Raw genomic sequence first — 144,179 nt, forward strand, 5'->3', positions numbered from 1 at the left:
AACAGTAGCAAGGGAGGCATGTAGCAAGCCAAGGAGCCCGTTTGCCTTCCATTTGCAGCAGCTTCTGTTTGAACTCTATTTTCCTCTATTTGTTTCTACACTCTAAACAAAGGGAGCCTGCACCTTAAATAATCACCTTTCACCCACTTGCAATTCCCTCCCTCTGGTGCAACAGATTATCGTAGTAGAAAACAAGCACGTTTCAGTTGATAAAGTGTTTATCACAAATACGGGGACCTAAATTTGATCCTCGAACCTATGTGAAAAAATGGGGCATGGCAGGGTGTGTGCTTGCCACCCCAGTGCTGGGGAGGTAGAGACACGCAGATCAGTGTGGCTTATTGACCAGCCAGCCTAGCTGAACCAGTGAGTTCCAGGTAAAGTGACAGACCTTGTCTCAAAAGAAACCAGAGGGGGGGGTGGCTGGGGAAGATGCCTGGAATTGACCTTTGGAGTCTACATGCACCACCCACACATGAATACACACACACACACACACACACACACATACACACACACACACGCACGCACGCGCACCGGGACAAAGACCCTGATCTGGCCTCTGTACAGTTGTATTTGCAGACAGTACAGGATGAATCTTCTCTGTGAGCCCAGAAATAAATGCTTGGAGGGAAGTGATTCACTCTGAATTCATCCATCAAATGTATGTTGAGCCTTTTTGCGTAAGAGGCGCACACCACACCCTGAAAAGGCAGCGAACCCCTTGCCTGCTTGGGTTGAGGTCGAATTCTCATGTCCACAGGCAGACGCCAAGGAGCAGTGTAGAGTTTTAGGACCTGACCTTTGGAGTCAGGTTGTTCGGAGTTCAAATACAGCCACTGAGCTACGTGACTCAAAGACGGTGTCTACATCTGAAAGACGGGAGGGAGTGAGGAATGTCACAGGTAGAGAAGGATAGCAGGCGGCCTATGGTGCGCTGTCTGTCATAAGGGGCTTGCTTGCACTTGGAGAAGATGGACACCCCAGAACTCAATGTTTTTGTCATTACATGTAGCAGTGTGATGCACTAAATGTGTCCAGTTCACCTGTCAAAATCCTAGCCCTTACTGTGACTGTATGTGGAAGATGGAGAGATCACAGGGTGAGACGGGAAGCCAGGGAGAAACGGGACCAGCCAGCTATTGTAGTCACCCATAACCTCCAGTCTGTTGCTCCTTAAGCTAAGTGAGGTTTGACTCCCTTAGCCTTTCCCTGACTCTCCCTGCTGTGCCCACACCCCCACAGACACAGAGTCTGAAAACACCCCCTCCCCGATCCGCCTTCCTTCCCAGCTGCCCTAACCAGCCTTCCCTTCTGATTGCCTCTGCCTGTCATCTGTTAGTCTCTGCATTTTCTAGGGTGAAGTTCAAGACCTCAGCCCCCATTTCCTTGTCCTCCGCCCATGCCAGCTGCTCTCCCACAGGCACATCCAGAGGAGCTGACTTGCTCCTGTCTCCCTCCCCTTCACCCCCACCATGTCCCACAGGGCAGCCCCCTCCTGCCCATGCTCCTAGGGCCAGCTGGAGCGGGGAGGACCTCACATCTCATCTCTTCATGTCTTTGGACTGTGTTGTGCCTCTGAGGTTTCTTTATATTAAATGTCTTCGGAAATAGTAAATGCAGTTAGAAGCTCTGGGCTGGAAAATTCTGTCCTGCCAGGAACTGAATCCTATATCCCAAGGTCTCTAATAAGGAATATTAAATATTAAGGGTATGTAATAATTATTTGTTAGATAAATTGAATTACTTTAGAACCCTCCCCCATTTTATCATTGAAAGGGCCTTCTTTTCTTGCAGATGTAACACAATTCAGTCTTTCAAAAGCTTTCGCTGAGATCATTTTCTCAAGCACAGTTATTAATAATTTCCCTTAAAATGCTCATTTAAGTGCCCAACGCAGAGATAAGAGGTCTGCTTTCCTGTTGATGCTCACACTCAACCATAATTATCTGTCACAAGAGGCATGAAGAGGTATGAAGATGAAAGCTGTGGGTCCAGCGTGTCACTTCAGAATCCCGAGACGGGGGCAATTAGCAGCAGCCTTAAGTGCTGGGGTGGGGAGGGGCACCGCTAATCATCCGAGGCCAGTTGTTCTGATGTCACAGAGATCCGTGTTCTCTCCCACACCACACCACAGACACACACACACACACACACACACGCACGCACGCACGCGCGCACACACACACACACACACACACACGCACACACGCACGCGCGTGCGCGCGCGCACACACACACACACACACGCATGTGAGCACGAGCTTGTGTCCATACACACACCTTGTCCCTGTCATGAAGGACTATCTACAGACAGAGAAGCATGGAGACAACTGCACTGTGTGAGACACAGTCTTTCCTAAGCATGCAATTGTTGGCATCAGCCAGTCATTCCCCTTCACTCAGGGTCACTGTCGTGGGCATTATTCACGGCCTCATGCATCTGTGACTTCTCCAGCAGCTCCGGGCCTTTTCTTCTTGGCTGCCAAAACATTCAGTTTTTGTGTCTGTGACTTTTCAGTCTTGCTCTGACTGCCCAGTTCTCTGTTGTTATGAGGACAGACTGCCGAACAGCCCCAAGCCCCCGACAGATACATGTACAAAAGCCGGGAAGATGAGCCGATCGTGACCAGGCATGATGCATGCTGCTAATGTGGAGAGCAGGTGTCCCAGCACATTTATTATGGAAAAGCTGGAGTCTCTTGCTGTGTAGTCCGAGCTCATCTAAATCTTTTTCGAGCCTCCTGCCTCAGCCAGAGCTGAGATGCCACCACGACAGAATCCTGGCAAGTTCAAGAGGTATGTAAAGAGACTCTGTTCCAATGAGGATAGCCGAAGAGCTTTGTCCACTCTAGGAGTGGCAATTTAATTTCTGCACACCAATGTTCACCAAATGAAGTGAATACTGCTAGTCTGAAGTGTATTGGCTTTGTAGCTTTTATGACACCTCATTTAGAAATCTGTGTTGGCTTTACAGCAGTCAGTGAGCTTGCCCACACTGAAGTAGCTCTACAATAACAGAGTCAGCCCTGGGACGCCACAAGAATTTTCCTCCATGCTGCCCTACAGAATCTCCACTGCCTGACATCTGGCCTGCACTCAGCAGGGACACTTGTCCTCGCCTCGTCTTGGCCGGCAAATCCTGCTCTTTGACACAACTGGTGTTCAGCTGCTTTCTCCCTTTTCCTTTCAGGCTGGGACCCATGCAGGGTGGGTCTCCTCACCCTAGTTAAACCACTCTATGGACTCCCTCAAAGGCACATCCAGAGGTGTGTCTCCTAGGCGATTCTAAATCCCATCCCGATGACAACAAACGACAAATGCTCGTACCTAACTTCCATCACTCAGCCACAAGAGCATGCAAGCAGAAGGGAAAACCAGATCTGAAACGAACACACTGGCTGTGGACAATCCTAAACCTACAGGGGTGTGGAGCAGTCAGCAGAGGGGCTGGTACTCTCCAGCCAGGGGCGGCGTGAGGTCTCAGGGAGGAAGCGTGCTTGTGAGACGCACTAGTCCATGAACGTTCCCCTCCAGCACTGGAGGAGGCTACACTACAGGCCAAACATCATGAGCTGCTGAGGTTTGCATGAGCCCTGTGGTCCCTCTGCTTGAAGCTGCTTGAGCTCCTTGATTCCTGACCTCTGTTATCACATCTCCCTTCTGTCACTCCTGCCTCCCTCTCACAATGACCCTTGTGATTATACCTGGCCACTCCAAGGACAGCTCTGGCCTCAAGACTCTTTCACCTTCTAACAGGGCACATTCACACACTTCCTGGGTAAGGATGTGGACACTGTTTGGGACACGATTCTGTCTACAGAATAGTGTGACCCTGACGAAGCCATCCGCTTCTCTGATCCTGCCTCATCTTATACATAATGAAGAACTAGTCATTTCTTTCTAAACGTCTATGATTCTGTAATGAGGCACAACGGCACACTTTGGTGAAATGTGAAGACAAGCCAAGTGCTGATTCTCTGGCTATGGGTCCCTGAGGAAGCCACACAGCAAAAAGATGAGATGGGGATTCGTGGTTTAGTGTGTTAAATTCTGTTTTGAAGACTCTTGGAATAATATAAAAGACATTCTCAGAAGTCCTCCTCTTCTTTTTATCTCTGTACAGCTGCCTTGAAAAGCAAAGGTGTCTGCTGTTCTGTATGGATTTAGACGTGCAGACTCTCTCCTCAGAACACTTCATTTTCCCATGGATACTTGACTTAATTAACATAGCACATGACTGTTTCCTGCATCTGCTGGCTTCCCATTTCCACCTTCCCCAGTGTGCTCAGGGGAACATCTCTCTCTCTCTCTCTCTCTCTCTCTCTCTCTCCCTCGGGTATTCTGGTAGAGCTCAGGCCTTTCCCTCAGCTGTCCACTTCAAGTCTCAGCCTCACATCTGGCCCTTCTGCATCTGGCTAAACTCACCCCCCCAGGGGCCAATAGGAAGGACTCTACACAGTGTACCCAGCCCCTCCTTTCTCCCTACTCTTAGCACAAAGATGGAAAGGGGCGCAGAGGGGTGAGCAGGAAGGATCTGGAAATGTGGCTTCTTTTTGTAGTGCCTCATGGGCTACCTGACAGCTGGGCTGTCCTCTAGAAAGTGGGCAGTGGGGGGTGGGGCATCCAAATGTTGCAGACCCAAAGGGGGCAGGTTTCCCCAAATGCCTGGAGTCCCCTACCCTACCTCTCCATCACCAATGAACCCAGAAGAGTGGCCCCACTCTGCCTCTTCCAGTCATGCCCTGGATCCAGCCTCCAGAAGCTCCTCCACCCCACATGCCAGCTCAGCCGACCACTCAGCAGCCACGTGAACCACCACCATCCCAAACAAGGAAAGGGCAGGCTGCCCCCCTCCCCAGAAGCAGTTCCTCTGTTTCCCTGCAGCACTGGGAAGCTCTTGGTCCTCTGCCCAGGGTGAGTTCTGGAGGTGCCAACACCAAGCTAAGGAGGGGCAGGTAGTGGCTTTGCCTTTGGTCCCAAAATTTGCTCAACAACCTATTGAGGGGGATGCTAGGGAGCAGGCAGCTAGGGGGCAGGTACCACTGAAGGCACCGGGAACATAATGACGTCAACTCCACCTGGTAGAACTTTCCTACAAGTAATTTATATGCTAACAGGGAAGAAATGGGGCTGAGCAAAGTAGGCTGGATAAAGTGCACCAGTGAAGAGGGAGGGGCCTTTCAGAGGAAACCATTGAGTGAAGACTGAGGAAAGTAAGAACCAAGAGGAGGCCATGGCTGGGGCAGAAAGAACAAGGGGGGGGGTATCAGGAGGTGGGCTTAAAGGGGTAAGTGGGTGGAGCCAACAGTGAAAGACTTTATAGGCTACTGTAGTAGTCTGGTTTTGTTACTATAATGAAGTAACATACTGGGCTCATAAGCTCAAGATACAAGTTCCAGGGGCCTAATCTCGTGATGGTCTTGTTGCCAGCAGAATTTCAAGGTGGCCGAGGCATCACATGGCAAGAGATTGTGTGTGTGTGTGTGTGTGTGTGTGTGTGTGTGTGTGTGTGTGTCCTTCTTCACATAAAGCCACCAGGATCCAATCACGGTCATTACATCCTGAGAACCATATCTAGTACAATTCCCTTTCTGTAGGTCCACTTCCAAATGTCAAATTAAGTCTCCCGCATCCTCACACCTCACAGTGGGACTTTTGGGGCCCCTACGTCTGTATCCATGTAAGATCTCTGAAATCCCTCCTGAATCCAAGAGAGAGAGATTGGAAGGAACTGGGCAGAAGAGTGGGATGATGTGGCAGGAACCTCTCTCTAGCTGCTCAGTGGCCAACGGACAACAGGAAGTAAGAGCAGAAGGATCTGGATCAGTCCGGCGGCCTGAGTGACAGGAGCCAAGCGGTGACAGAGGCTGGGACCAGCAGGGCCAATGGTGAGAAGTGGTTAAGTTCCTGGTCTGCTCTGAAGAAGAGTCAGTATTTCCTGTCATATTTCATAAGGACTTGAGAGACGATGGAGATCATGATGCAGCCTGAGCAGCATGGAAGACAGAGCCGTCACTTAGTGAGATGGAGGTGGGGAAGACTGGAAGCGGGTGATAGAGCTGTGTTAGTGTGGACGTGCTCAGTTTCCTGTCTACTAGGCATCCGAGAGGGGACATCAGGGAGGCAGTAGGCATGTTCCTCTTCAGGGGAGAAGTCCAGGCAGGATGCATAAATTGAGAGTCATCGGCATCTAAATGATTTAAAGCCGTGAGGTGGAAAAACAGAAAACCCAGAAATAGACCCGTGCAAACACAACCAACTGATCTTTGACAAAGGAGCAAAGGCAATTAAGTAGAGGAAGAGTGGTCTTTCCAGCAGCCGCGCTGGAACAACCAGATGTTGATAGGGAAACAATGAAACTAACATGCTGCCGTAGGCTCTTCCTAAAAAGTGGCTCACCATGGGTCTCGAGCAGAGATGTAAACCATAAAACCAAGACGCTCGTGGAAGACACAGGAGGCAACCTGAGGTTTAGCGGCAAGTTTTTAGATGTAACCCAGAAGTAGAGCTATGTTGTTTGTTTGTTTGTTTGTTTGTTTGTTTTTAAGGGACAGAAGGAAGTAGTTGACCTTATTTAAAAAAAAAAAAAAACAAACACACAAGACTGGACAAGGAACATGGAGGAAGCAGAGCAGCCCAAGGAGAGATGTTCTTAGGCTTCTCCACAACAGCCCTCTGAACTCCCGTCTTAGGATTGGTTAGGGTTGGCGCGATGGCTAACCTTGTCAACGTGACTGAGAGAAGTGTTTAGGGGTTTAATAAGGCATACTTCAAGTTAGTTGCTTTTCTTCTTACTGACAAAATGCCTGAGAGAACTTAAGAGAGGAGAAGTTTGGGGCTGGAGAGGTGACTCTGTGGCGTCAAGAATGCTTGCTGCTCTTGCAGAGGACCCAGGTTCAATTCCCAGCACCTCCATGGCAGCTCACAATCATGTGTAATTCCAGTTCCAGGGGAATCCACTGCCTTCCCCTGACCACTAAGGCACCAGGCACATACACAGTGCACACATATAGACACATGCAGGCAAAATACATATACAACAAAATAAATAACCCTAAAAAAAAGAGAGCGGAGAGGTTTGTTTATGGTCACGGTCTCTGAGGGTCTAGTCTACCATGGTGGGCAGAATGGTGGTCGGAGGAGCTTGGTCTATGGCAGAGGGAATCTGAAGCACTTTTTTCACAATCTAATGGACCAGGAGGCAATTACAGCCTGAAGTAAGACCAGGCTGTAATTCTCAACCGCACCTCCATGATCCTTCCCACCAGCTGGTCCCCAAAACCTCCTCCCCACAAAGAGCTTGACACCAGGTGTTTAAACACCAGAGCATGTGGGGATAGTTCCCATTCAAACTGCAATAGAGGGGAGAATGGCCATGAGTGTGGGTAGCACAATCCCCATGCTGGGGGTCTGTACGTAATAAACGGGAGAAGGGAGAAATCTCACCAGAGTAGGGGAGTAATCCGCCCCTCCACACCCTTCCCACATAATGACAGAAACCTTCAAAACCGGGAGCCAAGATAAACCTCTCCTTACATTATAATGCTCAGATGCCATGTCACAGAGAAAAAAAAAAAATGACTAACACAGTTGGAGATCCAAACACGGAAGTCAGCACGGAATATATTTAAAGAACTGGCTTGTCTGCATGAGTTGACCAAAGGGTTATATGGGCAAAGGAGCAGATGATGATCGTAGCGGATCTGAGAGTGCATATACCACTCCTAAAAAAAAAAGGAAAGCTAGGCGCAACAGTGCCAAGCATTGTGAAAACCTTAATTCAGTGCAGGGCAAAATAATGCAAGAGAATAGTGTCCCAGCATTAAAACAGGGACTTGAAAGTCTAAAAGAGGCGTGTCCCAGGCAGAGGAGGAGAAGGAGGCTAAAGAACCAAGGCCCCGCCCACTGGGGGGGCAAGTCTCCACCTGGCCTTGGCTGTGTTAATGGGCAGTCGCCAGCACAGCTACAAAGAGGTAAGGTACAAGCCAGGTTTCTAGAAGGAAGCCAAGTCAGAGCGGGACAGGCTACTGAAAAGTCAGGGGGGGTCTGAGGATTCACTATTGGATTCTCCATGAGGACCTCAGCAGCTAAGCTCTGGGCTGTTCCGGGGCAAGGCTCTGCCTAGGTACATTGCTGAAGGAATTAGTGGGGCAGCAGCTGGGAGAGGCCACAGGCGGTTCCAGTCACAGGACTGTCCTGAAAGAGAGCCAGAGATAGCGGGCAATGTGTGACGGGGAAATTAGTTGAGGGGAAGGGCTTGTCAGTGGAAGACACTGCAGCAAGCTGTGTCTATTGTGAACGGTCTAGAAGAAAGGGGCAGCTCAACCCCACAGAAGAGGAGGGAGGGAGCATGCGGGAGCAGAGGGCTGGGAGAGGGGGGAGGAAATGTCACACTCTGCCACCTATCACTGCGGGAAAACAAGCGAGATGAAAGCCAGCTGGGAAATTCGAGTGCTGGGACCACTTCCTCATACTTCGCGAGAGCAGCCCATGCTCCGAGGAGTACCCAGGGGCAAAGTTAAACCAACGACACAGAACTTCAGAGGAAAATAAAAGGCTAAGCAAAAATGAACGCCGGGACCTCCAAGTCAGCCAGTGACTGAACAGGCCTTCCCTGTGGGGAGCACTGGTCTGAGCTGGGAGTCGCATCTTTCAGCACCCTCAAATTGCCAATCCTTGACTTTTGAGACTAAAACTTCATCTTATGCAAAAATAGTTAACTTATCTGTGTTTTGCACCACTCCAGGTACTGCAGGCCGCAGGAATATATCATAAGAACTCAGCTGGTCATGGCAAAGTCACTACCTGGAGGGATCAAGGAATTCCTCCAGAGAAAGCCAAATTCCAAGGAGCTTTTGGTATTATTTGACTTGTTATATATCAGCTGTATTCTGTTATGAAAATCATGTGTGCCTTCATAGTTTTCCCAATTGACTTTTCCCTAAGAAGGGCTAACAGTGTGGACTGGTCACTCTCTGGACATACACATTCCAGGTGTTTGGAGAACAGCCTCAGGAAAGGCTTCCTCTGGAATCAGATATCTCCCTTGGCCACTTTCAAGGACTAACAGTAATAACAGTCCACATGCAAGTCTCCTGATTTAACGTAAATTCCACAAGGAGACACTGCCTAGGTCAGGTGGACATTAAGTAATAGCTCTACACAATTTAGCTCGGACCCTCCTTTCTTACAGCCTTACTAACTTTATAGACCTCTAACTCCTTACCTAACCACTTCTAGGAATATTTGGATAACCTTCTGCGCTGACAGCTATGCTCAGCCTGAACCCCAGTTCAAGCCTCCCTGTAATTATCATCATTAGCAGCATCCAGCCAGGTCCATTCCCAGTTGGAGGAAAGTACCTTATCAGAGATACCTCTGTACTCTCCAAGAATAGACTTAAGCATCCAGGCTACCTGTTTGAGAAGGCCTGACGGATGTGCCAATTAAGCTTAACTTCCTCCTTTCCCAAATCTTACCTCCAGTTCCAGATCTCCCTTTAACTATCACCAGAGGCATCTAGCTGTACACAGTTGCCTAGCGACCGAGCACACTTTCCCCAACCCTGCAGAAAAACAGCAGATAGCTTGGACAGATAAGAGCCACCGGAAAAGAGAAGGCAGTTTTATTTTCTCCCATTGACCTAGCAACTTATAGATTCTTAACATTTTCTACTAATCACGTTTAAGACTATAGCTAAGCACATAAGAGCCCTCTTCTTAGATATTACCCGAATTTAACCTTTAGTTAATTTATTTCCCCATTGGTCACTTCCCTTTGGGGTTGCAAATGATAATTAATGGTTATTGCCTCTCTATGTGATTCTTATCACTCCTCCATTTGACCCTGGAAGCCTGGCTTTGCACTGCTAAGGGAATACTGCTTGTAAGTGTATATATACCGGGACTTCCAGGGCACTGGGGGATGGAGAAGAGAAAAGAGAATGGAAGAACTAGATGGGTAAGAACTTGAGAGGAACAAACTGAGATGGGGAAGAACTAGATTGAAGGGCTAGAAGAGAGGACTAGAGGAACGAGATGGAAGATGAGGAAGAGCCAGATGGGGGAGAACAAGATGAGAGAGAAAGGAGATGGGAGAGGAGCTGATATGGGAAAGAACTAGATGGATGAGGACCCAGAAAGAGCAGAGTTAGATGAAGGAATTAAGATAGAACCTGGAGGGGACAACAGATAAATCTAAAGAGAAATTGGGCAAGAATGGAGCTAAAAATGAGAGCAGAGTATAAGCTTGTAGAAAGAGAACTGACAGAATAATAAAGTGTATGGACTAAGAAATTTTGTGTATATAGATTCATTTCTTTTCTTCAAAGATTATCAGCTGGTTGTGGATTCTTCCCGGACCTTGGGAGGGGACTATCGAGGGGCTGGACCCCCCTGTGGTCCTCGATATCCAGCTACAGGGCAGCTGTGCCTGAAAAGCATATCCTGTCTCCTCAGAGATAGCACATCTGTGTCCACCCAGGCTGGAGGTAGCCACAGGATGTGGATGCAAAAATGCCAGAAGACTCATCTTGAAGTGATGGACACTTCTGAAACCAGGCCATGTGATATACCTACAAGTCTAGGGATACATTTAAATCCACTGAGTTGTATGCGCCATACAGGTAAATACTGTGATGTATATAAAATGTTTTATCTCAATAAACTTATAAAAGGAGAACACTGACCATAGAAAATATGGGTCCTCTGAGAAGGGGCCACCCACCCCTATCTCCAGGATGTCATGCTCATTGCTTAGAAACCACAGTTTGTCTTTCCATGCTGCTTGATTGGAAAACTCCAAAGTCACCTGTAGAAATCAGGGCTCTATCCTGTGGCAACCAAGAGTTCCTTGGCTATAACAAAGGCTAGTCCTGAGACTGTTTGGTTAGCTAGTTAATCTACAATGACTTGATCAGCAGCTTACATTAAATACTTGTATCAGCCGGTGGAGAACTCAGCGGTGGGCAGTTTCACAGTCACAGCAGTCCTCAGAGAAGGACAGATGGAATTCACAGGAAGAACCAGTGCCTGCCCATTGGAGTTATCCTTGCTGGTATAACAAAATGCATAAAGCTGGGTACTAGATAAAGAAAAGAGGGTTATTTAGCTCAGTTTTAGAGATCAAGGGTATGGTGTCAGCCCGTGGTGTCTCTGGTGATGTCCTCGTGGTAGATGATCATGGAAGAGGTATGTGGAAGAGGAAGAAATCACACAGTGGCACAGGAAGTCAGGGAGAAAAGGGACAGGCCAGCCATCATATCCATCCATAACCTCCTTAAGAGGATAACCCAGAGCCCCTATGGATACACCTTGCTAAAACCGGGCCCTAGCAACCTACTCAACTCCACTAGGCCCCACCTCTTAAAGGTATCATTACCATATTGGGGGTGGAGTTTTTGACATATGAGCCCTATGGACACACTCTTGCCAACCCCAAACCATAGCGCCCATCCAGCCGAAATTTCCTTGTTCACTTTTACTTATCTAAACTCCCATTTTCTCGAATAAGTCTAGCTCTGTGTCTGTTGGGCTTTTTTTGCTCCTGACTGTCTCAGGGTCTCTGCATCTCAGGTGGATCTGTCCCTTAGCTTACAGGGCCATGCACGCGACAACACAGTTCAGCACAGTCCTCTGTGAAAACTGCGCGGAGTTGGCGTAGGTTCCCTCTGAAAGCCACCGAGTCCTCTGAACTGCCCAGGAAAGAACTAAGGAAGCCTTGGCTGGACCTTTTACTAGCCGCCTCCACCTCTGTGATTCCCACACTCAATTCCCACTTCTCTAACAGCAGCAAGCCTCCTGGGTGGCTGAGGGATGTGGACAGTAGCCGCAAACTGCGTAGGCTCCCGGGTGGGGTTTGCGTCGTCCCTCTCGTTCAAGGCTGCCTTTCTGCCGCCCTCCCTTGGCTGCTTCTTCCTGCTCACACAACCATTCCTCCCTCCTCTGCCCGCCCGTCCTTCCTTCATTGGCACCTCACCCCTCCTCATCAACACAAACCTTTCCTGTCTGATCTGAGCAGCTGGGTTACAGAGACTCAAATCACTCCTTCTCCCGGTCTCTGGGCACCTTGGGGAACCATGCTGGGTGCCTTCCTCTGCTGTGAGATTAAATGGCTAATGCAGAGTGAGGCGTTCATTAGCACATTGGTAGCGAGCTCTTCCTGTGGCCAATGAGCCGTGCCATCCGCTGCAATGCCTTGGGAACCTGCAGGTCTGGGCACTTTCCAGCTGCCTTCAATCTCAAAGTGGCTTGTGACCCAGGGATGCTGTTTTATGGCCAGGAACCTCACTCTCTTCTCTCCCACACCACCCAAATTCAAGATCGCTGGGCTATTGACTCTGAATAACAAACTCCTTTTCTACTACTTATTTGTTGCAAGCTCCAATTTCTCTGATAGCAGAGTGGCCTGAACTCCTGTCAACATTTCCTTGTCCTGTTCGTTCTTGCCCTCCTTGGTTCTCTGTCACATCCACCCCACCCCCCATCCTAGAGGCCGCAAGTACACCTCCACTTGTCCACACAAAACCCTTGGCCTCTGTGGGGACTCATTTCCATCGCCAGTCCTAATTCTTTGCCCTTTTAGACCCAGCTATTATTCCTTCTAATTTGCATTGAATGGCCCCTTAGCAACCATCACACACTGCTTTGGATACCAACTCGCTCCTAATCCTGCTAGATTCACCAGAATTGCAGCTCTTCCGGAGTACAATTTAACATGTGATAAACAGAGACGTGAAAAGCTTTCACTGCAGCCAGCTACTCGCATACCCTCTGCCGAATCTACCGCACAGAGCCAAGCTGCCCGGAAGGCACATCTGGGGTGTGGAGCACGCTGTTCTTTGGCCATTAAAGGAAGAAAAGCCAATCTCAACAGTTTACTACCCTTGAAACACTATTAGACCCGAGACAGAGCTACTGCTGGTAGCATGGACTTGGAGTGGGAGACATGCAGAAAAATAAGCAGTACGAGCATGAAAATGTCCAGTGTGACTGATAACCAGGAAAATGGAGATCAAAGCCACAGTAAGACTCTTCCTCTCTCCAGTAAAGTGGTTATTACATAAATACATAAAATAACAAGTGCTGGAGAGTACCATGAGAAAGGGGGAGCTTTGCATGCTGATGGCAATGTGAATTAGGATAGCCATTGTGAACAACAGTATGAAGATTCTTCCAAAATTATAAAAAGAACTGACAGCTGGTGGAGGGGCGCACACTTAGTCTTAGCACTCAGGAGGCAGAGGCGGGCGGAGCTATGTGAGTTTGTGGCCAGCCTGGTCTATGTAGCAAGTTTCAGGCTAGCCAAGGATACATAGCAAGACTCTGTCAAAGACGAAAACAAAACAAACAACAAACAAACAAACTCCCACAGAACTACCATGGGATCTAGGAACCCCACCCCTGGGTATATAAATGAAATTACATCGGCACCCTGTTCCTTTCTGCTCTGTTCACCACAGTGGACACAAATGGGTGGGGCTGGGGCTGTTGGTAGAGTGCTTGCCTAGCATGCATAAAGCCCTCGGTTTGACCCCAGCTCTGCATAAAGGTGGGGAGGTGGCAGATGCCTACAATCCAGCTCCCAGCAGGTAGAAGCAGGGGGATCAGAAGTTCAAGGTTGTCCTTGGATACATACTTTGAAACCAATGATGCAGAGAGAGAAAAATAGAGTCAGAGACCGAGAGACTGAGACACACAGAGAAACAGAGACAGAGAGGAAGACAAGATAAGGAAGAAGAAAAAGAAAGAAAAAGGAGGAAGGGAGGGAGGGAAATCATTTAAATGTCCATCAACTGATAAATGAATAGTGAAATGTCATACATGTACACAACAGAATCCTATTCAGTCAGAATCCACAGAATAGAATCCTGACATTTGAGACAACCTTCGATGGAACTAGAGAGCATTTAAGCCAGACACTGAAAGACAAATACCACATGGTCTCCCCATCATTTGTACATTATAAAAACATTGATCTCTCAGGAGTTGGGAGGAGAATGATAGTTACTGGAGGCTGGGAGGACAGCAGGGAGGGAGATATAGGGTGAGGGTGACCAGTGAGTCCTATGGAGCGGCTGCACAGAGTTGGAGGTTCAGATGAGTCTGAACAACAGGGTGACTGTAGGTAATAAAGCACTGCATATCCCAAAAAGATGTGTTTGAAGAGACCGGCTGCAGAGCCTGGTTTAAACAGTATAAATGTGCTGACTCGACTGTCACACAGAACACCATTAAACCTGGACGTTTATGTATTAATGCATCAGCTTAAAATGATTTGCATTTAAATTTGGAAAAGAATAAAGGAAAGACTTTAAACAATGCATGATTTAAGGAAGTAAATCATTTATAATATCCTTTTAAAAAGCTGTGTGGTGGTGGCGCACACCTTTAAGGCCAACACTTGGGAGGCGGAGGCAAATGGATCTCTGAGTTTAAGGCCAGCCTGGTCTACAGAGTGTGTTCCAGGACAACAAGGGCTATGCAGAGAAACCCTGTCTCAAAAACCCAAATAATAATAAGAGTAAAATTTCAAAATAATCACATTGAGCTAGATTCCACTTTTCCCAGAAAGATATGAACACTGCTATACTGGGAGACTAGTTCCCTGGGAGAAAAAAACTGAAGGTCTAATTTGTAGTGTTTCTTACAGTCATGAGATAAATGCTCCCGCCATGATGGTTGCGATCCATGGACTGTGAGAAGACCTCCCACCGTTCACGAAGGCTCTGCAGACCTGAGGAAGCCGACCTAAGGCAGATACCGAACACACAGCCTAACAGGAAGCCCGCCCGCCTGCCCGGGAAACAACGGACTAAAGCCAGGACAGAGGCTAAAAATGGAGCCAGGAGGGCTGGGGGGGGGGCAGCTCAGTCGGCAGAATGCTCGTCTCTCAAATGTGGGGATCGAGTTCAAGCCCCAGAATCCGCAGGAAAAGGCTAGATATGGTGGTGTGCACTTGTAATCCCAGTGCTGGGGAGGCAGATCCCTGAGGCTTGCTGGCCAGCCTGCCTCCGCCATTCAGTGAGCTCCAGGACACCGAGAAATCTTGTCTCAAAAATAAAAAGTGGGGCCAGCAAGATGGCCCATTGGGTAAACGTGCCTGCGGCATAAGCCTGGTGGTCCGAGTTTGTTCTCCAGAACCCACAAAAGGTGGACGGAGAGAACTGACTCCACAGTGTTGTCCTTAGACATCACACACACACACACACACACACACACACACACACACACACACACACACAAAATCAATCAAAAATATTTCAAGGCCCTATGGATGACAACCCAAGGGGGAGACTTTTTTTAAAGTGGACAACAGCTGAGGGATGATACCTGGGGTTGTTCTCTGGCCACACACACACACACACACACACACACACACACACACACACACACACGCACATACAGAGGCAATGGACTCAGGCATTTGTAAATATAAACATGCATTGCCAGGCATGGTGGCACACTCCTGTCATCCCTGCACACAAGATGCTGAGGCAGGGGGACAGAGTCTTAAACCTTGTCTCAAAACAACAGTAAAATGAACACCATAGAGCCCGAGACACATTTGACTACTCCCATTTGTCTTTAAGGTTGCCCTAGGCCTGCAAGGAAACACTGACCTGGTCCACCATGTTCTGAAGACTAATGTCACATGTCGAGAAGTGCCACTTTCCTCTTCTGCAAGTAGGTCATGTTCCTCCACCTCCCCGGAGCCTGTGAAGCAGCAACTGTGTGCGCCCTTCAGCGCTGTTCTCCTCAGCGTCAGCCTGGGGCTCTGACCTTGGGTCTGAGATCATGAGAAGGCCAGCCACAAGGCTAGGGATGCGGGAGTGTGGGGCACAGTGTCCCACCCCTGCTGTGCCCTGCTGGGTGGAGCTGAGGTGTATGCCATGCCGCAGCCTGGGAGGGGTTGTCCATGCCTACACCAAGGACCAGACCTGGCAGGTTTGAAATCGCTCTCCCTCCTGAAACACAGCTGTCGGCTGTAAGACCTTCTTATTCTCAAACATGTAACACTGTGTGGGAAACCTGTACTTTTTGTACACGCCTTTAATCCCAGCACTCAGAAGGCAGAGGCAGGTAGATCTTTCTGAGTGTGAGGCTAGCCTAGTCTACAGAAAGAGTTCCAGGACAGCCAGGACTACACACAAAGAAACCCTGTCTCAAAAAACAAAACCAAACAAACAAAACTTGTGCTTTCATAACTGGGCATGATGACTTATGCCTATAATCCCAACAGTTGGGAAGTTGAGGCAGAAAGATTTCTACAAGTTAAATGAGAGCCAAATTGCAAAGTGAGTACCAGGCAGCCAGTACTACGCAGTGAGGCTTTCTCAAAACACACACACACACACACACACACACACACACACACACACGCACGCACGCACGCACGCACGCACGCACGCACACACACACGCATGCACACAGTGACCCCACACTGGGATCTGGCTGTGTCCTGCTCTAAGCTACTCCACATTGTACAAAACACAGGTTTCCTCAGGCTGTGTTGCCCTGGAAGGCTTCATGTTGCAAGCAGCTTTCAACTCCATTTTGAGTCTGGAAGATGACTCCACACCTGGGTGGACATGTGAAGGATACTGTCAGGTACCACAGACTGATAAATGACTTATTCCTGAGAACACCCCACAAATTTACTGGGGTGACTATAAGATTATAGGAGCACACAGTGTGTTAAAATCATATCAGAAAAACCAGGCCTCGGAACCTACCAGACACAGCAGATCCCATAAAGAGGTGGACACCTAGCATTATGACGGTGACAATCCCCACTGACCTGTCACCTGACAGTGTCAAGGACCAACAGAGCTTCCATCTGTCCCAGGGGCTTCAGCCCAGCTTGGCCCCCACTGTTGATGTGACCAACTGACATTGCCTATCCTCTTGTTCACCCATCTAACCTTGAAGTCATCTACCCATTCTCCCGTCTCAACCCAAAAGTCCTGCACTTTCGCTTCTCAGCTGAGTTCCACCCCAAAGCTTTCCTCTCAGGCCTGCGGCCCACAGGGGCCTGACTCACAACACCAGCCCCTCCAGCTGCTGGCTGTTTCACCTCTCACAGAGACATCATTTCCTTTCGTGTATCCACCTTCCTGCCTCTCGGGCCTCTGACCCCTCCTGAGCGCTGCTGTGGCCTCTTGGGCTTTTACAGCTCTGTAATCTACATGTATGCATATGGAGACACGTCAAGTGTGTGACATGTGACCTGAAAGTTACTACGTCCACCTCAGTCAGAGCTACCACGGAAATCTGGTAGATGGGTGCCACTGTGGAAACACGCATACATGTTCACACGTGTTACCAATAAACACATGCACAGCGATAAGGCTGTAGTGTGATACACACGTGGGAAAGTTCAGAAATCGTATGACAAATGAGTCAAGACATCCAGAGCCCCATCCCTTTACAGAACATGGTCTGTCCACAGTGGTCGGTCCCCTTGTGCCTCCTCCTGGTCACTCCTCCACAGCCACTGACACTTTTGACTAACAGGCTCACTGGTTAATGGTTAGTGAGTGTGGAGGGAAAAGGCCATTAATACGAGACCAGAAAATGGAGCAGGTCCCTGTTACAGAATTTTCAGAAGCTTGGTCCAGAAATCTCCGACTGCTAACTGGGACCACTGTCCCCTGACTCCACAGAGCGTCAGCCCCACACCCTGAGACGCACTGACTAAGGTTGAACTTTGATCAACCAGGACTACACATTTTTTACATGGCTTTTATTTGCATGGTGTAGACTGCATACCTGGAAATGCACAGTGGCTCACACTAACTTCCTAGAACTGAACAGTAGCCAGTCCGTGCTGTCCCCCTTCACATGGCACAAATGAGGTATCAGGAAACTGAGCAGAAACGGAGATCCCCTCACACTCTCCTCCCCATAGCCAGTTAACCTAAGCCGCAGGAGAGACTACCGCCCAGGCTGCTGTCATCTGGAGGTTTGGTCAATGAACTGTCCTTACTCTGTTCCAAAGGGTCACTTCATTCCCTGCCACCAACCCTGTCCCCGCTACTGTTAACCCACTACACCAAGCAGTGCTTGGAGTTTCTGTTACTCATGCTTGTGAGATTCAGCTACACAGTCACAAATAGATCCTGACCATTCTGTATCACTGCTGTATGCAGAGTGAGTGTTTTGCTGTTTGAATATATTCTAGTGTATCCAAAAGTCTGCTCTGCTCTTCAGCTACTGTGAATAAAGCTTTTGTTATCATTCTAGCACACATATTTTGGATATATATACACACCCACCCACCCACATACACACACAAATATATATCTTTGGGGTATGTATACACTAGGAAATATCCATATCATATTGCATTACTCTATTAGACATGGCTATAACATTTTTTCAGAGTAATTGTACCAAAACTGTAACATTTATTCATAAAGTTAAATAAACAAGACTATTTCAAAATGTAATGAACCGCGTTAAAGAAGTTGTGGCAGATTTGGTGCTCTAGTATGCAGCTCGTAACAGTTCTCTGCAATCTAATATCACTGAACACTGCAATGAGAAGATCTGCTGATCCAAAATGAACATTTTAGGTTATTGGCCCAAAATGGGGAGTAGTAAATATTTATTCATTCACTAAGCACACAAGAATAAACCATTCAGGCTGAGTGTGACCATGACAGGGCTTGCTCCGTGCTCCTGGACTTCTGTCACCATGAGGAACAGGGGTGGATGCTCTCCTCCAGTCTATTGTTCAACGCTGTGTTGCAGGCAGTAGCCAACACATGTAGATTAGAGAAAGCATATAGAGCCTGGCTTAGAGAAGGGCCCAAAGGGAAATCGGAAATGTCTATCTGTAGATGACATGGACTCGCAGCTGCAAACACCTGGAGAATCAATGTGACCAACTCCACAAAACAGCTGTGGAGGCACAGGAAGATAACGTCAATCGTTTGAAGCAATAGCCTTCCTATGTCAAAAGATTCGAGGCAGGAGCAAATCCTGCCCACAGACAGCAGCAAGAAACGAAGTGAGATGTGTAGGACCAGGTGGTGAGAAATGTCTAAACCTAAATAAGAAACTCATCAACGGTCCCAAGAGCGAGAAAGGAGCCCGGGACAAAGAGGGCTGAGTGTCTGCTCTTAGGTAGGAAATCCCACACCCCAGGGACATCAGTTCTCATCTAACTAGTGAACAAGCGTAATGAACTACCAACTGTGGTGGTCTGAAGGAGAAGGCCCCCACAGGCTCATATATTCAAATGCATCGTCCCCAGTTAGTAGAACTGTTCCATAGTGATTAGGAGATGTGGCTCTTTGGAGGAGGTGTGGCACTGGAGGTGGCTTTGTGGTTTCAAAAGCCACCCAGGCCCAACGTCTCTCTCTGCCCGCTGCCTGGATATCAGGGTGTAGCTCTCAGCTACCTCTCCAATACCATGCATGCCTGCCTACAGCCATGCTCCCTACCATGATGATAATGGACTAAACCTCTGAGACTGTAAGAAAGCCCCCAGTTAAAAGTTCTTATCTGTGGGGCTGGAGAGATGGCTCAGAGGTTAAGAGCACTGGCTGCTCTTCCAGAGGTCCTGAGTTGAATTCCCAGCAACCACATGGTGGTTCACAAACCATCTATAATGAGATATGGTGCCCTCTTCTGGTGTGCAGGTAGAACACTGTGTACATGTGTACTTAATAAATAAATTAATTAATTAGTTAATATTTAAAAAAAATCTCTTCTGTAAGTTGCTTTGGTCATGGTGTCTCTTCACAACAATAGAAGAGTAACTGGACACCAACCGAAGCACCAGTGAGCATCTTCAAGCTACATAAGCTGATCAGTCAACAAAGGCCACATATTATATGAATATATTTATAGGAAATGTCCAAACAAAGGACGTTCATAGCCACAGAAATGACAATGACTGCTTAAGCAGGGACAGGGGTAGAAGGTAGAATAGTGATTGATGATAACAAATGGCTTCATTTAGGAGGGGCAAATTACTCTAAGATTAGATAGTAGTGGTAGCTTCAGTGCCCTGTGACTATACTAAGAACTATCGAGTTGAATATGTTAAGTGGCTAAAGTATATGGTATGTAAGTTATAATCCCAATAAAGCCATTTGAAATTTCACGCAGAAAAATAGCCATACATAATTTGGAAGGCAAAAAAAAATTCAAGTCAGGGCTAATGATGATATACTAAAACATGCACTAAAGCCTACATTTAAAATAGTAAGGTGCTCAGGCTCGGGGGATGGCTCAGCCTTAAGATCATTCATTGGCTGTTCTTGCAGAGGATCTGGGTTCGATTCTCAGCACCCCACATAGTGGCTTACAACCATCTCTAATTCCAGTTCCAGGGGATCCAAGGCTCTTTTGACCTCCAAAGGCATCAGGCACACATGTGACACACAGACATACATGCAGGCAAAACACTCACATGTATGAGATAAAATATTTTTTAAGAGTGATCCCCCTATGCCCGGCAGAAGAGAGAAATAAATGGCTCATCCCCTACTCACTGAGCCTGGGAGAGCTGTGTACCCAGTACTGGAGTGGGCTCCAGGGATAGGAGAATTGTCCATGCCCTGTAGGAGTTCCTGGGTGACTGTCCTCAGGGCTGCCACTGACCCATACTGCCCATAAATATGAATTATAGAGAGGACTCTCTCTTGCATAGACCCAGACCTGCATTGAGGGATACAACTTGGGTGAAGAATGTTGGCTGCATGTCAGCCCCCCTTGGCCCCATGCTTCTCTGCAAGGCGGGAACTACACGGCCGTGTGCAGCTTCCCTCATGGTTTCTTGCATTGCCTGGGTTTGCAGCCTGCCCTCTCTTCGTTGGCAAGCAAGGCCTGAAACCAGAATAGGGACTCAGAACAGCAGCCCGCGTGCCTAGAGTGTGTCTGAAAACCCCACCATGTACACTGCTCACAAGTCAGAGCTTCTGCCTCCAGCCTTTACCAACAGGCTGGACCCAAGAACTGGAGGCTCAACCCAGCCTCTGTCCATGTCCCAGGCACAGGAGTCCAGGGCTTCCTGGCCAAGCAGGGTAGAAAAGCTATGGGGACAGAGGAAGGGAAGAAGCCCCTTGTCCCAGCACTTGGCCAGAAACTGCACCACAGCTGATAAAGCCCAGACTGCTTCCAGAGACAGCGGCCCCTTTCCTAAGACTATTTTAAGTCGAGATGTTCAAAGCAACAAATGAACCACGCTAGCTTAAGGCCAGGATGTTTGTGACCTTGAGTTACGACACTGCTTTCTTCTCATCTCTAAACCCAAGTGATGCAAAGAACCACTTTACAAAAGGAAATTCTTGAAGAGTCAGTATGCTAGCTCACATATATTTGCTTATTTTTTAACACTATACTTCAATTTCAAGCTTTGCTTAATCTCTCAATCTTTTTACAAATCATACTCTTTGAGGACTACAGTTTAGAAAGCCACATAATTGCTCCTGAATAAGCCCACAGCCATTTTCCTGGATGCTCCTGTCCTTCTCTTAACTCTTTCTTCCTCTCCCTCGAATCCTCTCTCCCTCTCCCCTCTCTCTTTCTTCTCTTCTCTACTCTGTGTATTTAACCTGAAATATATCTTTTCTCTAGTCAATAGACTTATTCACTTTGATCACCCTAGCCCATCCTGAAGTTCTTTTCCGGTGTAGTCAGGTACGCTGCTTTACCTGATGGACGCCTGTGGGTGGTGGGATCCTCGGGCTGTGGCTGCAGTGGGACCCGGGCTGTGTCCCTGCCGCTGCTGCCGAGACGGTCCTCAGAGCCTAGCACCCTCGGAGGGTCGTGCCTGTCCGAGCAGCTTCCCCAGCCCTGCCCTGCCCTCCCCAGAGCACACCTCCCCCGAGCTCATCACGCCTCACTCCCCACCCCAAGCCCAGACGGAGGGTTCACACTTACTGGCACAGACGTGCAGCAGTATCTCAAGGCGGGACACGATGTTGGTGCCCTCACTTAACTTGTGTCCTCACCAAACGCAGCAGTGGTGCCAAGAGGCAGATGTGCTAATCAGTCAGCAGTAATTCCCGAGAAGGTGCTACATCTCCTGATGCCCCCGCCACCCTCCCCGGTATAGAAACAGCCTGGGCCACCTTGGCCTGGTTTTCCTAATTAGGGCAGAGTCTCCAAGTTCTCAACTCTGGGGTGATGGGGGTGCTGTGGCCTGATAGCAGTGGATAGGCTCTTGGGGTGTCCCCTTACTGGCCAGCTCACCCATTCTTCCTTCCTGGGTTGTTTTCTTCCTAATGCCAGGACTTGGGTATCGGGGGACTTGCTAAGCCTCAGGTCCGCAATGGGAACCCAGACAGCACAGCCTGCAGACAGGGTGCTCTGTAAGGTCAGGGCCCTCTGCAGCGTTCCCCTTCCGTCCAGCAGAGAAAGGGTGGTGGAGGTGAAGGCAGGGGTCCTGGTGTGTGGAGGGACACGAGAATAATATTCCTATGAGAATAATAGGAAAAGCCAACGAAAGAGAAAAGCTTTTCAAAATGGCGTCGGGGGGCTCGGGAAGCAGAACCTGGGTAGATTCGAGCCTGGAACGCAGGCTGCAGCCACCTTCTTCTACCCGTTGGCAGCCGCTGGGAAACTGCAGTGTGCCCAGAGGCTCCTGACACAGATGAAGACGCTCTGACTCTTTCCTCACCTGTGGTTCCATTCTGCTTCCACAGCCACCCCCGCAGGAGGGACCTGGTCCTTCTCAACACCACACTGCCCTCAGCCCCCTCTTCCCTTCCTTGGAGCTCTCACACTGAGGCCTTCTGCCCCAGCTGCAACCCCCAAGATCCAAAGGGAGGACGTGACCTGGACGGTTTCTATACCCCGGATTGGGGGGGGGGGCGTACAGGTGTGCTGAGAGTGTGTGTCAAATGCACATTTCCAGGGTTTCCTTTCCCATGAAGCCTGACGGCCCCCACGAATCACTGATTTTTAGGCATAGACTGTAACTAGATAGAAGAAAGTACTCGGGGTGGTGAGAAAGAGAAAGGTTACTTTCTGAAACAAATTGGAATATTCATTGGTTAACCCAGACCCGTTTCCACAGCTCTCTGTACAGAACTGTATGAAGTGGGGTGGGGGGGGGGGCAGGTGGACACGTTCACACATACTTATGGAGGTGAGAGGGGATTGAACTCAAGTTGCCAGGCTTGGCAGTAAACATTTTACCACTGAGCCATCTGACCAGCCGGAGAAGGAGCCCAGATCTAACTCTCCTGCTCTTGTTTAGAGACAAGGTCTCCTAGAGCCCAGGTGGGCTAGGAGTAAAACAGGGGGTGGCCTTAATTCCTCCTGCTCCCACCTTCAAAAGGGCAGAGATCTCGGGCCTGGGTGCCACCTTGGTTTAGGTGGTGTGGGGGATTAAAGGCAGGGCCTCTGGTACACTAAGCAGGCACCTATCAACTCAGCTACATCCCCAGCACGGTTTCAAGACAGGTTTTCCTGTAACAAGACTGAGCTGGCCCCTTCCTCCACCACATTCCAAATGCCAGGATTCAAGGGGTGAGCCTCCATGCCCAGCTCACCCCCGACCTCTAAATGCCCTTGAGTGCAGATCTCAAGGAAGAGCCAGTGGTTGATGGGCCCATAGAACTGCAAAACTCTGGGAGGGGGGAAGATATACAAAGAATGCATCCAGGAAGCTCTCCAGCTGCCCCATTCTGGAGGAATCACGAGGCTCACTCTTTCTGGAGTCCTGGCAGAATGAGCGCTTCCTGACGATCTAGACTGGATCCTAGCAGACAGGCGCACACAGCCTTGGAGGAGCACACCTGGGAATAGTCCTCTCGTTCTCTTTACCAGCGTGTCGGGGGAGGAGCATGACAGACCTCCTCCCTGTCTCCCACTCTGCCCACCCAACTGTGTAGCACTGGACTTTGTGTGGGGTGACCACTGTGGTCTCCCAGCTTCATGTGGGCCTGACCCGTCTAGTTCCGTTTAGGCCCCTGGGTCTATGCTCAAGGCTGGATATTGGAGTGTGTCTCTCATAGTGGAAACCAGAAACATCCCAACTAAAATGCACATATGCTCCTAATTGTTAAGCAACCACTGGACAGAAAGAGGCTGGGGAGATGGTTGTCTACAAAGTTCTTGCTATGCGAGTGTGGGAACCTGAGTCTGAATCCCCAGCACCCACAGAAAAAGCTGGGTGCAGTGGCACACACCTGTCATCCCAGTCATCTTACTGTCTGAAAAAGAAAGGAAGCTTCTCCCTGGCAGCCGGCTTGTAAAGTTTAGGCCCCTGAGTGCTGACACTAGCAGAACCACACTTCGGCTTATCTGTATTTCAAGCTACACCAAAAATGTCAACATTAATCCAAGTGCTGCCAGTGTTCGAATGTCACCGATCCTGGCAGAGAAACGGTCACGTCAGCACTCACAGGGGCGCACGGCCGTGAGACTGTCCAAGGAAGCACAGGCTGCCAGCCGCAGCAGAGGGGTGCACTGGGGTCTCAGCCTGTGCAGCCCCTCTGCAGACAGGGCAAAGAGGCAGGGAATCAGGGGGATGGAGGGGAGGGGACAGTGTGTGTGTGGGGGGGGGTGCTCTCAGCAGGGCAGTTCAACTCCTAGTTCATTTGGAAGACAGAAAGTAGGCATCATAATACATGCTGCCAGGGGTCACCATGCTTCCAGAACCATGAAGAAGCAGAGTAGTTGTGGCTACCTTACGAGAAGTAGGGCAAGCTGAACAGCTTCTAACAAGAGGACCTTGCATAACTAAGGCTGATCTTACCACAAGGTAGGTTTGATGCTATTTTTACCCCTGGTACATCGATGAGGAAAGTACTGATTGGCTATTAGCCTGAGCTCTCATAGCTAGGGGATTGGTCCAACAGCCACCTGCTCAGCTCTGTCGCCACACCCATCCTATCTACCCTTCTAGGGGGTAGTTCCCTGGGAGCTGGGCTAACAGCTCCTCTCCTGGGCTTGTGCTAAGCCTTCCCACATAACCACGTGACCCCTCCATAGTGCTACAGAAGTGCTAAATAATGAGCTGCCCCGGGAAGCTACAGCCCAGGGGCACCACAAGCTGATGAGAAACCTGAAGCCTTCGGGCAAAAGCAGAGGGTTCTGAGAGCCCTGCAGCCCTGGGTCCTGCACACAGCCCAACCCACACAGGGAACCTCACTTGTTCTCACTCTGCATATAGACCGTGTATAGTAGAACCTCTTCTAGAAACTTAAACTGTGTTGGTTTGAATAAGAATGGCCCCCACAGGCTATATATTGGAGATGGTCACCAGAGAGTGGCACTACTTATGAGAATTAGGAAGCATGGCCTTCCTGGAGGGTATATGTCACTGGGGGTGGGCTTTAAGGTTTCAGAAGCCTAAGCCAGGCCCAGTGGATCTCTCTCTCTTCCTGCTGCCTGCGGATCCAGATGTAGAACTCTCAGCTACCTCTCCAGCACCACGTCTGCCTGTGTGCCACTGTGCTTCCTGCCACAATAATAGTGGACTAAACCTCTGGAACTGTAAGCCAGCCCCAATTAAATGTTTTCCTTTTTAAGAGTTTCCATGGCCATGGTGTCTTTTCACAGCAGTAGAACACTGACTAAGACATAAAGCAAGAGAAGTCATCATCATTGAAGACCATCGCAAAGCAAACAGGATATCGGAGCCCCAGCAGGTTCAGACCTCCGATGTTGAAATCATTGATTGTTACCTGCCAAGGAGAGAGAAACCACGGAGGAGCAGGGTATAGAAGGAATGACTACAGGCAGGCTCCGCCGAAGGCAAAAGATTTCCATGGACTATGTCTGCCAAGCTACACAATTTCTGAAGGGCAAATGTGCATTACAAAGTGAGTCACGACGGGTGTCAGCACACCCTGGAGGTGTCAGACAATTTGAGGAGCTCTCAGGAAAATGCATTTCAAAGCATCCTTTCACTCTGGGGCAGTTGTGGGATGCCAGGGAGATGATGGCTCTGGGAAATGTTGCTCCAGTTTTCCAGTCAGTGGAGCCATTTGTTTTAGGCAGAAAAAGAATGACTCTATTGAATTCATTTTCATATTCTAATGTTATAAGCTCCCGTAGCAACTGGGGAGGGGGCGGGGTAACAAGACAGCTCAGTGAGCGAAGGAACTTGCCACCAAGTCTGAAGACCTGAGTTTCATCTTTAGAATCCATATGGGGGAAGGAGAGAACCACCTCTAGCAAGCTGTCCATCAACCTCCACATGTGCATCGTGACATTTCACTGTGGCACACCTGTGTATAGCACACACACACACACACACACACACACACACACACACACACACACACGTCTTATTGCGCCTAGGACTAAGTCCAAGCCAGAGTGAATTGAAAATGTGTTGTTCAAAGCCTCCAGTCTCACAGATTTTTCTCCATCTTCCAGGAGAGGCATGGAGTGGTCACATGATTTGTTCAGTAAAAGGGCATCCTCCCCAGAGAGTGAAAACTAGGGACACAAAACAAGAGGAGATTTGACCAGATAGTTTTCTTCTGAATTCATGACTTTTTTTGTTGTTGTTTTTTGTTTTTTGAGACAGGGTTTTTTTTTTTTTTTTTTTTTTTTTTGTGTGTGTGTGTGTAGCCTTGGCCATCCTGAAACTCACTCTGTAGAACAGGCTGGCCTTGAATTCAGAGATCCACTTGCCTCTGCCTCCTAGGTGCTAGGATCAAAGGCATGTGCCACCACACACAGCTTTTTTTAAAGTAATTTAAAAAAATAATATTTACAGTAATTTAAATTAACTCGTTAAATGTAGTAACAATATTGACAGTAACATTCTCAGTAGGAAAGAACTCTCAATTTCATAATGGGCATCTATAGAAAAATGCCTTTTGATTGACAGGTAACACCTTAAGTATTTTTAGGGGCTGGAGAGATGTCTCAGGGATTAAGGGCACATACTGCTCTTCCACAGGACCTGAGTCCAGTTCCTAACACCCAGATTGGCACATTAAGCAGCTCACAACCACCTATAATTCCAGCTCCAGGGGATCTGATGCCCTCTTCTGGCCTCTATGGGCATCTGTGCTCAAGGGCACATACCCACACACAACACACTCATACACACAATTCTTTAAAATGCTCTACTCTAATCTGTGACAATTTCATAAATGTATACATCGTGATCATTTTCACACATTATCCTCTTGCCCCCCCGCCCCCCCCCCACGCCTGCTGAATCCCGTTTTGTCCAGTCAGTCCCTGTTTGTCCCTTTTCCTGTTTCCTGTTCCTGTTTCTGACAACACACCCTGACGGAAGCGACTTCGGGGAGAAAGGGCTTATTCCAGCTCACGGTTCGTGAGCACGAAGCCAAAGCGGCAAGCACCTCAGGCAGCTGGTCCAATCACACCCACCATCAGGAAGCAGAGGGCGACGGGTGCACACTGCGGCTCAGCTTCCTCTCTACGTTTATACCATCCAGGACCCCAGGCAGGGACGGGGCCCCGCCCACCACAGAGGAGGGTCCTGGGACGGTGAGATGGTTGCCACCATGCCTGACAGCCTAAGTCACCCAGGTGGAAAGAGAACTGGCGCCTGCCTGAAGGCTCGTCTCCCATGTGATTCTGGATTGTCAGGTTGGTAATTAGCACTAACCACCACAGCCCAGTTACCGCCTTCGTGTCTCTTTTATTGTTGTTGACGCAGGGAGACGAGTGAAAACCAGTGAGTCTAATTAGGGTTGCTTGCACAGAGCATAGTGGAGTTATTTACCGGGACACAGACAATTTACACCACTGACTAAAAACTCCTCCCCTCCCCCAGCGGCCATTAACTTCCAGGGGCTCTTGAGGAAGAGCTAACTGTTCAAGGAACTTTGATCCCACAGCCGAGGCACTCAGTCGCTTACACTAGGTGAAACAAACCAGTAAGGGACAGCCACCATTTTCTGAGCACCTACCACACACCCTCTCCTTTAATCCCACAATAATCCTCTGAAATGGAGACCTCCTTTTACAAATGTGGAAACCGAGGCAACATGCAACAATACACGTTCAAGGTCACGTGGCCAGGAAGAAGCCCATCCAGTTCTCTTAAAGCTCAAGGCCAAATCCACCATACCAAAGAGACATCGTCTTTTCCTCAGGCTCACTCATAAAACCCTGGTGACCACGTTGAACACGCTCCTCAAGGGGGCCTACATCTGACTCCCACAGTCCTATTAATGGCAAAATCCACAGAACTCTGTCCCTATCCCACCCCCTCCCTCCCCCCCCACCACCCCACCCCCACCCCCCACCCCCCGCCCCTACACACCTGGCTGCTGAGGGCTGAGCAGACAATGTAGGTGTGGCAATGAGTAGGGCCAGGCTGACACAGAACCTGTCCTACTGGGAACAGGAGTAAGGTGGCCAGGCCCTGTGGCCAGAGCTGTGAGCATGCCAGATGCTTCGGGCCTGGTGGGCACAGAAACCAGGAGTAGCTGGGGCAGACTCAGAGGATGCGCCTGTGCCCAAGCAGGGCGACCATCAAAGAAGATGGTCCTGAGGTCTCAGTGGGACTTCTCCTGCCCCGACCTGCCACCTCTCTTCCCCATGTGGAGATGGCCACCCTTCTTCCTCTGTGATGAACAGACTTATAACAGGGCTAGTGATGCCAAGGACCCATACACCTCACAGTTGGAGGTCCTGGTATTTGGGGGCTATGGCCATCTGTGTGTCTGCATAGTTCAGAAATGACTTGCCACTTGCGGCAATTCTGAGTTGGCCCGGGCGGGGTCTTACGTTCTATGTATGCGGGAGCAGCTGGGACCGGGACTAAGCTGCTCTATTCAGCAGCTGGATGCCAAGAAGGGGGCACAAAACCAGCAAGGCCTTTCAAAACATTTTGTTGCCCAACGTGGGGCAGGACAGACAGAGCTATGTAGAGAGACCCTGTCTCAAAAATACAAAACAAAAACAAACAATAGTAAAAGCAGATCATTAGAACCAGCTCTGACTTACAGAAATGAACAGTAGATTCCACTTCTTGATAGGAAAAGTGCCTACAGGGGTTATTGGCAACTGTTTTTGCAGACAATCTGCCACCAAAAAAAATACAAGCAGACTGTTGTAGAGACCTTTCTGCCTTTATTTCTCCTTATCCATGCCTGGAATGTAGGTATGATGACTTAAGCAGTCATCTTGTGTCCATGAGGCAACCTGGGAGATGCTGCCCACTGAGGACAGGAGAGAAGGAGGAAGGTTTCCCCAACAGAGGATCCGTCACACCAGGTCAGACCCCTTCCAGAGCTACCTGACACACACAAAGGTTATTTGGTTTCTCCATCATACAAAACGCAGTGTGCTGCGATGCAAGTGTAGACACCTACCAGAAGGAATCACAAGGACGGCCCACACTGCAGCGTTTCCTGGTTTAAACATCTGTACCTAGACACTGGGGCTGTTCGGGTGCTACAGTGCTTACCTAGCTCCAACAAAGCCCAGGCATGACCCCTAGCACCACGTAAAACTAGGTGTGGTGCACATCTGCAATCCAGCCCTTGGGAGGCAGAGGCAGGAGGATACAGAATTCGAGGCCTAGCCTGAGCTACAAGAGGCCCTGTCTCAAAAACAAGCCGAGCTAGAGAGACAGCCCAGCAGTTACGAGTGACCGTGAGCAAACATGAGGGACTGAGTGTGAATCCCCAGCATCCACAAAAATACCTGAGTGCTGCGGCATGCACTAAAAAATGCCGAGTGTGTGCATGGGACAGAGACAGGGTCCTGGACTTACTAGCCAGGTAGCCAAGATGGAACAGTAAGCGAGAGACTAAAAAAAAAAAAAAAAAAGTGAAAGGGCTTGGGAGATGGCTTAGTGTTTAAGGCCCCGGCTGCTCTTCCAGGGAACCCAGCTTTGACTCTTCAACGCTACATAGCAGCTCACAACCATCTGTAACTCCAGGTCCAGGAGATCCGATGTTCTCTTTTGGACTCCTTGGGCACTAGGCATGCATGTAGTGCACAAACATGTAGGCAAACACCCCTACACATTAAAAAAAAAAATCTTTACAATAAAATAGGATGCACAAGTGATTGAGGAAGCTATCTGAACCTCAGCCTCTGGCCTCCAGATGTGCAGGTGAATGCACCTGTACACATGTACGCACAGGCATCACACACACACTCGCTCATAAGTACAAGGTCATCTTCAGCTACATAGCAAGTTCAAGGCTAGCTTGGGCCACATGGATGATACAATAATATCTATTAGCTCTAATCCTGAGTAGCTGTGAACCTTCATAATAGTAAAACACATTCCAAGTCGAAGGTTTGGTGCTGAGGTTTGGGGAAGCCTGGGCTTATAGGAGAAGATTCAAGGCAGCTCCTATTCTTTTATATACGTGCTGTTTGAGGGGGATTTACGTACAGCCTTTCAGCCACAGCGGAGCTTGGGAGCCGGCTCCTGGCTTGGCACTGCTTAGCGGGGAACAGCACGCTAAGTTCAGCCCAGGTAATCGAACACACACCCGCCTCCCACGGCTTTCTCCCCTCTCATCACCGATCTCTACTGCCACCATCTGAGTAACGACCACTCCTCCCGAATTTTCACAACAGGCAAATAGCTGAAGCAAGAACAGGTGTGCACGGGGAACCCCACACTGCCAAGTCAGGCGAGGGAAACAAGCTGGGGGTTTGCAGACGAGAGTGGGGCACACAGGGATGGCTCTGCCGTGACCCTCTAGCAGCCGCACTAGGGGAGGATGGCCGCCCAGCAGAACAGATTTCTTTTGCAGTAGCTGAACTTGCCTCCGCTATTTTTTCACTCGTTTTAGTGTAAAGTTTGGCAAAACTTTTGCATATATTTCAAGTTATTGAAATTTTTTATTGCCCCCATCTATTTTCAAAGAGCAGTTAGCTATCTAAAAACAAATGGGCCCTTTCTGAATGCATTTAAATATAATTAGAGAGGTACGGCTGCTGCACACAGTATTACTGAGACTTCGCGTAAACAAATTATTCTTTACGCTGTTTGGCAAGATCTTGGGGTCCTGAAGTCTAATTTTTAACATTAATGTTTTTTTTTTTTTTTTTTTTGAATACCCCGGGGCACACAAAAACACAGCACCTGGCAACCTGCCTCCAAATCCTGTAGAGCTTGCCGTCTTCCCTCGCGGTCCCGCTCGGAACAAACCTGTTGCCTGCGCGCCGGGCTTCTACTACCCAGGCCGGGATGACCGGCTGACAACGTCGGTGGTAACGGTGGACTCGGGATCTGCGTCGACGACTCCCGCTCTCCCGGGCCGCGCTGGCGGAACCGCGGGTCTAGCCGGCTGCTCTCAGGCTGTTCCCTGATCTAACCTCCCACCCCGCTGCACGTTCTCTTCCTGTGTGCAATCTGTCAGTTTCTGCTCCCATCCACTGTGTCTGGAAACGTCCCCGGAGCAGGTCCGCGTCTCCCTTTCCGTAGCTCACCGACACAAGCTCTGCACTGCTCCTCACAGTCCAGCCGAGGTCCTCGACGTAATTCTTCACGCCCGTTCTAATTAACAGCGGTTCTCCAGCCCCTCATTGACCCGTTTACTAGCGTGACTGTTTTTACCGTTTATACCGCAGCTCCTTGGTAGAAGGTCCTCTCCGTGATCTGTGCCCAGGGCTGCAGCCCGGATCCTTCAGCACTCGGACTGCCTGAGTCCTCCGCCTGGCCCTGGTCTCGACTTGAAGCGGGTGGACTCGGCTCCAGGAATGCGCGGTGAAGCTGGCGCGAGCTCGCCGGGGTCGCGCTCGGACTCCAGAGGATGCTTACCTGGTTCGCACTCGGCCCGGAATTCGGGCTCCCAGGACTGCACTAGGACCTTGGCTCGGCTCCCCAGAATTGCACTAGGACCCGGGCTCGGTTCCCCAGGATTGCACTCGGACTCGCCTCCGGGGTACGCGGGCTCGAGAGAATGCTTTGCGCAGCGACAGCGAAGGAGTCCGAGGCTGGGTGGTCAGCAGGGAGTCCCGACCAAGTTATCCCTCGACTCTCGTTTGAGGGGAGCTGCCGAGAGTCTGTGCAACGACCTGGCAGAGCCTGTGCTAAGTGACTCCTCCAGATCGGCTTAACCGCCCAAAGACCGGGGTCTCCCTGGAGCTCGCGGTTGCTTCTCTTTAGTGAGAGAATTTGTGCCGCGCCGGGATCCACTCGAAACAAAACTACTTTTCCCTCTGCTGGTGACTGTCGGGAACTGCAAGCGAGCGAAGAAATGCAGAAAGGTTTGCTTCCCTGCGGGCCGCTCAGCTTGGGGTCTTCCCTCCAATATAGGCTTTGGAAATGTGCACTACTTTTAAGCAGATTATTTTATTGTACTGTGTTTTGTTTTATATGCCACATTAAGAAAACGCAACTCATCTTAGGCTTTAGAGTCATTTCTCCACCTTATTTTATTTTGAAGTTTTATTTTTTATGTGTAGGGATGTTTTGACTACGTGTTTGTCAGTGTGCTACATGCATGCCTGGTGCCCAACGAGTCCAGAAAAGACCACTGGATCCCCTGGACCTGGAGGTACAGGTGGTTGTGAGGTGCTGGTCTACAAAGCGAGTTCCAGGACATCGGGGCTTCACAGAGAAACCCTGTCTCAAAAACAAAACAAGACAAAAAAAAAACTAGAGCTCCCTTCTGGCATTTTTGACCAGAGAACCAAGGACATTTCTGTAGAAGCTATATTTTGATTTTTGGATTTTATCTGTTCCTGGACTCACAATATGCGAGATAATCCTCTCAGAAAATGCTGGGCCTGGTAGTGCAAAGTCATGGAGGGAGCTGTTGACCTGAGGACAGAGCAGTGGCGAGTGGTGGGAAAAGGAATCAGGAGTTGGGGCTTAGGATCCAAGGGGCAGATGCTGAGCACCTGGGCAGGTCTGTGTGGACAAACAGGAGAGTTACTTTGGCAACTTTGCCACCAAGAAGACAAGTAACAACTCAAGCAGAGCTGCTGAGTCGGCATCTGAACACAGGAGTGTGGTGCTCAGAGAGAAAGAGGCAGGTGAAGGACTGTAGGGCAGAAGGTGGAGGAACTTCTCTGCTTTATGGACTGGTGAAACAGATCAGAGTCCGGAAACGTGTGGTGTGGCGGCTCACACTAGTCATCTCAGGACTCAGTAGGCTGAGGCAACGGGCAGGGTAAGATCAAGGACAGCCTGGGCTACAGAGTGAGTTTGAGGCTACCCTGGATTATGTGGTGCATCTCTTCCTTAAGAAAGAAAAAACATTTCTTTAAGATGAAGTGGCATTGCATTTGTGCTGGGTTAGTTAAGAGGACTAATGGGTTAACAATACATGTTAGTGTGTTAAGAAAAGCACCTGGTAGTCATACTCATTACAAATTATTTTCCATTCTATTTCAGATGGGAAAAGGCTAGGGTCTGTGGGAAAAAGCCTTAACATAACTTGCTAATTTGCTGTTCATCTTGAAAAAAAAAAAGATGTTCTACCTTACACTTAAAAAAAGATCATACTTAATATTAGTTAAAGAATGTGCATGACAGCCTGGTGTGGTGGTACATGCCTTTAATCCCAGCACTCAGGAGGCAAGCGAATTGCTGTGAGTTGGAGGCCAGCCTGGTCTACATAGTGAGTTCCAGGACAGCCAGAGCCATGTAGAAAGACTCTGTCTCAAAAAATTAAATAAGTGCATTCATTTTTAAAAATGTGCATGAAATAAGTCAAACTAGAGCTGGAGAGATGGCTTGGCTAATTAAGGGCACTTGGTGGCTTAGCATTTAAAAGCACTGACTGTTCTTACAGAGGACCCAGTTTTTGTTTTTGTTTTTGTTTTCTAGCACTCACATGGCCGCTCTCAAATATCTGTAACCGCGGTTCCAAGGGATCAGATACCTTCTTCTGACTGCTGCAGATACTGCACTCAAGTGATATAAGCAGCTAAGCACTCATACACATAATAAATAAAACAAAAAAAAAGGAAAGCAAACTAGAAGAGTAAAGAAAAACACCTGGATGATAGCTAATTGATTAACCTTGTTAAGCCACCCAGAAAATCTTGACCTGAGGGTTAGAAGCAAGACAGGAATGAAGTCAGTGAGGTTGGTGGAGCCTTGGGCTCGGGAGCCTGTTCCCATTCTGGGTACAAGAACTTCGCTCTGGATGTTATGGGGAAACACGCCACAAGCCAGAAGGCAGAGAGCTTCAGATGCGACACAGAGGACGTCGGAACTTCTGAGTCGCGAATGCTTGTTTCCGGAGGGAGTTTGAACGCGGAGACCCACTAAGAGAACCGATTTCCGGCATGGAGCTCTTCCGCGGCGGCGTTTCGGCGGCCGGACGCACTAGCTATGCGGCAGAAGCACTACCTTGAAGCGGCGGCTCGCGGCCTGGTGGAGAGCTGCCCTGGCCAGGCCCGCTACCTCCTGTAGGTGAGGGATGGAGGGCGGGCGGGCGGGCGGGAGGGCAGCCACAGTGCCCCGGCCTCACGCCTCTCTCTCTTTTGCAGTTGGGCCTACAGTTCGACACACGGTAAGGAGAACGCCGGCTGCTGTCTGCACCATTCCAGTGCTCCAGTGCTCCAAAAGAGAAGGCTGATCGACTTGTCTCATTAAAAAAAAAAAAAGTCCCAGGTTTCTCAATTGCATGAAAAACCCAAATCCTTTGTCTTAACCCTTAGCATTTGACACACTGGTTTTTTGTTTGTTTGTTTTATGTTTTTGTGCTTTCCCAGCGTGTATGTCAGGGCACCACATGCGTGCTTGGTGTTGCAGAAGCCAGAAGAGGGCGTTGGATCCCCTGGGACTTGAGTTGTAACTGGTTGTGAGCCGCCGCGTGGATCCTGGGAATTAAACCCGAGTCTTCCCCTAGAGCAGCAATTACTCCTAACCCATGAGCCATCTCCCCAGTCCCTAGATCAGTTTTTATTTTAAAATTTTATTCTGCTAAGTGTATAAATTTTGCCCTCCTGTCTGTACCACTTGGAAGCCTGGTGACCAGAAGAGGAGGATGAATACCTTGTAACTGGAGTTACAGACAAATGTGAGCTGTGCTAAGTGAGTGCTGGGAATCGAACCTGGGTCCTTTGGAAGAGCAGCCAGCTCTTAACTGCTGAGCCATCTCTCTAGCCCACACATATTTCTCTGTGTGTATGTTTATGTGCCCAAAGAAGTGAACGTTTAGAAGCCAGAGAATAGCTTTGGGGAACAGATTCTATCCTTCTACTAGATGAGTTCCTGGGGATGAACTCTGGTCTTCAAGCTTGGTAGGAAGTGTCTTGAGCCACAGAACCATCTCAACAGCACCACACTGACCAACGTTTCAGAAGTAGTTTGCACTTGTCTTCCAGATATCTACTTCTTTCTCCCGTACCTCAGTGTACTTTGTTGGTTCTCCTCATCTTCCAAGATCCAAATATTGTGGTGTCCCCAGAACTCAGTTCTTGGATGACAATTTTTCATTCAGTCTTAGGGTTGGATACAGTATACTGAGATCTTCCTAATTCCAGCCTCGATCTCTCCTCCAGATTAGACTCACATCCTCTCACTGCCTTCCTGACGTTCTTCCCACCGCAGTCAACAGTGACCCTGCCCTTACTCTGGAGCCATTCTTTACTCCCTAACATCACCTCTTCTCTTTGGTCCTCCCTGTGTGAGCCAATCACACTTTTACTCCATTGCTTCCAGCCTGGTCCAGTTAGTGCTTCCTTCCTAGATTACTGCTGTCCACATCCCTGCAGTCCATGTCTAAGCTAGATAAGCTCTCTGACATACTTCCAGCTTGTTCCTCAGCTCCAGCCACACCAGACCTGCTCCCTGGTGTGGTCCAGGGCTTTTCCAGATGCCAGGTCATGCCTGGAACTCTCCACTACTGCCTGCTGTCATTTTTCACTGCAGATGTTATCTGATGAAGCCTTCCCTAGCCACCCTTCTTTAATTACAATAACCAGACCAACCTCTGATCCCCTTCCTTAGCCCCACCCCCGGCCCAGCACTTTGATGTTGTATGTCATCTGGTTGTCCTTTGTTCACATTCCCAAAAAGCACTGGTTGTACTAATTATAAGAGGAAGGGGTGGGGGAGGGAAACCCTATGCACTTCACTTTGTGGTAAATGTACTGATAACTAAGCAACAAATGGGCAAAGTAGTGAAAGCCAGCAACCTGCCCATCTGCTGCTGAAGGAGTGGAGGGAGGGAATTTTGTAAAGTACATTATTGCCACTTTGCTTTTATAAAGTTTCATACCTGGAGTTTGCTTCAAGAGACTATCTCCTGATATCATCAGTATATTTTTCTTTTTCTCATTTATGATGCCAGTTGTTTGAGGTAACAAAACATGCTGACTTGTTAATTTGACTTATGTAATTGTAGAGGAAAACAGCACTTTTCAAGAAACATGTCCATACTGCTTCCAGTTGTTGGTTCTGGATAACTCTAGAGTCCGCCTCAAACCCAAGGCCAAACTGACACCCAAAATACAGAAACTTCTTCATCGAGAAGCAAGAAATCATGCACTGAGTTTTAAAGAAGCAAAAGTGTTGAGAAAATACCAAGACTCCACAAGTGTGCTGGTAAGGTTGCAGCTCTGGAACATAGAAACATGGTGTCATTTTGTCTTCTTTCCCTTAGGCTGGAAATCAGCCTGCCAGCAGGGAGTTATAATGGTACATCTGGACTGTCAAGAGTACACACATAATGTTTCTGTGATAGCAAGTCACCAAGGGCATGCTTCCTCTTCCTTATTTATTTAGAGACAGGGTTTCTCTGTGTAGCCCTGACTGTCCTAGAACTCACTGTGTAGACCAGGCTGGCCTCGAACTCAAGAGATCTGCCTGCCTCTGCCTCCTGAGTGTTGGAATTAAAGGCTTGGGCCACCACACCAGCTAGTTTATTTTTATTTTTGATAACTGCCTAAAAACCAAAGGTTGATAATCTTACCTGCTCACGTTACTGTTGAGCACAGTATTTTCAGTTTTGAGAATTCCTTGTGTTTGTCAGTGTACCTCACAGGATCAGTCACCACTTAATCATTTCTTCAGTGATCAATACTTTCCTCCAAACCAACCTTCTATATGAAGTCCTACTATTAGCATGTAATTCTTGTCCACCCAGCAAAGTGTTTAATAGCGGGGTACAAAATGGAATAAAACAAAAACTCCCTAGGGCCCACTATCAGGTATATTTTCTACCTTGCATGCTCTGTGTGAACAGTATCAGCTTACTCAAGTGCATGTAGGCAATGGACATTCCAATAGCTTAGGTCTGGCCTAAGAAGGGTCTTGCTATGTAGCCTAGACTGGCTTTAAACCTACCGTGTAGCCTAGGCTGACCTCAACCTATGAGCCTCCTGCCACAGGAAATGTTAGAAAACCTCACTGCAACACATTTGGAAAATGTTCCTACAGGAAAGTAAGTCTTCTGAGGTTTTACTTTGCTGAAGTATACTCTACTATATTTTAGTTAGAGATCACTAGAAAGGCTCAGGGGATGTTTTGCTGATTTATCTTAATCTTTATATAGCCTTTTTCCCCAAAACAATAAGGCAGCAGGCCTTTATGCAGATTACTATAGTCACTATTGCCGTGATAAAACACCATGACCAAGGCAACTTATAGAAGAAAGTGTTTAATTAGGCTTACAGTTCCAAAGGGCTAGATTCCATAGTGGCTGAGTGAAGAACAGCTGAGGGCTCACATCTTGATCCACAACCTTGAGGTAGAGAGAGACACTGGGAGTCACTGTCTTTTGAAACCTCAAAGCCCGCCCCCCAGTAGCACACTAGATCCAACAAGGCCACACCTCCTCATCCTTCCCAGTTACACCAACTGGATACCAAGTGTTCGAGCATATGAACCTATGGGTCATTCTTACTCAGACACCACACAGACCTTCGCTTGCACTTTTGTCTGTGTTTGAAATCTGAGTCCCTCTTGCCGAACTAGGTTATGTTCTACCGAGTCTGTGAATGAGCTATGTACAAAAGGCATTTAAGTACTAAGTGGACCATGTCTTAACGGTGCATCCTACTGGGCTGGAGAGAGAGCTTAGCAGCTAAAAAGCATTTGCTGCTTGTCTGATTCCCAGCAGCCATTCCAATAACAACACAACCTATACCCTCCACTGGCAAAAATAAGTAGTAGATCTGAACACTATGGAGAGAGCTAATTTCTAGAAGCAATGATGGAAACTGAAAGGTTTTATTAGTCACACCAACATTTACAGAACCACTACAGATCTGAAGGCACTACTTAAAATGTCAGTGATCTGTAATGTTTTATTGGGAAAAAGAAAACTAGAGTACACTAGCTAGAAAATAGTCACTCTCTACTGCTGTTATAAAGTATATCCAAATGTTAGTGTCTGGTCTCCCATCCCCAGTTCCCACACAAACCAGTTTAATGTTGAGGGAGTACAGTTCATGGTATTTTTTTAAATTATTGTATTTTTGAGATCATAATATTACACCATTTCCTCCTTCCATATCTCCCATATACCCTTATTGTAGTCTTTCAAATTCATGACCTTTTTTGTTACGTGTGTGTGTGTGTGTGTGTGTGTGTGTGTGTGTGTGTGTATGTGTGTATTCCTAAATATATAACTGTTCAGTCTGTATAATGTTGCTTGCATATGGATATTTCCAGGGCTGACCATTTGGTATTGGATAGACAGTTGGTGAGCTCTTCCCTGGGGAAGACTATTTCTCTTGCTCTCCACATTCCTTAGTTGCCTATAGTTCTTTGTGTAGTTTTTTTTTTTTTTCTATCAGACTTTGGTCGCTAAACAGTGTCATCACATGCATTGTGTAGGATTTTTAAAGCATTTAAAATATAAACACTTAGCCAATACCTTCTTATGGGCGATTCTGTTTTAATTTGTCTTGTCTGATTCCTCCTGGTAGATTGCCAACTCCAGGGGCAGCCTCTGTGCTAACTTGCCTCTGCCATACTGACATAGGGCCTGAGGAAACCCGGGCTTTACTGAGTTACATTACCAGAGAACTCATGGACCAACTTCTTTTTGTGGTAGCTGGTTACCTGCAGAACGTGCAACAGAACAGTGAGGCACCATGGAAAGAGTAGAAGCTTCCTGTCAGCACTGAAGAGCAATGCTGCCCCTGCTACCAACAGAGCCAACCTGAAAACACCACAGAGAAAGACTCCAGGCTCCACACACCCAATGTGTCACAGTATGTCCGGTTCCAAAGGCAAGAACCCCTCCTTGACTATCAGGTACCTTACCTTAGCTGCTCTGAAGTATGGAATACCATTTACTGTGCACTCCTGAGTACTCCGTGTTCCAGGCCTTGGCACATTTCCTCTGTCCTCAACTCGCGTCGGTGCCCATGGCTCCCATGCAGTCTCTCCCAGCACCTGACACAGGTCCACAGCCAACCAGCACATCTTCCCTTCCTGCTGTGAAACTCTGAACCAGATGCCCTTACTTACTTAAAATGCAGGAGGGTCGGCAGCCTCTACACTCTACTCTTCGTTGTCAGCTCCTACCTGTTCTTTCCTCCTCCTGCTGCTGCTGCTGCTGCTGCTGCTGTCCTGGGCCAGGTCCTCGTGACCTGTCACGACTAGGACAGTGATCTGATGAAGACACGGCTGACGTGCAGCTCCATGAGCAGCCTTTAACCCTGACTGTGGCCTGGGTCAAATACATGGTCATGGCTCCCCAGGCCTGCACCTGCCTGCCCGGTGTGTCACCTCTGCTTACTCTGTGCCACCAAACCTGAAGCCCCACGCCACGTTTCCAAACTGTTACTCTTTCCTTTGTCACAGATCCTTGATGAAATCTAACTGAACAGAGGTTTGCCAGAGATGCCAAGTTTTCATTCTAGGAATCCTGGGTACTTTGTCATTGTGATAGTCAGACATTTACGTGCAATCCCATAGACACTGTTAAGAATTTGGAATATTTTGTTACAAAAAAAAAAAAACTGTGCTCAGTATCTTAAGCATAAACAACAAAATCTAGCAAGGACTCAATTATTTCTGTTTAATGTTTGAAATTTCTATTAAGCTCCAAGTTTATGATACTGGGTTGAAATGTCAAGTTTTACATATATTATTGATTTTAGTCAATATTTAGTGTAAGAATTCAACAGAAAATTTCACTTTTTGTGTAAATGTGGATAAAGGAAAATTTGGTGTATTTAAAACAATTTCGTTGCATTTGGAGGTACTAGGAAAGGGTCCAGTTGGTAGTCCTTGCTTTCTAAGCACAAAGACCTGAGTTCATATCCCCAGCACCCACATGAACACTCATACTCATGGTGAATGGCTTATTCTGTGGATGTTGTGGAGTGTGTCCTCTGTACCTGGCACTATCTAAAAGCACCAGAATCTAGACCTAATAGGCTGGTGCCTGTCCTACAGCACTGCCATTTTAATGGTGGGAGACTTGGTGGAAGGGTGCCTCCCCAAGACCTTTCACTGTAGAGGAGTGAAGTTGTCTTCAGTTGTAAGGATGGAATGTTCTTAAAGGTCTCACTTACAACTGTCATGAACCCTGCAGTCAAGTGTAAAGAGCACTCAGCCTGACATTACCTGCAGGTTTATCTTTCAGGTGTCATAGGTGCTTCAAGAACCGTCCAGTGCACCTCCTAAATGGTGCCAGAATCCGACATTCCATGAGGTTTTTGTTGTTGTTAATGAGAATTACTCTGATGAGGACGCCAGTGCCCATACAGAGCTGTAATGCAGAGTGTGCTGTACGAGTAGAAGCTGCTGGGAGCGGTTCTCTAAGCAGGAAGAGTGTTTTGTCCTTTGGCGATGTGTTAACAGTAGTTCTCTCGTTTCAGAACACCTACATCTGGACAGTCAACACCCATTTGCTCCTCAAGGAATTCGAGCAAAAGAAAGAAACACTTCTCTCAACTGAAAGCTCTGCTTAGTCAGAGTGCATCTGAGAAGACCCCAAAGCTGGACTTCAGGCACTTCTTATCTTCTCTGTGAAGAAAACGGCCTTTGCAAGGACTGCCTAGTGCAGTTCTGAGACTCAAGTTAGTCACCAGCTTTTGTCTCACTTTGATGTCTGAGCACATGGAAACTAGGTCCAAAAGCAAGCTCTTCCGAGCATCCTTCATTGCTCCTGTGGAAAATGCCTCATTAAATCGAGTGACTGGGGCTTCCCTGCGTGAATGTGAAGATCAAAAAACAAACGACCAGACCAGAGAGATGGTTGCCATGCCTGACAGCCTATATCAATCTCCAGGACCCACATGAGTGTCTCCCCCCACCCAACACACACACATATATACAAAAGAATGAATGTAATAAGGGGTTTTAAAACCTGTGATAGTTCTTACAGTAAAGGTATAACGGATATTGAATGGTAGCATTTACTTCAATTTTTAGTTTTTATTGTCATTTCTTTCAAAAGGAAACAGATCTTCACTCATGAAGGTTTCTTCCATGTGTCAATAACTATCGCTAATATAGAAAAAGAATCAAGTGTATGTCCTCAGTCATATGCATAATATAACAATACTAGTAACTGAACATTTCACATTTTGAAAACAAAAATGAGTACCTGCCCCCTCCCTCCCCCTTCTGGTTTTGAACTCGGGACCTCTTGTGCTAGGCAGGCCGTATACAAAACTGTAAGAACTGGGCTAAGAGTGAAGCCCGGTAGCGGTGCTGAGCCAGGTGTGCCTGCAGCATCGACCCTGTCACCACAGAGCCTCTCATGACCTAGATGAGGAATTCTGCGGTGTTTCCTAGGTAACACAGCCTCCTTACTGGTCACTGCAACCCATCAAGACTTTCACCCAAACAGATAGGAAAGGAACACATCGATTCTGTTCCAGCCCCATTTAGCTGATAGTACTGCCAGAGGGCTGTGTTTATTTATGAGAAACATGGTGCAGACAGATATGACACTTGGTCCTTCGAAGGGGAACATGGTGGGATCTGAGACAAAACGAACATCTGGGAAGCTCTTCAATGCTTTATTTTCTGGTTGAAGAGCTTGGGGTAACATAATTCTGAGCATTAGTTCTGTTGGATCTTCAGGATAATGACAGGATGTCTTCTTAGGAACTTTTTTCTTTTTTTAATTCCAACACTTTAAGTAATTACTGAAGAAATGTTTCAATTTTTCCTTTTGCCAATGAAAGTACACTTGCCACAGGGAGTCTTAGAGAACATAAAATACGAATAACATTTTCATTCAGCAGCATATAAAAAAAGCTCATTTTAAAAAATATTTTCAAAATATTTTATTTGCATTTGTGTGAAGATGTCAGATCTCCTGGAATGGGAGTTTCAGACAGTTGTGAGCTGTCATATGGGTGCTGGGAATTGAACCCAGGTCCTCTGGAAGAGCAGCCAGTGCTCCTAACCCCAGAGCCATCTCTCTAGCCCCAAAACTTTTTTAAAAAAAGAATTATTATGTACACAGTGTTCTGCCTGCATATATGCCTACATGCCAGAAGAGGGCACCAGATCTCATTATAGATGGCTGTGAGCCACCATGTGGTTGCTGGGAATTGAACTCAGGACCTCTGGAAGAGCTGCCAGTGCTCTTAACCAATCTCTGAGCCATCTCTCCAGCCCTTCAAAACTTTTAAAAGCAAGATTTCAAGTGTAATCATAAATACTCATAAAGTGATATCATAAATACTGTCTGTATCCCCACATGGTACACCAATGGAATGAAGACAAAGCAAGAAAAATCAAGTCATGTTTTAAACAAATGTTTGATAAATGTCTACAACTTTGTAAGCAACTAAAGTTGCTGAAATGGCAGAAAACAAGCACTAGAGTATTCAGATGTCATTAACTGCCAAAAATAGACCTCAGAAATGTTTATTTCATATATGACTGAGGGTAACATCTAAAACTAAAGTCGCATGCCTGTTGCACTGTTTATTTGAAAAAGCAACCAACTATAAAGATGCTAAAAGTATTCCAGGAGGGCTGAAAGGATGACCAATAAGTAGAAGCACTTACACCAGACCCGACGGCCTGAATTAATCCCTAGGACCCACATGGTGGAAGGAGAGGACCAATACCTACAAGTTGTCCTCCGACCTCTACACATGCACTGTGGTATGTGCCTGTACCCCACACAATGTATGTGCATTACCACATGAGGCCTGGAGAGAGTGCACTGATTAAGAGCACTTACTGTTCTTACAGAGGGACCCAGGTTTGCCATCACCGATATGGTGGCTCACAACCGTCTGGAATTCAAGTTACAGGGGATCAGATGCCCTCTTCTGAGCTCCCCGAACAACAGACATGCACCTAGTACACATCCATACAAACATGCAAAACACTAATACATAAATACATCTAAAAAAATCCAAAATGAAAATACTTTCCCTAACCTGTAAAAACATTACTTTAAACACTGTTACTAAGTGGTATGCTTTGAAGTGTGTACTATTTAGAAATGGTTTAACTCCGGCACTGCACCATATTACTAAAAGTGCTGGTTAGGAGAAAAATCATGTTAATGAACCAATAAGCCCAGTCACTGGAAGTTAGCTTTCTATCAGTTGGTAGTGGGGAATTAGATGACTGGAAAGACACTGTTTTATACTACTGACTTAAAATTTTACTGCAACTATAATTGTTCTTTTAATGCACATAAAAGGAAGCACAGGCAAGTGCTGACGACTGCAGTCTGTCTTCCTTAATGGTACTGAAGACATTCAGACTAGCACCTCAAACAGTAAGAATGCTAAGCATTTGTTGCTAACTTGGGCATCTAGGCCAAAAGACAGGGACATGGTCATGAAGCTTACCTGAGGTCCCACAACACTCGAATACCAGCTCAAAAACAAGATGAATAGTGTTAGCTGCAGCTCAAATCTGAAAACCACAACCAAAACCCAACTCCCCTATTTATGGCAATATAGTGAACGTAGTAAATTATACAACAAATAGCAGTGTGAGTGATCTAATAGCTTGGTCCCAGCAAAGATTTTACTGAACACAGTGACGCATGCCTATAATCCCTGAATTCAGGAAGACTGTGAGTTCAAGGCCAGCCTAAACTGTACGGTGAGACACTGCCAACAAGCAACAGTAAAAAGAGATCACTGATGAAAGGAGACAACCGATGACAGTGTTATTGGGGAAAGCCATAGATTAGTGTCTGACTCTTATTCCCCTCAACTGTACTTCCATAAGTAAGGGACAGTTTTATTCAGGGAACAAAGAAACTGGAATATAGCTTGGTGGGAGAGTGACCATGATGGGCAAGGTACTGGGTTCCACCTTCAACAGCACACACACAGGAAGACAGAATTACCTGAATATAACAGTATTTCTAGATATGTCTGGATTCCCTAATGGTTCTGAATCACATAGTTATTTACATTAATTCAAAATTTCGGTTTTTTATTTTTCCATAGAGCACAGAATTCAAATGTGATAATTCTAAAATTTGTTGCATACCCCACTTTAGCAAGTGATTAGGATCGCTATTGGATGCTTAGGATAGGATGTTCAGCAGCTAGAGAGATGGTTCAGCAACCAAGGAGTACTGCTCTTGCAGAGGGCCTGAGCTGTGCTCTGAGCACCAACTTCAGACAATTCACACTGCCTCTAACTCCAGCTCTAGGGGTATCCAAAACCTCTGACCTGCAGGTACATGTGTACACACACACACACACACACACACACACACACACACACACACACACAGCTCTAGGGGTATCTAAAACCTCTGACTTGCAGGTACACGTGTACACACACACACACACACACACACACACACACACACACACAGGATAAAAAAACAAATGTTCTTTTAAAAAAATGTTTTAAAAAAAATCTTAATTATCTAGGATTCGTTTAAGAAGTGCATGTCCCTAACTTGGATACTGCAACCCTGTAAACCTGGGACCAATAATTTGCACTAAGAACAAGTTCTTGGCCAAGGCTAATGGCTCTGATCTAATACACCCCTGGCTTAGAAAAATAAATTCTGAAAAGTGTATTATTCCATTCCTACTGGTCTTTAGATATTTTGAAGACACCAGTGCAGCTGAATGATAATCTCTGTGCCTCAAAAGATGCTCCATCAAACATCATTTGAAATCATCTCTATCAGCAGTTCATTCTTGCTGCCGCTCTGTACACACCTATAATCACACACACACACAAAATTTTTTAAATGCCTTTTCAACATCCCTAACTCGCAAGGGAGTAAAGGAATGTGTATGGTCTCATGTAATCTAAGGTTTAAAGGTGGGGATAGAAAGGAAATAAACAGAGCAAGTCCAGCAATTAATATTAGAACCGAGGAGGCAGAAGGGACAGTGAATAGAAAAGGGAAGAGACAAGACAGCACCAGCTAAAAGCAGAACCAACAGGTTAAAAAGTGCAATCAAGGGCAGTCCAAATCAACACCAGCATTGAGCAGGCTGAGGCAGGGAGACCCCACCCCTAGGCCAGCCTCTGTTCTTTGGGAAAGCCTATTAGAAAAAAAAAAAAAAAAAAAAAAAAAAAACCAAGGGGGAAAAGAAGGCGGCAGGGCAAAGCTGGCCTGGGGAACTGAGGGTTACATATTAATCAGGGAAGTATAAACGTGAAGGAGAAGTGAGAAGGTTCAAAGTTGGCATGCAGACCCTTGGGAGCCCCTCACATGGACACTGGGCCTGCCTCTTTGCAGTCTCCTGCATCCTGAGACAATCTGTAGCTACAGATGAAACCTACGCTCTAAAGGAGTAATGGGAAGGGGAAGCACATGAATTCAGATGAAGTGGCCAAACGCCATCGAGGAACGGGGCACTGGACGAGGACTTCCCAGATTGCAAGACTCAGGACGTTTTGACTGAGTTTTCAGTATGTGTTCAAGTGGTGTGTGTTACGTCATCTAACCAAGTCTTAGGCTTCTTCACAAGCACTCTACACCTGAACTACGTTCTCAGCCACAGCTGAGGCTTATCAAACTCTAGCCAACACAGATTTCTATTATTTCCCAATTTAAGCTTCAGGTATTAATTGGATATGTCCACCTGAAAGCACTTAGCCGATGCTAGGCATGTAACAAATATCTATTCTCTGCCCCCAAGGAACAAACTATGGAATGAACTATAAAACCTGTACTTCATTATTGCCCATGATCGCTTAAATATTTGTGTGTGTGTGTGTATGTGTATGTGTGTGTGTGTGTGTGTGTGTGTGGTATATGTGCCCAAGCTGAGGCTAGAATAGGGTACTGGGTTTCTTCCTGTTTTTCTCTGCCCCACTGCCTTGAGATAGGGTCTCACACTAAACCTGAAGCTATCCTGGCTATCGTAGCTGGCCAGGGAGCTCCTGGGATCTGCCTGTGTCCACCCCAGTACTGGCACTTGTAGGCATGCCCAGCTTTTAATGCAGGTGCTGGGGAATCAAACTCAGGTCCTCATGTTTACACTGCAAGGGTTCTTACCCACTGAGCTGTTTCCCCAGGCCCTGCTTAAATACCTGAGGTAAGAATCTGGTGCTTAGCCATCTGCAGTTTACTAAATGCCATGGTGATACTGATCGTCCTACATACAAGTCTGGACTACTGACCAAGTAACAGAAACCCCTTTTTGTAGTTTCTGCTTCACTGACACTTCCAGGACTTTGCCAGCTCCCTCCCCTTAGTCCCACGCCTTCCTGTCCTTTACCCAATGAATTAGATTCACAAAAACACACACACAAAAACTCTTCAAAAAGAACATAAAACTTTATTAAGATCTTATACTGTCATCAGATACAGCTAAGGAAAGGGTTTGTAAAAGACAGGGAGAATCCTCTTCCCGTGTGCTTCTGCCACCTCAGCCTGGATGGGAGCAAAAGCTCTGTAGAAATAAACCAGGAACTGACAGGAACTATACAGAGAGCTGAGTTCACCGTCAACAGCTTCTTTGTAGAGCACAACCAGGAAGCCGGGCTCATCTCAGGAGTACCTGCTACCAGCCAGGAGAGCAGGGCTTTGTGACTTCACATCCTGTCCATCAGAGCGGGAATTCAGGAAGGCCTCCGGCCTCCCAGTCACTGTCCTCCGGTCCAGACTTCTCAGACAGTCCATGAACCACACCCGGTGACACTGCTCAGACAGTGACAGCAGACAACATTCTCTGAACTCTGAAAACCATGGTGGCCAGCTCATCTAGCTTTTGTTCCTTCTAAGGGGTTTCTTATGGAGAAGCCCTGACTCAACGCTGTGGAGCACTGTCACACAGGGGCAGGGGTGCTCTTCCTCAGGAAGGCTGGTGCAGAGCACAGCTCACTTCCAGGCTCCCATCTCCCCCTGTGGTTCTTTTACTTACTGTAGTGTTGCAGGAGCAGAGGGGCACCCGGAAATCTGTTCAAACTGCCACTGCAGACAGCTCTCTGCACTGTTCGTGGAGAAAAGAGGAACGGTGTCCATTCCCAGCACAGGACCTTGCTGCCAATGTGACACACTTTCCCCTGAGGGCCAGGACAGGTTGCTCTCACACTCCTAATCTGCCTCAGGTACATAGTGGAGAAAATGTCCATGATTTAGAGTTTGGTATTTTATACTCCTCACCTAAGCCCATTTCTTTTTTTTCTTCCTTTTTCTTTTCTTTTCTCTTTTTTTTTTTTTAAGGCAGGGTCTCACCATGAAACTAATGGCACGAATCTCACTCTGTAGAACAAGCTGGCCTCAAATTCAGAGACCCTACGTCTACCTCCCAAGTGCTGAGATTAAAGGCGTGCACCAGCACACCCAGCTTAGACTATCTCCTAAGGCTTACCATGTTAACTGCTGTAAGGCTGGAAAACCTAGTTCAGACTGTACAGTTTGTGTTCTGTTAGTGAGCTAACTAACAACTGAGGTTTGTGGGATTCAGGTTTTGAGTACTAGCATTTATCACAGATCTCATCAAGCTCTTTAAAAAAATAATACATTTTATCATAAATATTTAGATCAGATACTGGCATCAAAAGAGTATCTAAGTCTGTCTTCATGGTGAAAATATTTCAGCAAACTTCTAAAAGATTTTATATCTTCCCAAGAGTACACCATTTACAAATTTGTTTTAAATGGAAAAAAAGTATCTATCTTAGATGGATAAATCACCATGTCAGCAAATCATAAATAAGTTCAAGATACTGAAAAAATAAGTTAACACACAAAACTTTTGCTTTCAAAAACATCAATAACAAAAAACTAACTTACTTGGCATACTTTCAAACCAGGCATAACCAGGGTGTGTAATGTGCATCTGTCCACCCTCTGCCGCATCTTTTCTTCGATCCCTACACCTAGGGAAAAGACAGCAGCACTGGCAGACACCCCACTGTGAGCATCTGGCTGCCGCATGCACACAAGCCGGTGGCAGACAAATGGTACTCAGGATGTGCCATGAAGCCACTCCTCAGCCACCGTACAAGTGAAGTACATCCGTGGTCAAGTGGATTTGGCTCCCAGCTGAGCTTCAGTGGTGTGCACAGAGAACCTGCTATACATTCTCTGAGGAAATGTGTCCTAACTCCCAAAAGTTGTCTAAAGCACTGGAAGACAGGACATGCAGGGAATGGATGATGCCATACATGTAACTGTTTTGGAGAGAGGTCAGATTGTTAAAAGCACTGTTTCCCAATCTACTGGCTATTAAAGATAAATTATCTGTCATTCCTTCACATGTAAATTCATTTCAACTATAGTCACTAATACTGAGTAAGAAACAGAGTAGCCATTCAGAGTAGCAAGATATAATTGGCCTGTGGAATTTAAAAGGTGTTCTATTAACTAACTAGTTTGACTCTGATTACAATGAGAAATGCAAAGCAATGAAGGAGAAAAACCGTCCCCCTTGTCATTATCAAATACAAACCTGCAAGTTCACAATGTAACTTAAAAGAAAGCTGGAGAGCATGCACCTGCTCTAATGTTAACACCGGGATGGAGTAAAGGTACATTTGCTTTGTATTTACATCTGTAAACATACAAGTATAAAATTCACCAGATCTACCCTGTAGTATAGCACTGCTTAATTCCCAATATACAGTTATTCAAAAACCTTAAGGAAATAAAATGTTCCAGGGTACTTAAATGAACATATGGATACTGAGTTCTTGAGCTACTCAAGCTAAGTGCTATTTTACATTACATGGACGAGGGAATAAGCATGTCACTGTTTGTTTATTCCCCACGGCTGGTGTTTTGTTAAAGGATCAATGATACAAGGTGACTGACCTCACAGAAGTCAGTTGTGCTCTCGGTCTCTTGGTGGGACGTCAACACTTAGAACATTCTCAAAATCATGAAATGCACTTAGTTCTACAGTGTAATCAAGGGGTCTGTTTAACAGGCCTTTTGTTCTGGACTGGCATGTGGGATGGAATTACTCTATAGGGGAAATGCTCTATAGGCTTTAATTTGACCCTCCATGTGGCATCCATGTCTAGTGTTGTTACTGACCTCTAAGGAATAAAAAACTCAAAGGTATGAGGACACACAGAACCACTATTTGGGTGGTAAGAAGGGAAAAGGTGAGGTTGAAACATTTAGTTTCTTCTATAATCAAGTCCTAACAATACCATAATACAGTCTCATATCAGCTCTTGATCAGTTCTTCTCATTAGGAATTAGATAGTGTACAGTGATTAGATACTGAAAAAAAAATAAAGAAAAACAATTGAAAATACATGAAGAAACAGAAACAGAATTTCTCACAAGACCTTGGATCAAAAAACCAAACTTACAAAAAGATCTTTTGAAAATAATCACTATTTTAAGCTCATTAATACACAGAAATCACTTGGTTTTAACTAAGTCATGTTAACTCACTAGTAAAATAGTAAACAAACCAACACTTAAACCATTTTAGACTTCCTTGTCATTTCTTGCTTTAGGACCACTCTCTCAACACCGTACAAAAATAACTCTACAGGACTATTCACCTAACCTGTCTCCATGTCTGGCAAAGTCCTGGCCTTGGAGGAGACTGGCCATCAATCTTCACCGTAGATGTCCCCAGCAAAGGGCAGGTGCATGTGACTGCCAGTGACATTGGGCAGTCGAGACAAATCTGGCAGGCTCTGGATCCGGGCTCTGAGTTCTTTGCGCACCAGGGAAACTCTGGCTAGTTTGCGCTTGTATTCCTGCAACAACAAACCACTCTCGTTAGGCTTCATGTTGTAAAGGCAGTCAAGTCTTCAACTGATGCTCTGCAGAGAATGTATCATTCAGTCAGTGCCAAATAAAAGATCACTCCACTGTTTTAGTCAAAAGAGCTACAGAGGCAGTAGAGTATATTATATCCACGCATGAAAATATCATAATGAGCCAGGCAGTGGAGGCGCACACCTTTAATCCCAGCACTTGGGAGCAGAGCCAGGCAGATCCCTGTGAGTTCGAGGCTAGCCTGGTCTCACAAAGCTACACAGAGAAACCCTGTCTCGAAAAACAAAAAAAAAAAGAAAATATCATAATGAAACACACACACACACACACACACACACACACACACACACACACACACTTTCTTAAACTGAAATTTCGAAGTGTTTTCTGTGACTGCTGGCAATAAACCAATGCAGCATTATCAGTAACTGGGACTTTGTCTCCAATACAAACCAGCTGCTTCATAATACAGTACAGTTCTGTTGGGGATGGTAGGTTTGAGATGGGTTCCTGTAACCAAAGCTGGCCTTGATCCAGTATGTAGCTTGTGTCTCTGAGCCTGCTGCCTCCACCTCTGGCATGCTGGGATGACAGTCAAGCACCACCACACCCAGTTTATTGGTGCTGGAGACAGAGCGAGGTGGGGTTTTGCCTATACTAGGCCAGCACTCTACTGGGAGCACACTCCCAGCCCCTACGGTCTTTTCTCACTATCTCCACTTACTGCTTTAGAATTAAGGTCAGGACTATACCCCCACTGTCACTAATAAATGATACATTATTATACACACTTTGAAATTCTAATAGCTATATTTGAATGTAACTTACATTTGTAATGGTATGCATTTTCTTTTATGTATTTCAAAACATTTAACTTCAAATCGGTTACACAGATCACCAAACTGGGCATCAAAAGCACAAAATAAGGTTTAAAAAGGCTGGCAACCAGTAACCCAAGGAATGAGACTAAAAGTCAATCAAGATCATCTCTGGTTTAGCAGGAAGAGAAGATTATAGAAAAAGGTATTTCTCACTCTAAGAGAATGCTAGAGATCCTTAATTAAATGCCCCAGGAGAGCAGGTGGAAATCCCCACTTTTTTTTAGCCAAGAGAGATGAGGCCTGAGGCGGAAGCAAAACAGTGGGTATGTAAAACCCTTCTTCAGTGTACCTCACTCAGTGCTGACTGCACACCTCTATCTCCTTAGGCATTGCTAAGGAGAACCCACCTGACTGTTTGGAAATAGAAAACTATTGGCCCCAATACTCATCGGTATCTGAGAATATCTGGAAAAGTGTCCAGACCCTGTGAATTTTATAAAACGCCTCCCAAATGATGCTGGCAGCCAGAATTGTGAGCCATTTCTCTATATTTTTGATGCCTAAAACAGTATCAATGATGGAGCAGTCTTGGTACTTCTAAGCCTCTTCTTCTACACAAGAAGAATTACCCGGCAGGGCTGAGGAGGATCTAAGAGAACTGGGCACATTAGCTGCAAAACACCAGATAGCCACGAACATGAGAGGTATCAACAACCTCACCTTTCCAACCAATTATGATGTCAAGCTGCACTAAGAGATGTTTCAAGGGCCCTACAGTCTCAAAGGTTGACTCCTTTCTTGCCAGTGACATAGTCTTAGAATACTCAAGGTGTTCCTCACCATGGTAGCTGAGTGGTATACACAATACATTTAGAAGCAGGAGAACAGATTTCTAACTACGCACTTCTAAACATCTGAGTGGTAGCGCTTGCTTGCCTTGCCTGTGCAAAGCCCTGGTTCACTCATTAGTAACAGGGAAAACACTGTATTTGAAAGAGGGGAGATGTACAATGAACTACTAGAATATCTTGCTGTTTCTGATATAATTTCACTGTGTAGCCTAGGCTCCAACCCCCAGAGTGACCTTAACCAAAGGAAAACTTGAATCCTTTTCTCTGCAAATTTTACTTTTCCATCTTATCTAATTTATTATCAGGTAGCCAGTTTTAAATACTGAAGTACAGCCAGGTTTAGTGGCACCTTTAATCCATGTGCCCAGGAGGCAGGAGCAGGTGTTCTCTGTGAATTCAAGACCAACCTAGCGTACATAGTGAATTCTAGGCCAGCCAGAGTGACAAAGTAAGAACAATGCCTCAAATAATAAATAAATAAATAAAATGTTAAAAGTATAACATAACACTATAGACTAGAGCATATGCTTCAAATAGGATCTGTGTGTGAGAACGAAGGTAAGAATTAGACGGGGCAATAATGCTGACATTTTTGTATTTGACATTCTGTGGTTTTTGTAACCCTGTGTATTTAAACTGTTAATGAAAACTGAAAATAACCTCTACCTAGCTAGTATAACCAGTTTTTTTTTTCAATGTGCCATTAAATTACTCTACAACCTTAGTCCCACACTGTTCTGACCTCCACACAAGCAACATGGCACACAAATCCGTGCATACACAGAAGACATTCAGTTTTGAAAAGATATGGGCTTTTTCAGAGCCCTAGGCAACTTCCTCACAACATTTTCCTAATTTTAAATTGCTACCTATCAAACTTTGACTGTGTCATCCTTTGTCTTTCTCAAAAACAGCACATACCACTATTCACTTCATATATCTAAGCTAACTCAATTTAAAAAAAAAAAAAAAATCTCCACTGAAAGAAATAAACCCTAAGCAATCACGTGTGCTACCCTGGGAATTAGTCCTAACTTTGGTCTTTTATGTCTCCAGCAGTCTGCTCATTCACAAAGACCCACATTTCTCACCCCAGCTTACTGACCTCTGTTCACTGGCAGTCTCAGCCCCACAACCCTCAAGCTTCCAGTCTCTTCAGTTCCAGTTTCATACACGCTCACCTGCACTGGTTCAACCCATACCCTCCATCCTTAAAAATCCTACCCATAAACCAAGTGTGCTACACACCTTTAATCCCAGCAAAGAGGCAGAGGCAGTAGGATCTCTGAGTCTGAGGCCAGCCTGGTCTATTTGGAGTTCCAGGAAAGGCATAGCTACATAGACACCCCATCTCAAACCAAGTGCTGAGGGGCTGCAAGATGGCTGACTCAGCTGTTAAAAGCTAGGCCCAAAGGGGAGGTTGGTAACTTACCCATATGTTATAGGGCTATTTCACTGTCTAAAAAATTCCTGTGACCATCTTTCCACCTATGCACTAAGATGGGTCTGGCATCTTTGACAGCAGGAGCCTTCATCTTGCCATGCTTTATCATTGAGTTAAGATTCAGATTTAGAAGTTTCTAGCATGCCAAAGGCTTGGGCTCAAGCCTGGCACCAAAGGTGGTAGCAGGGGAAATACCTGTCCCTGTAGTGATATGATCAGCCTTGTAAACACTGCCAAGTGAGTTGGGACTTCAAACTAGACCTCTGTAGTCAACACTTACTGTATCTGAATATCACAGACAAGTTCATAAACTCCATCCTTTATGGACTGAATACCACCACCAACACTGCTTACTCTAGCCTAAGCTGACTTGCTATGTATCGTGCTCACTTTTCAAAGCTCATTCTTTCTAAATACTCTAAATACTACAGGACTGTTTCCAAGCTTCCTTATCTGTACTGGGGAGGAGGACAGTTCTCCTAAGTGCACTTTTCTCATGTTAACAGCAGAGCACCGAGTCATGAGGCCAGGAGATAAACCACTGCCTCCTCAGTCTTCTCCCTGTATGACCTCCAACAAGGGCTACCTCTGATTATCCAAGTCTCCATGCCTTCTTTAAAAAGGACACCTGGTTTTACAGATCCATGACACTTAAATAACCTTGAACTTTCAAATCATGAATTGCTATGTCATTATCATTCTGCTGTAGCATCTGAATTAGCTCGAAATAAGCAGCTAGATTCACAGTAGTTCTCAAACTGCTTAACGCTGGATCTTTTAATACAGTTCCTTTTGCTGTGGCGACCCCCAAGCATAAAATTATTTTCACTGCTACTTCACAGCTGTAATTTTGCTACTGTTATCAACCATTGTAAATATGTTTTCCTGTGAAAGGGTCGTTTGTTCCCTGGGTTGAGAACCACTGAGCTAGAAGAATAAACTGCCCAGTCTGGGTGTAGTCATGCAAACTATAATCCCAGCACTTGGAAGGCACAGGCAAAGTAGCCTAAAGTTCAACACTAGCCTAGACTATATAGTGAGTATCAGGCCAGCTTGGGCTACAGAATTCTGGAGACCCTGTTTTAAGAGGGGGGAAAATTGTTATTTTAGGCCTCATATAGTTCTAAAACTCTTACTGATTTAAAGGGTTTTCTTGTTTTGTTTTTCAAGACAGGGTTTCTCTGTGTAGCCTTGGCTGCCCTGGAACTTGCTCTGTAGACCAGGCTGTCCTCAAACTCACAGAGGTCCGCTTGTCTCTGTTTCCTGACTGCTAGGATTAAAGGCATGTACCTCCACCGCCCGGCTGATTTAAATGTTTTTAAACTTGTACCTTTATTCTTCTTTTCTTAAAGATGCTCCTACTCCTGCCCTCCCTCTACATAAACAATTGTGACAAAAAAAAAAGAAAAAAGAAAGAAAACTGGGTGTGGTGGTACATGCCTAGACTTTCAGTACTTGGTAGGAATGAGGTAGGACTATAAATTGAAGCCGGCCTGAACTAGTGATATCTGGTCTCAAAACATAACTAAATAAAATACACATTTTTCTTAAAAAAAAAAAAAAATGAAAAACCTGCCAAAACAAAGGTGGAGAATTTCCACTGCATCCCCAGACACCAAGGCTCAGCAATGAATGAGAAGGACCTGCCTATTATTAAAGCCCCAACCACTTCCTGGAACCCTTGTGCTGTGTCATAAAGAGTACTATACTAAACCAGGAACTCCAAGGCTGATTCCTGTGAGCTGTTTTTGTGACCTGTTGGAAGCAACTTGAGCAGATTTCAGAACGCTATGAAAACAGGCTTAGATAAGTCACTCCCTCCCTTTGCAACAGCTATCTCCACGGTTCTCTAAGTCTAACATGACTAGGTTGGCAACATTCAACATCAACATCTGTACTCTTTCAGAACAGTGACATCCTAGCCGGACCATCATCCAAGACTTTCTCTCCACAAAAATTCTTAAGATGGAGAAAATGGAGTATTATTTCCATAGAATTTCACAAGTTGCATCTACATAAATATCCAAGCAGTTCATCACTGTAAATTTCTGTGAATGTATCACTAAGCTGGTATCTGATCACTTAAATTCTGCTATGAATTTAAATATGCTGATATTTCATCTAGCACACTCTAACCCAAACCAAAAATGTCAGTCATTATTCTAAACACTCCATTTAATCTCTAAGGTAGAGATTACTTATAGATGATGAAACTAAGGCACAACCATTAAGAGCCTTCACTCAAAGTCGACAGAAAAACAAAAAACAGAGGCTCAAACCTATACAGACTGGTTCAGTCCCTATGCTTGCCCAATATGCCAACATGTTTCTTGAATCCTGGGATTAATTTGATGGGTATTCTGAATGTTATCCAACTGAAAATCACCTATAGGATCACTGAAAAAGAGTTAGCAGTCATGACTCCCACCCCAAGATCCAAGGAGACAACTGTGACTTGGACTAACAGGCCTGTCATCACACACCTTTGGCTTTTTCCAGTAGTCCAGGGTCACCATTTTCTCCGATATAGACATTAAGTAACAGAAAAAGAGTAACTATGGTGGCCAGGGTCTAGTTCACCCAGAAATGATGCCTAGCACTCTAGGAAACTCAATCTGCTGGGAAGTCAGTTTTACCCTTAGGGTAGAGGAACAAGGTGCTGCCAAGCCAGGAGCTAACAGACAGCATACAACACTGAGGACTTCTTCAGTATCAGGCAACCTCAAAAGCAAGATGCAACTTAAGAACCTGCTTCTACACATACTGATGACTAAATGAAGCTGACATAATCAGCTTGAAGTTTTTACTTTTGTGTCTCTTTAGCCTCTTCCTTAGTACATTTTCTGGTTGCTATTGTATCACATTACCTTGGGATTTTTAAATGTCATATAATATGACATCTAAATGGGATGTCTCCCAGGATCCTGTTTCACAGCTTTTAACAAAGATGCCATAAAGAGAAGTCTGAGCTCATGTTTGGAATAAAAATTTTGTATAGTGGTCTATACTACATCTCCGTTGTATCCTCTACAGGCTGATACCCTGAGATAAGCATCAAGAGGGAATTTTTACATTAAGCTGTCCTTAGAGTGTTATACAGATTTCACTGAACCCAACTTTCCCCACGTCCTTGTCACTTAATCGCCTCTAAAAGCAAACTCACTACTTTCATTGCTTTAAATGCCTTTCGACAGAAACCCCAGGTTAGTGGGTCTTTCAGCCCTATTTATCATAGCTTTCCTGCAATACTGGGCATCATCACTGACTGGATTCCCTTTCTACTTTCCTGCCTGCACAACTCTGCTAAGTTTACTTCAATTCTTTGTTGCACTGCAGGTGTTTTGTGAGGTGAGTGTGAGCATGATTTGCCTAGGTTTAGACTGCATTTTATTTTCTTAATCTTGCTTTCTAGTTTCCCCAGATCAGGAGTTTGGTTTCTACCACTCATTCTGGAAATTGTTAGTCATTGTGGCTTCACATTTCTTGTTTCTCTCTTCTGGTATTCCAGGCAAGAAACAAGACTGTCTCAATTCTTAGATGTATTATTTATGGGTTTCACTTCTGTGTCTTTCTGTTCATTTCCCACTCTGTGTTTGTTTAGGAAATTGTCACTGGCCTCTCACAAGCTCATCAATTACCCATGGCTGTCCTCTACTGAGTTAGGTGCCTGTCAAAAGAACTAGGTGAATTTTTTTAATGTTTTTCTTTGAGGCATTTTTACCTCTTACATTGCCTGCCCAATTTGGTATGGTGTCTCCTTTACCCATTAGACCCTTAGCTTATCAATCATTTGTTAAATTCCTGGCCTGTGATCATTTAAACAACAGTCACAGGTTAAGTTTGGTTCTAATGCTTGCCTTGTCTCTCTCGGCTGCCTTTTAGTGATCAGTGTTTTGTTTTTTTTTTTTTTTATGTTGAAACAATGTATCGGGCAACACTGAAACAAACATGCTTGGGTGTGAAGTACTACGTTAATCTCACGAGAATTAGGCTGTTTAAGGTGGAAGTAGATGTTAAGTGTCAGACCAAAAGCTAATACTAATAATAGTACTGCTCCTGGTTCTGTCCATGGAAGTAAAGCAAATTCCTCTCTTCCCATAGTCTCCAAAGCACCTGAAGACAAGTAAGTACCCACACACATGCCCTTCAGTGCCCAGCTCTCTCCCCTTCTCTAAGGCACTGTTTGCACTTCCTCAGGTGCCCTGGCACTGGCTTCTGCCTCCAGATCAACTGTGAACAGACACTTCAGTCCAGCTGTTTAGGTAGTATCCCATGTTTACAAGTTCAGCTCAATACCATCCTAGCTACATCACCTGGCTAAGAGCTACAGCTCATCAGTGCTTTCCCCTACTTGGTATTACCTAGTAAATAGCAAATCTTAACCATGGGTCCAGCTAGTTGATCTTGAGTGAGTTTTCAGAGGCAGTTCTAAGCAATTTACTGTGTAAGCAAACATGCATGCATACACGCATTTTTCAAAACTGTTGGCAACAACGAGAAAAAAAAAAAAAAAAAAAAAAAAAACCAACTCTACCTATCTCTTCTTCCTAAGCAACAACAACAACAAAAACCTATCTCCTCTTCCTAATTATTTGATAATATGCTTCTGATGTTGCTGGAGTACATGTATTTTTTTTAATCCAGAAAAAATAAACACATTTTGTTATTTTCACAAGAGTTCATTAACTAAAATATTCTTTGGAATTAAAAGAATTAAAACACTGTCACACAATAAACACTAAATTTCTATCACAATCAGGCTCTTAGTTCTGCATTGTGACATGGGAATTCTGGTTATTCCTATAAGCTTCCAAGCATGTTACCTTATGTTGGAACAAGACTCACAGAAGCTTCATGAGTGAAACAGACTTTGCTCCACAGCAGTTAGGGGCTCCTCACCATGACCTAAAACATGAGACTTTTGGGCTGTTCTACGGAGACTGACTATAGGCCAGTAAGCCTGATCAAATTCTATCTCTGAGATGTCATCACTCTACACATCATCAGGCTGGCCTTAAATGTCTAACCATTACTAACTGTTCAAGAGGTTCACGCTTTATCTCAGCCAGCTCTGGCATACCTCCCCAAGAGTTACTGGTCAAGAAAGCTCCTCAAACACCACAGCTGCTGTCATCACTCGTGACTGCCCACTAGAACCAGATCCTAAACCCTACTGCCGAAGACACAACACACTTGTTTACAGGACAGAGGAAATCGCACCGTTAACTGCTGTTGTTACTGTCTTGTCCCCTTGCCTCATCCTAGTTCTACCACCCACCTTCAAACTTTCCTGCCCACGCCCACCTTCCACACAAAGTTCACCGTACTGCAGTATATCCAACAGCTCCTTGTTCCTGTCCACTGCATCCTACAATCCACACCTCAGTTCGTGCAGCAGCTTCTATGGCGGAATTCAGGGCTGACACTTGTAAAGGGCAGAAAGCAGACACCAGGAGAGGCAGGTGTCAGCCCAGTCACACTTTCAGCTGCTGACACTGTGCCACACCACAGGAAAATAAGATGTGATACTCCTGAACTGGATGAAATTCAGCAACAAAACCTTCCAGTGATACAAAAGCAAGGTTTCATGGATTCAAAGATAATCAAGAAATGATTTCTACACATCTTTTGTTTGGTAGACTTGAGAATCGGCATACCCATCAGTATCAGTACCCAGAAACATTTAATCCATTAAAAACTAAATCCTTCCAAACTTGACCTTACCCGTTAAATTTTATTCTTCTTTAGCTCCAAGGGCTAACATTTAAACTACACTATCTAGATTTTATAATTTACTTATTATGAGGATATAAATTTTATATCTTGAATACTAAAGGACTTTTAAGCCAAACTGTAAAGAAATTTTTAATTAACACCCCCCCTACCCAACCCTGTGTACCACAAATGTTGATACACTAGATTTCTTAGAAGCTGTCTCATGCAGCTCAGGCTAGCTTCCAACTCACTATGTAGTTAACCATGACCTGGAGCTTCTGATCCTCCTGCCTTGCCCCCTCCCCCCAAGTGCTGGGATTACAGATATGTACCACTGTGGTGGTGGAGATCAAACTCAAGGCTCCATGCATGCTAGGCAAACACTCTACCAACTAAGCTACAACCCAATCCTAATCATCCACCCACCCACCCACCCACCCATCCATCCACCCACCCATCCATCCACCCACCCACCCACCCATCCATCCACCACTCATCCATCCACCCACCCATCCATCCATCCATCCACCACTCATCCATCCATCCACCCACCCACCCACCCACCCACCCATCCAGAAAGAGGTATGCATGTACAAGGACACAAGTATAGAGGTCATAGGATAACTTGAAGGCGTCAGCTCTTGCCTTCCTCCACATCAGTTCTGAGGGTCAAACTCAGGTCAAGCCTGGAAGCAAGTGATTTTATCTGCTGAGTCATCTCACTGGTCTCCCAATACTTTGTTTTATACACTTTTTAGTAAGCTTTTTCTTTAATGTAGTCTGTACATACACTCATGGAGATTAGAGGACAACTTGTAGGAGTCAGTTCTCTCCTTTCTACCATGTGGATCCCAGGAATTGAACTCAGGTCATCAGTCAGGCTTGGCAGCAAGCACCTTACCCACTAAGTCATCTTGCCAGCTCTTTCTAAACATTTTTACAACTGTATCTTGTTCACCTGTAAAGCACTACCATAACACATTAAATTTAAACTATAATCCCAACCAAGTGCCTCACTTTCTTGCACCATGACCTTAGGCCATAGCCATTATGACTTTGATGCTGTTGCTTATATTCTTTCTTGCCTTGTCTAGAATTCCTCAATACTCCTCCTTTGATTAAAAATAATAATAATAATAAATTTCTCATACATTGCACCTATAGTATGTGTCTTATGATGGCCACTAACTAGTAGTTAGGGCATGTTCAATAGTTACTCTACTGTGACCATTTTTCCTCTCCACACACCGCTATCTTACCTACTCTTACAGTGCTAAGATAGCAGTGGAGCAATCCCAGGACATCACGCATGTTAGGCAAGTACTCTACCACTGAGCTACAAACAACTCAGTGCCCAGGTCATTGCTGCAGGGGAGACACATATTCTTCAGTGTGAGAAGGGAAAAGAGGGTAACAGGGATGAGTATGATCAAAAAAATTGTATACATGGATGAAATTGTCATAATAAAACTCTAACAAAAAACTTTTTTAAAAAGTGTCTGCCTAGAAAAAAAATTGCCATAAGTTATGTGTCATAAAAAAATTTGTTTTTTATTGGAATTCATTTGAATATTCTCTAAAGACTAGAAATGAAAGATTCATTATATATTTTGTAAATTTACTTTGCTTACTTAAATTATCCTTAGATTTTTTTTTTCTCAAAGACTATAACTTGTCTATTAACCAAATACTTTAAAGGGTTGAATTACCTAATTCTTCAATCCATAGATTAGGAAAGTAAAAGTGGTACTTAGGAGACAGAGGCAGATGGATCAAGGCCAGCCTGGTATACATAGTGAGTTCCAGCAAAATCAAGAGGGGAAGGAGAAGGGAGGGGAAGGGAGGGAAGGGGAAGGGAGGGGAAAGGAGGGGAAGAGAGAGGAGGGGAAGGGAGGGGAGGGGAGCAAAGGCTTTAAGCAAGTGTACTGGTAGCAATCAAATCTACAGAATTACCCAACTAAGCAAGAAGCACATATTCATTCGCTTTTGTAGAAAATACACAGAAGCTAATTAGTATTTTACATTCATGCTGAACAGGTCTGACGCTGCTGTGGTCTCTGCCAAGCTCTGAAGGCATGAATATTTTAGAGCCTTTGCAGACATTCATAATCCTTGCTACCTTATTGCAAGTCATTCTTAAAAGGAAGCCTGTGTTTCCTGTGGCTCCCCAAAGCAAGGTTTTAAAAAAAAAAAAAAAACAGGCCATGACAACAGCAGGTATCCTAGACAATAGTCAACAGACATTGGGAAAATCAACTTCAACTCAGGTCTAGGTAAAACCAGAAATCCAGTCTTAAAATGGATCTCTTGACTTCTGATTCCCTCTCCACTCATCCTAAGTAACAGTTTGCAAACTAGTTAAGCAACTGTGATAGTAAATCCCTGTCTTCAACAAAGACCTAAAACAATCTGACAAAACCAACTCTACGCTGCTGTGGTCTCTGCCAAGCTCTGAAGGCATGGTGGGAAATGCCTGTAATTCCAGCACTTGGAAGACTGAGACAGGAAGCTCTTGGGTTTAAGGCCAGCCTGTACTACAGATGGAGATTTTATCTCAATGAACAACAACAAAATGATCATGACACAGCCACCACCACTAACATTAGACAAGCCAAGACTGCATTCTAGAAGAACAAAACAAACCAAAACCACCAACAGTGACAGAATAGAGGAAAAGCATTCTAGAAGTGGTTAAAACAGGAGAAAAGATGAGCAAGATGGAGTAACAATTCTGAACATTTAATGTATGTAATAAGAATATAATGAACGGGCGGTGGTGGCGCACGCCTTTAATCCCAGCACTCGGGAGGCAGAGCCAGGTGGATCTCTGTGAGTTCGAGGCCAGCCTGGGCTACCAAGTGAGTTCCAGGAAAGGCACAAAGCTACACAGAGAAACCCTGTCTCGAAAAAAAAAACCAAAAGAATATAATGAAAAGCTCTAAGTAATTCAGAAGAAAAACTAAAATGCAGCTAAGGTCTTCCTGCAAAAAGAACAAGCCTTCAAAACCAATGGGACCAACATCCAGGTGTGTGCACAATAAACTCCAGCCTCTAATGTGTGTGTGTGTGGGGGGGGGGAGAGTGTTACTCAACAAAGCTACTCTTTACTGAAGAGAATTTAGACATAGTTGACCAGAATAACTTTTCTTTCTTCTCTTCTTCATTCTCCTTCTCCCCACCCTCTGTCTCTTTCTTTTGTAGATCAGACTGGCCTTGAACTCACAGAGATCTGTCTGGCTCTGCTCAGAGTAGCTTTTCAATTCAATCAATAAAACAATAGGAAATTTGAAAATGGATCCATTAAAGACCAATAGAAAGAACCAGATTGTTTTTGACAGAAGCTACACATGGATGGACCTAGAAGCTGTAAAGCAAATTGGACAAATATGTCACACTATTCCAGTAGTCAAGGTCACAGACCATGCACTGGTGGCTAGGTAAAAGGAAAGCATGGAACACTTGTTTCCGGGTGAAGAGCATCAGCTTTGCAAAAGGAAGAATTCCAGAAGCAGGACATACAGCGGAATGTACTTCAACACTGCCCTAAGGGCTATGAAGATGGGAGGCCTTGCAAGCATGAAGAACTGGATCTGGTTCCCAGAACCCATGAAAAACAAGCTGTGTGTGGCGAGGCACTCTTGTAATCCCAGCACTGAAGAATGAGACAGGGAGACAGATCTCTAAGGCTCATTAGCCACCCAGCTTAGCCTATTTCGCAAGTACAAGACTAATAAGAGACCCTGTCTCAAAAACACCAGGTCTAGTGCTTGAGAAACAGCAGCTGATTTTGTCCTGTGGCATGCACACAAATAAAAACCATGTATCTCCTGCTGGCCTAGTTTTTTTTCCTAAGAACTTAAAACTATCACAAATAAGCAAAGATTTAACTTGAAAGAGATTCAGAGCAATATTTTTCCAACAGCAAGAAGTCAAATGTAATAGACACACCAAAATGTTATTTAAACCAATAATTTAACAGTAAGAAACTCCAAGAACCAGGCAGTGGTGGCGCATACTTTTAATCCCAGCACTCAGGAGACAGAAGCAGGCGGATCTCTGTGAATTCAAGGCCAGCCTTGTCTACAGAGCTAGTTCTATGACATCCAAGGCTACAAAAAGAAACTTTGTCTCTGAAAAACAAAGCAGGTAGATAAATACTATTCTGTAACAGACTATAACTTGTCAATTAAAGTCAGATTCGTAATTAAGATAAGAGTAGAGAGAGCTTGGTTGGCATGGGCAAAGTTCAAGGTGCCATCCCAAAAAACAAAAGGGGCGGGGCGGTGGTAGTGCAAGCCTTTAATCCCAGCACTTGGGAGGCAGAGGCAGGCAGATTTCTGTGAGTTCCAGGCCAGCCTGGTCTACAAAGTGAGTTCCAGGACAGCCAGGACCATTACAGAGAAACCCTGTTTTGAAAATCCCAAAAGGAGGGGGAGGGGTGATAAATATGGAAATGTTTACAGTAAATGTGCAAAGTACGACAGCATACAAAAATAGTTGTAGGTACAACAATCCCATCCTTCAAATCTTGTTAAAAATTAAAGGAATAATGGAATTGTAGGTAGCATGCCTTTAGCAATGGGTGCAAAACTATGAACACACAGTACCTTTACAGTAGTAACAAAACTTCACCTGACATAGGCACGGTGATGCACACCTGTAAGCCCAGCAACAGGGCAGTTGGCCTGGACACGGGAACAAGAAGCCATCCAATACTCCATTGCTACTACCTGGGCAGCTCAGACCAGCATTGCCAACACACTGTTTAAACCAAGTCCTGCCCACCTTCACTCTCCAGTTCACTCAGAAACCAGTAGTCAGCACCTCTGCTCCTTCTTGCGCTTTGGAAATTCAAGGGCCGCCTTCATGGTGGTTCCCAGCTACTCTGCATTTCCTGACTCCTAAGAACCCTCAGCTGCTACAGTAACAAACTGTGGTGGTGCTGAGCAACAAGGCCTCGCCTCTGCAGGCAGCACACCTGTTCATCCGCACACACTCCCCATCAGGAAGGGACAGGGGGATTCCAGCCCACCTGGCACTGTCCCCTTCCTAACCTCAGCACTGCTTACTCTACTCCTGCAGTCACAGACAAAACAGGACACTCTCATAACATAAAGAATGGCTCTTTTCTCCTTTGTTCACATTACTGAGCCAAACTTCTAGCCACTATACACCCTGAACTGAGGTCTTTCTGTAAGCAGTCCTCATCCAGGCTTCTCTCCACTGTCGGTCATCCTCAGTCATCACGGTCCACCAATTTCACTACAGTGAACTGAGATGTGAGAGAAACTACATCTCATAGGCTTATCATCATACTGTGATTAATTCCTTATTATATCTACCTTGTAAATTAAACTTTATCTTAGGTATAAATGACAGAGAAAAAATGACCCATGTCATGATAAAAGAATGAGCACTCTCAATAAAAATACAAAGTATGAAAGAAAAAAAAACACAATTTCATACACACAATAACCATAATTAGTTGAAATAGCAAACATGAACAGTATTAGAAAGCAATTGAAGTCACAATCTGTATAATTAAACGTCAAACTTACAGGTCAGTGTGCACATATAGAAATTAAGCTTGGCAGAAATAGCATTTCACAACACTAGTAAAAAATTTTGGATTAATTTTGGATTTTAGGGGAGAAGGTTGGGACAGAATCTCACTATGCAGCAGAGGCCAGTCTGGAACTTCCTACAAAGACCACACTGGCCTCCAACTCATGCTTCTCCTGCTTCAGTCTACAGTGGTCTAAGGCTAAGACATGAGCCACTATACCTGTCCTATTATTAATCAGTAAGGGAACCATTAATTACCACTTTCAATCTATTACATCTCTGTATCATATGCAAAACAAATTCCAAAATTATTTGGAAATAATACAGAACATCACAGGATCCACAAAGATTAGCAAGCACTGACATTATGTATTTGCTTGTTTAGTCACTTATTTCAGCTCTTTTCTAGAGTTTCTGTGTATCCCTGGCTACCCTTGAACGCAGAACTCAGAGACCTGCCAGCTTCTGCCTCCTGAGTGCTGGGACTAAAGGCAGAAAGCACTGACTTTAAAAAAGCATGTTTCCTTCCAGGACCATATTGTGGAATCCCGCACTACAGTTTGTGGAAACTAAACAACTTGGGATCTCGTTGGTATAGAAGAATCTCTCATCTTCCTGCCCCCAACACATCGAAGTGTCACTTTAAGTCATCCTATGGTGCAGACACACGCGATGCCAGCACTAGGAAGGCTGAGACGGGGAGTTCTGGGTTCCAACTCAAATCCATTATCCATCCATCCATCCATCCATCCATCCATCCATCCATCCATCCATCCATCCACCCACCTACCCACCCACTCACCCATCCATCCATCCACCCATCCATCCATCCATCCACCCACCCACCCACCCATCCATTCATCCACCCATCCAACACCCCCATCAGATTATTGCTCTATAGTCCACGCTGGCCTTAATCTCAGGAACTCTTTGCCTCAACCTCACTAGCACTAGGATTACAGGCAAGTGCAATAGCCTAGATTAGTAGTCTATTATCTGTTTACTAATCAAAGTTAATCAAAAGGGATTACCTCAACTGTTAGAAGCACTCCATGTTTTCATTGATTTCAAATGTTTTAAGAGTGGCTTCCTCAACATATTAAACATCCACTTTTTTAAAAAAAAAATATATTTATTATGTATATAGTGTTCTGCCTGCATGTGTCCCTTCAGGATAGAAGAGGGCACCAGATTATAGGTGGTTGTGAGCCACCACATGATTGCTGGGAACTGAACTCAGAACCTCTGGAAGAACAGTCAGTACTCTTAACTGTTGAGCCATCTCTCCAGCCCCAAACATTCACTTCTTAAACTGATACTTTTGTTCTATTTTCTAACAATGGTGATTAGTGTCACCAACACTTAAACCAGTTTTAGAAACAGTGTAGCTGATACAAAAACAAGCTTTCAGTCCTCAGTCTCTACTTCAGGGTGATGCCGCCTACTAATACAAGGCATGTTTAAATATCAAGTCATTGTCACATCATATGACAAAAAAAAAAAAAAAAAGCTTACTTCTCAATGACAATTTACAGTGAGATCTTGAGATCTTGCTCTGTAACTTCCTAGTTTATGTAAACAGTAGCTTTAAAAATATGATCATGAGCTGGGCATGGTGGCACACACCTTTAATCCCAGAACTCAGGAAGCAGAGGCAGACAGATCTCTGAGTTCAAGGCCAGCCTGGTTTACAGAGTGAGTTCCAGGACAGCCAGGGCCACACAGAGAGACCCTGTCTTAAAAAGCCAGAAAGATTTAAAAATAGAAAAACAAAACAAAACAAAAAATCCTGATAATTGAGGTGGTTTCTTCGATATAAAATTCAGCCATACTGAATGAACAACAATCAAACTCCCTAGAAGACTTTATTTCAAGCCAGCGATTACTTGGAAAAGCAAGGGTTCTTTAGAGCTGGAGAAAGAGAACTTCAGGTTTTGCCAAGCGGGGTATACTTCTTTCTGTCAGAACAAGAGCCAACATGGCTTTGGAGTGAATGCACTGATGCTGGAAGTTCATTGCTCTAAATAATCCAATACTGCTTTGTGAAAAATGTGGGAGCTACTTTATCTCCCTGAACCTTATTTCCATGACTATAACCTGTGGATGATATGTACCCTGCTGTGTAGGACTGAATGAGGTGATTATGTGAAGAGGCTAGAACTGTGCCCCTGAGACATGGTAAATGTTAGTCTTACCATCATCGGCTCTGTGTATGACTATTAACTAGAAAATCTGGCTAGAATGCACCAGCAAATGGGGGCAGGGGTGGGGGTGGGAGTGACCTATTTTCTACAGTTACTTGTCAAATATAAATTGTATTTTTGAAACCAGTAATGGTCAACACCAAAAGTGAGAAAGCAGGTATAAATAGAATAATAAAACTTCATTCTTCAACTTTCAAAAACATGAGACAATACAGGCTTTGGAGTTTGATGTTTATTTTTAGCCGGAAGAATACCCTAATGGTGATGACATCGTTAGATGATACGCCGTGTCCAATACCTGCAATAGAAGCTCGACAAAAGTTAAAGAAACCGTACCAAAAGGCTGAAGACAAAAACTGTTGACATACTCACCCTCAATGCTGCGAACGGGAAACAAGTAAGGATGTATAAGACTGAAGGCCACTACAACATCACAAACAGGTAAGCTAACTCCCAAACTCATGTTCTAAGAAACTCCACTGCATCTTTTCCATTCCAAGTGGGCAACCTCTTCAAGGACAGAGCAAAGTGCCAATGACTAAGTGAGTTTGTGTGAGCAGAGAGGGAGCAAACTGAAAAAGGACAGTGTAATATTAAGAGTTGAGCATCTGGGGTGTGGAATAATCGAGGAGCTCTCTCAGAACTGCAAGAGCAAGCCAGTCCAAGTACCACCTGGGGCTTGTTGAGAGAGAAACTGCTGAGCCAAGAATTAAACAATAATAAATCAAATTAAGAGGCAGTACCATGATACACCTACAAATTTAGAAGGAGCTGTCTGTAAATAAAGGGACTCAAACAGGACATTCTCACATGGTACTGAAATTAAGAACTCAAGTAAGAACTAGTTGATCGAATGGTCTTTTAAATAAAGCCAAACCCAGCTCCCCTATGCTGACAATGGCTTCTCTGCTCAAAATAAATGAGACTGCTTCTGTATTACCTTCTGAGCCCCAGACTCATCACCACCAGTAACAACCATATGTAATCCATCAACAATCTTTTCCGGAACAGCATTGTATAAGCCCAGAGAGTGAGTGAGGAGGAATATATTAAATGTGAGAATCAGAGGTGGAGAAATAATTTGGATATTTAATGATAGACCTAAAAGACAGTATGTGCTAAGAATAGAAATTCAATAAACCAAACAATTTACTGCCATTAACACAAGACTTATTAGACTTGTTATTTTCCTATTATGTTTGTGCTTGAAGGGTTTACATTTCTATTACATGGAATTTCACATAGATGATTTGGAATGTAACAAATTCTGTTAAGACCAAAGTTCCAGATTTGTTTAATCAATCTGTAGGAAAAAACTGACAGCAAGAAGCAGCTTACCTGGGTCACTGCCTAAAATAGTCCATGATGCAAGAACTCTAAAAATACACAGATACATTAAGGTATAATAAAATTAAATAAATATGCACTAAAGAAGGAAAAGGTTACGCACTTCCAATTTATGTTCTTTCTCTGCAAGGGCTTCCTTTTGACAACGAAGAAAATCTGCTAACATTCGAGTGAGTTGCTTTCTATCATCTATTTCTGCCGCCAGTCTGCCATTATAGTCTGCCAGCAACATACAAGCATCCTCTACCATTTTAGAAAGCCTCTCTCCAGATTCTTTATCTAAGAAAAGCACAGGGTATTACAATTAATACACAACAAAATGATGACAACCTGCTCCCACACGCTGCCTCCCAAACAACACCTTGGACCTCACTTTCTTTTCTTACCTGTTATTTTCTCAAGCAGGGACACTTCTTGAACTTCCACAGGCAAAGAAGCTATCCTTTGATGGACTGCTGCATCACCTGAGGCTGCATTTTCTAAATCTTGTAATGCTCTAACAAGGTCGAGAGTCTAAAAAATTACACAACTTTAGAACCAAAAGAAATAAAGCTCTAACAAATATAGAGGATTTGACACCTTTTTAGTACGCCTAATCCTTATGAAGTATACACTAGCAAAGTCTACAACGTGTAACATTTCTTAAGACACTTTTAAAAATACATTTAGACAAAATTTTTTCGTGTGTTTTGCCTCTGTCTGTGAAACATGATCACCGCCAGTGTCCCAGAGGACACAAAAGGTTGCCAGACCTCCCGGAACTGGAGTAACAGATAGTTGTGAGCTGCCTAATGAGAGCTGGAACCTCGGGTTCAGAGCTCAACTGAGGATAAGAGTAGCAGTGCCCTTAACCAATGAGCCATCTCTCCGGCCCCCAACCTTTCTTTAGTATGTTAAGTAAAAGAAACTATGGTAAGTGTTGAACATGAGACAGCACTTTAGACCGTGAGGTGTTCACACCCCACTGTGCATGAAGACAAAGAGTGCAAAACTTACCTAATTAGCAAAATGAGCTAAGTGACTGGTTCATATGGCAGACACTTCAGGGGTAAGAGAAGGTAGCTATTAACTCAAACCTAGTGTATTAACCTGGAAAATTTTTATTTTCCTGAAAAGTTTTATACATAATATATTGGGTTACCACCACATATTTTGTTATCTTTCTAACAATTATTTTTACATGTTTGAAAATAAAAAATATTTAAAGGGACCAGTGTTTATCTCTAAGGATAGAATTTGAGTTTAAGTCATGTAACAAACGTGTTGGTCGTGTTTGATTTCAAAAATCAACTCTTAAACAGTAGATGTTTCACTACATCTAATCACACTCAGCAATGAGAAATGCATCCCTGTACAGAGCAGACACCAGCACTGGAGCTAGCACATCGGTTAGAGCATTAGGAGCATGAACTGCTCTTGCAGAAGGGTTCTGTTTTCAGGACCACGACAGGTAGCCCATAACTGCTGAAACTCCAGTCCAGGGAAACAGACATCTCTGGACTCCTTAGGTACTCACGTGCACGTACCCAGGAACACACACATAACTAGAGAAACAAAATCCCACCCCACCCCCCACAAAGCATACTACTTCAAACAAAAGCAATTTGTTACCAGAATGGAGAGAGATTAATTTGGTGCCTTTCTTGTAACCAGAACACTGAAATGATCAAAGCCCAGAGGTCACATGGAGTAAAAATCCCACAGCTGTCTTGAATTTTTACCTGCGGTGGTTCACTTGGGGACCCTAAAGAGGAACAATTTTCATTCTCATCCACTTTTATTTGTTCATAAGTCCGCTTCCTCGTCTTCTTATCTCCATCTGATTTAAAAAACATTAAATTTTTTGAAAGATGTGCTTTCCTGAGAGGACCACAGAAAGAGACCAAGATCCTGTACTTACACAGAGCATGCTTAAGTTGCTCTAACACATCGTTTTCATACACAGATCGCTCTTCCCAAATAGACAATACCCTGCCAAGGTGCTTCTTACAACTTTCATCAGTTTCACTAAATTTAAAAAAAAAAAAAAAAGAAGAAGTTAAAACAATGACAGTAAAAATGTACAGTGAGTGCTACCACGAAGTAATGGTGACTTAAAATGGGAGCAATACTGGCTCCCAGCAAGAGCTACTCAGGCGAGCTGGGCACCACTAGCAGCAGCTCAGGCAAGGTATGACGGAAACCCTTAAGAACTCAGTAACAACTACACAGAGAAACCCTATCTCAAAAAACAAACAAGCAAGCAAAACAACAACCACCAAAAAGAACCCAAAAGAACAAAAAACTCAGTAATAGAACAGCAAACAAAATGGTTTTCGTGGTCAAAGTTTTAGGAGCAGACACTAGAGACTTACAAAGATGATGCTCCCAAGTGAAAGGAGCTAACAGGCAGTTCCAGGGCACTTTTGATACCTGCTGAGCCCACCACTACCTTTGGCACAGGAATCAAGTGGAGCTTTACAGCAGCCGTTGTTCACAGAGGAATGAGAACATGGTGCTACAGACAGCACCGAGAGATCTAGCCCAGTCAGAGACCAGGAGTCCCATCTGAGAAACAAAATCTGAAGACTGGTTCTACAGGAAAACGGGACATGGTGACTTTCAACAATCTGCCTCTTCCTTCAGCACTACCTCAAGGGTGTGTGTGTGTGTGTGTGTGTGTGTGTGAGAGAGAGAGAGAGAGAGAGAGACAGAGAGAGAGAGAGAGAGACAGAGAGAGAGAGAGAGAGAGAGACAGAGAGAGAAACCCGGAACTGGAGTTACAGACAGTTGTGAGCTTCCATGTGGGTGCTGAGAAACTAGTCCAGCTCCTCTGTAAGAGCTGTGCATGCTCCTAACTACTGAGCCATCACTCTAGTCCCTTGCCTGGGTTTTTATACCATTATTCGCTGATCTCCAGTCTCAACTCCTTCACTTTAAAAAGTATCCACCCTATATCAAATCAGAGCAAGTTCTTCTCAACCATCTCTAAAACTCAGATCCTCAGCCTGAGCCACAGTCCCACAGCCTCTGCCTTCTGGCAAACTCTCCACACCTCCTAACATTTTCTCTCATTCAAATCTCCTTGCTGATCTTCAAACTTGCCCAGACCACTACTGTTCACTCTCTCTAGACTCTTTTCCATAGGCAGATTTTTCTCTTTTGGCCGCCATCTCACAAAAAAAAAAGACAGAGATTTTTTATTAATTATGAAAGTTCGGCCTTAGCTTAGGCTTGTTTCTAACTAGCTCTTATAACTTAAATTAACTTATTTCTATTAATTTACAGCTTTATTGCTTCACCTCTGTACTGCCCGTCCTGCTTGTCTGGTGCCTCTGCCTTCTTCCCAATGCTCTCTCTGTCCAGAAGTCCCTGCTATACCTCCTGCCTACTTATGAGGCATTTAGCTTTTTATTAAGCCTATCACAGTGACACATCTTCACACAGTGTAAAGGAATATTCCACAACACTTTTCCCCTTAGACAGATGGTTCATTTCATCCTTTAAGGCAATGGTTCTCAACCCTCCTAATGCTGTGACCCTTTAATACAGTTCCTCATATTGCGGTGACCCCCAACCATAAAATTATTTTTGTTGCTATTTCATAACTATAATTTTGCTACTGTTACGAACAATACTGTAAATATTTTCAGAGACAGGCGTTCCATCTCTGAAAGAGATATGACCCACAGGTTGAGAACCATTGCTTTAAGCACTGGTTCAAATCTACCCTCCCAAAGAGTTCTTTGCCCCTTCATATAGCTCAACACCTCCATACCCTTCTTTCCTTCCTTCCTTCCTTCCTTCCTTCCTTCCTTCCTTCCTTCCTTCCTTCCTTCCTTCCTTCCTTCCTTTCTCTCTCTCTCTCTCTCTCTCTCTCTCTCTCTCTCTCTTTCTTTCTCTCTTCCTTCCTTCCTTTCCCTACTTCATTTTCCTTTAGACCATGTCATTACAACAGTATATTGTATGTTATTACAACATACACCCATACGTCTGTCTAGTTATTATCACCTTTAATACACTCTGAATCTAAGACCAACTAAACAGAACACTATCTTCCTTATTAATGTATACTCAGAGCTATCACATAGTATGAGGTCAACATAGATTCTAGTAAATTCTAGAAAGGAACATATATAAAAACATAAGACAGGGGCTGGGAATATAGCTCAGTTGAGAGAGTACTTGCCTAGCATATATGAAACCTTGGTTTGATCTCCAGCACCACATAAACCAGGCATGTTGGTACATGTCTGTAATCCCAGCAGCACTTGGGAAGGACAGGCAGGAGGATAAGAAATTCATGATCAAAAATAAAAATAAAGAAAAAAGAAATTCAGCCATTCTTGACTACATACCAAGTTCAGGGCCAGCTTGGGATATATGAGATCCTATCTCAAAATTAGAAGTATCTACAGTGGGAATTTTAGGATAGCCAGGGCTACATAGAGAAACCCTGTCTTGAAAAAACAAAACCGTTATTTATTTTGCAAGGTGCTGGTACGCACCTTTAATCCCAGCACTCTGAGAGGCAGAGGCAGGCAGATCTCTGTGAGTTCAAAGCCAGTCTGGTCAACAGAGCTAGTTCTGGGACAGCCAAGGTTACACAAAGAAACCCTATCTCGAAAAAGCCAAACAAACAAACAAAACAGCAGGAAGTACATAGAACTTAAAAGGGTGTATTAGTTTAAAATGCAGACTACAGGCTGGAAAAAAACACAACGCACATAAGTCCAGAAAGGAGCACCTTAAGTATCGTAAGTCTTGCTCAGAGACAAGGGAGTATTGAGTACTCTGCCACTCTGCCTAAAGCTTCCCCAGAGGACCAAGCCATACCAGGGGAGTGGCTACTGCAATCGCCAAGAAAAGATAATATGGTAACTAGACAGGAAAACGGCACCTGGTGGGCCGTACGCGCCATGGAGCATACAGTCAGGGAGAAGGAAGCACAGATGACACCCATCTCTTGCCTGGTATCAGGACAGATGGAGCTGTCATTCACTGAGATAATGAGACCTAGAGGAGGCGTTGGCAGGAACACGGACATAGTTCAAAGTTTAGACAGTGAGCTTGAGACACTTAGCAGAACATCAACAACTAACTGGGCACTCAGCTCTGGACGGAGACAGAAGTCGGACTGAGCCAGGTTGGGGCCTTTAGTCTCCAGTCAGGAGTCAGAGACAGAGAGATCTCTGAGTTCAAGGTTAGTCAGGCTACACAGAATTCCAGGCCAGCCAGGGCTACACAGTTACATCCTGTCTCAAAAAGAGGAAGAAAAAAAAAAAAAAAAAAGGTTTGGACTATATAGTAGGATTCTAAGTTGTTATCGTATGGACAACATTAAACTCGGTGAGTAAACAAACCACCAAAGGCAAGAGAAGAGCACAGCCACAGAAGAAGGTGCAGCACTTCGCTCTAGGCAGCACACCAGGAACAGGTAGAAGGCAAAGTGGAAACTGCAGGTCACAGGATATTTAGAAAGCAAGTAACAGCAACACCTTCTTTCACCCAATAGCACTTACTGTATATGATCACCATGTACCATCGTATGCTGAAGTCCAGCCTGATTTATTATCTTATTCAGCACTGCTTGCCCAGGAAATCTATTATATAGCAGCATACAATATTTGGAAATAAGTATATAAGATAGGCAGCCAGATGGCTCAGTAAATAAAGGCACTTGTCTTACAAAGCCAGGGACTTGAGTCCAATCCCTGGGACCTACATTACAGAAGGAAAGAACCAACTCTAACCTCCACATGTGTGCAATGGTGTATGTACACACACACACACATATAAATGAAATAGAGATATTTAGAGTGCATATACTAAGATTTCCACATGCAAAATTACCTGAAAAAAAATCTGTTTGAAGTTTGTGACTATTTTAAATATTCTTTATTTCTTTTTTTTTAATTTTTTACTTATGTGCATTGGTGTTTTGTCTGCATATATATTGCATAAAGGTGTCAGATCCACTGGAACTTGTGTTACAGACAGCTGTGAGCTGCCATGTGGGTGCTGGGAATTGAACCCAGGTCCTCTGGGAAGAGCAGCTAGTCTCTTAAGTGCTGAGCCATCTCTCCAGCCCCATATGCACTTTACAACGGTAGAAAATATACATACACACACACACCAAAAAAAAAAAAAATAAAAAAAATAAAAATAAAAACACTGTGGTATGAAATAAGTCCAGAAATAGCAAACGTAAGATGGAGTTCTACAAGCATATATTTTCAGTTCAGTTCCTTTCTTTACTCTCAGTAAAGACGTTCATCCCAATACAAGAGGACTTCTGGATGTTGTTTGTTTTTGCTCTTTTGGGGGCCCTACCACCCATCTCCCAAATAAATCACACACAGAGGCTTATTCTTAATTATAAAAGTCCATCCTTAGCTTGTTTCTTTTTTCTTTTAAATTTATTTAATTATTATATATACAATGCAATGTCTGCATGTATCCTTGCAGGCCAGAAGAGGGCACCAGATCTCATTACAGATGGTTGTGAGCCACCATGTGGTTGTTGGGAATTGAACTCAGAACCTCTGGATGAACAGCCAGTGCTCTTAACCTCTGAGCCATCTATCTCTCCAGCCCTCAGCTTGTTTCTTGCCATCTTTCCTTAACTTTAAATTAACCTGGCTGTCTTTTGCCTCTGGGCTTTTACCTTTCGCTATTTTTGTATACCTTTCTTTGTTTCTTACTCTGTGGCTTGCTGGCTGTGTAGCCGGGTGGCTGGCCCCTGATGCCCTTCTCCTCCTCTTGCTACTTCTCCCAGATTTCTCCTATATAGTCTCTCTGCCTGCCAGCCCTGCCTATCCTTCCTCCTGCCTTGCTATTGACCGTTCAGTTCTTTATTAGACCATCAGGTGTTTTTAGATACAGCTTCACACGCTTAACAACACAGCTTCACAGAGTTAAACAAATGCAACATAAACAAAAGTAACACACCTTAAAATAATATTCTACAACATCTGGTCTCTTCTAGGAAAGCCATGAATCAAGCATTCCAAATGCCCCTCAGCGGCAGACCAAATCCTCACAGAAAGCAAAAACCATCAAATTCCAAATGAAAGCTTCAAACAAACGCATTCCATTTTTTCGTGCTGATTCTAACCTTACCTCATGTACAGAAAGGATCCTACCTTGAAACATGCTTGAATGCCTCCACTATGACTGGTGCAAAGTCTTTTGTGAACTCTGGTCCTTTCCTTTTGCTGTTCTGAATGACATCATTGGCCAGGTAGAGAAAAGTAAGCTTCCTGTTGGGTTTGGCTAAAAAATGAGAAAGGGAAAAAAGTTAAGACACCACAACATTCTCACTGAACGTAGACAAACTTTTTTCCTACTGGACCGGCTCCAGCTTCTTCCACAAACTAATCCACCACTGCTGCTGACACCACCAGGACAGCCACTCTCCCACTTCTGAAGTGGTCATGTGTGGGAAAACTAGACTCTCAGAGGCACACGGAGGGCAGTGATGGATCTTGCTGTCCCCTTGCAGGCTTATCATGGCACCTGAGCCACTTGTATCCTTCATTCCTGGTCTCACCATCATTCCCAAGCTAAATAAACTGTATATATAGACATCCTCATACATGCACAAAACTACATCTCTGAGATTCTATCACACATTAAGCTTTACAAAAACTTGACTATTTAATTAATAAGGTGATGATGGAGGCTGGAGAGATGGCTCAATGGTTAAGAACACTGGCTGCTCTTCCAGAGGACCCATGTTCAATTCCCAGCACCCACATGGCAGCTCACAACTGTCTGTAACTCCAGTTCCAAGGTTTCTGACACCCTCACACAGACATACATGCAGGAAAAACACCAATGAACATTAAACAAACAAACAAACATATTGCCTTTAATCCCAGCACTCAGGAGGCAGAGGCAGGTGGATCTCTGTGAATTCGAGGCCAGCCTGGTCTACAGATCAAGTTCCAGGATAGCCTGATCTACACATAGAAACCCCATCTCAAAACAGAACAAAACAAAACCTCCACAAACAAACAAAAGAATCAGTCAGGGAAAAAAAAAAAATAAGGTGATGATGAGTCACATTACTAAGACAGCATTTTAAATCTTGAGTTGAATTTAATATTGTTTTAATGGACTCAAAATGATTATGCTCTTGTGAAACAGAGTACAAAATATAGAACAGGTTACAAAACATATCACTCAATTATCTATGTTCACCCTATGCAATCAATATCTGCCATTTAAACATCGAAGAGACTAAATGATCCAAGGTTAGATTTTTCCTCTTTGTATTACATTATCTTAAATCACTGAGTCCATCTTCATGAAATATCCCCTACTTGCTATACTCCGAGGCATGCTCAATCCTTCTAGGGAAGCCACAAGGTTTCAATAACTGTGGTTACAGTATGTTTTTACCAGTTACTGCATCAGAGCACAATGGTATTAAATGACTCCAAATTCATACAGGGTAGCTAGGGCTGTGGTTCAGAAACAGGTTCTGGCATGTGATTCAACCCTCAGCAATGAAAAGAATTACAAGCCAAAGGAAAATTTAATGCTCAAATATGGTTCCAAGGGAATTTAGTGTAAAGCTCTAAGTGAGGCGCAATTACACCCAGACGCAGCACCCCATCCCAGGTACAGGACACCAGTTGGGAAATGTGGGTTCGCCAACCAGATTTCAGGCGGTATCTTCATCGAGCTGCTCTGACTAGTTTTGTAAATGAAAGCATATATTCAAACACCACTTTCCAGTTCACATCTTTAAGAGCGAGCTGGAAGCCCAGCCTTCCCCTATTACACAATAAAACAGAGAGACGGATGGTTAGTCGATAAGCTGAGCCGCTCTGCTCTTCAGCCTTCTACCTGCACCTTCTCCTGATGATAAAAGGTGCTGGTGTGGAGCAATGTAAAAATGGCACTGGTTACAGGCTATGGCCAATGAAGACATCAAGACCCTCTCTCTCTCTGAAAAGAGGGATGTAAGGGCAACTTTCCCAGTATTCTGCCTTCTCTTTTTACTTATGAGCACTCTCTCAATCTCATCCATGCGAAAGGTTGAGTTATCAATTCAAGTTTTCACTTTCTCTCCCATCATCCCAAACCCATGGAATGGGTTTTCGTTTTCTCTTTCATCAAATTATTTTTCTAACTTTCATGATTTACTTATGTGTATATATGCATGTTACTTGTCCGAGTGTGTATGATGTACTGCATGCATCAGGGAGGTCAGATCCTCTGGGACTGGAGTTACAGGTGGTTGTGAGCTCCCCCATGTGAACTCAGGTCCTCTGGGAGAACAGCCAGTGTTCTTAATCACTGAACCACCTCTTCAGCCCAATTTGACAGTGTCTCTCTATATAATCCTGGCTGTTCTGAATTTTGCTAGGCTGATTTAGACCAAGCTTACCTCAAACTCAGAGAACCTCCTGCCTCTGCTTCCTGAGTATTGAGATTAAAGACATGCCTCCACATCCAGCCTCCATCAAATGACTTTATTAACTTATTTATTTCTGCAGCCCACCGCTGTCCCCCACATATCAAATGATTTTTAAACTTTTTTTTAATCTAAATAAGAGACTGCCTACAGTACTTCTGAATGGGAGCTTGAGCCAATGAATGGGGTCCTTTCTTAGTTATGACAACACTTTTTGAACTTTTACTATGTGCTACACTGCGGGGTGTTTACCCTCCAACCCTACAGTTCCCCAGAGTTTTCTTGAGTATGAGCAGCAGGAAATATTAGATAGAAGAATTTAGAGTGTAGAGATAAACAGAAAATAAAGGACAGCCTCGAGAGGGCCTGGAACCTACTCCAATGGGCCTTGATTGTCTCTGCCCCAGGGTATTTATAGAGGCGCCAAGGGGGTGGAGCAAAAGACCTCCCCCCAGCACAGCCAAGTGCAGACCATTTCAGACACCTGCACTCAGGCCTGTGGTTCAATCATCCTCTCTATGTAGACCTGCTGGGTAAAGCCACGAGGAACCTGAAAACATGCTCCCACACTACACACACTACTCTAAGCAATGTATATATTATCGAATTTAACCCAAAGAATGTAAGGAATTGTTATAGCTATTTGGTATTGAACAAAGAAATATCAAAAAGGCTGTTTACCCATAGTGAAAGAGGTAGGCATGAAATCAACCAAGATCTAACATCCCACATGTTCACTAATAGATAAAATGTGCTGTTCACCCTTCTGAATGCTATTCAGCCTGACCAAGGAAGAAAATTCTGACAGTCTACAACACAGATGAACTCTGAGGACATCATGCCAAGTGGAAGAATCCAGCCACAAGCAGATAAGCACTATTCTTCTTACGCAGTACCCTGAGTCAGACCACAGAGCCAGACACAGAAGGGCAGGGTTGCTGAGGTTCAGACGCCAAAGATACTGTTTCCTTTACAGTGAGATATCACATGTTCACAAGCTGAAGAGGTCCAAGGACTGGGAATACAGCTCCATGGAAGAACTTGGTATGCACAATGCCTTGGAGGGAGACAGGTAGAAAGAGAAAAGTAGAGGGAGGGAGAGATGGAGGGAGGGTGCGAGGGGAGAGAAAGGAGGGAAAGAGAGATAATATGAATTGGCTGGGTAAGTGTGAACAAGAATTCCTGGAAAGAAGCTATGTCTGCAAAGGGGAGCTATGGAGAGGCTGGAATGTTACAGGCCCAGAGCTTAATGACAATTTAGCTATCTTTAACTCCCTAAACTGCCATTTCTTGACCACCTCTGAGCCAGACCTAATATCCTGTGATTAATAGATAAAAATCCTTTAGCGTGTGTGTATATATAGACCACACCCCCACCTCCTTTCCAACAATTAAAGAGCTAAGAAAGGCCTTAGGTGGTGGCACATGCCTTTAATCCCACCACCTGGGAGGCAGAGACAGGCAGATCAACATGAGTTTGAGGCCAACCTGGTTTAATAGCCAGGGATACACAGAAAAATCCTGTCTTGAAAAACAAACAAACAAAAGAGCTAAGGAAGAATGCTGTCTGGAAGCAACAAAGTCCTATAGCAGAGTTCTCCTCATTCTGCTCTAATCTGCTTACCTGATGTACTCACCAATGTATTTGAAAAGTGTCTTAACTTGATAGCTTTCTTTGTTCTGCTACTATAGAAGCCAGGCACAGTGGCACTTGCCTTTAATCTCCACACTGAGGAGGCAGAGGCAAGCAGATCTCTGTGAGTTCCAGACCATCCTTGTCTATATAGTAAGAACCCATCTCAAAAAATAGACCCCCCAAAAAAGTGGTGCTGAGGAGACAGACACAAGTAGATCCCCTGGGCTTGCTTAGCCACATAGCCTGGCCTGATCAGCAAGACCCAGTGAGAGGATCTGTCTTTAAAAAAAAAAAGGAGGCCACAGACAGCTGTAGAAGAATAACCAGAGGTTTTGCTCTAGATTCCACCCACACACTGCATACCAGAAGATTGTTGGGGTCCTAACATCAATGCACTATTTTCAATTTTTCCTCTTTTGGAACCAAGGTTAAAATATGAGACATTCTGAGAACTCCTTATAATCTTCTCACTCAAATTAAAAAAAAAAAATCAAGTATTTCCATTACAAATGATGTGTATTTCATAAAGCAAACAACCAGTGAAAAAAATCCTGACAACCTGGACACACACGTTTAATCCCAGCACTCGGGAGGCAGAGGCAGGCAGATCTTTGTGAGTTCGAGGCCAACCTGGTCTACAAATCAGTTCCAGGAAGGAAGGAAGGGAGGAAGGCAGGGAGGGAGGGAGGGAAAAAGAAAGAAAAGAAAGAATGAACTCACAACAATGTCAGAAGAAAATTGCAAAAATAATTTACAAACTAATTCAGACAGTTTTTAAAATAACATCTGTTAAATGTTTTCACACAGGCCTATAAGAGCAACACCTGGGAGGCCCCCACAAAAGACTAGGAGTTGAAGGCCAGACTAAGACGCAGAGTAAGATCCAGTCTCAAAATCCAAAACAAAACAAAAGGCTAGGGATATGGCTCAGTAGCAGACCACTTGCCTAGCATGCATTAAGACCTGGGTTTCAGTCTCAAATTCCTAATTCCCTACAGAAAGACCTCTGGCACAACAGGTCGTCAGGCTAGGACATGAGTCTGACCCAGTCAGCTCCTAAACTTCTGCTGTTCACAAGATTCCCTGGAGATAACTAGTTTCCACATCTTCCATTCAATTTAAACAACTGTTACTTAGTGTTTGTTGTGTGCCTATTCATCAGTTATAATTTTTGCAAAGTACACACACACACTGGCAGATTATATACCCAACAATAAAATGCAAGCTCTTTTTTCCTTTATTTCTTCTCTCCATAGACACAAGCACACCAACATGAACATAAACATTATACCCAACTGTTTTTATGTATTCTGTGCCATTTAATATTCCAATCACAAAGTACTGTCACTGTACATCCCACTTACTTCCCTGAGGTAAATCTTAGGCTGCACTGGATGTAGAAGTATAGATTCCGGGGGCTGGAGAGATGGTTCAGAGGTTAAGAGCACTGGCTGCTCTTCCAAAGGTTCTGAGTTCAATTACCAGCAACCACATGGTTGCTCACAACCATCTATAATGAGATCTGGTGCCATCTTCTGGAGTGCAGGCACACATGCAGACAGAACACTGTATACATAATAAATAAATAAATCTAAAAAAAAAAAAAAAGAAGTATAGATTCCTCCAAGAACCTGTATATCAACACACACACACACACACACACACACACACACACACACTGCACACTGCACACTTTAGGTCTTACAGAGAAATGTCAGGAGAAAAGTCGTTATCTTGTAACAAAAATCTATTACAAAGAAAAGTTTGCCATAGCCATGCTTAGTAATCCCACATTCAGAAGGCTTGAGGCAAGAGGACCACAAGTTTGAGATCACTGTGGGGTATGTTATGGGATTCAGTCATTGAAAAACAAAAGTTCTATACTAAGTTGCAGGACGGGCCAACAGGTAAAGACAATTGACAAACCTGACTACCTGAGTTTGATCCCCAGGCCCCCGTGGTAAAGGAGTGAGTTGACGTCTTAGTTGTCCGTGGGCCTCTACAGGTGAGATATGCCCAGTACATAAACGTAGTGGGTTGTTGTTGTTGTGGTTGTTGTTGTTGTGGTTGTTTTAAAAAAGCTCAATTAAGTCAGGTGAGGTAGTGCTGCTGATCTGTAAGACTAGTTGTTAGGAGGTAGATGGCAGAATCATCTGGAACTCAAGACCTGTCCACTAAACAGCAAGCGTGAGAGCAGTCTGAGCTATAGAAACCTGTCTCCAAAGACCAGGACAACCAAACAAAAAGCATTAACAATCACTACTAGAGCTAAGGGAGCGGCTAAGAGAGATGGTCTGTCTAGCACATGCTGAGGCCCTGGTTACATCTCCAGTATTTTCCTCCCCGACAAACTGAACTGCTATGGACAAGAAAAGATTGCAGTAGGAATACATTAAATCTTAATCATTTTATTTGTTTGTTCAGACGGGGTCTCACTGTGTAGCTCTGGATGAGCCAGAACGAGCACTCACAGAAATCTGCATGCCTCTGCTGGAAATAAAAGCCCACACCACTACTCCCAGTTTAAATCTTCTAACTTTAAGGGCAATTTAATTTGTTTTCTGAATGAATTTTGTCAATGGATTAATTATAAATGATGAAGATCTCATGCCATTTCTTCCTTCATTAACTCAGGTAATTACTTAGTATTACCAAATTCACAGGCACTGCATTAGGCACTAGGAATAAAAAACAACTTTCAGTCTGGCATACACAACCCCCACCACACACACACACACACACACACACACACACACACACACACACACACGGAAAATAAATAAAAATGTAGTACCATTTAAAAAAGAAAATGCCAGACTAACAAAGGTTTAAACTTCACTGTTTAAAAAATGGCGCATAGCGGTTCTGTAAGTGGGTGTGGGCAGGGCACAGTGAGACACCTTCTGGAGCATTAGGAAAGCTCAAACAGAAAAGATGGGCATTATCATTTCGCCTGGTGTGTCACTCGGGGGCTCGGGTGGAGAGATGAAGGCAGTCCTGGGAGGTGGTAGAAACTTCAGAAGGCAGGGGTCTCAATGGAAGGTCGCTGGAGGGCACGTGCCCCTCGCCTCCCTTGCTTCCTGACAGCTGAGGCAAGTAGATTTGCAACCTCACACTCACCACAATGCTGCTCCTCCACAGTTCCCAAACCAAAGGAGCCAGCTAACCACGGACTGAATGAACCCCGAGCAAAAGACAACCCCTCCTCCATTTCTGGCTTTGGTGTGTGGGTGCTGATGAGACAAGGCCTTACTGTGCATCTCGGGTCAGCCTTGAACTTGAGTTTTCTTGCCTCCACTTGCCAAGTGTGTGTCTTTCCTCCTTTTGAGTTGATTTTCTAAGGTATCATGTCACAGTAGTTGCAGGTTACACTGGACATTGAGAATACCACAAAAGGCCAGAAAAGGACATTCAAACTGGAGCTGGGATTTCTGTCTTTTGTTCTCCTCACCCACCTTAACCACCTGTAGCAACTCCTTTGTTTTCCAGAGGAGTGTTTACATAGAAGGAAAGGTCTTTTCTTCCCTGCCATCATGCTCTGCCTCATCTGAGGGCCAAAACAATGCAGGGACCAAGGACAAAAAACTGTGAAGTCATGAGCCAAAAACTTTGCTCAGATATTGTTAGTGTGAGGGATTCTGTGGCAGTGATAAGAAAGGCGACTAATACAGATTGAGCCCCAATACTGGGGGAGGCTGCCAAAAGACCATTTATTCTGCTTTTTTATTATTATTATTTGGCTTTCTTTTTTTATGATTTATTTATTTATATTATATATGCATTGGTGTTTTGCCTGCATGTATGTCTCATGTATGTCTGCATGAAGGTATCAGATTCCCTGGAACTAGAGTTACAGTTGTGAGCTGCCACGTGGGTGCTGGGAATTGAACCCAGATCCTCTGGAAGAGCAGACAGTGCTCTTAACCACTGAGCCATCTCTCCAGCCCCTGTTGTGTCCCGTTCCCCCACCCCCACTATGAATTATATTTCAGTAAAGCAATGGTTGATGAAGAGTAAGTTTTTTGCAGATCAGGTATCCAAACATGAGTATACCCAGAATCACCTAGAAGGCTTACTAAATACAAACTGTTGGTCCTACCTCGCTTCTGTGTGGGGTAAATCCCCAAAATATCCATTCCCACAGTTCTCAGACAATACTGATGCTACCAGTTTTCTTTTAAGGCAAGGCCTCACTATGTAGCTCTAGCTAGCTTAGATAGAATCCTTATGTAGGGGTATGTCTAGAACTCGTGCCAAGACTCTACTGCCTGTCTCCAACATGCTCAAATTTACAAGTACACACCAACATGCCTAGCTGAAGAGGGAAATTCTAGTCCACAGGACACAATCTCTTCAGCAAATAAACTGCATGGAATTTCAAACAAACAAACAAACAAACAAGGATGGAAGGAAGGATGCCAGGCATGGTGGTTGCACGCCTTTAAACCCAGCACTGAGGAGGCAGAAGCAGGCAGATCTTTGTGAGTTTGTAGTCAGCCTAATCTACATAACAAGTTAGATCAACTAGGGCTACACAGTGAGATCCTGTCTCAAAATTAAAGAAGGAGGGTAAAATGAAGAAAAGATCTGTCAACCAAAATCCATGTGTGGATTCTACTTTATGTAATAATTCAAGGCATTTTTAAGGAAACCTGGGATACTAAACATACACTAAGTTGAAGATTATCAGTTATGGAGCTCATAATCGTGATGATAGCTCCATGGGGCACACATGAGCACACACATACACACATAAATTTAAAAAGAATTATGGTTAGTTTTGTTGGGTATGATCGCCCCCTTATGGTTGTCATAGGTCTTAATGTATGGTAAATATATCCTTCTTGATAAAATGGCTCTATATCTGATATTTGCTTTAAATAACCAGGGAGAAGAAGCAAATAGCAAAATGGAGAAGCAACAGGCATGAAATAGAGAAGACACAATGTCACTAATGCTGAAACCAGGGCTGGGCTTCACAGGGCTGGGATGAAGCTACTGCCCAGGTGGATAGTACTTGCCTACCATGCACAAACTTTGGGTTCAATCCCCACTACTGCATAAACCAGGAAGTAGTGGTGCACATTTATACTGCCAGCACTTGGGAGGTGGAGTTAGGAGAATCATATGTTCAAGATCATGCTTGACTATACAATGAGTTGAAGGCAAGCCCTGAGTACATGAAAATCTATCTCAAAAAAAAAAAGCTACAACTGGAACTGGATGGTATTCTTGAAGTATCAAGCCACTCCTTACTTTTGTGTATGATTTTTTCCCCCTTTTGGTTTTTTGAGACAGGTTCTCACTATAGACCAGGCTGGCTCAAACTTGGAGATCCATCTACCACTGCTGGGATTAAAGGTGTGTGCCACTACCACCCTTCAAGGATGAATTTATAGTCCCTTTTTTGTGAACTTCCCATTCGTATCATGTTGCCTGGTTTCAACTGAGATATTTGCTTTTCTTATTAATTTATGTTTATAAATGTCTTTTCATGCTTTAGATATCTTCTCTGGAGCAACTGCTTAAAACTGAAATTTAGCATTTTCTATACTCACAACCTTTAAGAGATTTATGTAGTAAAATCTATTCCCTACATGAATCTTGGCTGATAGCCTGTTTAGAAAATCATTTGACCTCAATGAAACATTTCACTATTAGGATAAGAATTTATACTGTATCAAGCTGATAATAGAAAAATAAATAAAAAATGATAGATAGATAGATAGATAGATAGATAGATAGATAGATAGATATAGATAAACAAATGGCACAGAGAACAAGCAAAAAAACAAAAACAAAACAAAACAAATTCAAAGTAGACTAGTTGCGCCTACAAATGAAATTCACGAGGACAAGTTCAGGTGTCTAATTGTAGAACCAAGGTCAGGCATGACATATCTTTAGTGCCAGTTTTTCACTTGCAAAAGCCTGGCTGATAACATTAAAGACACAACTCCCTGCAGCAACTGACTCTCTGCACACACTCCCAACCTCAGTTTATGATATAAGACTCAAGGTTCGGCCAACTAACTGTTTATTGCTTGGGTCCTGATTTTCAATGTCCCTCTCCATGATGTCTCTCAGGCTACATGCCTCCCACCTACATGGCCAAGTGTTGTCATGATTACTCACTTCCAGCTGGTCAGTGTGACATCCCTAGCCTGAGAGAAACTGTGTGACTTCTCATGGCTCTGTTTCTTATTGTTCACTCAAGAAATGCTTTGTGACCCTGAAAATGCAATTCATATATTGCCCAGAGTTTGTTCTGTGGGGAGTGAGTGACATAGAAGAGTGATGTGTGTGTAGTAGGGAGAGATATAAGTGTGGAAGAGAGAGATGTGTGTGTAGAAGAGAGGTGTGGGGAGAGATGTAGCTGTGTAGAAGAGAGATGTGTAGCTGTGTAGAGGAGAGATATAACTGTGTGGAGAGAGATGTAGCTGAGTGGAGACAGATTTTCAGGTAAGGGATTTTTTTTCAAAAAGAAGTAAAGAGAAAGTTACCACCTGAAGAAAGAAAATCATTTGACACACCAAGACGTAGTGGTACATGTACATGCTTTCAAGTTTGCACAATTGCTTTTTATTCACTCAGGTGAAACGAGCCTTCTCTATGGCACTAGGTGGGATGAGGACTCTTTGTTGACACTCCATTGGTTTTTCATGGATCTGAGTGTTTAAAAGACAAAAGCCTTCCATGTAACAAGTATCCTCCTCAACACTGTTCTGTAAACATCTAACTCCTGTGACAGCATCCCTGTTTGGAGTAAAACGAGTTTACAGTCTTCCTGGAAACTTACGATGGGTACTACCTCCACTACTGGCTTCCCTTCAAAATGATCTAGGCTCTTCTTCCAAGCCTGCTTTTCCCAATAATTTTTAAAATTAAGTCTAAATTTCTTGTTTAAAAAAAAAATCCTGGAGCCAGCAAAATGGGTCAATGTATGAGAGTGATGATCTCTGAATCTGACAACCACAATTCAATTACAGAACCTGTATGGCAAAAGAAAATAGATTTCCATATGTTGTCCTCTGACCACCACCCCCCTCAATTCCTAAGCAGGTGGTATATCCCATAATCTCAGTACCAGGAGGCTCAGGCAACAAAATCACAATTCAATATTCAAGGCCAGTCTGGGCTAAAAAAAAAAAAAAGATTTCTCTGGATTTTCAAATTAATTTGGAGATCACTATACTGACCTCCTTACAATTTCACATACTGCTTTGCTATTCTAAATTTCAAAGCAAGAATTTTGGGGCAATACAAAGTGACAGTTGGTGTTTAGCATAGCATCACATTAAATTAAATGTGTTACGAGTACTAACGCACCTGGCCAGAGAAAGATGGTGCAGCAGGTAAAGATGCTTGCAATGCAAACCTGATGACCTGAGCTCCATCCCAGAACCACGTAAAGTGGAGGACAGAACCAACTCCAGAGGTGTCCTCTGACCTGTAACAGGATGCCCCAGGGCATGCAACCCCACCTCACTCTGACATCATATACGCAGACACACAATAATAAATGTAAATGTTACAATTTCAGAAAGTACTAACACAGCATAGAACCAAAAAGTATCCTCTACTAGCAAACATAGGAAAACACTAGTCTGGCTGAATATGATGACTCACCTGTCACACCAGCACTCAGGAAACTGAGGATTGTTTTGATGCCAGCCTGTGCTACAGTGATACCCTGGTTTGTTGTTGTTATAGATGGAAGAGGAGGAGGAAGGAGGGAGGGAAAGAGGGAGGGAGGAAGGGAGGGAGGAAGAGAGGGAGGGAAGAAGGAAGGAAAAGGAGACAGAGAGATAGAAAGAAACAGGGCCTGGAGTGGTGGCATACACCTTTCTTAATACCAACCCTTGGGAGGCTGAGTCAAGCAGGCCAGCCTACGTAAATGAAACCCTGCCTAAACCTAATGCACCCTCCAAAAACAGTAACAGAGTAGTATTCTCAGAGTTCCAAATACTAGATCCAATCTCAGCCTTCTGCAGTTCTGCTGCTGGTACAACCATGACAAAAACCATCAAAGATAAATGAAGGGCTGGCTTTGAGACCTGGGAACTCAACAAGCAGCATGATACATCGCCCAGTTTCTATGTGGCTAAAGGACAGAAACTTTAACAAATACTGGCATAAAAACTTCTAAAAGGTTAATGTGGTTCACTAGCCAAAGCACCAGAGATAAGGGCACCTAGCAAAACAGAAAACTTCCTGTTTGTACATGTGGAGGGAGGGGTGTTTGCGAGTACATGTGTATACTGCATGCATGCCTGGTGCCCACAAAGGCCTGAGGAGGGCACTGGAACCTCTGGAACTGGAGTTGGTAGCTACCATGCAGGTGCTGGGAATGGCACAGGACCTAGAAGAGCATCCAGTGCTCTGAATCACTGAACCAGCTCCCCAGACCCAATAACTGCCACACTCCTGCCAAATACTACAGAACTAACCTGTAGCCACATTCCAACAGCAAAGGTCAGATGGGAAATCTGGAATTCCACCTTCACAGGACCCTGACACAAAGTCCTGCAGCCTCTCCCTAGCAAGGAAGCAGCACTTCCCAGAAGCAGTATGTCATGGGAAACCTGTTCTTACAAAAGCCTAGCAGTAACAGGCAATACACCCATTCCCTTCCTCCCTGTGATATCAGTGAAGACCTAGTGAATCCCCACCAGCCCCAACAGCCACCATACCTCCCTCCTATGATGTGTTGTGTCCGAGATCCAATTAAAACAAGACTGTGAGTTTTATAACCTCATGCAGTAAATCCGAATCAAAGCCAGATGTGGTGGTACTTACCCTCAAACCCAGTGGGACGCAGAGGCAGGGAAGATCTGTAGTTCAGACAGGTCTACACAATTGAATCCCAGGACAGCCAAGGCTACACCGTGAAACTGGGTCTCAAAAACAAAACAAAATATGAATCAACTTTTGGGGGGGTTGTTTCTTATCTGTTATTTTCTGAGACCGGTTCTCACTGTTCTTTGAACTTGGAATGGTGTTTCTGTTCCCCAAGTGCTGATGGCAATGAATCAGTTTTTATTCACCACAACTAGAGACAAGCTCTTACATAGAATGAAAAAACACAGCTGGTGGTGGTAGAGCACACCTTTAATCCCAGCACTTGAAAGACAGCGGCAGGTGACTCTCAGTGAGTTCGAGGACAGCCTGGTCTACAAAGTGAGTTCCAAGACAGGCTCGAAAGCTACAGAGAAACCCTGTCTCAACCCCCACACACACAAAAAAAAAAAGAAAGAAAGAAAGAAAGAAAGAAAGGAAGGAAGGAAGGAAGGAAGGAAGGAAGGAAGGAAGGAAGGAAGAAAGAAAGAAAGAAAAAAGAAAAAACACAATAATCAATACATGCCAACACCAAGGAGATATGATAATCATCTTCATCTGACAAAAGCCTTAAAGCAGCCATAATAAAAATGCATGAAAATATGCTTAAAAATACATTTCAAATCTATGGGACACAAGCAAAGTAATGCCAAGAAAGGAAAGCAAACACCATAAATACACACTGCAGAAAAGATGTCTCAAATCAATAATGCAAGCTCAGAGCTCCAAAATCTAGGAAGGCAAAATAAACCTAAGCAAGCAGAAGGGAAGAAATAATGAAGAGATCAATTAAATTGAAAAGGAGGAAGGGGGGCTGGAGAGAGGGCTCAGTGGTTAAGAGCACTGGCTGCTCTTCCAGATGAGCCGGGTTCAATTCCCAGCACCCACACGGCAGCTCACAACTGTTTGTAACTCCAGTTCCAGTGGATCTGACACTTTCACACCAATACACATAAAATAAATTTAAAATTTAAAAAAAAAAAAAAGGTGGCAGTGGTGCACGCCTCAGAGACAGGCAGATAGATCTCTGTGAGTTCGAGGCCAGCCTGGTCTACAGAGCGAGTTCCAGGACAGACACCAAAACTATACAGAGAAACTCTGTGTGTGTGTGGGGGGGGGGGGGGGCGGGCGGGGAGAAAAGGAGGAAGGAATTGAACAAAGCCCACTCTTGAAAAAGATCAATGCAACTGAAAACTCCTAGTTCTGGCTAGCCAAAAACTCATAATGCCCACCATGTTGGCCTTGAGCTAAAACAGACCCACCTGGCCAACTGAGAACTCTTCAGCATGAGTGGCCAAGGAGAACAGGAAGGAGGCAGCAGTCATCAGTATTAGGAACTATGCAAGGACATCATTCTCTGAAGAGGCCACAAGTTTCTAATGGGACCTTTACTTTTAAAATGAAAAACAAAATATTGTCGAATTCTTCTATTAGTTCCTGAGAGCCGATCAATAATTCATTTACTAGATACCTATAAAATGTCTACTGAGCTGTTCTGGAAAAAAAAAAAAAACTGGGCGAAAGGATCAGTCTTCCTGTAATAAAAAATTCAACAGACATGTTAAAAAAACACATGTAATCAATGCTATAATAACAATACCAAAAAGAACTATGAAAGTGAAACCCTCCTCTTAATAAGAAAAAAAAATCATATGCCCAAGTTACTATGGTTAGCAGCAAGGACAGATCTCCTACTCTGGAGTTTTAAGGCAAAAAGAAACCTGTGCTAGTTTTGCTGTGACACCTTAAAGGGTATGTGTTGTGGAACAATCCTCTTATACACTGTAAAGATTTGTCACTCGAATTAGTTTAATAAAACGCTGACTGGCCAGTAGCCAGGCAGGAAGTATAGGCAAGGCGACCAAACTAAGGCTGATGGGAAGAGGAAGGGTGGAGTCAGAGGGCTGCCAGCAAACAGAGAGAAACAAGATGAGAAGGCCATACTGAGAAAAGGTACCAAGCCATGTGGCTAAACATAGATAAGAATTATGAGTTAATTTAGATTTAAGAGTTAGCTAGTAGCAAGTTTGAGCTATCTGACTGAACGTTTATAATATAAACCTCTGTGTGGTAATTTGGGAATCAGCTGCCGGATACTGTAAGGATTATGTCCTTATTACATCATTAGCCTACAATGGCGTCCCAGCCTAAAAAGCAGTCATGCCCTCCCATGGGTCTTCTTTCCGTATTTTCAATGTACTTTCCCTCTGCACTCGGTTCCTCCCTCCCTCCCCCCTCCCCTCCTTCCTCCTAATAAAGCTCTAAAAAGATAACCATGGCTCATGATTCTTCTGCCACCATAGCACCCAGCGCTCTCTACGGCCACCGCAACCACCACAGGTGGCAGCCTGCCATGAGCGCCGCATTTAACCCCTTCATTGGTGCCGTGACTTGGCAGCAAGCCACAAGCACCACTGCTTAACCCCTTCAGGTACTTGGGAACAGGAGGCTGGAACAAGAGCCATCTGATTATAGGTAATCTTATGAGCACAGTGCCTGACACATGCTTTGCTAAGATGGAAAATCCATTAAATCTGTGTTTATGTTTAAGTGGGAAACAGTGAGACAGGATTCAGTGCTACCTGTGGTTTGGGGAGTCATCGGCTGAGAACTGGAACACATGCCATGTGGGAGAGTAGGATTACTGTAATGGTTGAAAACTCTAAAACTTGAGCAAAAATGGGATCTAAAAACCCAATCTTAGTGAATTCAAAGTAGGATAAACTCAGAAGGACTTACACAGAGACAGCTACACTCGAACTATGGAATGACAACAGTGAGGTCTGAAAAGCATAAGAAATAACTGTTCTCTATACAAGGGAACTAAAAGCCAATTTCTCGTCAGAAACAAGCATGAGAAGACAGAGACAACATCAAGTCCTGAAAGGGGTGGAATTAACCAGCAATTGTGAGTGGGCACAGCTGTTCCTGCTTGTAATCCCAGCACACAGGAGCCTGTGGTGGGATTACATGAGTTCAGGCACAGACTGAGCTATGAAACAACCCTTAAAAACAGATTTTATTTTTTGCCTGTATGGGTGTTTTGCTTGCATGTATGTATGTCTGTACCACTTGGGTGCCTGGTGCCTAGAGTCCAAAAGATCCCCTAGGACTGGAGATACAGTTGTAAGATGCTCTATGGGTGCTGAGAATTGAACCCAGGTCCTCTGGGAATGGCCAGTGCTCTTGAGCACTGTGCCCTTTTTCCAGCCCCCAAAAGACTGCCTTTTAAAGCTGAAAGAAAGCCTAAGGTTACTGTGTAATATTCTTTTATACTGTGTGAAGATGTGTCACTGTGACTGGTTCGTTAAAAAGCCCAATGGCCAATACCAAGACAGGAAGAAGTTAGGCAGGACTTCTGGGGACAGTGAGGTCTCGGGGAAGAAGAAAGGCAGAGTGGCCAGCCAGATGGAGAGGAAGCAGGATGGTCAGTACAGAGTAAAACCAAGCCATGTAAAAAAAACACAGATTAAAAATATGGGTTAATTTAAGTTATAAGTGCTATTGGGTGGCTTATAATAAGTTCTGGTTTTACTCAATCACTGGGCAACATTCATCCTTCAGTGAAACATTTCACTATTAGGATAAGAATTTGTACTGTATCAAGCTGATAATAAAAAATTTTTATAAATAAATTAATTAATTAAAAAAGAGCTATTGGGGCAAGCCTAAGCTATAGGCCAAGCTTTCATAATTAATAAGTCTCTGTGTTGTTTTTTGTGAGTTGGCAGCCCAAAGAAAGATCTGCCTGCATAAGACCTTTCAAACTAAGGCAAGTTAGTTCAACAATATAGACCTAACATATAAGGCATACTAAAAGGACTCTTTAAAGCTAATCTGAAAAACACTAAATAATAATTAAAAGTCCTAAGAAATAATACTCAACAGACAGGGTAAGTATGAAAGCAAACACAAAAGCCAGGATTACTGTCTTTTTGATTTGTAACTGTTACATGGTTCAGAAGGACGGTCCAGTCACTGACTTAGCTTATTTAATTTTATTTCTAAATCCATCCAATCCCTTCCTGTAATCTCTTTCCAACTCTTCTCCCCTCCAGTTACCTTAGCTCCCAGTCCTTTACTTGGGGAGGGGAGGGACAAAGAGAGGTGTGGGTTTGAAGTCAGGACAAGCTGCAGGAGTCAGTTCTCTCCTTGCATCATGTGGGTCCAGGGGCTCAAACTGAGGTTGTCAGGCTTGGCGAGTGCCTTTACCTACTGAGATACCTCAGTGGCCTCTTACTGAGGTCTTTAAGACAAAGAATGGACACCGCCTTCTATGGAACAGAGACAATGGCACTAATCATGGCCTGCACGGCAGAACTTTCAGAGTAAGGCCTAAAGTAATGGACAATTCCTGGACGACTACTACAGAACCCTCAATCCTGGCCTTCCTGACTGCTTTAAGCATTCTGATGTGATCACATCACTAAATCTCTGGATTTTTGGAGCCTAGCTCATGGAGACAATCAGTGCACTCACTGATTCATCCCTGACAGGCTAGGGAGGTAGTAGGAGTTTTAGGAAGTGAGGCCTAATTGGAGTGAACCAGGTTAGGCTTGGAGAGTATACCTTGTCTTTAGCCAGTCATTTATGTCCTCCTGCTTCTTGGCCACCATGAAACAAGCTTTGCTCTACTACATACATGCCCCTTGCCCTGACAGTCTGCCTGTTAGGTCCAAAAGCAATGGAGCTACTGATCATAGATGAGACCTCTGAAACCATGGGCTTTTGTTTGTTTTAGTTTATTTGAGACAGGGTGTCTTTGTGTAGCCTTGACTATCTTGGAACTCACTCTGTGGACCAGGCACCATGCTGTCAAGGGTATTTTATTTGGTTGGTAAACTGGAGTCCATCTCACTATGTAGACAAGGCTAACCTTGAATTTGTGTCTCTGTTTCCAGAATGCTTTGATTACAGACATGCAACCTCATACTTGAAAAAAAAATCAAAATGCAAAAAAAAATTTCACATTTATTCATTAGTGCCTGTGGTAGTTTGAATGTAATTGACCCCCAAAAGCTCATAGGGAGTGGCACTATCAGGAGGTTGTGGCTTTGTTGGAGTGGGTATGACCTGGCTGGAGGAAGTGTATCATTGTGGAGGTGAGCTTTGAGGTCTCATATATGCTCAAACCATGCCCAGTGTCTCAGTTCACTTCCTGGTGCCTTTAGATCAAGATGTAGAACTCTCAGCTCCTTCTCCAGCACTATGTCTGCTGCCATGCCCCACCATCATGATAATGGACTAAACCTCTGAACTGTAAGCCACCTCATTAAATGTTTCCTTTATAAAAGTTGCCACAGTCATGGTGTCTCTTCATAGCAATAGAAACCCTAAGACAGTGCCTAAGACAGAAAGATGGGAAACAGAAGAAACAGGAAAGAGAAAGAACATACAAGTACACATAAAAAGTGCAAAGTGGTAGTGTTTTTGTTAAGATAAAACTCACTTAACAAAATAACCACATCAAGGCAGACAATTATTCAGGAGTGCTTAGCACGTTTGTGAGATTATGTAACCACTACTCTATGTAGTTCCAACACATTTTCAGTTCCTCCACAGACCCATCATATCCATTAAACATTCACTCCCACTTCCCCCCTTCCTTCCCTCCCTTCCCCTCCCAACTATCACTTTCTATTCTATGATTTTCTCTGATTTATGTATTTCATATAAACAGAATTATACAGTATATGACCTTCTATGTAAGGCTTTTTACTTTCCATGATGTTTATAAGGTTTGTCCACTCTGCTATATATATATATCAGCACTTTCTTTTTGTGGTTGAATATTACTCTAGTATATGGATATATCACATTTGTTTATCTATTCATCTGGTGGTGGAAATTCAAGTCCATGATTAAGAAAATCATTAAGTTTGGGGTTAGAGGCTCAGAAATTAAGAGTACTTGCTGCTCTTGCAGAGGACCAAGGACCAGTTCCCAAAACCAACACTGGGCAGCCCACGATTGCCTGTAATTCCAGCACCAGGGGATCTGATGTTCTCTTCAGGCCTCCAAAATCTGCACTCGTAGGAATACATTCCCCAACACATACACACATAATTTGTTTATTTTTTTCAAGACAGGGTTTCTCTGTGTAGCCCTGGCTGTCCTGGAACTCACTCTGTAGACCAGGCTAGCCTCAAACTTAAAGATCCACCTGCCTCTGCCTTCTGAGGGCTAAGATTAAAGGCATGAGCCACCACCACTCAGCTCATTATATATTAATCTAAAAATTCAGGCTGGTGAGAGGGCTCAGCGGTTAAGCAGACTAGCTGCTCTTCCAGAAGCCCTGACTTCAATTCCCACAACTTCAAATCCCACAACCATCTCTAGTGGGATTTGCTGCCCTCTTCTGGCATAAAGGCATACATGCAGATAGGGCACTCATACATAAAATAAATCTTTTTAAAAAATGTTAACCGCCCCCTCTGTCTCTCCCCCCCAATAAAGCTCTAAAAAGGTAAAAATAAAATAAAATAATAAAAAATGTTAAAATATCTAAAACTTCAACTAGTCATGAGTGTGTTGAGGTATACAGCAGAATTAACACCATCTAAACCATCAGCTGACTCAATGTTCTCAAATGTAAAATGCCCAGGCAACTGAGTCAGAGTAACACTAAGGAAGACCTAACACATAGCATGTGTTCAGAGAAAGACACAGATATTTGTTATGAGAAATCAGCTCATGGGATTAGGGAGGCTATTAAGTCCCCAGATCCACTAGAAATCCAACAAAGCCAATAGTGTAGCTCTAGTTGAATCCCTGAGAAGCAGGAGTGCCAACAGAGTTCTGAAGGCTGTAGGCTGGAGACTCAGGTTGAGCAGCAGATATTTCTGTTAAAGTTGACAAGTGGGGAAAAAGCACTGCCTGGGGGCTTGAAGGATGTCTCAGTGGGTAAGAGCATATGTTCTTGCAGGAGTAGAGATCAGTTCCCAGCACCCCCTTGGTGGCTTCGCAACCATTCATAAGGCCAGTTCCAGGGGATCAAACACCCTGTTGACATTCATGGGCACCAACCACACATGTGACGCACAGAGACATGCAGGCAAAACACTCACACATAGATCTTTTTTTTAAAATGTAGGGAGACCTTGCCCCCCCCCAAAAAAAAAAGATACTACCTTGTACCAGGCACTTTGAAGACTGTAGCGTCAGTCTTCTGCTGCTAAGAATCAAAAGTCAGGTACCAGGACGAGCAAGTACCAAGACAGGGCCACATTTCAGCAAGACTCTTAACTCAAAAAACCAACCAAACAAAAAACAATACTTTATAATATACTGCTATGACAATTTGAAAATCTGGTGGTTTGGCTGGAATACAGTCCTTAACTACTCAAACTGAATTTGTTTTTTAAGAATAATCTATAAAATTGCTCTGAAGAGGTAGAGACAGATGTTGTTAGTATTCTACTCTTTTTTTTTTTAAACTTTTTTTTTCTGTGTGCATTGGTGTTTTGCCTACATGTAGATATGTGTAAGTGTGCTAGATGCCCTGAAGCTAGAGTTATAGACATACAAGCTGCCATGTGGGTGCTGGGAATTGAACCTAGATCCTCTGGATAAGCAGCCAGTGCTCTTAACCTCTGAGCCATCTCTCCAAGCCCCAGTATTCTACTCTTTTGTGGGGGGCCTGCCACCCAGCTCCGGAATAAATCACACATAGAGGCTTATTCTTAATTATGAATGCCCAGCCTTAGCTTGGCTTCTTTCTTGCCAGCTTTCCTTATCTTAAATTATCCAATCTACCTTTTGCCTCTGGGCTTTTCCTGTTCTCTTCCACCGTAGCTTGCTGGTTGTATAGCTGGGTGGCTGGGCCCTGGAGTCCTCCTCCTGCTCTGGCTCCAGTGTCTCCTCCCAGATTTCTCCCTCTATACATTCTCTCTGCCTGCCAGCCCCACCTAGCCTTTCTCCTGCCTTGCTATTGGCTAGTTCTTTATTAGACCATGAGGTTTGTAGACAGGCACAGTAACACAGCTTCACAGAGTTAAACAAATGCAACATAAAAGTAGCACACCTTAAAATAATATTCTAGGAGGGAGGACCAAGAAATCAAGGTCATCCTCAGATGCAGAGCAAGTAAGTCAAGGCCTGCCTAAGTTACACAAGACCCTGTCTCTAAGTAAACATGAAATGAGTAAACTCAAAATCACAACCTAGGAACAAAAACTAGTATTACTCAGGATGTTTGCAAACTAAACATGAAGGTAACATGCTGAATGAAATGGTGAACTTGACTTCAACTGTCTCTGAATCAGAACTATGTTCCCTAAAACTGGACCAAAGTGCCACTGGACAAACATTCAACAATACAGATCATTTTCTTAATCTACAAAAACACAACTGACTTTCTTCAGTTAAGCCTTTTTTCACAAGGAAGACAGAGAGGGAGGGAGGAAAGTGAACAAGTTTGAGAACCACTGACAACCACCACACAGGCAGACTAAGACTAGTTATCAGACTAAAAAGGTTGCCGTCACAAAGATTAGGAGAGTAAGAGTTTGAAATGATGCCCTCCCAAATACCAAAATGCTTTTTTTCTTGCAACCTGTAAGATGATTCAACAGCTAATACAGAAAAAGAAGAACACACAGGAAAATTCTGAAGACGGAAAGAGCTGTGGGGCTGGAGCAGTGGGTGATGCCCTGCAGCCATGGTGAGAGTGGCAGCAGTACCTGAGAACACAGACCAGCAGGGCGGAACGATGAGCAGCCACCAAAGGTTATCTCAGAGGCTCTTCCCTCCCACCTCCAAGACAGAAATCAATTAGAAATGTTCCAGGAAAATGCCATGGCGAATGCCCACATTCAAATGATCAGGGCAGCTGAGAACACAACTAAGTACAGTTTCTAGAAAACTATACTTACTAACAAACTTTAAAGGTCTTCCCAATTCCCTAAACTAAGCTAGGTCCCTGGACCGTTAGTTACTCAGTAGCAGACTCCACTTCCCTGGCTGCCATGTAAGCTACGTGAAAAGAAAGCTGTGTTATTTTATCTGCTAAATCATCTTAGTCCATTAAGAGGAATGCAACAATCTTTTCCTGAATAAAGCAACAGATCATTTGAAATGTGTACAGTCAAATGAATATTCATTTTACTAAAGCAAACGAACAAACAAAAACACCTTGGGCTGGGAAAATGGCTCCTGCCTGGTGCATAACCCGAATTCAATTCAATTCCCAGAGTCCATAAAAGCCAGGCAGCGAGCCGGGCGGTGGTGGCGCACGCCTTTAATCCCAGCACTCGGGAGGCAGAGCCAGGCGGATCTCTGTGAGTTCGAGGCCAGCCTGAGCTACCAAGTGAGCTCCAGGAAAGGCGCAAAGCTGTGCAGAGAAACCCTGTCTCGAAACGAAACAAAACAAAAACAAAAACAAAAGATTCATACCATAAAGATACATGCTCAGCTATGTTCATAGCAGCACTATTTGTAATAGCCAGAACCTGGAAACAACCTAGATGCCCATCAATGGAAGAATGGATGGAAAAAATGTGGTACATATACACAATGGAGTACTACTCAGCAGAGAAAAACAATGAAAGCATGAAATTTGCAGGCAAATGGATGGAACTAGAAAAAAATCATCCTGAGTGAGGTAATCCAAACCCAGAAAGACAGTCATGGTATGTACTCACTCATAAGTGGATTCTAGATATAAAATAAAGAACAATCAGACCACAACCCATAGAACCATGGAGGCTATATATATAGCATGGAGGTCCCTAGGACGACTGTGGCTTATAATAAATTTCAAAATAATAGCCAAACAAATGGAAACACATGAACTATGAACCAAAGGCTGAGGGGCCCCCAGCTGGATCAGGCCCTCTGAATAGGTGAGACAGTTGATTGGCTTGATCAGTTTGGGAGGCAACTAGGCAGTGGGACCAAGTCCTGTGCTCATTGCATGAGTTGGCTGTTTGAATCCTGGAGCTTATGCAGGGACACTTGGCTCAGTCTGGGAGGAGGGGACTGGACCTGCCTGGACTGAGTCTACCAGGTTGACCGCAGTCCTCGGGGAGGATTTGCCCTGGAGGAGGTGGGAATGGGGGGTGGGCTGGAGGTAAGGGAGGGGGGGAGAGGGGGGAGAATAGGGGAACCCATGGCTGATATGTAGAACTGAATGGTATTGTAAAATAAAATAAAATAAATTTAAAAAAAGGAAAAAAAAAAAAAAAAAAGTCAGGCAGTGCATTCCAGCAATGAGGAGGCAGACACAGGCAGATCCCTGGGACACACTGGCTAGCCAGCTTACCCTGATCAGTAAGCCCTGGAGGAGTGACCCTATATCAAAACACTAGGTAGTTTCTGAGGAGAGACATCATCCACAACCTCTGACACTGACATGTACATAAATATAGGTTGCACTCACATCCATGCATACAAACACACATAAGAAACTTCTTTTATATTATGTACATGGCATGTGTGTTCTTTGGTAGGCATGGGGAGGTCAAAGGACAACTCTTTCCACCATGGAGGTAGCAGGAAAAGAAATCATCAGGCCTGGCAGCAAACACCTTTACAAACTGAACCATCTTAATTTTTTTTAAACCTGTAAAATTATACTTGTTTGTTTAATGTAAGAGCACATGTTTATTTTTATTAGAAATTAAAGGTAACTTGCTTAACTAGGAACAACAACAGCCATTTTTTTTTTTTAATGTACATCACAGGAAAGAAAACCTAAAGGTTATATTACAAAGCAGGGGGAATTTCAATTCAGAGGAATTGGTATTTCAGAAGGACCATGTCTGCCTATGGCACAGCAACACATCTTCTGCTTCTTATCTAACCACCAATTTATAGGAAATATAAATATTCCTTAGAAACTAGCCTGTGGGTCCCCTGGGACCCTCAAAACCATCTCCTGGGGGTCCATGGAATCAGAACTACCTCTACAACAATGGTCAATTATCCTCTATCTTTTCCTGATGCTCTCACACACATTAGTGGTGCCTTGCAGCAGTCATGAGATGTGTGATGTAATACAATGAATTCAGAAACAAACATGAGAAATCATTTCCCATTAAGGCACTTAAAAGATCTGCAGGGGCTGAGGTAGTTCAGTGGTAGAGTGCTGGCTCACTCAGCATTAAGAGACCCAAACTCTACCCACAGCACCACAAACGATGTAAAAATAGTCACTCCTCTTCCTAATACTCTTTTAGGAAAGATACTTTCATCAAAACATTCAAGGTTGCATGAAGTCAACTTCGTCATTTTTAAATACTTAACGAATGTAGTAAATGCAAATAAACATCACAAATTTTAAAAAAGATAAAGAAAAAAAGAAGCTAACATGTTTTAGGTGTTAATAAAGATTATCTGCTGAAGATGGGAGACAACTACATGATGTTTATATTTGACATGTTTCATGATCTGTTTTTCTTGATCAGCCTAACAACTGATAGCTTAAATTTTCCATCCAAAAAATGATACAAAATCACTTTATACTGCAAGTCTTATTCCTGGAAAGAGATGTGAAAAAAAACTATGAAAACAAGGAAAAAGTGTTGCAGCTACAATTCAATTATCTTCAAAGACACAGTTGGTATTGGTTTGAGAACGACAATTCTTTTGTTGTTGTTACTGTTGTTTTGTTTTGTTTGAGACAAGGGCTTCTCTGTGTAGCCCTGGTTGTCCTGGAAATCACTCTGTAGACCAGGCTGGCCTCAAATTCAGAGATCCACCTGCCTCTGCTTTCCCGGAGCTAGAATTAAAGGCGTGTGCCACCACTGCCCGGCCTATCAATTCTTTTTAACTATGAAAACAGTATCACACAACATAGGAAATTGTCAATTTATAACAGAATCTCTTCAAGGACATATTATATATTGCTTTTTTTTTGTTTTGTTTTTGTTTGTTTGTTTGTTTTCGAAACAGCGTTTCTCTGTGTAGTTTTGGTGCCTGTCCTAGATCTCACTCTGTAGATCAGGCTGGCCTTGAACTCACAGAGATTCACCTGGCTCTGCCTCCTGAGTGCTGGGATTAAAGGTATGCGCTACCACCGCCTGGCCTATATTGCTGTTTTTAAAACAAATGTTCTAAAACCAAGCAAATTAGAGCAGGTAATATATAGTACTTACTTTGTTTTATTAACATCATTTCTTACTAATCTAAAGCATTATTAGTGAATACAAATTCAACAAATACTTAAGAATTTTCATCAAAGGGCAATCAATCAGTTGAGCTAAAACAACTAAAAACTGAAAGAAGAAAACCCAAAGGAGCCCATTATCTGCTTCATACATGCCACACCACCACACCCCACTTACAACACAATATAGAATGATAGTTTCCTAGTACATGACCACGGTGCTGAAGGGGATAGAGATCCTAATGAGATGAGCAAAACCACAGGGAAGAGGAAGAGCACTCGGGTGAGGCCCTACAAAGTATCACCTGTGATGAGGAAAGGAATTTGGGGGCAGATTAATCCAGACCATGTGAGATCTGTGCAGAAACAAGCTCACCACCACCAGCACGGTCTTCACTGACATTCAAAACATCTATTTACATGTCATTCTTTTTTTCTAAGTACAAAGCATTTCACCATGTAAGGGCACCCCTGAGCCCTGCTCATAGCACACCTTACCATTTGCCCACACACCACTATCTTTTTAATATATTGAACATTACCTAACACAGATCTCATTCCTTCCTTTTCACTTTCTTTATGTTGGAATACAGTGCTCAATCACTGCTTTTCACATAGCTTTTGTTGAGGTGGTGGTTTGTTTGGAGGCAAGGTCTATCTATCTATGTAGCCCAGACTAGAGTTGAACTTTAATTTGCCTGCCTCGGCCTCCAAGTTGGAATTATAGGTAGACCAGAGCTATACGTGCATTCTTTGTAGCTGCAGCTTGTGTAAATTTCTCACTTTTCTAAATGGCAAACTGGTCTGTACCCTGACTGTTTAATCAAGATGTGGTTGTTCCTTAATTCAGTGATGCTGTTTCACATAGCTCTATCAGGAGCGCCCAGTCTTTGGACAACACACCGTCACCCTTGAACCATGCAAAGGGGGCTGCAAAGACAGCTCAGCAAGTAAGGGCAATTGTTCTTGCAGAGGACTGGAGTCGGGCTCTGGGCACCCAGGGCATGGCTCACAGCTGTCTGTAATCCCAGTTTCAGGTTTCAACACCCTCTTCGGGATTCCTCGGGCACACAAATGGTGCACAAACATACATACGCACCTTTACACATAAATAAAATTTAAAGAACATTTTCTGTGCAACAGAATGACCAAAGAACAACAAAAAACACACATTTAAAAAAAAAAAATCACATACTGTCATGTCCAGACTCTGTTGAGCAGCATTTACATGGGCTGCGTGTGCACACCTGCATCTAGCTCACTGACTAAAAAAGAAAGCCAGCTGCAGATGCACACACCTGCATCTAGCTCACTGACTAAAAAAGAAAGCAACGACGACGACGACGACGACGACGACGACGACGACGAAACTGCTGGGCATTACTAACTTGTGTGAGTATCACAATTTAAAGGCCATTTTTAAGAGCTATAAATGTAACTCAATGGTCTTCTTTCCTTATCACACAGGACCTAGACCATGTGCCCTCTTCACATCCCTACAGTTTTATCAACTTCAGCATCCTCGTGTCTTATAGCAATCATTTAACTACTGCAAACTAGGAGACTATCGCTGTACACAGAACTGTAAGGCTGGGGGTTATGAGAAAACAGTACTATGGTGTGCAAGGCCTCGGGTTCAATCCCCAGTACTACACACCCCCAAAGGTAAGTTTCTTTCATTTTTGTGATAAGGTTGCAATACACCATTCTGTGCCCATGTGCTCTATTTCAGGATATATTCCTAACAAGAGAACGTTGATGTCAAAAGGCATATATATACTTTCAACTTCATTAGAGGTCAAGTTCATCTCTAAAGCAGGTATACCACTTTAATTCTTCCACCAAGCATTGTTGTTAATGTTTCTCTTTATCCTCAACAATTCTCAATATTATTATGCTTTTTTTACTTATTTATGGGGACAGCATCTCTCTATGTACCCCTAGCTGTCCTGGAACACTCTCTATCCACCAACTTCTGTCTCCCAAGTGCTGGGAACTAAGGGTATGTGCCACCACACCTGCCTTATCATATTTTTTAATTGCCAAACTAATCAGCCATTGATATCACTGGTCTATTTTTTTTTCCTAATTACTAAGTGTCACTTATTGACCTTTCAGGTTTCTTAGGCAAAAAGCACATAAAGGTGCTGTCTACTTACGATGGCTTCCTACTGTCCCGGCCTGTGTTGGCTGCATGTGTTGGTAAATGCTTTCCTGCCTGCCCACTCCCATAAGTCTATGGCTGACTTTGAAATTCACAGCTACTTTCCAAGCTCCCACTATTAGTGTTTCTCAGAGCTTTTTGTTCTTCCGAGATAGGGTCCCCTCTGTGTAGCCCTGGCTGTCCTGGAACTCAATTTGTAGACCAGCCTGGTCTTGGAACTCACAGAGATCCGCCTGCCTCTGCCTCCCGAGTGCTGGGAGTAAAGGCGTGTGCCGCCGCTGCCAACACCGCCACCACCAGGATTCTCAAAGTTTTTGATCCCCTCAGCTGAAACCCAACCCAAGTAATTCAACTGAAAATCAGAACAGTAGCTCATTTTGGGGGGAGGGGGGAGTTCGAAAAAGAGTTTCTCTGTGTAGTTTTGGTGCCTGTCCTGGATCTTGCTCTGTAGACCAGGCTGGCCTAGAACTCACAGAGATCCGCCTGGCTCTGCCTCCCAGAGTGCTGGGATTAAAGGTGTGCACCATCGCTGCCCGGCGCTCAATTTCTTTTAAAAGCTATCTTCTTACTTACAGCAAACACATAAGACAATCTGACCTCCACATGTACCCACATGCAAGTAAGTACACACAAACAGTAAGTGTATTAAGAAAGGGGGCTGGAGAAACGGCTCAGAAGTTAAGAGCACTGGCTATTGCACAGGACCCGGGTTCAGTTCCCAATACCCACATCCAGTCGAACCACATCCACATGTAACTGCAGTTCCTGGGAACCCAACGCCCTCTTCTGGAATCCGTGGGCATCGGCACAGCAAGAAGAGAACATACATAATTAAAGCATACAATCATACATATAAAACTAATTTTATTAATGTAATTTAAAAAAAAAGAAGAAGAAGAAGAGTTGCCTGGCGGTGGTGGTACACGACTTTTATCCCAGCACCTAGGAGGCAGAGGCAGGCAGATCTCTGAGTTTGAGGCCAGCCTGGTCTACAGAGTGAGTTCCAGGACAGCCAGGGATACACAGAGAAACCCTGTCTGGAAACACACACACACAATCCATGCAAAAAAAAAAAAAAAAAAGTTAAAGCCCAGACACTTTATATGAAATCTATGCAAATGTCTGAAACAATAAAGAACAGCGCCACTGTATTCGATGATTTAAAAATTAAAGGTACAATTCAGATGAAGCCAATGAAAAAAGACAGGATCTCACTATGTACTATGCAGCCCTGGCTGACCTGGAGCTCGCTTACTTCGAACACAAGAGATCTTGACTCCCCTGTGCTAAAATTAAAAGGTGTGTCCCACCACACCGGGCCACCAATACCTATTTTATTTTCTGTGGGTCTAACACAAACTAGCTCTTTACACATAAAGTTACTCAGCAGGAATGAACTGAATGTTTGCATGTCAGTGAGCGAAAGACATCCGTTCAAAAAAGTTCACTTTGCTATGAGTATCACTATTAAATATCCTGTAAAATGAAGACGCTGAACTTAGGGTCCTTAGATTAATGTCATTTTCAGGTAAGGCATCTACAATCCAAAAGCTAAAAGAAATTCGCCAGACGAGATCCTCTTTCCTACCAAGCAAGCACTCTTTACTCCGCATCACGTGGAGTAATCTCGCGGTTCAAAATCTGTCATACCTGTACTAGTTATGCATGAGCAAACTGATCTATCATAGAAGGAGCACAACTCCCAACCCTACATTTTTTTTTTCCTTTCAACTTCCTGATTTTTTTCCTTCTCTTATCTCCATGAAAAACTACAGGATGAGAAAAACGCCGACTGCGTGAGTTTCGGGTTCTAACCCGGTGTTGGGCCCAAACCTCTCGATACTGATCCAGTTCTTGGTTGTGGGATTTTTTTGATTTACACGTTTAGTATGTCGCTGCGGACCAAGCACCGGTTCTCACGGAGGCGTGGTGAACGAAGAGAGGGACCCACTACTCCCCGCGCCCGCAGACCCAGGGAAAGTACTCGCGAGCCCTGGCGGGGACTCGGGAGAGCGCGGGTGGGACACGCAGAGCCAGGGCTAAAAGCCGAGTACCAGGGAGTCGGGGTGGTTCACGGAGTGCCAGGGGCAAGATGCCGGGACCCAGCGAAAGGACGCGGGATCCAAGACACGGGGATGTGCGGCGCGAGATGCTAGCAGCCCGGAGCGGAAAGCGGGGGGCCGGGGGCGGGGGGAGGATTGCAGGGCGCGGGGTCAGGGAACCCGGGACCGGATCCCCGCGAACCTGGGTTAGGTCGCAGGGAGGCGGCGCGGGAAGCTACGGAGCCGGGACCGAATTCCCAGGGACCTGGGGAAAACTAGGGAGCCCGGGCGGAACTCAGGGAGCCGGCGCGGGGAGTTCGGGGTGGCAAAGCTAGGATCCTGGGGAGAGACGGGGAGCCTGGAGCCGGGGAAGCCAGCCCGGGGCAGGACGCGCCCCGGCCGCTCACCTTTGCGGAGCTCCCGCTCCCACACCGTGACGATGGGCCGCGAGTGTTTGCGGTGGTGGATGAGCCACAGGGACAGGGTCTGCACGCTCTGCTGCGAGTTGCTCAGCTCCGACAGCTTCTTCTCCAGCGCCGCCTCAGAGAAGGCGGACATCCCTCCGAAACCACGTTCGCGCCGTCCCACGCCGTGGAGCCGAGCCGAGGGGAGGGGAGTGTCGCCGCCCTCGTCGCCGCCTCGCCCCCACACCCCACCCTTCCCCACGCCCTCGCCGCCGCCACCCCCGAGTCCGAGGCCGGCCGCAACCTCGCAAGATGGCGCCCGGCCGGCAGTGACGTCGCGCGCCGGGCCCCGCCCCCTCGCGCGGCTCATCCTGGGAAAGGAGACGCGGCCGGGAGGCGGGAGTGGAATGGGGGTGGGGGGGATCCGAGCGGAAGGGGCCGGAACTAGGCGAGGGGAGGGAAGAGGGGCGGGGCGGGGCGGGGCGGGCCTCCTGGGGCGGGGCCAGGCCTCCTGGGAGCGGTACTGGGCTTTCTGAGTCCTTGTTTCTAGGGAAAACTGCTCTGCTGCCTTAATAGCGATGACAGATCCCCGAGTAGCTTTGTCCGTGGATGTAAACTAGTGCAGCCACTTTGGTGGACAATATGCATGATCGATTACATTAAATACCACATAATTCTGATGGTGACAACCGCCAAATGTTGGGGGGCCGCATAGGTACTATATACAGTATGACCCCTGTCTAAAATCAAGCAGGGCTGGGCATGTAGCTCCGCGGTACACTGCTTGCCTAGCATACATGAGGCCCTGGGCTAAAACCTCAGTTCGGTGATTAAATAAGCGAGCATACAAATGTGGGCTGTAGTTCAGTTGGGTAGCGTTCTTGCCGAGCAGGAAGTTCTGTGCTCCTTCCCCAGCACAGCATTAAAAAACCTGGCCTGCTGGTGCGTGCCTGCAATCCCAGCACTTGGAAAGAATCAGAAATTGGAGCCTAGCCTTGGCTACATGGCAAATTTGAGACCAGCTTAGGACAGTGAGACCCTCTCTCAAAAAAAGGTGGGGGACTGGACAGACGACTCAGCTACTGAGAGTGTTTCCTGCTCTTGCAGAGAACCTGATTTCAATTCCCAGCACCCATGTAGGGCGGGTCACAACCACTTGTAACCCCAGCTCCAGGGACTCTAACACCCTTTTCTGGCTGCCTAGGCACCTGTATGCTTGCATAAATGCACAACACATAAAAATAAAATAAATACTTTAAAAAAAAAAAAAAAAGCAAGAACCAATATAACTCACCCAAGGGGTCAACAAGGTTTGGCTTTTTTTTTCTTTTCCAGACTCACCTATTGCCAACTGAGTATGACTGTAACCGCTCAAGTCTATGGACACGAGTCATCATTGCTCTGTGGCCTGCTGGGCCAAGCCCTGTCCTCCATACTTGCTTTTCCTGCTCCTCCAGGTGTGTCTTGAATTCCATCTAGAAGCCTAGGAACTGAAAGGTGCTTTGTGTCCTCAACGCTAACTGCCCATCTCCTACCAGTTACTCCTGTTTCCAATGAAGAGTGTGCAAAGGGAGGCCACAGTGTGCCACCGGAAGCACAGGGTCATGGCCTTCCTAACTTCTTTTTTGTACTCTGCACACAGGTAAGGGTACCCAGACCCTGAAGGCTGGGACTACATGAGTTACAGTCACCAAGCTGTTCACCGTGTGTTTGTGTGTGTTGAGGGGTGGGGTTGTTTTCAGAGGGGGTGAGGATGAGACAGGGATTCTCTGTGTAACAGCCCAGGCTGTCCTGGGATTCGCTTTGTAGACCAGGCTGGCCTTGAACTCACAAAAGATCCAACTGTCTTTGCCCACCCCACCCCCCAGCCTGGGATTAAAGGCCTGTGCCACCTTGCCTGGCCCGTGTGTGTGTGTGTGTGTGTGTGTGTGTGTGTGTGTGTGTGTGTGTGTGTGTAATTTGTGTATGTTATATATATATATGTGTGTGTTGTGTGTATGCTGTATAGGGGTGTGTATGCAGCCTGTCCACACACATGCAGATGGGATCCATGCTTCTGCAAAGCTCCCTGAAGAAGGAAAGGGTGCTGGCTACCTCCAGGCCCTTTTCTTACCCTCAGAAAGCTGGCCAAATGTTTCTATGCAACATCTTCAACCTCAACAGCAAAGTTTATTATCAGCTGCTTTATATCAGATTCAAGACCAAGAATTCCATTTAAAAAAAAAAGACACACAACTCACTGAAAACTTGAGGACTATGAAAAAAATACATCCTCGGTGCTTGCGGTGACTACTGCCAACAGCAGAGCCCCGAGAGCAACGGTAATCTGCACCAGGAGCTAAAGTTCAAGCCAGTCTGTTCCTTGGAACAGTGGAACTTTGGCACAGCAGGTAAATAGCTAAACTGTGAAGCATACACATCACCCCATGCACATAGCAATTTGAAAGACGGAGCTAGTAGATTTGTTTGTTTGTTTGTTTGTTTTAAGGTATGAAAACAAAATTACAATTTAGCACTTTTTTTTATTGTTTTGTCATTTGAGATAGGATCTCATTATGTACCTCTGGCTGTCCTGAAACATGCTACCTAAACCAGACTAGCTTTGAACTCAGAGAGAATCGGTCCATCTCTGCCTTCTGAGTGCTAGATCAAAGGTGTGCACCACTGTTTGGGGATATTTGATCTCACTGTGAAACTCTGAGACTGTGTTAATAAAATTAACCTTAGATCGGGGGCAGAGCAGCAACTAGTTGACAGGAACTGACCACAGAGGGGATGAAGGGACCAGGAGTAAGGACAGAGAGTTGCACAGGAAGGAGTAGGGGTTCAAGGTTTTGGGATGAATGCAGAGACACTTCTCTTGCTAGGTCTCCCGCCAAAAAGGAAAGTCAGCTGATTGCTTCTCGGCTTCCCTGATCTAGCAAGTTTTCACTCCAACATCGGATTCCCAAGTCTTTATTGGGAAACGCAACGATAGAGACTTAATTAAAACCTACATTTGGCAGCTGAGCCGATGTCAGCGGGATGCTGACTTCAGGACCACAGGGCACTGATGGTAGTTAAAATATTTGTAGATTCAGGTGTGTCAGCTAGGCTGACAGAAAACAAAAACAAAACACCACCATACCCAGCTTTTCTTTTTAAGTATGTATTTTATATGAACTGAGAAGTACTTAAGTGTGACAGATGGTCTGGAAGAAAACACAACATATTCCACAGTTGAATTCGGAAAGGATTCAAGTTGGATCCTTAAACTGCTTTTATATTTTCATCCTTACCACAGTAATAAGTATATGCATCACTTATGTGGTATTATTAATTTAAGTGAGTCTCCATATAGATGTGGCTCAGTAAAATGTGTGGGTTTGTATTATTACTACTGTATGTGTGGGTGTGTGACGTGGGGAGCCTGCACAGGTGGTGGTCAGCAAACAGCTGTGTGGTGTTGGTTTCCCCCTGCCACCTTTGTTTGAGTTCCAGAGATTGAACTCAGGTTGCCTGGCCTCTGTGGGACGCACCCTTACCTGCTGAGCGAGCTCACTGGACTGGTGGTTTGTTGCTACTGTTGTTGTTTCTAGAGACAGAGCGTGATGGTTTGAAAGAAAATGTCCCCCAAAGGGAGTGGCACTAATGGGAGGTGTGGCCTTGTCGGAGCAGGTGTGGCTCCATTGAAGGAAGTGTGTCACTGTGGAGATGGGCTTTGAAGTCTCCTTTGCTCAAGCTACACTCAGTGAGACAGTTTTCTTCCTGTTGCCTTTGAATCAAGATGTAAGGACTCAGCTCCAGCACCATGTCTGCCTGCATGCTGCCTTGCTTCCCACGGAGATGATAATGGACTGAACCTCTGAACAGAAAGCGAGCCACCATAATTCAACGTTTTCCCTGTAAGAGTTTCTGTGGTCGTGGTGTCTCTTCACAGCGAGAGAAACCCTGACTAAGACACAGAGTCTCTTGTCTCTTAGGCTGGGCTCGGACTTGCTGTGGATACGGTGCTTGGGATTGAACCCGGGACTTTGTGCAAACTAGGCAAAGACTCTACCAATACACTCCGTCCCCAGCCCCAGGGATGCTTTATAAATGCACTAGACTCCAAGTTCCATCTCCGGAACTTCAGTTTTTCTCAGTTTACTTCAGTGATCCCAGAATCAATCCAGCACATTTTAATACCACAGGATGCAAAAGAGGCCATTGCCATGGTCTGAATATTAATATAAGAAATTTTCGGCCAGGCGGTGGTAGCATGAGTCTTTAATCTCAGCACTCAGCACTTGGGAGGTAGAGGCAGGTGGATCTCTGTGAGTTTTGAGACCAGCCTGGTCTAGAGAGTGAGTTCCAGGACATTCAGAGCTATTACACAGAGAAACCCTGTCTCAAAAAACCAAAATCAAAGAAAGGAAGGAAGGAAGGGAGGGAGGGAGGGAGGGAGGGAGGAAGGAAGGAAGGAAGGAAGGAAGGAAGGAAGGAAGGAAGAGAAACTTTAACAGCCAACTGTTGGCGCAGTCCTGTAATTCAGTACTTGAGATGCCGAGGCAGACAGATCTCTATGAACTCAAAGCCAGTTTCCAGAAAGATATATAAGAACAGAAATTCCTAAAGCATCTTTTGAGAATCACAGTGGCTTAAGAACTCTAACAAAGCTAAATATAGTTGCACACACACACACCTATATCCTTGCACTTGGGAAATGAAATCTGGAGGACCAGAGTTCAAGGTCTTGTACAAAATAGATAGTTGGAGGCCAGCCTGGACTGCAAGAATTCCTGTGTCAAACAAACCAGCAACAAAGAACCATGTACTACCTGTGTGCACACCTTCAATTCCAGCACTCAGGAGGCAGAGGCAGGTGGATCTTTTTGAGTTCAAGGCTAGCCTGGTCTACAAAGTGAGTTCCAGGACAACCAGAGCTGTTACACAGAGAAACCCTGTTTTAAAAGGCAAAAAAAAAAAAAAAAAAAAAAAAAAAAAGAAAAGAAAAGAAAAGAAAAAAAAAGAAGAAGAAGAAGAAGAAGAAAAAGAAAAATGAACCATGTACTCTCAGCAGGCATCAAGTGTTTATTACTCTGTTTGGTAGCCAGATGTGGTAGTGTGTGGTTTGTTAGGTATTTTTTAGCTTTATTTTAAGTGGATTAGTGTGAAGGTGTCAGGTCCCTTGGAAGTGGAGTTGCAGACAGCTGTGAACTGCCATGTAGGTGCTGGGAATTGAACTCAGGACCCCTGGAAGAGCAGTCAGTGCTCTTAACCACTGAGCCATCTCTCCAGCCCCGTGTGTGGTTTTATCTCAGCAGTTGGCAGGTTCAGGCCAATGTGAGCAGCTTGGAGAGTTCAAAATCGGCCTGGGATTTAGAGTAAGACTCTGTGTTGAGAACAACGTTTCAAATCTGACTTAAGCACAGTTTATCCCACTTTTCATAGTCTGACATCTTGAAGCTTGGGGAGAGGTTAAGAGGGAATTCCCCTTCCCCCTCTTCTGCAGTGTCCTCTCCTGTATCCACAGTCTTCATTGTCTTCCTGGCTCGCCCTGCTGTTTATCCAGTTCCTCAGATCTAATTCCCAGCCCTTCACGTAGTTTAAACCTACAGACCCTCAGAGACCTACATGGATCTTTTTTGTTGTTGTTGTTGTTTTCAAGACAGGGTTTCTCTGTGTAGTTTTGGTGCCTGTCCTGGATCTCACTCTGTAGACCAGGCTGGCCTTGAACTCACAGAGATCCACCTGGCTCTCTGCCTCCCAAGTGCTGGGATTAAAGGCGTGCGCCACCACCGCCTGGCGACCCACATGGATCTTGAATGCTGCTCCCTTTGCATCTCTCAGTCTCGGTGTTCACCGGGGACTCCATCTGTCTGCTTCCTGCAGTCCTTCCTCGTCTTTACAAACCACCTTACCCCAGCCTTCTTTTCTTCCCTCCCAATCTAACAATTCTTACAATTTGTACAATTTCTTTCCTACCCACATTGTTCAGTGACTTACAAGCCTTCTTCAGTACTGGTGCTATTGGTTGTTTCTAATTTAAAATGCGTGCTCTCCTGCCAAGTAGGTTTTACTCTTGGGGAACCTTCTGTCTCTCTTGGTCCTAAGTCCGACTCATCTGTGACTGCCCTAAACCCCCATGTAGTCTGCACTTAAGTACCTGCTTCTGCCTCAGCCTGTTGGAGCCATACTTAGAAATATTATGCCAGGCGGCGGCGGCGGCGGCGGCGGCGGCGGCGGCGGCGGCGGCGGCGGCGGCGCACACCTTTAATTCCAGCACTCGGGAAGCAGAGCCAGATGGATCTCTGAGAGTTCGAGTCCAGCCTTGTCTACAGTACAGCGTGAGATCCAGGACAGGCACCAAAACTACACTACACAGAAACCCTGTCTCAAAAAAAAAAAAAAAAAAAAAAAGAAAAGAAAAGAAAAGAAAAAGAAAAAGAAACATTGTTACTGTTTTCACAATATCTGTAATAGTAATAATAATAATATGTCTCATACTTATGACTTATTTTCATTTCTCTCTCTCTCTCTCTCTCTCTCTCTCTCTCTCTCTCTCTCTCTCTCTCATTTTAGACAAGGTTTCTCTGTAAAGCCCTGTTATCCTAGAACTCACTATGTAGACTAGGCTGGCCTTGAACTCACAGAGATCTGCCTGCCTCTGTCCTCTGAGTGCTGAGATTAAAGGAGTGTGCTATATTTTCTTCTCTTAACCACAAATTAGAAAGGAAGAGGTAAAATTATCTCTCTTCATAGAAATCTTGGTGGTGTGGAGTATCCACCAGAGAAGACTACTCAAACACGGTTTTAAACCAATTGAACATTGGGTGTTCAGGATCCCAGTGTAACCCCGACTAAGCTTTTCTCTGGGTGAGCTTTTAAACACACACACACACATACACACACACACACACACACACACACACACACACACAAAGCTGGGTTGACATCCTTCAGTTAACAAGAGCAGATAGCCAGAGGCAGAACTACAGAAGCCACGCCAAAGAAGCAAGCTTAGTACACTTAAGAGACTCTCCCAGAGCTATGGACTTTGGTGGATTAGGTCTTTGTTTTCATTTTGGCAGATGATGCTGTCTATGTGTTGAGTTTCATGGCCCAGATTGCACTTCCATCATGGAGTCAGTTGTGTTAAGGCCTGGGGCCTGTTGCAGTGGGACAGGCCTGTATTCCAAGTATTTGGGCTGCTGGGGTGAGAGGATCATGAATTTAAGAACACTCTGCGCTGTGTGATAAATTACAGGTCAAGCTAGACTACAAAGTAAGACCCTGTCTCAGAAAAAAAAATAAAAATAAAACAAAAACATAAGCAGGGAGTAGTGGCGAACACCTTTAATTCCAGCACTTGGGAGGCAGAGGCAGGAGGATCTCTGTGAGTTCCTGGCCAAGCGGGGATACACAGTGAGATCCTGTTTCAAAACAAAACAAAAAACCATAATCCTAACTAAAAGAAGGTAGATACAAAAGACTGTATATTTTGTGATTCCATTTATATGAAATATCCAGACTAGGCTTGTCCAGAAATAGAATGCGGTTGCCATAGGGATTGGGGGAATGGGTGGCTATTTAATGGGAGTTTCTTTTTGGAGTGATGAGACTATTTTAAAACTAGATAGAGTTGATGACTGCATTGGAGTATTGATGTACTAAATACCAATGGCTTGTATGCTTAAAGATGGTTAATTCAAAAATTAAAAATCAGCCAGGCGGTGGTGGCACATGCCTTTAATCCCAGCACTCGGGAGGCAGAGGCAGGCAAATCTCTGTGAGTTCAAGATTAGCCTGGTCTACCAAGTGAATTCCAGGACAGGCTCCAAAGCTACACAGAGAAACCCTGTCTCAGAAAAAAAAATTTTAAATTAAAGTAAGATGATTAATTCCCCATTGTGTGAATTTTGCCTCAGTACAAAAAGGAGGAAGAAGGTGATGGGAAAAAGTAAACGTATTCCCAATTTTATCAATTACACTTATTTATTTATTGGTGCTGGGTTTTGAAGCTGAGAGTTCTACATTTGTATGAGCAGGCAGCAGGAAGAAAGAGAGCCACTGGGCCGGGCTTGGGCTTCTGAAACTCCAAAACCTGCCCCTTGGGACACGCTTCCTCCAACAAGGCCGCAGCTTCTAATCCCGGCACTCCCTACGAGCCCATGGGGGCCGTTTTCATTCACATCACCCCGAAGAAGTTTGCCTAGCATGCAGGAAGTCCAGGGCTCAACCCTCAGCATCACATGCCCGGGGCATGGTGGTGCACGCTTCTAATTCCAGCACCCGAGACGGACGGAAGTAGGAGAATCTTTTTCAAAGTCTCCTTTGGCTATGTAGAGAGTTGGAGGTCAAGTTGGGTCACATGAGAAGCCGGTATCCAACATAAGTAACAAAAATAAGAAAGGAGAAGAAAAAAGAAACTGGCAAGCTGAAGTAAGTCCAATCTTTTCAAATTAAATAAAGAATAAGTATTGGGGGTTGGGGGATGGGGCGGGCAATGAGATGACCCCATAGGAAAGATATTTGTCCCTGCGCTGGAGCTGAGCCCTGGAACTGATGAGATGACTCAGCAGGCAAAGATGCTTGCTAACATGATGGAAGCCCAAGTTCAGCCTCACAAAGCTATCTTCTGACCTTTGCCCCACTTCTCTCTCTCTTTCTCCCTCCCTCCCTCCTTTTTTCACACACAATACACTAATACACACTACACTAACACACCCTACACTTACCCTCACAAGTCACACACACACAGAAAATATTTCTTTTAATTAAAATGGTTCAATGAGTCGGTACTTGCCAGAGTTAAAGAATCCCACAAATGTTCATCTACAAACAGTACAAGTAAAAACCCACAGAAGATAACGGTACAGGTTTGCAGGTTTAAATATCCTTGTCAACTGATATCATATGCTGTATATTTTATGAACTAAGTTAAAAGACTTGGAATTAAAAATAATCTTACTATCTACAATATAGCAATATTCTTAGGATAAATTTGTCTTTCCTCCTCTGTTTTGATAATGTGCTGATACAATAAATTGTAGAAATCAACTCAGCCTGAGCATCAGTCGGTACAAACTGTCGGGGTCCTCACCAGTCACTTATTTGGGTTCACCAGGAGCCTCTAGTTCTAGAGAAGAGAAGAGCCACAGTGGAAAGGGCTTGAGCAAGTGTTCTTACACACTTACATGACGGAAGATTCCAGGGTGCTGATCCAATATTGGTGTCTAAAGACGGAACTTGTGTGTGAGGCTGGAGAAATGACTGACCAGTGCTTCCTGGTCAGAGTCCTTCCTGCTCCCAGTGGTAGTGGTGGCTGCTAGCGCACGCCTTTAATCCCAGCACTCGGGAGATCTCTGTGAGTTCGAGCCCAGCCTGGTCAACAGAGTGAGTTCCAGGACAGCCATGGCTGTTACACAAAGAAACCCTGTCTCGAGAAAGAAAAAAAAAAAAAAAGAGTGCTTACTGCTCTTACAGAAAATCGGTTCAATTTCCAGCACCCATAACAGCAAAGCTCGCAACTTTTACTTCTAGCCCCAGGGGATCTGATGTCCTCTTCAGGCCTTCTCAGGCACCTGCATACCCATGCACACATCACATAGCCACACACATACTTACATATTTACTAGTTAAAACTAGTAAACATTAAAAATAAATCTTTTTTTTAAAAAAAAAAAAAGATGAAACACTTGCCATCTTAAAAAAGAAATCTGGTTGGGCAGTGGCAGTGCACATCTTTAATTCCAGTACTCAGGAAGCAGAGGCACGTGGATCTCTACAAGTTCAAGGCCGGCCGGGTCTACAGCTCGTGTTCCAGGACAGCCAGGGCTACAAAGAGAAACCCCGTCTTGGAAAACAAAAACAACAACAAATAGAAGTCTGTCGTGCTTCCATCCCACAGTGTCTCCAGAATCTTCAGTATCACTGAACAAGTCCCAGGAAACAAAGAAAATGGAGATGAGGTGCTTTGGTCGAATCCCCTGTCCATACAAATGCTGTGGCACAGCCAGGGTGACACCAGGTGACTGACAACCCATCTTCCAACAAAAGGACCATGACATGACACCAGGTGACTGACAACCCATCTTCCAACAAAAGGACCATGACACGCTGTCTTTTTTTGTTTTGTTTTGGTTTTTCAAGACAGGGTTTCTCTGTGTAGCTTTGTGCCTTTCCGTGTGTGTGTGTGTGTGTGTGTGTGTGTGTGTGTGTGTGTGAAGGTATGTGTGTGTGAGAGAGAGTGTGTGTATGAGTGTAGATATGAGGGCATGCATATGAGATAGAGTGTGTGTGTGTGTGAGTGTGTATGTGAAGGTATGTGTGTGTGTGAGTGTGTATGTGAAGGTATATGTGTGTGTGAGTGTATATGTGAAGGTATGTGTGTGAGTGTGGTGTGAGTGTGGATATGAGGGTGTGTGAGAGTGTGTATGTGTGTGAATGTGAGTGTGTGAGTGTGAATATGAGGGTGTGCGAGAGAGTGTGTGTGAATGTGTGTGTGTATGAGTGTGTATGTGAAGGTATGTGTGTGTATGAGTGTGTATGTGAAGGTATGTGTGTGAGTGTGGTGTGAGTGTGGATATGAGGGTGTGTGAGAGTGTGTATGTGTGTGTGAATGTGAGTGTGTGAGTGTGAATATGAGGGTGTGTAAGAGAATGTGTGTGAATGTGTGTGTGTATGAGTGTGTGTGAGTGTGGATATGAGGGTGTGTGTGTGTGAGAGTGTGTATGTGTGTGTGAATGTGAGTGTGTGTGAGTGTGGATATGAGGGTGTGTGTGAGAGTGTGTATGTGTGAGTGTGTGAATGTGTGTGTGAGTGGGTGTATGTTTCTCTGTGTGTGTACACAGGCGCTGTGGCAGACATGTGGAGGTCAGGGGACAATCTCAAGTGCTTCTCACCTTCCACCTTGAGACAGGGTCTCTTGTTTGCAGCTGCATACTCCAGTTTAACTGCCCCCCCAGTTTCCGGAGACTCCTGTCTCCGTCTCTCATCTCACTGTGTGGTGCCGTGATTACAGAAGTTCTCCAGTGTGTCTCAATTTACACAGGCTTTGGAGATCCGAACTCAGATCCCTACATTTCCGCAATGGACACTCACCCACCCAGCCACCTCTTCCATCCCGAGAGAATCTCTTTCTGAATATTTATTCGGGGTTGGCGAGATGGTTCGGTGGGTAAAGGCTCTGGATGCCAACCTGGGGTCCTGAGTTCAATCCCCCAACTCTACACGGGAGGCAGAGAACTGACTTTCCAGCAGGTTGTCCTCTGACCTCCGAATGAGTGCTGTGCCGTGTATGTCTGCCCACACTAAATAAATAATAAATACATGTAATTGAAAGAGCCCTACTGGTTGGAACCAGCACACGAGAGGATAAACTAAAGGAAGGATGCACACCAAAGAAAACGGTTCAATGTTACAACAGGGGTGAGCCTTGAAAACATTACACTAAGTGGAATAAGCCCGATATCGTGTAACAGAGACCGGAAAAATGGGAGGGAGAGAAGGACTTAATATTAACAGGAGCAGAGTTTCTGTTTGGGTGGCAGAAGAGCGCTCCCCATACACAGTGGTGGAGGCTGTGCAACACTGAGCGGATTTATTGCCTCTGAGTTCCCAAATCGGACTAAGTGGCAACTTTTATGTTAGCCATAATTTACCACAACACAAAAGAAAAAAATCTAGATTGAATTTTTATTATGAAGAACTCCAAGAATATACGAAGTTAAACGTACACTGAACCTGCTGGATGTAGTGGCACACACCCTTAATCTCAGTACGCCAAAGACTGAGACAGGAGGATCACAAGTTTGGGGCCAGCCTGTAGTAAGACCTTTTCTAAAATAATAAAATAAAGTATGAAACAATAAAAATACAACAAACTTCCTCCTGTCCGTCTCCAGAGTCAATAATTATCAGTGCCTTGCCAATCTTTTACACACCAAGTCCCTCCTGGACCACACACCTGCAAACCCCACACTTTCCATCACTGTATCTGTCGTTATTTCAAAATGCTTCTCCACAATAAATGAAATGTCTCCTCACCAGTAAATTTGTATTTCTCATTAAGGATTCAGATCGGGGCTGGGGAGGTAACTCGGTCAGTAGAATGTGGACAAAGCCCTTGGTTCTGTTCCTTAGAACCACATAAGCCCGGAGTGGTGGAGGTACGCACCTGCAACTCCAGCACTCAGGAGGTAGAAGCAATTGCATCATAAGTTCAAGGTCATCCTTGACTAAGAGTGAGTCTGAGGGTAGCCAAAGAAGCTGTCAAAAATCAACAAAATCCCCAAACCCCTCCCGCCAGACCTTCATTGTCCTAGGACTGAGCAAGACACATCTCATATGTGTCTATGACTGCCTGACTCCGATACACTGTTTCTCAAACACTGACAGGGTTGATATTTTGAGACAGGTAATTCTTTGATGTCTGCCACAGTGTAAATGTGTCCTTCCAAAGTTCATGGCTACAAACTTGGCTGTAGTTGTAGTTTGAAACACGGCCTCGAGCAGTCTAGGCTGGGTTTAAACTCACTGTATGGCTGAGGCTGGCCTTGAACACCTGATCACTCTGCCTGGTGTATCACCAACACCTGGTTTATGTAGTGGAGATATCATACCCATATCTTATTGGTGTTTAGAGGTGCAGCAGACTTTGGAAATAATCACTGCGAGGTGAGGTCCTGAGGGTGTGTTCCCCTCTGACACTGTTGGTTACTTTCTGAGAAGAGAAAGTAAAAACTCAGCTTCCAGGTCTGTTCTGTTTTGCCATTCGATGCTCCCTACAGTATTATCATGCAGCAAGGCCCTTACCATAGGCTGAGTGGACACCATCACCATGCTCTTGAACTTCCCATTTATTTGAATCTGGAGCCTCTCAATAAACTTCTATTTTTTTAAATTAATTATCTAGTCTCAGGAGTTTTGTTACCACAACAGAAGCAAACAAAGTCAGAAGTGTTACTGTGGATTAGCAGCATCTTGGCTTCTAACCGATGTAAGCCTTGTCCTTGTGACATTGCCAAGTGGCCACCACAGACTGAAGTGCTCTGGCTGGCATGGCATGAGGGTACCACCTCCCGTGAGGAGGACTCCTTCAAAGCTGCCCTGACAACTGCCCTGCATTGCCTCTATCTCCCTCCTTTTTTCCCTTTTCCTCTTTTTTTTTTTCTTTTCAAGACAGCGTATCTCTGTGTAATTATGCTGGCTGTCCTGGAACTTGCTTTGTAGACCAGGCTGGCTTCAACCTCACACAGAGAGATCAGCCTGCCTTTGCCTTCCAAGTGCTGGGGTGAAAGGGTTCACCACTATGCCCAGTTCTGAGTGTATAAGTTTTGTTGTTGGTTTTCAAGACAGGGTTTATCTGTGTAGCCCTGGCTGTCCTGAAACTTTCTCTATAGACCAGGCTGGCCTCGAACTCAGAGATCCAGAGTGCTGAGATTAGGCATGCGCCACCACTGCCCAGCAGAGTGTATAATTCTTAATGGCTGAGACTACTCTAGTTTACTGTAGCCAGTGGTGAATTCTTACTGGGGACTCCATAGGAAACTTCTGGAAGGCTAAGCTTTGACAGATCTTTACAGAACTCTGCAGAAAGCTGAGGGCCTGTGGCCCAGGCTTCCTGCAATGTGTTAGTCATTTCTACAGAAGCCCAGCCATCATCTTCTTGAACGAGCAAGTCACTGAGACTCATCTCCCATGATGGCTCATTTTGTTATCGTTCTGATGCAGGTGAGAAGCTTGCTTATTCGTGCATTGCGCCAACATGTACAAAATGAGCCCAACTTCACATCTGCATGACGCCTCAATGGATCTGTGAAAACCACATTTCAACCAGTCATACGATCATTTACCAAACCTATATGCGAAAAAGAAGAAAGCAACCTCTGATATGGAACTGCCCTGGCCCTATCCGCTCACCTACTGTGATGGTTAATTGTCACTGTCGATTTTGTGGGCTGGAATCCTAGACTGAATCAAAAAGGAAAAGAAAAAAAAAGGAAAGGGAGGAAAAGGTGTGGTGGCACATTTCTGTAATCTCAGCACTTGAGAGGTGGGGGCAGGAAGTTTAGGGGTTCAAGGCTAACCTTGACTACATACTGAGTTTGAGGGCAGCCAGGGCTACAGGAGACCCTGTCTCAAAGAGTCTATGGCTTGTCATTACAAAGGGGAAAAAAAAGACTAAAAAGGAAAAAACCGTTGGAAAGCTGTCTGGCATCCCCTCTGCTTGGCCCCCACAGATGGTGGTGCTCTGGCTGGCATGTCCACCATGATGGATAGCATTCCTCCCAACTACGAGTCAGAATAAAATCCTTGTTCTCTTAAGCAGCTTGTCAGGGATTTAGTCACAGTGTTGAAAAAGTAAGGACTCCATCTCCACTGTAGAAGAAACTGGCCTTGTGTTCAGAGAGACCACGGTATTTTCCTAATGAAAACGCTTTCATAGAACATCTACACCAGACAAAGACTGCACCACGGTCTTCAAAAAGTGATACAAACACAAAATAAAAAGGTCTTGAGAGATGGCTCAGCTGTAAGAGCACTTGTTGCTCTTGCAGAGGACCCAGGTTCAATTCCCGGTACCAGGCACACTCATGGTATACTGATGTACATGCAGGCAAAACACATGCATAAATTATTTACTTTATGCATATTCACCTGAATATACTTGTCCTACATTAGTACGGTGGCCCTGAAGGCCAGAAGAGGCATCAGACCCCTGGGAACTGAAGGGATCCTCTGCAAGAGCAGCAAACACTCTTAATTGCTGAGCCATCCTTCCAGCCCATAAATGAATTTTTTTTTAAAGATTTATTTACTTTTTATGTATACAGTGTTCTTTCTGCTTGTATCCTTGCAGGCCAGAAGAGGGCACCAGATCTCATTACAGGTGGTTGTGAGCTACCATGTGGTTGCTGGGAATTGAACTCAGGACCTCTGGAAGAACAGCCAGCCATTTTAACTTAACTGCTGAGCCATCTCTCCAGCCCCCATAAATAATTTTTTTTTTTTGAGACAGGGTTCCTCTGTGTAGCTTTGCACCTTTCTTGGAACTCACTTGGTAGCCCAGGCTGGCCTTGAACTCACAGAGATCTGTGTGCCACCACCGCCTGGCATAAATAAATATTTTAAGATGATAATTTCATTAGGTCTTATCTAAATAAAGACACATGCAAGCTGGGACAGCATGGAAATAACAAAGGCCCACTTCCTAGAATGCCCCCACAGAATCATCTACATAGAGTATCCAGAATATGGTGAATGCCTTTCATAGTCGCTTCTCTATGGCGCCCCCTGCTGTACATGCTCCCTCATTGCAGAAAGCCCAAACCCACTTACTCAACTACAGGTATGTATGTCCTGGAAGTCCTCGTCCGAGAGCACAGACCTGCTCAACAATTAATGTGGCCGGGCACTGGGAGTACAACAGTGGCTAAAACAGCCAAAAATTTCTCAGACCTTACGTGGAAACGAAGAATGAGCCATGTTGTGTCAAGTGTGATATATGAGATCAGTTTATGCGTAGTGGTTTAAGGCGAAGTGAGGCAGGAAATGGGTGTATGGGGTCTGGAATTTTCCAACTGGTTTGCCAGGAAAAGCCTTCCTGAGGTGACAATCCCAAGACCTGAAGGAGGGAAGCATGAACCACATACTTATTTCAGAATGTGCAAGCACAAGGAAGGCTTGGGGCCTAGAACGGTGATCGGAGAAGAACAGGAGACCTTCAGAAAGACGAGGCACACATGGGCAAGAAGACAGTTCATACAGGACCTCCAAGGGCTTTGCCTTTTACTCTGAGAGAGACAGCAAGTTGTTGGAAGGCATTTGAATGGGAGAACAGAATGGCCTGACATTTTAATTAAAAACAAAAGCATTCTTCTGTCTGTTAAGACACAAAGAACCCAGAGGAGGTGGGACAACAGACCCACAGAGACCAATTGCTGCTTGCATGAGAAGAGAGGATCAGGAAGGCTCTGGGTAAGTTTGGGAGGTAGAACAGACCAGGTTGACAGATGGGGATCGAGATGAGAGACAGAGAGGTCCAAGATGGTCAAGTTTTCAGCTGAGCTAAAACCGGAAGACTGAAGTTATCATTCAATGAGACAGAGAAGACAGCGGGAAGCCAAAGATTTGAGAAGAAAAAACAACAGGACTTCATTTAAATTTGCAAGAATAAGTGGCAGCGTTGGGTAGGCAAATTCAGAGCAGTCTGGGGTGCAGCTATAATTTGGGGAGTGTGAGTATGGACAGCTGGATCTACAATTGAGACTGGGTAAGGTCACCAAGCAGGGCATGCAGACAGATGGAGGTCAATGGCTGAGTTCAGGCTACCTCAAATGCTCAGAAGTTGGGGAAGTAAGAAGAGATAAACTGCAAATATCCAAAATAATAACCACCAGCATCAGGGGAAACAGCAGTGTGGAATCTTAGAACCTGAAGGATGCTTCTGAAGGCAGCAACGGTCAGCTGTTGAGTTCTGTTGGCAGATGGTAAGATGAGGTCTGAGACTCCGCTGTCAGAGTTAGCAGTGCCTTGTCTAGACCTTTTCAGGAGAAACACTTGATTTCCTAGCATTATTTTTAATTTTTTTGTTTGTGTGTGTGTATGTGCATGTGTCTGTGCACATGCATCTGGGTGCCTTAGAGGCTAGAAGAGGGTGCTAGATGCCCTAGGATGGAGTAGCAGACAGTTGTGAGCTGCCCAATGGAGGTATTGGGAATCAAACTTGGGTCCTTTGCAAGAACAGCAAATGTTCTTGACCACCTGACCACTGGAGCCAGTCATCTCTCCAGCCCCTCTTTAACAATTTTTAAAAATAAAGTATCACTATCTAGCATGTTATATAATTTACCCATTCATCTTTTCTCTTGTCTACCTATGGTAGACAAGGGGCAGGCTTCATGAGGGCAGGAATCTGGGCCTAGTTTGCTAATTAGCATAACAGTAAGTCCAATGAGATGACTCGTGCTTATAACCCTAGCACTTGGCAGGCTGAAGCAGATGGTTGCTGCAGGTTTGAGGCCAGCCTAGCCTCCATAGTTCAGGGCTAGCCTGGGAAACATATTGGAACAACTTCCCAACCAGGGAAGAGGGTGTTCTTGCTTATTGGTGACACTGTCATCATTTAACTGTTATCAGATTCCGAATTGGCACAAACAACATTCTTCACGGTTTAAAAACCCCGTGGGAAGCTGGGTTATTGGCACGCTTTTCTGAACTGTTATTAAAATGTTTTTAGAAAACAAAACAAAACACCACCAACATACAAGGTTTCTGGTCACAGTAGGAGCTCAGGAAGGATTCGTTTTTTTTTTTTTTTTTTTTTTTTTTTTGCAAATCCGTTGCGATGGTAGTTCGTTCTTTTGACAGTGTTCCCAAATGATCTAAAATGGTCATGCTATGTTCTTAGCTAAGTCCTGGAATAATAGGCTGGCTCCTCTCTGTTCAAAGCTTGGCATTTTATGGTGCAACCCAGCAAGTCCAGCTTGTTTGATAGGTGTACCTCATACCCACATCATGCTTCACTGCTCAGAACTACAAACTTTCCTGGGAACCGAAGGGACAATGAAATCTATGATCAGCTGGGACCCTCACAGCTCAGCATGTGCACTCATCTCCAATGGGGGGATCCCACCCCTCAAAAATACAATAGAAGGCAGTCAGCTCTCAAGCAGGAAGTCTATCTTAAGATAAGGATGCCCAATCTAAATTCCCCATCGCAATTGAGCTTACAGGAAATGTCATTCATGTGCAATACAGAACCAGTAAGGTCAATACTGTTGGGATGTTTGGAGAGCTGGGGGTAATTATGTAGAGGACTGTAGTAGACTTTCATAAATTATAGGTCTATACGTACATATATGTACACATCTGTTCTTTTTGACTTCATGATCCTATCCGATATCCGAATTGCCTCTTTTGTTTTGGTTAAGAAAAAATAATGGTCAGTGAGATGGCTCAGCAGGTAAAGGTGTTACCGCCAAGTGTGACAACCTGAATATCCGGGACCCACATGGTGTAAGGAGAGAGCGGACTCCTGCAAGTTTTCTTCTGCTCCTGCCACTAAAAATAATGACAATGATGATGATGGTAATAATAATAATAATAATAATAATAATAATTTAATGTTCTTTATTCCCACTTCAGTTTTAAATTCCTTTTACATTTATTTATGTATATGTTTGTGGCACTTTACTGACTAAACTATTTCCCCAGCTCCAACTGGCTTTTAAAAAAATTATTCTTTGATAATTTCATACATGTCTATATTTTATTGTTTCATCCTCCCCTTACCCTCTTTCATCCCCTTCCACTGAACCGCATTTGCCCCCAAGTCCCTTCTCCTAGTTTTATCTGTGTGTGTGTCACATTGAATGTAATTAGAGGTGCTCCCATGAGCATGAGTTGGGGGGAGGGGTTACCACCGAAGAACATGACTCCCCCGCCTTTCCCCAGAAGCCAAGAACCACCAATAACTCTTGGTAGTTATTGCGTTAGTAGGTGTGGCCTTGCTTGAGGAAGTACGTCACTGGGGGTGGGCTTTGAGGTTTCCAAAGGCTCTTGCCATCCCCGGAGTGCTCTCCTGTTTGTGGTTTGACCTCTCAGCTGCTGCCCCAGCTACATGCCTGCCGCTGCTACCATAATCACTGAGTCTTGACCTCTGGAGCTGTAGACACAAAATAAACTTTCTTCTGTAACTTGTTGTCTTAGCTACTGTTCAGTTGCTATGAAGAGACACCATGACCAAAGCAATTCTTTTTCTTTTCTTTTTTCGTTTTTCGAGACAGGGTTTCTCTGTGTAGCTTTGCGCCTTTACTTTTTTTTTTTTTTTTTTTTTTTTTTTTAATTCAAGAAACTGCAAATAGGAAACCAGAGTGGGAGCCCCAGGCCGGGACAAATACTGGCTACCCCTTCCCCACAGAACAAGGGGAGAAGGTGGTCCCTGCACCCTTTCCCCCATCAAAGTGGGCCCCCCTCCTCACTGCTGCAGCATCAAGGGGCAGGACCCCATCTTCCCTGGTGTGGGGTGGTTGGTAAACAGCCTGCTACGCCCCAGCCCCCCTTTTCCCTAGAGTGTCTGGGGGAGAATGCAGGCGGAACTGGAGGATGAACTTTTGGCGCTGGTAGCAGCAATGATGGGTGTCTAAAAAAAAAAAAAAAAAAAAAAAACACAACTGTCCAGAGGCAGTTTGTGAACAGAGGACAAGATGGAACCAGAACCTTGGGGGGCAGGAAGGAGCAGAAGTGGGGGACGCAAGGCTGACTCCTTAGTGCCCCACTGGAGGAAGGGAAGCAGCCTAGAGTGGGAGTGGTGTGTTAGCGCCCCATCTGCCTTAGGGTGATGCTGGAGACTAGGACCCCACCCTGGAGATGGGTGGAATCTCCCATCTGTCACTGCATTGGGTCCCAGGTGAGAACAAGGTGGGTGGGGCCATCATGTCCTGTAGTTCAAAGGGCTTTAGCCAACCTAGTGCAGGATCTAGGTAAGGTGGGGCAGAAGTGACTGAGAAACCTACCTGGTGACAGTTTGGTGGGGGAGTGGCATGCTGGGACCTAAGCATCCATGCACCGACCGCATCTACTGCTACCAGGTCAGCCAATGGGGCTTGTCAGAATTGAGTTGAGGCTGGGGCCCTTTAAGGCCGGGGAATGCTCCCGGGACCCTCTTACAAGGAAGCCAGGAACAGCAGAGCAGAAGAGACCTGCCAGAGAAAGAGCCCAGAGAGCAATGTCTCTAAGGGAGGTGCGCAGCAGGACAGGCTGCAGTTAAAAATGAAGTTAGCCTTGTCGGGAGAGGGCAGGTGTGTTGGGGAGGAGGGCACAGGGACTGAGCCAAATCCTGCTCCTGGGTGCCACAGAGGCTGCAGCTGATGCGGTAGTGTGCCGTGGGGGTGGGGAGGGGCGCGGAAGCGGGGCTTCCAGTCCCAGGGGAAAGCTGCTCCTTTGATGGCCAAGGGGCAGGTGGCACTGCACGTGGTCACTGCTCCTCCTCCGAGGACTCCTGGGAGATGCCCTCCTCTTCCTCTTTCTCCCGTATCTTGGCGGCGGCCTGCCCGGGCCTCGCTTCTCAGTCCTGTCCTTCTGCGTGGAGGCCAGAGGCTGGCTGGACTTTGAGCTGGACTCATCTTTCTTCTCTACGGGGCAGTAAGGGGGATTGGCTGTGATGGCCTCCTTGGAGCCGCGCCAACACCAGATCTAGCCCCGACTGGGAGTCCCATTAGAGCAACTCTTTTTTTGTTTGTTTGTTTGTTTGTTTTTTGTTTTTCGAGACAGGGTTTCTCTGTGTAGCTTTGCGCCTTTCCTGGAACTCACTTGGTAGCCCAGGCTGGCCTCGAACTCACAGAGATCCGCCTGGCTCTGCCTCCCGAGTGCTGGGATTAAAGGCGGGTGGTGGTGGCGAAAGCCTTTAATCCCAGCACTTGGGAGGCAGAGGTAGGTGGATCTCCCGAGTTTGAGGCCCCGCCTGGTCTACAAAATGAGGTCCAGGACAACCAGGATTTAACTGAGGGCTTGCTTATAGTTTTAGAGGGTTAGTGCATGATCATCACTGTGGGAAGCAGATACGAATGGTGCTGGAGCAGTAGCTGAGAACTTTATATCCTGATCCACAGGCAGCGGGAGAGAGAGAGAGAGGGAGGGAGGGAGAGAGGACTAGACCCTGCTTTTGAAACCTCAAAGCCCACTCCCAACAAGGCCACGCCTACTCCAACAAGGTCATACTTTCTAATACTTCGCAAATAGAGCAACTCCCTGGTGACCAAGCATTCAGATATATGAGCCTGTGGAGGTTATCCACATTCAGATCACCACAGGGGTCTTGGTTATGGTGTTTTATTGCAGCAACAGAAAAGTAACTGCCGGGGCTGGAGAGACGGCTCAGTGGTTAAGGGCACTGACGGCTCTTCCAGAGGACCCGGGTTCAATTCCCAAAGAAAGAAAGAAAGAAAGAAAGAAAGAAAGAAAGAAAGAAAGAAAGAAAGAAAGAAAGAAAGAAAACTGATAGTCTTTCACAGGTAGCCACAGCTGTGAGTTCATAAACAGCCATGCCATGTTCAGAAGAAGGTATTTCATAGCATCCTCCTCATCCTTTGGCTCAATTCATTCTGCCCTTCTTAATGGCCTTCCTGAGGCTTTGCAGGAGGTGTTATAGATGTCTCACTTGGGACAACTGTGAGCCTCTGCATTAGCCACCATTCACTGCAAAGAGAAGCTTCTCTGACCAAAGGATCAGAGCAGGACTAACCTACGGGCATAAACATTAAGAAGACCATTTAAGCAAAACAGCAGCGGGTCCCTCCTTGGACCTTCTGTTTACAGTATCAGGCATGAACTCCATCCTGTGCATCAGGCCTCAAACACAGAAATCAGTTGGTTACCCCCATAACAACAGTGCCAGTATTGAACCAGTGGATACATCTTGCCTGGCAATTTAGTATCATAGCTGGCATAGCTCACAGCTGAGTAAGACCATTGAGGATTTTTCTCCCCAGCAGACTGGGTAGCACCTTTAGTCAATATGAAAGCCAGGCACCTGGATCATGTTTAAATTGCATTTCTTTTTTTCCCCCTTAAAAATCACATTTCTTCTTATAATCTTCTGTGATGCAAAACATTCTGTACAGTGAAAACTTATCTTTCCCCATGAGCTCCCAGATCATGCCTAAGTCTCTTCCTTCTCTCTATAGAGAGAATACCTTTGCATTCATGCAAATATTTATGTCTACATCAGCATTTGAAATTCTCTTCACACAGCTCTTGCATGTTAAATGAAACTAGTTCTATTGTGTGTGTGTGAGGGGGTACAGGGAGTTGAACCCTGGGCCTGGGTATGCTAGGCACGCACTCTACCGCAGAGCTGGATCCTCAGCCCCAAATTAATTCTTCTTTTTAGTAGTTAAATTTATTTATGTTTCACTTCTCATTTTTAAAATTTTATTCAATAATTTTAAAAGCACAATTTCAGATCCACTTTCATTCCCCCACCACAACTCCTTTCCTGCTCCACTATTCCCTCCCAATTTCATGTGACACCCCCCCCCCTCCGAAAGCCACTGAGTCTACTTAGTACCACAAGTGAGAGGGGGAAGACAACTAAGAGCCAGAGTTAGTGGATGACTGAGTCAAAACACTGTTTTCTGGGTGACAAAGCTGTCGCACATGTGAGATCATAGAGGAGGCCGTGACTACATCCACAAGACCCATACAAGATCAAGCCAGAATCCCAGCAAGGGTGGGGGAAGGGGTTACAAAGTCCAAATTAGTTATCACTCAAAAAAAAAATAATAATAATTGAACTATATGCATCACTTCTTAAGTGGTCATCTTGTCAATTTATAAAATCCAAAGTTTAATTAAAATATCTGTACAAATCTCTACAGGAACACACTCAGATTTGTGCATATATTACTATTATAGATTATATAATTAAATCAAAAGAGACAATATTCCCTGTGGGAGGCCAGCTCCCACCTTTCAAAAGGATTCCTATGAGAGGGATAAGAAACTTTTAGACAGAAAGATAACAAAGAGGAGAAAGACAAACACAGGATAGCTTCGGGAGGACCTGGGTCAATACCCAACAGGCCCTTCCGCCTCTTCAAAAGGGCTTTTTATAACAATGCCAAAGTGCAGGGCAAAAGACCTCCCCCTTGCTAGATCAAAGCACACAGTACAGCCAAGTGTGGACCCTTCCAAACACCTGGTAACCACACCCGTGGTCAAATCATCCCCTTATGCAGCCCTGCTGGGTAAAGCAAGCTCAGATTCTCAGACCCTGAGTAAGTCCTCACTAGGAAACCTCTGTGGATCTCTACAATACCCCATCATTTTGTTTGTTTTCTGAGATAGGGTGTCACCAAGGTGGCCTCAAACTCACGGGCATCTGCTTGCCTTCTCCTTTTGAGTGTTCGGATAAAGATGTGAACCACCATGCCTTGGCACCACATCCTTTGAAAACATTTTTTGTTTTTTGAAATAGGATTTCTCTATGCAGCCTTGGCTGTAGAACTCACCCTGTAGACCAGGCTGGCCTTGAACTCAGAGCTCCACCTGCCCCTGCCTCCTGCTTAGCTATATCCTTAAAAAAAAAAAAAAAAAAACAAACCAAAAGCCAGGCAGTAGTGGCTCACGCCTTTAATCCTAGCACTTGGGAGGCAGAGCCAGGTGGATCTCTGTGAGTTCGAGGCCAGCCTGGGCTACCAAGTGAGTTCCAGGAGAGGCACAAAGCTACTCAGAGAAACCCTGTCTCGAAAAACCAAGAGAAAAACCAAAAAACGATTTTTTAGTCACTTTTATTTATATGTATATCTATGTGAGTTCATGTGTATCACCTATATGCAGGGACAGTAAAGGTCAGAAAAAGGGTGTTGGATGTAACACAAATGTACTAAAAAATTTAGAAACAAAACAAAAAATACAAATTAATTTCACGAGAACATTACCAAGATGTCAAAACCTGATGAGGGATCTGCAGAGAACTGAAGTTACAGATGGTTGTGAGCCACCGTGTGGGTGCTGGGAACCAAACCTGGGTCCTCTGTAAGAGCAGTAAGTGCTCTTAACCTCTGAGTCATCTCTCCAGTCCCCTCGTCCTTTTACTAAAAATGCTATTATTACATGGGTGTGTGTGAGCACGTGTTCACACCTGAGTCCAGATGCCCTCAGAGGCCAGATCCCCTGGAACTACAGTGACAGGCAGTCATGACCTCTTAGACAAAGGGAAGGGAACTGCATTCCAGTCCCCTGCAGTAGCACCAAGGCTTGTTAACCTCAGAACCTCTCTCTAGCCTCTCATCCTTTCTTTTCCTTCCTCCCTCCACTCCCTCTCTCTGTCTCCTTGTCTCTTTTTATAGAAAACAAGTTTGCAGGATTTTTTTTCTGCAATGGATTATTACGAATTTTAACGCACATACAGATTTGTGTAATTATCATCCACCACTCCCAAACACTTATGTTGCCACTTCACGGCCTCATACAATTCTCACACTAACTCTAGAAACCTGGTTTGTCCTCCCAATCATGTATCTTTTCTATTAAGTGACTAGGAACCTCCCGAGTGACATCCCCACAGGCCGTTTTATGCATCAAAACTTGTTTCTCAGAGCGTTGCATTGCGCCATATGAACACCACAGCCCTGTTTCCTTGAAGCTGCTGACAGACACGGGGCTCTTTCCAGTTCCTGGTGGTTATGAACAGAACAGGTTTTTGTGTAACTAAGTTTTAATAACTCCAGGTGAATACACTGGAGGGGGATTGCTGGGCCATGATGTCACTAGCTGTTTACATTTGCTAGAATGCACCAAATTGCTTTTCACCCCAGCTAAACCATGTGCATTCCCAGCAGCCAACGGAGAGGTTCAGTTGATCCACACCCTTGCTAGATCTTATCTAAGAAACTCCTGCTAGAATTTTGATCGAAAAGGATATGTTTATGAGTTTTCCATCGATGAATAATACACCTTTAATTTATGCTTGACAACGAACTTTAGTTTTTAGTTTTCAGTGTGACTGTCTTCTACATGTATTGTTGGGATTATTCTCGGGAATGACATTTTGGTAGGAGCTGTTGCAAGTAAAACTTTAAATTTCAGCTTCCTGTGCTCCTTGTCAGTAAGCACACACCTGATGGTTTTTTGTGTGTCAGCATTGTAGCCTGGGTAATGGAAGGGCTTGGAATTCCCAGGAGATTGAGAACACTTCTGGGTGTCTGTGAGGGCGTTTCCAGAGGAATTCTGGAGTGGCAGAGGGAGACCTACCCTGAGTGTGAGCTGTGCCACACCCATGGGCATGTCACAACGAAAGAATGACTAAAGCCAGAATTCCCTTTCTCTCCGAGCCCCAGTCCGCCATGAGGTGCACAGCTGCCCTCTGCCTCGCTCTCCGGCTGCCATGATGCTCTCTGTTCCAGTGCGTGGAGCAAGCACCCTCAGATGGAACACTCTGGAAACCATGAGCCAGAGGAAATCCTTCCTCGTTCCTTTCAGGCATGTCAGTCATTGCTGTCCCCAAAGTAATTGATCCATCCCACACAACGCTAACCCCAGTGTTGGAGGAGGGTTTCTGTTTTCATTTTTTTTTGTGTGTGTGTGGAAACCTTGGAGTTTTCCTTCTCTCGTGATGCCGAGAATTGAACTCAGGGCTTTGTGTGCGATCTCCAGCCCCCTTCCTTGGGGCTTCCCATGTGGATCATGATGTCATCTGTGAATAGCAACAACTTCACCCTTCCCTCCCACATGCAACTTACTTCTTTGCCTTACTGGGAGAACTGGGAGCCCCTGAATATGGAGAAAGTGAGTGGTGAGATTAGACACATGCACCGTATTCTCCCAGGACCAGCATTTCTCCTTGACTTTAATGTTAGCTGTAGTTTATTGAGTCTTCTTCTCAGTCATAAATGGTTGATTTCCATCAAATGGTCATGTTACTGCCCACTGTGATTTATAGTTTCCTTATATTGTTCTTAGCGGTTTTTTCCTTAAGATTTTTACTATTTTTTAGTTACGTGCATGTGTGTATATATGGGCACACGAGTGCAGTACCTGCCGAGGCCAGAAGAGGGTGTCACTTTCCCTGGAGCTAGAGGCACAGAAAAATTTAATTACATTTATTTCTTTGGGTATGTGCATGCACATGCCACGGCATGAGTTCAGGGGTGAGAGGGCAGCCTGTGGGTGCTGTTCTCTCTCTCTTTCCATATGTGGTCTCGGGGACTGAACTCAGGTAATTAGGTTTGGCGGTGGTTCGCCTGCTGAGCAGTCTCACTGGCCCTTTGTTCTCATTCCTGAAGGGGATGGATGGATAGTAATCCTGTGGGTATTACTATTTACATTTCAGATGGAGTTTACCAGTGGAATCATCTCAGCATTGAATTCATTTTTTTTTTCAGAAATATTAACTACATATCTCATTTCTCTGATAATTACAGTTTACTTGATACTAGTTAAAAGGCCAAGAGGTAATAGTTTACAGCTAGCACTATTGACACTGCTCATTGGTACTGGGGATGTTTTAGCTTTTATGAACTTATTCCATCTCATCCGACTTGCTGACTTTATGTAAGTATAGTATTCCCTTAACCTATGAGCTTTAAATGGAATAAAAATGAAAATACAACATATTAAATCTTTGGCAACAGTTAAGCCTGCTTTCCTGAGGAGGAAACCATACTATTAAATTATATCAGTGGGAGAGTCATTTCCTTCAGTGGTCTAGCCTGGTTTTCAGTCAACTGAACATTGACTTGTTCCACAGTTCCTAGGTTTTCCTGTTGTACACAGAACTGCAGGAACTAATTGCTTCAATATTACACACACACACACACACACACACACACACACACACACACACACACACACACGTTCACACTGGAATGGGAGCTGCAAAGGGGTCCTGTTGTTTCCATGGGCCAGGCTGGCACTCTCTCACCTTCAGTCTCTATCACAAAGGACAAGGGACAAACCTCTGTGTCTCCCAGTCAGTCCAAGGACCTCCTCAACTTGCACAGCTGTAGGAGCAGCAGCACAGCTGTCTGCCGCTTTCTGGAGCAGAGGGTCATTTAGCCAGGGAGGAAGATGCTTTTTGCATCCCGCAGGCTAACAAGTAATTCTGCTGCACATAACCCTTTGCATCAGGGAAAAAGGAAAAGAAATGTTGTTTCCAAAGTCTCCCAATAGGCCCTAAGTAGGAGGCAGGGTATTACTCACTTGTTTCTGATTCTATTTAGAACGTAGCTAATAATACTTGGAACACTCCTCCATCTTTAGGCACTGTTCTGTTTGTTTGCTTTAAAGTTAGGGACAGCTGGGGCTGGGGGATGGCTCAGTAGGTAGAGTGCATGCCACACAAGCATGAGCAATCATGTAAGAAGCCGGATGCAGCAATGTTCACCTGTAGTCTTAGAGCTAGGAGCGCAGAGAAGCAGACCCCTGGAGTGCAGCAGCCAGCTAGCCTCACTGAGTCCAAGAGTTCCAGGTTCAGTTGGAGAACCTGTCTCAAAAAATAAGATGGAGAGGGATTTTGGAAGCCACCCTGGGTGGACCTCCTGGCTCCCACAGCTATATGCACACACATGGGTGCATAACCACACACACAGGTGTACCTATACACTTTCCCCTCCAAAGTTAAAGAAAGCTGGGATCAAACTATGGATCACTGTTCTTTAAAATGTCCTTTGAAGTCAAGAGTTCAGAAATGAGTAAGGTTATATAATTAAGTGATATGTAAATGAATTAACTGGCTGGCATATTTTACTCTAGATTATAACATAAAAGAACAATGCCTTACTTTTCTGTTGCTGTGATAAAATGCCTTAAAAAAAAGGCAACTCAGTGGAGGAAGGGCTTACTTTGGCTTAGCTCCTGAGTGGGGCAGGGGTCATGGAAGGAGGCAGAGGTGTGGTGACAGGTGCTGGAGGCTAGGTGGTCACACGGCATCTGCACTCAGGAAGCTGTGAGCAAACAGGAAGTGGGGCCGGAATACAAAGCCTCAAGGGTCGCCTTGAGCATCCCACTTCCTCCAGGAGGGCTTTACCTCCTACAGGTTCACAACCTTCCCCCAAAGCACCACCAGCTGGGGACCTCGTGTTCAAACATGAGTGTATGCATTTCCTGTTCAACTCACAGCTGCTAGACATTTTAACTTTTGGTGTGTCTGCACGTGTATGAGTATGCACACCTACGTGCTTGTGGAGGCCAGAGCGTCAGGTCTCCTGTTCTACAACAAGCTATATTATTCCCTTGAAATAAGTCTCTCTTACAGAATTTGTGTTTTGGCTAGACTAGTGGCCAGCAAACCCCAGTAATCTTGCTGTCTCTGGCCCATCCACTGTTGGGGGTACACGAGATTACACTGCCATGTCTAGTTTTTTATATGGGTCCTGGGCCTGTGAACTCAGTTCCTCCTGCTGTGCAGTAAGGGTTCCCACCCACAGATCCATCTCTCTAGTCCTCAGACATCTCAACTTTTGAAGGAAATGAAGTAGAAGGGGTGGGTAGGAGAAGGGGAGAAGTTTTGTTTTGAGACAGGGTCTTACTATGTAGTCCTGGCTAGCCTTGGATTCCCAGAGATCTCAGCCTCCCAAGTGCTGAGATTACTGGCCGGTGCCACTGTGCCAGGCTGGAAGTTTTTAATGGGTTTAGTTTTGACTTTGCAAGATGAACAAGTTCTGAAGACAGTATGAACAGACTCAGCACTCCTCAGCCGCATGCTTGACAGTGGGTAAGACGGTAAGGTGAAAGAGAACACGACACCTGACATTGAGTTGACGCTTTATTTTCTTAAGAAACATCTAGACAGTGCTAAGACAGCCCTAACGTATCTATCTACAGTGCCATACATAAAAGGACGGTTGCTCACAATGACATTTTAAAACACTGAAAGAGAGCAAGTGCTTTCTGAATCCAAGAAGTCAAAATATATTCAGAATGGGTCTTAACGTCCTCATGTGGATCAAGGTCTTAATACTTGCCACTTGGGAACCTAGACAACCAGAACACATGATCATGTGACTTTGAGTGTAACATTCCTTGATGAAAACCAAGTCTTCTGGTGACATACATTAGTTACTCATCTGGCCTATTTCCATACACAGATTTAAAATCCTAGTTTCTGTCAAATGACACACTGCTTGGATTAACTAAATATATTTAGACTTCTCTATTACATGAACAAATACACAACCAAATTAAGTGTATCAAAAGTGCTCACTGTTTTTACAGGAACATTAACATCTGACAGATGTTCACGAATGCACTCTACACTAAATATGTCCCTAACACATCTAGAAATCTTCCTCTCTACATTAAAACCAATTTTGTGATTTTTCTAAGCGATGGACACCTCCTCAGACCTTCAGTTCTCCTTTCCTCCTATTTCTTGGCTGCACTCAGTCCAAACTGCTGGCATCTGTGGCTCTGTGCCCACCCGTCCTCACCACTAGCAGGTCTGCAGGGGCCTAACTCCAGCAGGGAACTAATGTTAAAGGTGTACAAAAGAGTATTAAAGACACTTCCTCTAAAATATACAGAACATGTCATGCCAAAACATACAGTAAACCGGTAATACTGGTGGATGACACATAGAATTTACATTTCCAAACAGAATAACTTAAATATTAAAACGTACCTTTATGTTACCCAATGTAACTGACTTTATAAGCATAACAAATGGCAAAATTTGATACAAAAATCACAAAATCCACTAGTTTTAAATGCTGTGTATCACAGCATATGAACATATTTCTATCATCTACTCCAACTACAAACAGCAATGCTTCTTCAAGCTACTCTAGGGTTTAGAACCTAATTAGAAATTTATACGAAACACAATTTTATGTTCAAATATGGAAATGAGTAACATAATTCCGAAACCCAGGAGTATCCCAGCATTCTGCAGGAAGAAGTACCCCCAACGGCTGCATCCGTGGTCACTAGCATCATTGTGCAGCATTTCAGGCACCTGAAAGACGGAAAAGCAAAGCTCAGCTCTCGAAAGTACAGATGAACTCTAGAAGATTCTGTAGGGCAGTGTCAACTGGGCTGGATACAGTATGGGCCAGTTCCCTGGAACTCGACTATTACATGCACCCTGACTCTCTTGGTCACGGATCTGAGCATGTCCTGGCAGCTGACTAGGACAAGGACTATTGTGGTATTCTGAGCAGGAAAACATTCACCCCACTGTTAAATGAAAGGTGATGTTGACTTCCCTGCTTCAGGTACTAAGGGTCATTTCTAGAATTGTTTGTTTTTCCCCAAGACAGGGTTTCTCTGTGTAGCCTTGGCTGTCTTGGAACTCACTCCATAGACCAGGCTGGCCTCGAACTTAGGAATTCACCTGCCTCTGCCTCCTAAAAGCTGGATTAAAGGCCTGCACCACCACTGAACAGCTTAAGGTTCACTTCTAACGCAGAGAGGGGAACTCACACACTACATAAAACACAAGTTCATCAGGAAGATTTCTTCTAGGTGGACTTGGTGACAGAGGAATTTTAAGCGCAGCCTGTTGACAACATCGGCTTGGGCTGGGTTTACTGTGAGTTTACAGACAATTTGGGGCCTAATTCTACGCTACAAAGGTTAAGACAAGGGGTGAGTTTTCACATGTTTCCTGGAAAACCCTGGGTAGGAGAAAGGTGTGTAAGTGATCAATAATGAAAAACAATGAACTCAAAGGGCATTTACACTCTTTTTTAAAGATTTATTGCTGGGCGGTGGTGGCGCATGCCTTTAATCCCAGCACTCGGGAGGCAGAGGCAGGTGGATCTCTGTGAGTTCGAGGCCAGCCTGTTCTACAGAGCTAGTCCAGGACAGGCTCCAAAGCTACAGAGAAACCCTGTCTCAAAAAACAAAACAAAACAAAACAAAACAAAAAAAGGTTTATTTATTATGTATATAGTGTTCTGCCTGTAGGCCAGAAGAGGGCACCAGATCTCATTATAGTTGTGAGCCATCATGTGGTTGCTGGGAATTGAACTCAGGACCTCTGGAAGAGCAGTCAGTGCTCTTAACCTCTGAGCCATCTCTCCAGCCTGCATTTACACTCTTAACTGGCATCCTTTGGGGTCCAGAATCCCTTTCCATCACTAGAATCTAACACCATTTCTGCAAAGAATTTTTTAAAAAAGATTTTTATCCACGTATATGTGGGTTTGTACTTGTACACTGCCTGCAGAGGTCAGGAGAAGGGGTCAGATCCCCTGGAACTGGAGCTACATGGGGCTGACTTGTAGGCTGTGGGTGCTGGGAACCAAACCCCAGTCCTCTGGAAGGACAGTATGTGCTCTTAGCAGCTGAGCCATCTCTCCAGATCCTGCAATAATTTTTACCGAATACTTCCTGTTTTATCAGACTTACCATGTCGACCAGGGCGACATACATGAACAAGCCGGCAGTGAGTGCGAATATCCACATCGACACATTTTCTGCATAATGCCCGATGAATATCCCTGTTGCCATTCCAAGGTAGGCCAGCATGGCCGACAGGGCATTATAGAGCACGGCTTGCTTGACGGTCATGCCGGCCTTTAGCAGAACAGCAAAGTCGCCTGTAACAGAAAGCAAAACCCAAGGTAAAGTCACTGAAGATCATTTTCACACACGTCTAAGAGATGTCTCAGATTTAAAAAAAAAAAAAGTGATTTTCCCCCCCAGGGGAATAAAAAGAAAGAAATATCCAGGGCTAGAGCAGTGTTAGTGACCGTAGTCACGCAAAAGTTTTATAAACTAAACAAGTATTTTATCCAACTTTTTTGAAGGCTTCTTCCGTGTCAGTGATGGTGATGATGCGCACACAAATCTACTGTTTTTTTTTTTTTTTTTTTTTTTTTTTTTTGGAGACAGGGTTTCTCTGTGTAGCTTTGGAGCCTGTCCTGGAACTTGCTCTGTAGACCAGGCTGGCCTCAAACTCACAGAGATACCCCCCCCCCCCCAGTGCTGGGATTAAAGGCGTGCGCACCACCACCGCCACCCGGCTTTACTGCTGTATTCCTGTCCTGTCTTTAAGGGGGCTGACACTGGAGGAGCAGGCAGGAGCAGCAGTTCAGTAATCCTGAGCTACAAAGTGAGCTTAAGGCTAGCCTGGGCTACATGAGAACCCAATCTCAAGAACACCAGAACAGACAACACAACTGTCAATAGAGAGGAGGGTGGTGTAGAACTCACACGATCAGCAACTGATAAAGGGAACACCCAAGAGCTCCTGAATCACGAAATGGAGATGGTTAAGAAACCTCACAGGGCAGGAAGGATGAGAATGGGGAACAAAAAGGAGACACAGCCTTACTCAAGCATGTGCCAGGGAGACGGGAGGCCTTCTGAATGGCTGGATATGCCAAGGAAGCAAAGTGAAAACAGGGTCAGAGTGTTTGCAAATGAACATGTGCCCATGAGAGGAGACATCGGGACTTGAGCTGGAATCCAAACACGGAGGGAGAGGTCTCAAACTGTAGTACAACTCTAAGTGCAATTCACTGACGCCTTTCCTTCAGCTCTAAGACATTACCTCCTCGTGTGTGTGTGTGTGTGTGTGTGTGTGTGTGTGTGTGTGTGTGTGTGTGTGTGTGTGTACACTCTCCAGGTCAGATGAGAGGGTCAGCTTTCCTGCCTCGATCGTTTCCCACTTTATTTACTCCTTCGAGGCAGTCTCTTACTGAACCTGGAGCTAGGCTGGCAGTCAGCAAGGCCCCTGCCCCAGCCTCCTGTCTCCATAACACTGGGCTACAGGAACACACCCGAAGGCTGAACTCAGGTCCTCACGCTCGCATGGCAAGTGCTCTTGCCCATTGAATCATCCACCCAGAGCCTATTTTATTTTAGGTGGTATTCGGGACTAAATCTAGGGTGTCATGCATTGTAGGCAAGTGCTCTTGGACTACCACGGAGCTACCTACCACACAAAGACCCTCTTTCCTAACTTCCTGACTTCATTTAAGAAGTGTTACTGTATATGCTGTAGTTCTCTTTTGGGGGGCGGTGGTGAGAGACAGGGTATCATGTAGCCCAGGCTGGCCTCAAACTATGTGGCTGAGGATGACCTTGAACTCCTGATCCTCCTGCCTTTACCTCCCAAGTGCTGGGCTGACAGTCATGTGTACTCTACTGTAGGACCACAGCCACTCATGTCCCCAGTGTGCCAGCGCAGAGAGACTTGGTAAAGAAAGACGACCACAGAGGAGGCCCAGCTACTGCCGGACAAACCCACACAGGCACTTGCAGGGTAGGAATTCTGGCTGGAAACAAACTCGTGCCCAGTGAGAAAGAAGGGCAGCTGGACGAGCAGGCAAGGGGCGGGCCTCGGGTTATGAAGAAGCCTGCCAGAGCACTCCTTAGCCGACCACTCAGAGCAAAAGCAGCAGCACAGTTCACTCTCACAGCCGAGGCAGCCCACGCGCTTCTCTTACCCAGCTCATGAGGCAGTTCATGACAGAACACAGCAACCGAGGTGCTTAGCCCGCTGGACAGGCCCTCAGTGAAGGCAGCACCTGTAAACAGAGTCAAGAAAGGCCGGGCTGAAGTTTCTGAAATCTTTCAGTACGCAAAAATAATGAACAATGACAGTTAAATTTTGACTGGGCATAAACGCCATCTTCCCAGCTCAACCTCTATAGTCTTCCTAAAAAAAAAAAAAAGTTACAAGCTGGGCATGGTGACGCATATCTTTAATTATAGTACTCAGAGGAAGAGGCAGGAGGATGTCTGTGAGTCCGAGGCCAGTCTGGTCTACATAGGGACCTCCAAGTCATCCAGAGCTACACAGAAAGACCCTTATCAATATATAAATATGTATTTATTGTACTTGTGTGTGACTGCGGCACTTGTGAGCTCGGAGGACCACTTGTGGGAGCCGGGATTCTCCTTTCCTCACTGGAGGCGAGGGATGGAACTCAGGTAGCAGGGTTGGTGGCTCGTGCTTGAACCTCCTGTGTCATCTCAATGGCCTCTGTCTGCTTTCTAAGGTCTCAGAGCACATCTCATTGGGAAGCACAGGCGTACGTGACGGGGAAGGGAAGGGTCACCTGCCTAGCAACGGGCGGCTATCTACAAACCGGAGAAGGGACTGCTATCATATCAAACACCGTCTGAGAATATTAACTAGGTCAGAGGAGCGCCCTCCACAGTCAGAAGCACAGAAGCATCTCACTGGCCTCAGAGGAATTCATGTCCTCAGACTTGTGCACATGCATCCTTTCACCACTCCACAAGGAGACTCAAGACAGCCCCTCCCATTTAAAAAGCTAATTCCCTCTGCTGACCAGTTACCTACGAGCTGTGCACAGGGACATTCCTGCTGGGTCAGCCCAAGCAGACTGTGGGAAGGAGAGCCCGGGCCTGACTCAAATGCAGCACTCCCTCTTCTAACAGCTTCTGCTGCCCAGTTCCTAGTGTTTTCACGTTTTGTGCCTGGAACTCTCAATTATGGCACAAGGACTTAACTTTGTCTTTTCTTTTGGCTAGAGATGAGTAACCGGCGTTACCAGGTCCATGTAAATTCCTTCATCACAGAAAAGATCCGACCTCAGAGGGGACATGGATATACACGGGACGCCTCATGCACCCTTCGTTCATGTTTCAATCATGATCTGAAGACCTCATGATAAGAACAACTCTTTGTGTTTGTGACGCAAGGGCTGGAATCCAGGGCTCATGCACACTATATAACTGCCCCGCCACTGAGCTAGACCCCAGCCTAAGAACAACTATCGGTAAGTACAATTTAGGCCATAGGTGAGGCACAGATGCCAGATTTATTTGTAACCCACATTCACTAAGTACTTCATTGTCACAAAGTAGACAAAAAATATTTCGATAATTTTGGAAGTCAACATCCTCACCTAACTAATCTATTTTTTTTTTTTTTTTGGTTAAACTTGAATGAACAAATTAATGTGCTATTTCCAGGCTAACCAGCAAGGACCAGCTAGGCAGCAGCATACCAATCGCAAGGCCGTCACTGAAATTGTGCAGCCCGTCGCCCATGATCACCATCCAGGCCAGTGTGGCAATGCCAGCATCCTTCAGCTCCTCTCGAGAGTAGCGCTGGCTGTGGCTGTGGGGGTGGTGGTTCTGGTGGTGGTGGTGGTGCAATATATGATGGTAGTCGTGATGGTGGTGGATGAGGTCATCTGACTGGCCCAGTGTGTCATGGAAGTGTGAATGGCACTTGTTCTTGCAGCCCCTGGGCACGTATTCGTTGTAGACTTCCTGCGGGTGTGCGTGGGCTATCATAACCTCTTCCTCTTCCAACATGGTTGGCTGCTGGGAGTCAAAAGGGGAGGGCTCCTGGGAGTCTGCCTGCAGATAGCTTTCAGGTCCTGGAGATAAACACAAAGAACACTGAGACCCAACGAAAGGCTTTGTGGATGTTCCGCTGATGACTGATCGTCTCAGGGTCAGGGGCTCTCAGCCCGGCAGGGTAAGGCAGCACAGCCCCGCTGATGAGGAATACCAACGGGCTCTAAGGAGTTCTCCAAAGGGAACTCTGTCACGTTTTAAGACGGAGTTTCAAGTGCAGAGTCCTAGCACGTAAGAGGCCGAGGGAGGGTTCCTGGAGCTCAGAGCTTCAGGATTAGCTCAGGCAACACAGTGAGGGTGAGATCCTAGCTCATAAAATAAAAGGAATTCTCTTTAAGTATAATTTTTAATTACATTTATTTATTTATTTTAGCATGCACGGGGGTTGGCTCATGGCCATGGCATGCATGTAGAGGTCAGAAGACAACTATCTGGAGTTGTCTTGCCTTACATCGAGTGGGCCACAGATTGACATACAGCACCCTCGTCAGCTAAGCCACCCACCTCACTGGCCCTATTTCCTCTTAGTTTCTCTCCTTTTTTTCCCCAGGTAGTTTAATGACAACCCCCTTCCCCGTACCCCACCCCCTCAGACCAGGTTTCTCTGTGAAACAGATCTAGCTGTCCTAGAATTTGCTTTGCAGACCAGGCTGGCCTCAAACTCACAGAGATCCACCTGCCTCTGCCTCCAGAGTGCTGGGATTAAAGGCGTGAGCTATCACTTCCTGGCTTAATGACTTATTTTAAATTACAGGAAAATTTTCAAAATTGTAAATTCATGTTGACTTTAAAAATAAAAACATCTCTATCAAATTTCTCACAGCCCATCTGGAAGTCAGTCCACGTGAGGTATCTCTGTTCTGCTCTTCCTTTGTGTCGGTGAGTCAGGACTTGTCAGAAACTCAAAGTGAGAGATGGGGGATCTCATCTGGACACCTAAGTTCCAGCTTCTAAAATTATCTGCAGTGCCTAGGTGGCTTCCTCTGGGCTGTGACAGTGACTTTGACAGTCCTCTGGGTCGAGAGAAAGGGATGTGTACGGTGAACACGACAGTCCTCTGGGTCGAGAGAAAGGGATGTGTACGGTGAACATGACAGTCCTCTGGGTCAACACATTTTTCCATTACAGTTTTTTTTTTTTTTTTATAATGTGCATTAGTGTTTTGCCATGGGTTTTGGGTTCCCTGGCATTGGAGTTACAGACAGTTGTGAGCTGCCACGTGGGTGCTGGAGGTTAAACCCACGTCCTCTGGAAGAACAGCTGGTGCTCTTAACCACTGAGCCATAGCTCTAGGCCCCCCCACTACCTACCATGAACAAATTTTTAAACTCCCTCTTGCAGCTCCCATGATTTTAAAGCTGGGAACACTTCAGTCCCAGCAAAGCCACGGGGCAGGCACAGCTCCTGGCGGAAGGGAGACCCCCTTCCCAGCTGTCTAGAGCAGAAGATTCATAGCGGGAATGGCCCAGGCTTGGAAAGAGAGGGGTCCAGTTCCACCAACAGCCAGGCTCAGAGCCTATTTTTTGACTTTGTTTTTTGAGACAAGGCTACCATATAGCCCTTGAATGTTATGTAGCTGAGGGTAACCTTGAACTCCTGATGCCTGTCATCACCTCTCAAGTGCTGGGATTATAGGCTTGCATAAAACCTGTTTGTTTGTTTGTTTTTTGAGACAGGGTTTCTCTGTGGGTAGCCCTGGCTGTCCTGGAACTTACTTTGTTGACCAGGCTGACCTTGAATCACAGAGATCCACCTCCTGAGTGCTGGGATTCAAGGCATGCACTGCCACATGCTCAAAGCCTGGTTTTATGTGGTGCTGTGACTGGAACCCAGGGCTTCATGCATGCTAGGCAAGAACCACCAATAGAGCTATATCCTGAATAGAGCCCCTGAAAAAGGCTTCAAATATTAGTCTTCCATAACTGTCCTTCTGACTATCCCTTAACATATTCTACTTCCTTGTATGCGAAAAGATGAGTTTTTCTTCTCATTAAAAAAAAAAATCAAGCCGGGCAGTGGTGGCGCACGCCTTTAATCCCAGCACTCGGGAGGCAGAGCCAGGTGGATCTTTGTGAGTTCAAGGCCAGCCTGGACTACCAAGTGAGTTCCAGGAAAGGCGCAAAGCTACACAGAGAAACCCTGTCTCGAAAAACACAAAAACAAAACAAAACAAAAAAAAAAAAAATCATATGCTGCTGGGCAGTGGTGATGCACACCTTTAATCCCAGCACTTGGGGGGTAGGCCGATTTCTGTGAGTTCAAGGCCAGCCTGGTCTACAGTGTTCCAGGACAGCCAGGACTGTTATACAGAGAAACCTTGTCTTAAAAAAACCAAAAACAACAACAAACAGAAGAAAGTATAGACCTATCATGACTTCCTTCCTTTTTTTTTTTCTTTTTCCTGAGCTGAGGACAGAACCCAGGGCCTTGCACTTGTTAGGCAAGCACTCTACCACTGAGCTAAATCCCCAACCCCATGACTTCCTTTTTATTAGGTGACAAAATTCAAGGAAAACAACAAGGAAATAACCTTAATTACTTTATCATCATTATCACCAAGAAACATTGACTGGCTGGGCTTGGGGGCTCTTGCCCACAGTCCACACTGATTATCTGCTTGGACAAAGAAAAGGAAATTGTAACAGTAAGGCTGCTCTTTGTCCTATAAACTGTTATCAGTTTGGGGGAGCATCCCTGACCTCCTTTCTGTCCTACCGTTACAAATGTCACTGAAGTCCACCCAGAACACTGCAGAAGGACCAGTTATGGGGGTAAGAATCAGTGTGTTTTAGTTGCTCGTCAGAGAACCAGCGTGGAGAATGCAGTGAACCCGGAAGCTTACCCCCAGCAACAGTCTCTTCTTTCCTCTTAGTCAGGAGCTATCTGTTGAGCTATCCTGCCTTAAGGATTCTGGGTTGGTTGGTTGTTTTAGAGTTCTGCTATGTAGCCCAGGCTGGCCTCACACTCCTATTCCTCCTGTTTCAAGCTCCTAAATGCTGGGAATATAGGCCCAGCTGTTCCAGATGTTCTGGCAGGCCTTATGAGGATACAGGGAAACATTAGAAAACATCTGCCTTCTAGAAGTTAGTTGACTCTGTAATACAAGTATGCGTTTGTGAAAATCCCTAAAACTACACTTAAAACTTGACTCTAAATGAATGGAAAGCAAAGACACACAAGTCTCTTTCATCAGCTAAGAGGAAGTTCATTTGTGGGTCTGTACTTCCCTTCTCAAAGGCTCATGCCCCATTAGGAATTCACTGGAACACAACGTGATGCTCAGAAGCACTCACCATGGTCTCAGATGACCTCATTTCAGTTCAGTTCTCCCTTCAGAAGGAAGCGAGAGGGGGCCAGCAATGAGTCACTGTGTTCACACCATGTTCCTGGATGCACAGCTGGGGGAACACTGAGGCTTGAAACCACAACCCCCAAGACTGAGTGGTTAACAACTGATGGCCCCTCACAGTGGGAAGCATTGGAGGGTGGTGGTGGCCTCTTGCCCGAGATTCCAGCCAGCTGTATGTTACTCTGCCCTAACTGCATATAGCCTTATGATCTCTGGAAGGGGTAGAGTACATGGAGGGTGAAAAGCTAACTTGAGGGAGACTCCATCTATGCAGCTATGGGAAACTGCCATCCATACTGGGTGAGATTTTTTTGGGTGCTATGGCTGTTTTGGGGCCACCCATGTTCCTATAAGCTCATAAAGCCAAATAAGCTCATGATTGCCCAAGTTAGGCTCTGGTGAAACCATACTTGGGTTTGTCATTGGCAGCATCTTGGGTAGGGAGAACAGGCTTTGTTTCTATTTCCCCAGGGAAAGAATTCATAAGCAGACATTCACACACGAACCCCCCAGCAGTGATTACTCTGTGGCAGTTCCATGACTCATGAGAGGCATGAAGGAAGGCCTTCGACACCCTGACCCACATTTGGACACAGCTGACACCTGCTCACACGAACTCAGTTCTGTATCTCACAGCAAACAAACAGTTCTGTTAGTCTCACATCAACTGAGTTGTCCTCAGGAAATTATCCTGCTTAGAGCCCAGAAGAGCACTCCCACCCTGTGCCACACCTGGGGTCTCTGCTGCATGTGCCCTCCCCTCCCTTCCCCTCCCCTCCTCACTCCCACAGGAAGTTTACAGTGCTCTCTCTACAGCACACCACGCTCATTTCCTGCACCAGCCACCCTGTGGATCCCAAGCCTGCAGAAAATTGCCTGCGAGAGTCAGCCTCTTAGACATTTGAATCCTGCCTCTCAGGTGGCTCCCAGTATGCAGTGCAGACCCTCATCTGAGCATTCTCGAGATCATTTTTAAAAATCAGGAGCTACTTTAGGAAACAAACAAAAAGGTCACAGCCCCATCTCTTCCAATGGTCCCAGCTGTCCTGTGTCCCAGTGCCACCCGGTCTGAGTCTTGGAAGACTTACGTTCACCTGCATCCACCTTCTCCTCATTTGTGGAAAGCTGGGATTCGTATTTGGACAGCTGCTTCTTAATTTCCACATCCTCATCATTTTCAGGTTTCTTTTGATTCTGAAACAACCAGGACGAACAACATTTTGAAATCGTTGATCTGCTTATGTGGGCAGCTTTCAGTACAGCTCGAGCCGTAGCTCAGTGCTACAGCACTTGCCGAACAGAGGTGGGACCCTGGAACAACCCCAAGCAGCACAACCAATCAAAAGCCAGACAAGCAAAAGACACCGGGAAGGCAACAGGGCTGGCACACCTCAATGACAAGCCATCCCAGGACAGGGCCCTGGATGTGTTTTTAGCACCTCGTGTGGACTTCTGGCTATAAGAGCTGTCAAAAAGGCACAGGATGCTGAGTCAAGAGAAAACCCACAGTTCATCTTCCTGTGTGGCCTGCACCAGCTACTGTAGCATGGGCTCATGCATTGGTCAGCTGGAGCACTTGATTACCGA

At 45.1% G+C, this 144,179-nt stretch overlaps 3 protein-coding genes and 1 non-coding gene across 12 annotated transcripts in view; 2 read left to right on the forward strand and 2 right to left on the reverse strand.

Annotated features, from left to right (window-relative positions):
- The first annotated feature begins 33,973 nt into the window (after window positions 1–33,973).
- C19H18orf21 (chromosome 19 C18orf21 homolog) lies at window positions 33,974–41,216 on the forward strand. Of its 2 annotated transcripts, XM_028867171.2 has the most exons (5): window positions 34,132–34,292; window positions 34,374–34,396; window positions 36,236–36,435; window positions 38,891–39,093; window positions 40,668–41,216. In XM_028867171.2, the coding sequence occupies exons 1-5, from the start codon at window positions 34,216–34,218 to the stop codon at window positions 40,819–40,821; spliced, it is 657 nt and encodes a 218-aa protein (XP_028723004.1). In that variant the 5' UTR covers window positions 34,132–34,215; the 3' UTR covers window positions 40,822–41,216. The 2 variants fall into 2 exon arrangements, with proteins under 2 accessions (XP_037052906.1, XP_028723004.1); XM_037197011.1 differs by lacking the exon at window positions 38,891–39,093 and having other exon boundaries at window positions 33,974–34,292.
- A 5,302-nt stretch (window positions 41,217–46,518) lies between these two features.
- Rprd1a (regulation of nuclear pre-mRNA domain containing 1A) lies at window positions 46,519–104,799 on the reverse strand. 7 transcript variants are annotated; one of them, XR_005089475.1, is made up of 9 exons: window positions 104,495–104,799; window positions 75,020–75,149; window positions 69,796–69,902; window positions 69,617–69,714; window positions 68,282–68,408; window positions 67,999–68,174; window positions 49,731–49,926; window positions 47,124–47,192; window positions 46,519–46,900 (listed from the first exon to the last, which is right to left on the reverse strand). XR_005089475.1 is itself a non-coding variant. In XM_028867169.2 (8 exons), the coding sequence occupies exons 1-7, from the start codon at window positions 104,643–104,645 to the stop codon at window positions 49,777–49,779; spliced, it is 939 nt and encodes a 312-aa protein (XP_028723002.1). In that variant the 5' UTR covers window positions 104,646–104,799; the 3' UTR covers window positions 46,519–47,192; window positions 49,731–49,776. The 7 variants fall into 7 exon arrangements, 4 of the variants coding, with proteins under 4 accessions (XP_028723002.1, XP_028723000.1, XP_028723001.1 ...); XR_005089474.1 differs by having other exon boundaries at window positions 47,999–49,926; XR_005089473.1 differs by having other exon boundaries at window positions 46,519–47,192; window positions 47,999–49,926.
- A 16,688-nt stretch (window positions 104,800–121,487) lies between these two features.
- On the forward strand, window positions 121,488–121,620 carry LOC114691692. Its single transcript, XR_003734260.1, has one exon. It is a non-coding gene; the product is annotated as a small nucleolar RNA SNORA24 (small nucleolar RNA).
- An 11,089-nt stretch (window positions 121,621–132,709) lies between these two features.
- The window catches only part of Slc39a6 (solute carrier family 39 member 6), a 26,045-nt gene continuing 14,575 nt past the window's right edge, over window positions 132,710–144,179 (reverse strand). For both annotated transcript variants that reach the window (XM_028867165.2, XM_037197013.1), the window contains 5 exons: window positions 143,681–143,786; window positions 138,886–139,263; window positions 137,353–137,433; window positions 135,308–135,498; window positions 132,710–133,910 (listed from right to left, as the gene is read on the reverse strand). In XM_028867165.2, coding sequence (XP_028722998.1) covers window positions 133,758–133,910; window positions 135,308–135,498; window positions 137,353–137,433; window positions 138,886–139,263; window positions 143,681–143,786 — 909 coding nt within the window. In that variant the 3' untranslated portion in view covers window positions 132,710–133,757. The remainder of the gene's footprint in view (window positions 133,911–135,307; window positions 135,499–137,352; window positions 137,434–138,885; window positions 139,264–143,680; window positions 143,787–144,179) is intronic.

Source organism: Peromyscus leucopus, chromosome 19, assembly GCF_004664715.2.
Source record: "Peromyscus leucopus breed LL Stock chromosome 19, UCI_PerLeu_2.1, whole genome shotgun sequence".
Taxonomy (NCBI): Eukaryota; Metazoa; Chordata; class Mammalia; order Rodentia; family Cricetidae; genus Peromyscus; species Peromyscus leucopus.

Bases quoted from the DNA above. Each gene is read 5' to 3' on its own strand.
- Rprd1a (XM_028867169.2), bottom strand. From the start codon at position 104,645: ATGTCCGCCTTCTCTGAGGCGGCGCTGGAGAAGAAGCTGTCGGAGCTG. The intron at 75,150-104,494 runs GTGAGCGGCCGG...CTCATTTTTTAG, and splicing joins GGAGCGGGAGCTCCGCAAAG to CCAAACCCAACAGGAAGCTT. The intron at 69,903-75,019 runs GTAGGATCCTTT...TTTTAAATTTAG, and splicing joins GCATTCAAGCATGTTTCAAG to TGAAACTGATGAAAGTTGTA.
- C19H18orf21 (XM_028867171.2), top strand. From the start codon at position 34,216: ATGCGGCAGAAGCACTACCTTGAAGCGGCGGCTCGCGGCCTGGTGGAG. The intron at 34,293-34,373 runs GTAGGTGAGGGA...TCTCTTTTGCAG, and splicing joins GGCCAGGCCCGCTACCTCCT to TTGGGCCTACAGTTCGACAC. The intron at 36,436-38,890 runs GTAAGGTTGCAG...TTTTTGTGGTAG, and splicing joins AAGACTCCACAAGTGTGCTG to CTGGTTACCTGCAGAACGTG.